The sequence below is a fragment of the Scardinius erythrophthalmus genome (genome assembly GCF_964197995.2).
Source record: "Scardinius erythrophthalmus genome assembly, chromosome: 22".
Classification (NCBI taxonomy): domain Eukaryota; kingdom Metazoa; phylum Chordata; class Actinopteri; order Cypriniformes; family Leuciscidae; genus Scardinius; species Scardinius erythrophthalmus.
The window spans coordinates 15,763,019-15,907,197 of NC_138242.1; the positions used below are offsets into that span (position 1 = coordinate 15,763,019).

The 144,179-nt window shown below is 38.3% G+C and overlaps 4 protein-coding genes across 8 annotated transcripts; 1 reads left to right on the forward strand and 3 right to left on the reverse strand.

The window, feature by feature from the left end:
• Positions 1-33,992: 33,992 nt before the first annotated feature.
• Positions 33,993-40,639, reverse strand: myca (MYC proto-oncogene, bHLH transcription factor a). 3 transcript variants are annotated; one of them, XM_081352364.1, is made up of 3 exons: positions 40,598-40,639; positions 35,433-36,058; positions 33,993-35,011 (listed from the first exon to the last, which is right to left on the reverse strand). In XM_081352364.1, exons 2-3 carry the CDS (start codon positions 36,049-36,051, stop codon positions 34,416-34,418), a joined length of 1,215 nt encoding a protein of 404 aa, XP_081208490.1. In that variant the 5' UTR covers positions 36,052-36,058; positions 40,598-40,639; the 3' UTR covers positions 33,993-34,415. The 3 variants fall into 3 exon arrangements, with proteins under 3 accessions (XP_081208490.1, XP_081208489.1, XP_081208488.1); XM_081352363.1 differs by lacking the exon at positions 40,598-40,639 and adding an exon at positions 36,411-36,619; XM_081352362.1 differs by lacking the exon at positions 40,598-40,639 and having other exon boundaries at positions 35,433-36,218.
• A 1,739-nt stretch (positions 40,640-42,378) lies between these two features.
• On the forward strand, positions 42,379-78,971 carry ankha (ANKH inorganic pyrophosphate transport regulator a). 3 transcript variants are annotated; one of them, XM_081352367.1, is made up of 13 exons: positions 42,396-42,808; positions 52,339-52,555; positions 52,710-52,828; positions 66,580-66,663; positions 67,662-67,832; positions 67,915-68,049; positions 68,132-68,224; positions 68,807-68,899; positions 74,112-74,241; positions 74,351-74,474; positions 75,698-75,797; positions 77,831-77,989; positions 78,244-78,971. In XM_081352367.1, the coding sequence occupies exons 1-12, from the start codon at positions 42,716-42,718 to the stop codon at positions 77,960-77,962; spliced, it is 1,491 nt and encodes a 496-aa protein (XP_081208493.1). In that variant the 5' UTR covers positions 42,396-42,715; the 3' UTR covers positions 77,963-77,989; positions 78,244-78,971. The 3 variants fall into 3 exon arrangements, with proteins under 3 accessions (XP_081208492.1, XP_081208493.1, XP_081208494.1); XM_081352366.1 differs by having other exon boundaries at positions 42,379-42,808; positions 77,831-78,967; XM_081352368.1 differs by having other exon boundaries at positions 42,408-42,808; positions 77,834-78,967.
• LOC308682560 (uncharacterized protein) lies at positions 78,969-98,795 on the reverse strand. The gene is made up of 10 exons (XM_081352365.1): positions 98,437-98,795; positions 91,979-93,055; positions 90,831-91,007; positions 89,387-89,683; positions 88,877-88,962; positions 88,548-88,654; positions 88,098-88,241; positions 87,445-87,576; positions 80,239-80,508; positions 78,969-80,140 (listed from the first exon to the last, which is right to left on the reverse strand). The coding sequence occupies exons 1-10, from the start codon at positions 98,583-98,585 to the stop codon at positions 79,925-79,927; spliced, it is 2,655 nt and encodes an 884-aa protein (XP_081208491.1). The 5' UTR covers positions 98,586-98,795; the 3' UTR covers positions 78,969-79,924.
• A 2,424-nt stretch (positions 98,796-101,219) lies between these two features.
• On the reverse strand, positions 101,220-106,203 carry otulina (OTU deubiquitinase with linear linkage specificity a). Its single transcript, XM_081352369.1, has 3 exons — positions 105,891-106,203; positions 105,541-105,662; positions 101,220-103,245 (listed from the first exon to the last, which is right to left on the reverse strand). The coding sequence occupies exons 1-3, from the start codon at positions 105,999-106,001 to the stop codon at positions 102,825-102,827; spliced, it is 654 nt and encodes a 217-aa protein (XP_081208495.1). The 5' UTR covers positions 106,002-106,203; the 3' UTR covers positions 101,220-102,824.
• Between the last annotated feature and the right edge of the window lie 37,976 nt (positions 106,204-144,179).

The following is a 144,179-nucleotide window of genomic DNA, read 5'->3' on the forward strand; positions in this document are numbered from 1 at the left end:
TGCCGGTGTCATTCAAATATGTATGACTCACAGGAAAGATAGACACTTTCTCTCACTTCACTGCAGCAGAATAACATCTGAAATGTTGGGGATTTTCTCGGGAAAGCAGAGGGACACATTTACCAAAAGCCTATGCTGTCCATTGATGTGTGAAACAATTTAAATATTAAATGATTTTTTATAATTTGGACCTATATGGGCTGAAATAAAAGCAATGATATGATACTGGGTGTTAACAAGACCATGCAATATATTATAAGCAGAGTGAAATTTATAATTAAATATTTGCTCCTTTTGGAGCTGTAACATGTTGAGCCTTGGGGCTTATTTGGTTCATGGCAGTTTAACTCTGGCTTGCAACATATCCACTGTTTTTTGTCTTCTACTAATTCTACTTGTACACTGAAAAAACATATTGAACCTTTCTGAAGGATCATGTGGCAGCTGCTGAAATTCATCTATGCCATGACAGGAATAAATAAAATTTTAACATGCATTACAATTGAAGTTATTTTAAACAGTAATAATATTTCACAATATTCCTGTTTTTAGTAGTGTCAAATAGCTTTGGTGAACAATCTAAAAAAATCGAACTGACCCCAAACTTTTGAACGGTGGTCTATATATTGATATTGTGATTAATAAAGTACACACACATTCATACTCAACCCCTCTTCTATCACAGACTATAAAATCATTCATTCTTGCTATCAAAAGCACACTCCACAAACACACCAATATACATGATCAGTACATTATCCATATTACACTTGAATGAAACAAAAGTGTTCCTGGATCCTGTTTGCAAATTCCAAGTAAACTTAACCACAAGATAAAAGATCTTGAGATTCTCCTGAGGTAATTCAGACCGCAGACTAGACGTTTTATCTTAATGGCATGTTTTATCAAAGCAGGTGTATTGTGTTAGGAAAATGTCATTTCTGTATATAAACTTTGGAAATATTAGCAAATTTGCTATTCCAGCAAACCTGAACTCAAGCCTCTGGGATGCATTTGCATACTTGGAAACTGTGTCCGTGAAGATCTGTTGACTTAGGACTACAAATCTAGAGCAGAACTGCAGTGTAATGATCTTTTCTTTTTTCTGTGGTTCCGCAGGCCAAGACCAGTTCTGTCAGGTCAGCAACGGAGCTGAATAAACCCTACTATTTATGGAACAGGCTGTAAAGGAAGTAAGAAAAACCCCATCCCATGAAACCTTATAGCAGGGGGGTTTGTGAAAGACAAGCAAGGTGACGTATGTGTGTATGCATGCATGTGAGGAGGCCGTTCTGTGAAACAGAAGAGTCAGCCATTCGCAGCAGGCTTTTCATCCACTCAACTTTCATCAAATGACTCCTGGTGAAATGTGATAGGACAGGAATGTGCGCCAGTCAGCCCCGTCCAATCACAGATAGGCAAACGTAATAGAGCACCATCAATGATGAGGAAGGTCTCATTCATCGGCTCTCTGCTCATTCACACGGACCTTGCGTATATAAATGAACTAAATGAATAACTTTTTTAAAACAATAATGTAACATCACTGAACTTACTTAAGATGGACTGTTTTCTTCTGTAAACAAACTTTTTTGCATGATTTTCCTGTTTTCTATGTAAAGCTGCTTTGAAACAATCTGTATTGTAGCGCTATATACATAAATGTGACTTGACTTGCAAAGAGTTACAGAAATGAAGGTCCGACCTCCCAAAATGTGACACCCGGAATATATATATATATATATATATATATATATATATACTGTATATATATATTTCATGCACACATACATATGATAAAATAAAATAAAATAAAATGAATAGACTATTATTCAATCAAATTCAATCTACAATTGAATTATTAAAAATGACAAAACAATATTTGAAAAGAGAAAAAGTTTATTATTCATTCAGCCAAAGAAGATTGGTTATTGGTAGATGCCGATTACAACAAAGCTTAGTCTGTACTCAAACTATAAGTATGTTTGTAAAGGCAAAATGCATGTAATTAATCACACAAAAAGCACCCAGTACCAATTTCTCAAATTGCAATCATCATTCCATCATTTATAAATAATTATAATAAGTATTGGAGTGAAAATCTCCAAAATATATTAGTATATAATAATAGTATAATAGTTTAAGGTTGTTGCAATGAGTTTTTATTTGGTTACATTGCAGATTCAACAGCTGAATCTTGAATATAGATATACAAAATTGTATTTAGAAATGCATTATAACATATTTGTGAGAAATAAAAATAGTACGGTGCCCTGATATTGATTTCATGCTAACTCCAAATGCCAGAGCATTCCTTACCCTCTTCCACATCTTTACACCCATTGTGTAAAACCCAGCTGTCCGCAGGCAACAGCAGATCCCCATCTCTTCACAGCAAAGCGGCATCGTTGACTTTGATGGCAAGAAGCTCACGGGGGGCAGAATGTGTAGGTCTTTTCCTGAAAAGTTTGGCATTCCCTCATGGCTCCGGTTTCAGGCTTCCAACGAGAGAATGACAGGCTGAGTAGCAGCTGTTCTGAAGGTCTGTGAGGAAATGAGGGAGGCAAGTCATCAGTTTATGGGGATGAATGGGCATGACTAAGTGATACTAAAACTGAAAATGTCCACTAATTAAGTTTCTAAAATTTCCACAGTGCATTAGGGGGAGGAACTACTTAAAGTATCTTTTGTAAAGATCACTCTCGCTTAGGCAGAAGAAATTACCCGAACAGAGGAATTGAAAGGCTTTGTTTCTAAAATTACCCCCCAGCTGTTTCACTGGAGGCCAAACACTTGCACTCTTAAAAATACAGTTTTTTTTTATTGGCATCTATGTTCCATGAAGAAAATGTAATATCCATGGAACCTTTTCAATGCTCGAAAGGTTCTTTGGAAAAAGGTTTCTTACATTATAACACTGTCTTCATATTAAGAAAAAAAAATGTTGAACTGAAAAGTTCTCTAGGGAATCCAACATTCTTCTATGGCATTACTGCAAAAACCACCTTTGGAATTTTTATTTTTAAGAGTGTACATTGCTTTTTCTTTCTCCCTTCTAGCCTTTCAACCTTTCCTCAACAGTTTTAGCTAAATTATGCTGTGTTTGCTCCAGCTCTATTTACTGAGGCAGGGCTAATATGAGGTTTCATTTCATCTTTGATCTGTTTTCCTGTAAGAACTCAACGTGACCTGAAGCATTTCCTTCATTCGACTACACTAAAGCTTGAACAGGTTTGTCAGGACTTATTGATGCTTCTGAAGTGCATTAACACCACATTATCATGCATTTAACTTGTTTTAAATGTCAAGAAAAGCATGTGAACGAGGCCAAGGAGACACAATGACTCACTAAGCTCCAGCTTACTAATGACAAGAAAAAATAATATATTCTTGGGAACAGCGTGTAATTTACCAAGAGAGCTTTTAAGTGTGAGTTAAACGTCAGTTAAATGTTCAGTAAGTCAGACTGTCATCGTCACCTTGGAATTTCAAAACAGGTCAACACACGCTGTTATTGCATTAAGCTTCATTCACTTAGATCGTAAAACAAAGAGTTTGTGAAGATGTTTAGGAAGATGACTGTTACAAGGTATATATTACTGCTTAGTCACATGCAATGACAGACAAAACAATTGTCTAAATCAATATAATTAAGGTGTAAATCTGTAAACTAGGCCTGTGCGGTGTAAAATTAATCACTGTGAGAACAGTTTCATTATAATAACTCAACAGAAAATGAGTGTCCTAGTTCTAAGTGTGCTGCTCTCGGCTGTGTGCGACTATTGGGACTATACAACTGCAAAGACGGCTCATTTAAAAGATGGGGAGTTATATATGCAGCTGCAGCCTATAAATTAGTGGCGTTAAACTTGGACAGGCATTTCACACAACAGGTGCATTGCCTGAATGGAGCTATGCTGTTCGGAGTAGTACTGAGATGTTTCAGGGGATTTCTGCAGCAGCATCAGAGTTAACCCATATCTGATAATAAACTCTGATGATTATCTGATCATCACTATAGATTACATAACAGTGTTACTGATATACAGGCATCTGTGGTTTAAATAATTACTAGAGTACTAGAGTGAGCGAAAGTGTGTGTGTGTGTGTGTGTGTGTGTGTGTGTGTGTGTGTGAGAGAGAGAGAGAGAGAGAGAGAGAGAGAGAGAGAGAGAGAGAGAGAGAGAGAGAGAGACTGTTTCAATACAGATTGCTTCAAAGCAGCTTTACCGTGATAACAGGAAAATAGCAGTAGTAAAAAAGTTTTCGTTTATTTTTAGTTAATTTATATATATAGCCGCTCAGTTCAGTTCTCATATAATGGTGTCAATGCAGGCAGATAAATAATATTGTTGAATATTACATTTAAAGAAAGTTAAAAGAAAAGAAAATGAAAAAGAAAGTCATCCAAAAAGACAGACAGAAATACAGCAAGATAGAAAATAGACAGTCAAAAGAGCACATAAATACACCTTCTCCCTTAGAAAAGTTAGGTGAACTGCACCATTCTAGGTCTGAGTTTGCACCAGTACAGTGAAAACAGTATCTAGGACCAGACAACTTCCTGTCAGTCTCAATTCAAGTTAATACTTTTGGGTGAAAGTGTAACACTGACTGTACCAGCAGTAGTTGCAGTAGACTATACTGTAAAAGCACTACAATACTTACAGTAAAATGTACGGTGGTACCGACTACAGCATGGAAAGTGTTCGGTACCATGTTCTACCGTACTAAAATGTAACGTATCTGCAGTTAAAGTGTGCAGTACTTTCCTTCCCTTTTTTTGTGAAAATCTGCAAGAAACATGCTTAAAATCTATAGCTACATATAGCCAACCCGTTCTCATTCCCAGAGCGTCACATACTTACGCTTTTGTCACGTCCGTTGGCGTCTACTACCAATGCACATGGCACCCTTTTGCGTCAATACGAGACACACAGAGCTTTCCACTAACTCCAACGTAAACCCATCTGCGGTACTATTGGACGCCCAGGGCAACTTTGTCAGTCATCAACTCATTCCAATATAAACCGGATGATGGATAATGATATCCTTAATAAAAAATGTGCTTGATAATTCTACAAAACATTATGATAATGTTATGGACATACTTTTTTTTTTATTATTTACCTTTTGATGCAAAGAAATAAAGGAATTTGTTCACAGTTTTCGACAGATGCATGCTATTTTAATGTATTTTGTTTTAATATCCTCAACATTTTATAACTTAATAACACAAAAGTGTGCTTAATAATTCAACAATGCAACAGGATAATATAACGGTTATTATTTTCGATCATAAGCTCTGTGCGTCTCATATTGACGCAAAAGGGTGCCATGTGCGTTGGAAGTAGACGCCGACGGACGTGACAAAAGCGTAAGTATATGACGCCCTGGGAATGAGAACGGGTTGCTATAGCTCAATAGTACTTGCACAGGAAGTCGGTCCGACACTAATAGCAAGAGCTGCTGGGAGAACATGAAGGACAGCATTCAGAAATGGTTTTGACAAACACGTCCACATCCTCTCTTTAATGAATATAATGTGGATGTTATGACACAGGGACTTACGATGTAGCCTGGAGGAATGATGTCACAGAATAACCCTGTTGTCTAAGCAAGACTCTGAGAGGTGATTCAGAATACACAGGCCATGACCCCATCCATCTGTCCTCTAATTAATTGTCTTTTCCATTCATTACAAGTCTTCCTGTCATTTATGTCTGATGCAAACCAACTGAAAAAGGAGACTTTAAACGGGTTGTCATGTGTACTGTACACTATATGGGAAAACAATATGGACACTTAAATACCATAAGAGCATGCTGAACATTTAATTTCAAAACAAGATAAATAAGGAGTTGCATGAAGATACAATGCATGAGAAAGTTTGTGTTTTGGGCGTAACGTGCAATAAACCAATTAGAGTCTCATCTCCCATTCCCTTTAAAAGCCAGTTGTGCTCACGCCATGGCGGATTGCTATTTACATGGCGGAATTTGCAAGCGGAAAGACTAAACGCTTCTCCAGAGTGGAAACAGATCTGCTCGTGCGCAAGGTTAAAGCCTGCAAGCAGACCATCTACGGAACAAGTCGGATTCCACCATATGGGCGCATAACTGGGCACAAATGCATTTGCTATTTAAACAACGTGGCGCAGAACGTGAAAATAATAACTGTGTCGGGCTGAAACTAGCAAAAAACACTTGCGTTGCGACTGGCGCTGCATTGTGCCGGTTGTATGATAGGGCCCAATAACTCTGACAGCAAATTACAAATACAAGACCTTGGGGACCCCTGGCAATGTAATTTATAACATGATTAGCATTAAACCGAAGGAAAATAAGAAGGAAATATTGTACCATACTGTACATGCATCTTCATTAATTGCCAATTATGAATCATGACATCTTAAAACCCCTGTTATGCTATTTTAAAGGTTCCTAATTTTGTTTTTAGATCCTTCTATCTATCTAGGTCTCCATGATATGCAGCATCACCTCTTTTCTAACTGTCTCTCTAAACCGCTGCTTTCCGAGTCTACTCTGCTCTGATTGGTCAGACAGCTCAGTCTGTTGTGATTGGTCTACCGCATACAGCGCGTGTCGAAAACGCAAGGTCCATTACCATATCTGAATTTCAGCTCCAAAAGCTTCCTCAGCACTTGTATACACAGTGATATGAACATTAATGATGGCGTTGGTTTTTCCATATCTGTTCGAGCCTGAGTCTGCGTCCTTTTGTACTTGGCATTCAAAGTGGATTTGCAATGCTGAAAACTGCATCTTCTCAACATGTCAACAACACAAGCCTAACTTTTCGAGGCCTCTGCTACAACTAATATGGTGCTACAACTAATATGGGGGGGGGGGGGGGGGTGTCAAAGTAGACATTGTTCATGGGCAGCCAATGAAGACCATAGACAGGCATTATGCTAATTTGTTACGCTGTTACATGTTAACAGGAAGTGAAAAAATAAATGAAATAATAAAGTTTTTTGTCGTGCACTTTGAACTTTTCAGAACTTTTACAGTCCCAAACAGCTCTATTGTACACTGCATGAAAGATAATATTTGAAAAAGCATAATAGGGACACTTTTAATGGTACTTCAAAATGAATAACAATCTATTCATCTCAATTAATAATTGTGCCACTGTTGGCACCGTGTTTGTAAACTTCGCTCCATCCTCCGGAGCACATGTCAGTGACAGTGATGAGCCAATGTGATACATTCCAGACGTCCTTCTCTGTGACTGGCAGTTGAGTTGATCAGTGTTTCAGTGGGAGCAGCAGATAAAATGCCAGGTAATTTCTCACATCACTGCTTCTTGTCAGGATGTGCCGAGGACACAAGCCCTCTGACATAAATGGTAAAACTTCTTGATTAAATTCTTTCCTAATTTAATCTTCTTCAAATTATAGCACTAACTATTGAGTGTTAGCAAAAGAGTGAATTATGATGATATGATAATGTATACTAAAAAACTCATATCTGTATTGTTGCAGCAGTAGAGCTTTAATAATGATAACAGGGAAACACTGGATTAACAGAAACCACACATTAAGGCTACCAGGACAGAGATAAAACATATATGCCGATACCGAGGGCTATATATGCACACAAGGCTGAATGAGGCACCAAACAAGACACAGGTGAATGTAATCAATTAGCAAATCAGAAACCATAGAAACAAACTAGCAAAGGAAACTAAATCAGTAGGTGTGTTAGACTTGATGCGGTGCAGTGCAGACTGATCGGCCTCTGACTTGAAGCAGTGTTTGCCGGTTAGAAATTGACCTGAGACGGCACCGACATCACATGACTGTGACGTATGCCATCAAAGTACTGCAAGTGCGTTTCAAGAGCAGACGGCTGGCTCATACTGTGCAGCTTCTCCTGAGTGGCTCCCGAGCTCTGATGACGACACATCTGTTACACAATTGACAACGATCAAATATAGGCACGTACGGATTTTGCAGAGATGTCTTCCTGGGTCAACATATGTTGATCCTGGAACAACATTCTAGTCTGAAAGTTTTGTCCTAACCATATCCCTACCCCTAAACCTAACACTAACCATGAGCCATGCCTAAAATCAGAGGGACATGATATGTGAACAACACTGACGTTGAAGCACTTAACCCTGGTTGTATGCCTAAGGCTACGTCTACATTAATCCGGATACATTTGAAAACGGCGTTTTCGTTTATAAACGCTCTCCGTCCACACTAGCGTTTTCAAGCGTTTTCGGACGTTTCAGTGTGGATGAGAAACTTTTGAAAAACGCCTGAAAACGCTAAATTCACCTTTACTGCGCATGTGTAAAACCCCACAAACGCTCACTGATATGATTCAGATGGAAAAATAAATAATAAAGTTATCGCGCAATTCTTCTGACAGGATAATTTTATTTAGTAAAATATCTCACCATTCACTGATGCGTCCAGGTCGCACGCAGACACCATATGTTTGGTCTAAAACGCGACTGTTCTCATGTATTACCGCAGGACAGCAAATGTGAGTAACTTCTGTCATCTTTGCAGGACTGTGATATGAAGAGTGTGCAATGTAGAATATTTTTAGCAATAGTGTGAAAGTGAATAGCACATAACAGGCACAATACTGGTATAAACGTGAATACCTATTGGTACAATATGCGTCACATGACTAAAATTACGTCATCGTTTTTAAATCTCTCCGGTTTCACAGTCCACACTACAACGCAAAAACGGCGTTTTCAAATGTATACGCTTTGGAGTGCGTTTTCAAAAAGCTTCGTTTTCCTTAATAAAAACGCCGTCTCAGTGTGGACGGAAGGCCAAAACGGAGAGAAAAAGATGCGTTTTCAAACGAAAACGTATTAGTGTGGACATGGCCTAAACTTGACATAAACTGTAAACATGTCCCTCAAATCTGATTGGTTAATTGGAATGTTCCTCCAGGATCAACAAAGATGTTGAACCAAGAACATGTTGCATTTGGTAAAATCAGTTTTTTTCCAAATAAAGACCCCAATTTGGGGTACATACAAGCACTGTATTAAGCAGTACATAAAATATTGAATGAAAAGTGTTTATGTTGCTTCATGAAACATGTCTGTGTATTTGATAAATATTGAATCTAATTCACTTAATCTGTGATAAAGTACTCAAACACGGCGCAAGTGTCACTAGAGGGAAGCAAAAAGTGTCTGGCTTCATGTCTCAGTTTTAAACTCCTCCCTGACAGCAAATGGCAAATCTCACCAATTGGTTACATCCAGCCGCAGCCGAAGTTGAACACACCTAGTATATATACGACAGAGGAAACAAGATAAGAGTCCCTGACAATTACAATAAAATGTAATAATGTCAAACAATATGACTGTTTTCTTTAAATTAACTTACCATAATACCATGTAAATCCAAAGATATATAACTATGGCAATCATACAGAACCATAGTATGTAATAAAGTACTGTGGTATTCCCATCTCATACCATCACTGTACAAATGGTACTAGTATTTGTTTTAAGAGATAAAACATGAATATACAAAAAAACTTTAACATGCATCAGAAAACAGAACATCAAAATATATAGACAGAAAAAAAAACATGAGAAAATTGCCAAATTTAATGGATGGAGAGCTGTGACGCCAACTGCTTTAACAACACAGACAGATACACACTCAAGCAGACAGACGCATCTCATTTTCCGAGCAGTGGGGAGGATATGAAATTCAGAGATGATGACACTACGAGACCACAGATGCTATGCTTCACTGTAGTTTTGGGATGGGCTGGGTCTCAGCACTCTATTTTAAAATCGTCCTGACCTCAGAACCTAGTTTAAAAGTGAAATTGGCCTCACTTTGCTTCATTTCGCTTTCAGATTTGAACAAACTGATCACTTCTTCCTCCCTTTTGTTCCCACAATCTCACAGGGAGAGCTGGGTGTCGGAAACAGAGAGGTCAGCTGGATCATTGAGGGTTGTCAGGGTGTTTTGATCAAGCCAAACAGATGGAAAACATGAACATAGAAATGTCTGCACATCAAAGACATGTTTAATTTAATATTTAATCATAATTTGATCACATATAATGTTAATACATGGATGAAATGATCAAAGAAATTCAAGCATCTGGTTCTCTCTTGTGCAAATATTCCCTACAGTCATTCATGCAGCACTTCTCTTCACTGAGCTTTTGTCTAACTGTCCTGTTTAGAGGTGAGTGCAGAGAAAATCCTTCATTCATTTCTCTAGAAGCCTTTGAACGCTCCCACAAGAGCGCTAAATATTTACTTGAGGTGCCTCTGTTTGTTTAAAGTTAGGAGACACACCAGAGAAGCTGAAGGGGCCAATCGCGGGGGAACAACTTCTTCAAAACACCTCTTTGGTTGTGATGACTGCCAGACCACCATCAGGTTGGTCTCGCCTGTCTTACTTTTGAGGGACGTCATCTATTTGCCTCCTTTTGAGGGCATGAGGAAGTGTAGACATCAGGCCTGCATTAACACATCTCTCTTTTGAGGGAATCAGACTGGTCTTAAGATTATACATTTCAAAATCAAGGTATGGATTCCACTTGAAATGAAGAGTAAATATTGCATACATCCAATTATGTTAGTCAAACTGTACATTCAGTAATCTCTTAAAGTACTTAATTTAGATACAGGGATATTTCAAACATTCCTGTGGGTCAAAGAGTAGAACATGACATTTGCAATGCAGGATCATGGATTCGATTCAATAGGAGTCTATTAATTAACTGAAATATCAGGGCATTAAGTGCCTTGGACAAAATTAAGTAAAGGAACTTATTGGAACTAAGCTGTCTAACACTTTTAAACTCAATCTAATTCTTTAAAGTCAACAATCAACAAAATTGACTTCAATTACTTTCTTAATACATGGTCTTATAGATCTTTAGGGAGTGGCATATTTATTTTTGACAAGAACTGAAACAACCCTGTGAGGGATAGAAGTACAGTGTGTTCAATGGAGTGAACTGTTGTTTTACAACATGCCAATTGTTCAGCTGATAAAAAGTATTTCCAAAAAACTTTCAGTATACAAAACCCCCTTTACATTACATGTGATCTATAGGAGTTTTATATGGTGCTTGCCATTGTAAAGACTGTAAATATATCCCTTACAGCTTCAAATTAGTCAATGTAAAATTCAACATGGTGTTAACACTGACTAAAATCTATTATACATGGTTCATCGGTGCATGTTATTCCACAGAAACTAATTTTTGGAATAACCAATCTCTCTTATTTTTCAGCCCTTTTCCTCCAACCTGCTAGCTACGTTTCGGTATGAAACATCCATTGATTGAAAACAATTAAGTCCTCTATTTCATTCAGAAATATGTCAGATAACAGAAGTTTAGCTTTACCAAAATAATATAATGAATGTGAACAATAATGTTTACAAGACATATGTCAACAGAAAAAGTCACACTACACAAATAAATTCGTATCACATGTAGACCAAGCCATGGCTTGACCGCTGAATTAAAAGAACGCACTGTAGATTGTATATTTTTACTTTTGGAATGTATTATTATTTGTTATATGATGAATTTATGTTTATAAAAAAGATGCCAAAGAGTGTGACGTGACGTTACATCACAACCATTGAAGTGCTCTTAGAAATGTTGCGTGCTCAAAGTCTAGTGTGACTACAGCTTAAGAATTTTTAAAAAATAAATTAATACTTTTATACAGTAAAGATGCAGTAAATTGATCATAAGTCACAGTAAGACTTGAATATGTTTCTTTTGACCTTCACACAAAAAAATCAGCAGCAGAACAGTTTATTGAGCACCAAATAAGCAGTTTTAGAATGATTTCTGAAGGATCATGTGACACTGAAAACTGAAGGTATGGCTGCTTAAAATTCAGCTTTGCCAACACAGGAATACATTACATTTCAAAAGTTATTAACAAAGAAAACAGATTTTTTTACATTGCTAAAATATTTCACATTACTGTTTTTCCTGTATTTTTGATCAAATAAATGCAGCCTTGCTGAGCATAAGAGACTTAGTGACCACAAACTTTTGAAAGATAGTGTTCTTAAGCCAGGTATACATCTGTGCTAATCCTCTGTGCTACAGAGTAACTGTATACATTATACAAGGATACATAGTTCATGACAATCATGTTCCAAGTCCATGCATCAAGGTTTTCTGCCTGTTTTTATCTAGACTCTCAGACCTTACCAGTAACTGCTGAGTTCACCACAATGGGACAGTTAATCGGAGACCGACACATACAGTGATTCAGCATCAACGGAAAACTGCTCCATCCCTCTCTGTTCTCAAATGTTTACCAGTGAGCTAATCAAATATTTAACAGACATCAACAATCTGGCAAATGAGAGAACAAGATGCTTTACTCAACGGTTTCAGTACTGTTACAGTCATAAACAGTGCTATTTACACAAGACCCTTTACCACATTACAGTATCAGATGGTAATTGCAAAGTATTGATACTTTGGTATCATGGTAATGATTGACTGCCATATTAATATACCATGGTATTTACAAAGAATACCATGATACGCAAACAAAAAAAGACAACAACAACAACATGGTATAACCATGTCATTATATAATGTTTAAAACAATATGGTAGTAATAGTGTAGTACTTTTTAAGTACTTTGTTTATTGTCTTTATTAGTGAGAACTGCATGCAGAAAATTTTATTTCCAATTGGAACAGTGGAAAGAGTATTACATTGGAAAAATACCCAACTATAGGGTGATTAAAAACATATGACAAAAAGGCTCCTCTGTAGAGATAATTGCTTTTACAGTGTCTGTGAACATGTTGCTTCATGGATCAGTTAATTCGATTTGTAGAGCCATTATTGAGGAATGTACTGAATTAATGCATTACAGTATTTGGCTGTAATGCAGTAAGAGCTGAGAATTACTACTGACAATGACTTCAATGGGACTGACTCTGCTCTGTGGCAAGTCTTCTCAGAGCAGCTGACATGAAGTTATTTGCTAGACTGAGTTGTCAAGGCTCCATTTTGTGCAAATGAATAGAACAATTCATGTTGACAAGCCTTAACAAGACAAAAATTCAGATATGAAAGCCATACAGTTCCCGGTCCCTCTCTCTTTATTCTGTCCTCCCACTCACCTCCTGTTAACTTGTACCGTAACACGAAAGCACACGGCTCAATTTCTTTATTGTTCCTCACACTTTCGTCCTTGTGTATAATCTCTCACACACTGTCATGCTGAGAAGCTCCAAATGTTTATGTCCCATCAGTCTTTTTCTCCTCTGACCCTGCCGAGCCCCCGCCGAGTGACTTCTGACCTCCCACCTGTTACTTCCTGTCACTGAGTTTGAAAAATGGGCTTTGGAGGGATCACCCCCCAAATAATGGATTAAATATTAATAGATTTATTTTCTGCTTTCAACATTAGAATGTTGAATCAATGAGTACTAAAACACAGGAATTCATTTTTTGGAGCATTTTTATGCACTTATAGTTCCATCTTCCCAAAAGTCAATGGGATTTTTTTCTTTTTTTACTAAACATCATCATATACCGTAAACTCCGCTTTTTCAGTCACATTGTGTTTATGCTCGCACTCTTATGGAAGCTTGTTTCCGCCACAAAATAAAAAAAAATAAAAGATAATTGCGACTTTTTATCTCACAATTGCGAGTTTACATCACGCAATTCTGACTTTATTTCTCAGAATTGCGAGATATAAAGTCAGAATTGCGTGAAATAAAGTCAGAATTCTGAGATATAAAGTCAGAATTGCGTGATATAAAGTCAGAATTCTGAGATATAAAGTCAGAATTGCGAGATATAAAGTCGCAATTGCGTCTTATAAAGTCAGAATTCTGACTTTTTTTCTCGCAATTGCGACTTTATATCACGCAATTCTGACTTTATATCACGCAATTCTGACTTTATAACACATAATTGCGAGTTTATATCTCGCAATTCTGACATCTTTTCTCAGAATTGTGAGATATAAAGTCCAATTCTAAGGGGAAAAAAAAGACGGACTTTTTTTTTTTTTACCTCAGAATAGTTTATATCTCACAATTCTGACTTTATAACACGCAATTGCGACTTTATTTCATGCAATTCTGACTTTATATCTCCCAATTGCGTGATATAAAGTCAGAATACTGAGATATAAAGTCAGAATTCTGAGATATAAAGTCAGAATTGCGTGATATAAAGTCGCAATTGCGAGAAAAAAAGTCAGAATTCTGACTTTATAACACGCAATTGTGACTTTATTTCACGCAATTGTGACTTTATATCTCGCAATTCTGACTTTATATCTCAGTATTCTGACTTTATAACACGCAATTGCGACTTTAAAACACGCAATTCTGACTTTATATCAGAATATAGATGTAAACTCGCAATTGTGAGATAAAAAGTCGCAATTATCGTTTATTTTTTTTTATTTTGTGGCGGAAACAAGCTTCCATACACTCTTGCAAACTATTCTAACTCAAACTTTACAACTTGTGGATCGAGTTGTCAGAAGGTTAGTGACAGTTCGTTTATCGGCTAACTTTAGCTTTTTACTTCTGACGATTGTATTTTGGCTTCAAACTTTGTTGAAGTTGTGTTCATTTTTGATCATCTTGATGAACAAAATGTGTAAGAATCATAAACCTTTGTTGGTCACAGAGCTAATTTTCTGAAATAGTCCAAAAGTCAATGAAAATATCCTATTGCATTTTGTAGAGGAAAAAAATACAAAAATACGTCATCCCAGCAGCACTCGATTAACTGAACACAAACAGTACAAACATTGAAACGAATTCAGCAGACCGTTGATCTGATATGTCATTCAATATTTTGGCTAAATCAAATTATTGTAAAGGAATTTTATGACTGATTGCCCAAAAAATATTGTGTTAAACTTGAAGTAAGACACTATTATACCAATTGCAATGTGCATATCAAAAGCAGCTGTTTACCCAAGAATACGTCACATACTGGAAGAAACAAAACCAGATATACACCCTATGAAGTATAACTATATATGCTTTATGATATATCTGTAGGCTACTACCAGTAAATGCTACCTGTATCACTCTTTCTTATTTAAGGAGTATTTAATTGTCTGTCCTTGTGATTTGATTTTTATTTATTTTTTATGTTATGTAATTGTAATGTAAAATCAGGTATATCTTATTTATCATTATTGTATTATTATTATTTATATATTATTTATTGAGAACATATAAGAAAGCCTAAAGCCAAAGCTTGAAAGCCAAAAAGCCAAGACATCTGTGAAACCTATGTCTCCAAAACATTTCACTAAGCCATAAGAAATAGACCAAGCAGCTTCTTAGATATTCATTGATACTATTTTGTCAAAAAGCAAATCAACAGCAACACTATGCTGAGAAAAGGTGATTTTGGGTTTAATTTTATTGAATATGGATTTTATATGTTTTCACCCTTAGTTTTTTTTTTTTATTCTTTAGCTATAATAGGTTAGTCAAACTAAAACTTTCCAGATAAGTGCTGACAAATAAGGTTCAGAACCCCAAGATGGTGTATATTAGCACCTACATTGTACAAGTGTACTGTCCCACTGACAAGCTCTCATAAGAGAAAAGATATACATAATGGGAAGTTTAAAGTAGTTTGTTGCCATTGTGAGGTCCTTATGACATCCAGTAGTCAAAATAAATTCTGAATACGGAACAGCTTACAGTTCATTGAATATTTCACATCGACACTAATAAATAATAATCCGATTATCTGCATCTTTACACTGACCTGGTCTGGTTTAACATAGTCGCCAGGACAGGTTTATCTGTTTACATTGAGAGTGTAGATGTGGCGGTCATGTAAGGATTCAGTCTGCTCTCTGTGAACTCAATACCAGTAGGTTTTCTCTGACATATTCGGAGGACAGAGAGAGTTTCTGTGAAAAGAATTAACCAGATTCCTCTCTCAGAGGAGTCGAGATAAGACAGACCGCTCTTCTATACAGAGACAAAGAGACAGAGAGAGTAAGACACAATAAGAAGAAGAAAGACAACACTATGATTCAGCAGAGAACGTCACTTCCTCCATATGGTGGCCGTTCTCCTCAGTGGGACTATGAAAGAGGTAATAAATCCCTCTGTGGAACAGAGAGGAGAGCACTGAAAGAAGCCCTCAGACGGGGCACATCAGAATACGTATCTCCTCTTCAGATGTCGGGCCTCAGGAAGATAGAAAGTACTGAAGTCAATATGGCCCTAGGAGATTAGAAAATAATCACATTGAAGTTTCAGTAAAGCCTAGGTATTCAGTGCTTTAGAGATAGACCAAAATTAGTGCTGGTGCTCAGCTGGGATGATCTAGGTACCTCTCAGAACCAGCCCATATTTCTGATTTGAAAAACTAAATCGTGACTATCAAAAATGCAGATCCTATAGTTTTATCAGCTGTAAACATCAGAAGTAACTTAAATCAGCATCTTTAATGTATCACAACCACAACCATCACAACTGGCTTTAATGTAACAGTTATTTAAAATACAAGTATTATTTGCTTTATTGTATTTTATTATTATTTTAAATGGAGGAGGGGTTGGGGGGTCATGACATTCACATGACAGACACAACATTCCTGTCTGAAAATGTAGTCCAAAACCTAATCACATAACGTATAAAATCAGAGGGAAATGATATGTGTATGACACTGATGTAGAAGCACCTAAATGTGGTTGTAAGCCTAAACTTGACAACTGCAAACTTGTCTCTCAAATCTGATTGGTTGATTAGAATGTTGTTCCAGGGTCAACAAAGATGTTTGCACTTGGTAAATGTGAACTAGAAAACTTGTTAAGGACTCCTAAGGAATCATGAGGACTTCAGCGATTCTGGTTCTGATAGTGATACCATGTAATGATTCCATCAATGATTATTGTAGCAGTTGCATAAGAATCCCCCAAATTATTAATTACAGTAAAACTAAAATATTTGTTTTCCACAATATAAAATATAAATATTAGATGAAAAAACTTAAAAAAAACCTAAAATGTTACCTTAAAAATAGACATGTTGCCTAAGTTATAAATGAATAAAACTCAAACTAAATAACTAAAAAGCTAAATAAAAATCATTAAAAAAAAATCTATATCAAAAAAAAAAAATTAAAATTACTATAAATATACTAAAATTAAAATTAAAACATAAATAAATTAACAACATGCCTTGGGAAAAAATCCTGCTTAAATTAAAGGTTTCTAAAAAGTTTGTACATGAAAAAAAAAAAAAACACTTTCAACTCAGTTGTGGAAACAATCGAAACGCAATTACTTTCAATTTAAATTAACTTGTGGTCCAATATGTCAAGAACTGCTTTGACCCCCTTCAGTCAATGCATTTTTTTTTTTTTTTTTTGTGAGTCAATTCATTAAAACAAACTAGCTCATTGAAGTCAATGGTTCGCAAATCTGCACTGGTCTGCACTGGTCCTGTGAGCTTCACTTCCTTTATAGACAGATCCTTATGACTGTCATTGAAGAAGAAAGAAATCAGACGTTCCCTTTAATAACGTTTTGTAACTGTCATTTCTGTTCCAGATCAAGTTTCAGAGTCAAACGTCCAAAACAACAGTTATCAGATAACAACTCTAAACACACATTTGGTTTTACTGCTGCTTAATCTTTGTCTCCTTCAGTGATGTCATCTCAAGACATTACTCTATGCACACTGAGAAAAAAGGAATTTAAATTTCCTATTAAAAAGGAATTCATGCTGTTGTCTGGTTTATTATGGTGACCAGTCAAGTCCTGTGAGTGTGCATTTACTCCAGTGTGAAAGATTTCTTCTCACCCAAACAATGAGAGTTGGCATTATGAGAGTTTAAACTTGGGGGTTCAACTTTTGGTCACACTTTAGTTTGGGGAACTCTTTCTCACTATTAACTATGACTTTTGCCTCAATAAACTCTTAATTTACTGCTTATTAATAGTTAGTAATGTAGCTGTTGTAGTGGTTAAGTTTAGGGGTAGAATTAAGGGATGTAGAATATGGTCATGCAGAATAAGGCATTAACATGTGCTTTATAATAAACAGTCAATATGCTAGTAATATGCAAGCCTGTTAGATTAATAGTGAAAACTAAAGTGTTACTAAACTTTTTTAATGCCACAGACCCCCAAATATGATACTCTCCTTCTCTGTGGACAACTTTTCAGATGTGATGTTATTTCTCCGTTAACACACTAACCTGCATTGAACCACATAGTTAAAAAAAGCAGTGGTTAGAAAATGGAAAGAGGAATAAATATATTTTTAATCACTGATTCTTCAGTTCCTCTGCCTTTGAAAGTCCATGTAATGATGTTTTGCCCTCACAGTGAAAAAAGTGATAAACTCTTCCTGGTCTTATGTAACTACCTTTGTTAAAAGGATTAGTTCACTTCCGAATTAAAATTTCCTGATAATTTACTCAACCCCAAGTCATCCAAGATGTTCATGTCTTTCTTTGTTTAGTCGAAAAGAATTAAGGAAATTAGGAAAATATTCCAGGATTGTTCTCCATATAGTGGACTTCAATGGGGTACAACCAGGGTACAACAGTTTGAAGGTCCAAATTGCAGTTTCAATGCAGCTTCAAAGGGCTCTACCTGATCCCAGCTGAGGAATAAGTGTCTTATCTAGCGAAATGATCAATGCCCCATTGAAGTCCACTATATGGAGAAAAATCCTGGAATGTTTTCCTCAAAAACCTTCGTTTCTTAAGAAAGAAAGACATGAACATCTTGGATGACGTGGGGGTGAGTAAATTATCAGGAAATTTTAATTCTGAAGGGAACTAATCCTTTAAGGACAAGCTAAAGTAGCCAGCAGGTGGGCATTATGCAAATCTGTAACACAGTGACAAAGCTACATCAAGGATATAATGGCAGGACTACAAATAAAGTCACCCACATACTACAAGTTAGTCCGGGCGATTTTGGGCCCAATTCCCCTGTTCTACAGATTAACTTTTCAGATTTTAGTGAGGTGTGAGGTGTGTTAAGACCAAGGGCCCTATTATAACAATCTAAGCACGTGGTCTAAAGCGCAGGGCGCAAGTGCAAGTAGGGCATGTCCGAATCCACTTTTGCTAGTTTAACGACAGGAAAAATGGTCAGCGCACCTGGCGCATGGTCTGAAAAGGGTTGTCCCTATTCTCTTAATGAGTAATGGGTCTGTTTTGGGCGTAACGTGAAATAAACCAACCAGAGTCTCATCTCCCATTCCCTTTAAAAGCCAGTTGAGCTCGCACCATGGCGGATTGCTATTTACATGACGGAATATGCAAGTGGAAAGACTGAACGGATCTGCTTGTGTGCAAGATTAAAGCGTGCAAGCAGACCATCTACGGGACAAGCTGGATTCCACCATATCTTTATGTACACAATATTAATCTTTTATATTTTAATCCTTTTATTTTTAATATTTGGCTAGTTTGCGTGCTGTTGCACGTCCCTGTGTGTGTAATAAGCAGAGTGTACACACGTTGTGCACCCGCCTCTAGGTGCACATTACTTACTCGCTTTAAATAACAAAAACAATATTGTGCCATTAACTTTAGACCAGGTTTTTGTTGGTCAATGGCACAGTCTATTTCTGTTGCCAACAATGCGCCCAACACACCTTGTTTTCAGACCAGCACGCCCATTGGCGCACAAATAGGCGCAAATGGATTTGCTATTTAAACAATGTGGCGCAGGACATGAAAATGATAACTGCGTCGGGCTGAAACTAGCAAAAGATACTTGCGTCCTAAGAATGTTTGAATCTGCACAGAAGAAAGTCGGTGCAGCACCAATCTCAAATAGTAAATATCCAATATGTAGATTATTTACGATCAGAAATCCTGTTGTGTGGGGGGGAACCCCGAGGACAAATGTGCACGCACTCTGTAGATTGTCACATGAAACGAAACGATACCGAATCAGAAAGCGAGCTGACGGAAGAATAACACGACTTCATCCAAACCTTTTTCTTTTTTCCCCCACAAATTTTCTGTATAAAGCAGTCTAAACACTATTATTGCCATTTCTTTTTGCCCGTCGTCCGCCATGTTTGTTAACTCTAAAGGCACGATTGACCGTGAGAGATTTTGCGAGATTGCCAGTGTTCACAGTCAGGAATCTGGTTGTTTGTGAATGGAATCTGTTAGTGTGTGATGTGCTGTCTTGGTCATATCACGGCACTCCACACACTATAGGAACAAAACTCTTAAATCTATGATTTTTTTTTATCATCATGTTTGTGATCTCTTAGATTTTGAAAACTGTGAAAGTGTGGGCCAGCCTTAAAGTGATTCAGGCAGGTGTTTTCAGTTGGAGAAATGGATTCCCTGTGGGGTGGACTTTGTGCTTTGTAACTTTGCAGATTGTTTACATGACCAATAGCTATTTTACACACTAAAGGAAAGGTAAAATAAAACAAAACATAATAGGTCCCCTTTAAAATGTCATAACTTGATCTTCCGTTGACTTCTTTCTGGTGATGTTTGCCAGACATCTCCAATAATTTTGTCCTCGTAAACGCCAGCACTTTCAACAGCAAGATCGCATTCAGATCTCCCTCCATACAATCAACAACCAGTGGACTGAATCAAGTCTGCACCCAAATTGTTTAGTTTTTTTCAATAATCTACTTCCCTCGTATGTACATCATAATATGGAAGAAAAGATTTGTCACTACTTCCATTACATCACAACTTTAAACTTTTTTTTCTTAGCCCAAGACAAAAGAGTTCACCTTTAAGTCTCAACAATATTCTAGTCTCAATATTCAATCTTCTAGATATCACCTATTTGTTTTGAAAAGTAATAGAATACCTTTCCTAAGCTGCACAATCATTCATGTCCAATTAAAATATCATAAGTTTGATGCTTAATGTCAAGTTTATGTACAAATGAATGAGCAATATTAGTAGTAATAGTAAACGCCACAATCTAAAAGCACATAGGCCATGGCCAAAGCACACAAATCATCTGCTACCGTCCATACATAACAATCAAAACAACGTTCTTAAAAACATCCACTTGTTTAATACCTGAGCTTTCCAAATGGATAAATGCTCTGGTGTCCTGTTCAACTGCCCTTCCTCTTTAGTGCACCATCTATGTAGGTCAGTCATACAGTTTGAATTTGAATAACTCTTTAGTTTAATATTGCATGTCAGTGTGTAGTTCTTTGTCCATCAGTGTCTGTTGTCCTGGCACGCAGTGTGTTGGCAGGGAAACAAACACACTGTTTGTAGTAGCAATGACTCACAAATTAACAGAAGCTGAAAAATGGACCAGTGAGACCAGCCCATCATCGGTCTATGGCTTTTTCAATCCATCTCTTTTCAACCTCCGCAGCTGCTGACTTTCAACTGGTTTGACTCACACTCACAATCTGAGTCTTAAAGATAAGCAGTGTTCCAGTGTGTGCTGAAGGTCTACCTGAATAGAACAGACGATTCAGTGAATTAAAACTATTCAACATCTAACCAATATGTCTCTTAATCGCTCTCTTCCTCTCTTTCATTGCCGCCTTTTTCTCAAACCTAATGCACCTATTTTATGACAATGTTGCGGTTCAGAGTCCCCATTTGACCCACAATGGCTGTTCTTTGTTTTCATCAGAGCCTTGCCAGTTGTAACTTTCATTTTCATTGCAAATTACATCACTATGACACACCCATATGGTGAACTGACTGGTCAATGAGAACTAAATTCTGTTAACACGCAGGTGAATGAATGGATAGGAGATTTTGAGATTAAAGATGAGTTACAACTTGATTTTTTTGTGTCAAAGGGCGTGAGAAAGGGCGGGTGTGTGCCTGTGGCAATGTTATCTCACAATTTTTAAGATGTCAATTTGGCTCCTAAACTTGAAACGTACAGAGGAACCTGTTTCACACCACAAACATAAGCAAACCGTATTTATTTCTGTGGCCATATTAACAGTTTTCAGCATTTTCGCTGTGCGCATAGTCTTTGTGAGGCTATCAGAGTTTTGCTGAGCCTTATTTTGTCATTCACAGTGTGCTAAATATGTTAGAAAACACAGAAAATTAATTATAAGCCTAACACGATCTCATGACAAAACGTAACTATTTTACAAGTTGGTGATTTTCTTATGAATTCATGTGATTTGTACAAAAACACAATTTTGAGAAAAAAATAAATGAGCCTGAAGGTCAACCCCTAACCTACAGTACCCTAAACCTAAGCCAACAAATTGCCATGAAAGTGTGTTATTTAAGTCCATTTATCAACAATTGTTTTGTAAAATAGGCTTGTATGAAGCATCATAATATTATGTAGGGAACTACTTACCCATTTATTCACAAAAGATGCCTGTTGGTGTCACCATTATAGTTAGTTAGTTTGAGGGTACGTTTACACGACAATTATATGCTTAAAACGGAGAAGTTTTTCGCGTACGGATGACACCATTGTCAACACGATACCCATTCACACAGATCCACGAAAACGACTAAAAACGCTGTATTCCATTGCCAGGCCATTAGATGGCGATGAAACACTATAGATTGTACACATAATACGCATGTGCGTGAAGTCATCATCTTCAGAGATTCACGTTTTTGATGTTTACACAGAGACTGTTTTTAAAAACATGCATTTTGAAACCCGTTTTCGAAACTTTGCGTTTTCAGGCCCCCAAAACGCCGTTGTCATGTAAATGAACGGCCAAAATGCATAAAAGGTTTTACGTTTTTAGTTGAAAACGGTGTTGTGTAAACAGCTCCTTAGTTTCATGGACTCTTAGTTTGTATTTCATTCATTTCTGTTTTCCTTTGTCTAGATTCCCGCCACTCTTTAGTTCCTATGGTGACTGTGATTAGTTGGTTTGATTCAGCTGTGTTCATCTAGTTATCTTTAGTATTTAAGTTCATGTGTGTTCCTTTGAGTTTGTCCGGTCTTGTTTCAGTTATCTGTGTGAATACTGCTACCTGTTTGAATCTCTACCTGTTTGGATTATTATATTAAACCTTGTATTGGAATTTTATTCTTCTGTGACTTCGTCCATCTGCCTGCACACACGCGTTACAGTTGAGTTTGATGCAAGTTCTACATATAGCGATGAGTGCATAGCCAGCTGATTCTATTCAGATCATATAAGCAGTTTGCGAAGATTTGATTAAGTAAATGCGGGTTTCAGATTGAGACGCTGAAACGCCGGTTCATTAAAGCTCACATGTAAATGAACACAGTACCACACTAAAATAAACGTTTGTTTGAAAATGGTTTGGTTTGTCTTTGTTAAGTATTGTAGTATTGTAATCTTGGCAGTTTTAAATTTAATAGTAGTTGTACTATAAAACTGAACTTTTTTTATTATTATATTAAACCCTCAATTTTTATTATACAGTCAAACAGTATTACAATATATTTCTTAGTTTTTTAAATACTAAGGCGTTTTCTCCGTATAGTCCTATGCTGTGAATGACAATAGAACCATAAAATACGGCAAAAACGCAATCATTTTAATCATTTTATTTGCGCGCTATAATCCACATCTTTAGAATCCAAATGTTTGCAAAGAACAGACCCAAATTAAACAATGAAACAAATCTCCATTCTCAGCAGCGACTGCAAATGTCAAATCCTGCGCTAGTTAGAAATTAAAAAAATTGCCGCCCCAGGAAGCTTAAACTTAAAACCATAGACAGTAAAAGAAATGGACACAGCGACCCCATTGGATTCAACGGAGAAAAGTGAAGTCAATTAGAAGCACTCACTTCCTGATGGCTGAGCGTACTGCGCAGACTCAAACTGAGCTTGACAACGTAGATGTGACGTAAGCAACCCGTCTGTCTTCTAGTAGCCGTGCCAAGATAAATCTGAATCATTCTCTTCTGAAACTTGCAGAGACGGAGAGAGTGAGTAGGAGGTGTCCATGAGCTAGGAGCAGGAGAAACTTTTGCTAAGTATTCTGATTAATTATTTTGTAATTTTGCCTCCACGTCCCCCCGATTGCCCGCGAGCTTCTCCTCCTGTCCATACGGTAATTTCTCTACTGTGCGACAGAGAGTTGCGTGGTTATGACACAATCGTTAGCCTATTTTACAAAAAATGCATCTACGGGGTCATAACGTAAGATACAAGGTAATGGAGCCTTTTATACATTTTTGTGTTTCTTTAGAAATAAATAATGGACAACTGGAGTCTCAGATGTAAAGTTATTCGCTGTCAAAGTGACGTCAAAATGAATGGGAGTCAATGGAATGCTAACAGCAGGTGATGGTCTGCTAATCAATGGCGGCGTCCGGGGAAGCTTCAGTGTTTTCCGAAACATTGGCCCCCTGCTTAAAACACAATTTACGGCAGTGATATGAAACGCTCATTGGTTCTCACTTGTTTCGTCACAGATTGTGACATGCTGCGTTTTGGGTGATATGCGTTTGAATGAGAAATGAATACAAATTCGTAAATTTTTATTCGTAAAGATTCCTAAATAATTTACGTTTCTTTAGCTGTAAATACATAATGTTTACGTTTAAATGTTGTCAGTACGTCCATATTGTATGTTTCAGCATCTTTCCAAACGAACAAAAATGTACGTTTTGCACCTGAAAACGTTACGTACTGATACCTACATATTAACCATGAGACCAGACTGACAGGAGCCCGCTGTTTCAGGTACGCTGCTGCTTCACTTACACGCTGCTTATGCTTGCAGTGTTAAAACAGTCAGAGCATGTGTGCTGAAGCTCAACTCTCTATAAACTAATCCCACAGCGCTCACAGTCAGGTCATCCCAGGTCAGGCATCAGATGCCTGCCTATTCTTCAAACACCAGTTGCATAATATTTTTCATTTTGAGCAGAACCGGTATAATGCAAATATATTTAAAAAGAAGAATTCAAATGCAATCAGAAATGAAATTAGTTGTCCATTCACTAGGCTGTTTATTTCATATGTCCAATATAACAGTAGAAAATCAAATAATTTACTTATGCTCAAGCACAAATAGTCCTTAGATATTTCCATATTGCTTGGAATATTTGCGTGTGTGTGTCTGAGTCTGTTTGAGCTGCTTACATACTGTCTCAAGCGCTAGTCTATACTAAGTCTTTAGCAGCTTACACTGAGGTACCTATTGCATATACAAATACCCTTTCATTTAAGCCTGAGACAGACATAAATAGTCTCTACTGCAGAGTACTGACACATCACAGATCACATAGTAGAGAGTCTCAGGGCTTGACAATAAGGACGCACAGAAAGCTGTGTGCAAATACTGAATTGACTTCTCATTTGCATTTTCTTGCGCATGAACTGACAACTACGTATATATATGTCAAAATGCCTGTCTTGACGAGGCATAGACCGGCATACTGGACCCGTGCATTAGCTCTTAAAGAGACAGCATACATCTGCTGCTGCTGTCTGGGTCCTTAAAGGAATAGTTCACCCAAAAAATGAAAATTCTGTCATTAATTACTCACCCTCATGTCGTTCGAAACACAAATGAGGATATTTTTGATCAAATTTGAGCGATTTCTGTCTCTCCATTGACAGCTACGCAACTACAGGTAACACTTTGAGGCTTTAAAAAGTTCATAAAGAGATTGTAAAACTAACGCATCTGAATTGAGTGGTTTAGTCCAAATTTTTTGAGGAGACACGATGAACAGATTGAATTTAGGATTTTATTCACATTTAAACATTCATCAATCCACACATCTGTTATGATAAACGGAAGCTCAATCATGCTTGTCATGCCAGAACCAATGAGGTTCATTCTCATGTGTTACGCAGCACGTTTGAACTTCTGCTAGAACCAATTGTTCTCGTGTGTCAAGCAGGATCGGTTGAGCTTCTGTTTATGTTCACTGATCAATGTGTATATGTGAATAAAAGCTTAAATTCAATCTGTTAATCATATAAAGCAATTGTGTCTCTACAGAAAATTTGGACTAAACCACTCAATTCATGTGTATTAGTTTTGCGATCTCTTTATGAACTTTTTGAAGCGTCAAATTGGTAGTCGTGTGGACTGTGAATGGAGAGTAAAGAGCTGGCTCAGATGTTATTAAACATATCTTTGAGTTCCAAAGATGAACGAAAGTCTTATGGGTTTGTAGCAACATGAGGGTGAGTAAATGATGACTGAATTTTCATTTTTGGGTGAACTATCCCATTAATGTTAAACAAAGAAAAGAAAAAGAGAAAATCACTTACTCATCTTGATTAAATAACTTTTGTGACATTAAGGGTTAATCTATATTTAATTTATACAGTAAAAACTCTGCAGTGTTATTTTATATTTGATAGTTCAATTTCTATACCTGAATACTACTGTTATATCTAGCCTACATGAAAAACTTAAAGAATTGTTTATTTTATTTTTTGTTCTACTGCTTTCATTTATACTATTAAATTTGCACTATTATTACTGACTTTATATTATTTAGGCTATAAATATTATTTAGGCTAGTAGTTTTTAGAATTAAATGGCTCAATAACAATTTTTCTTTTGATTGTTTTAGTTTTCTTAGAGCGAGGCCAGTGAAAATTTTGGCAGGGCAAGTAAAAAATGTGAACCACTGGACTGACTGGGCCAGAAGACAAAATCCTTAGTGTTGAGCCCTAAGTACATAAACATAATTCAGTCTATAATTCTGAAAACAAGCTTGTTTTTGGAGTAGAGTCTGACATCACAGACTGTTTCCTCAACATCTGTTTGAAAAAGACAGGCGTGTGCTTTCGCGCATGTATCCCGCTGCATGTTTGTCTTGGGGAGGTCTGGTTAAAATTCACAGAGGTGCCTTGCGCTCCCAGACTGTAAATGAGCAGCCTTACAGCGGGAGTCCTGAACTCTGGTGGTCCAAACATGTCTCTTTAAGTGTGTAAATCTGGAGGGTTTAATTTGCCAGTTCTGTAATTATACCTAGAATGCACTCTGTGAACGCCAGCTCTCACATAGCTAACACGACCAGAGAAAAAGCAGAAAGCCACTTGGCAGTGTGACAGCACGGGGTCAGCAGGGCCAGGCAAAACACAGACGCCGCCACCACCGTCACTGCCGTCTGATGGAAAGAGTGAGAAAAGGGAGAGGGCAACTGATTAAAAGAAAGACAGAGAGAGAGAGCATGCTTGCATCATGATATGTTAAAAATGATTTGCTGGTGATATAAAATGTTAGAACTTAATGAATTGTGTATTGATTTTAATTCACATAGGGCCAGATTTACTAACAGTTTGCGCCAGCGCAAACCCTCTTTTGGTGTTAGAAAACTACTGTCAGGATTTACTAAAGACAGCATGCATTTGTAGGAGTTTCCCTTTCAGATGCAAAATTTATGGGAGGAGAATTTAAATGATTCATAAAAGGTGATTTACTAAGGTTTGCGCTAGTCAGTTTACTGGTATTTGCACTAATTTGCGCTGCTCTTGGTAGATCTGGCTGTGCCTGTGTTCTTTAATTTGTGCGTCGTCATAGATTATGAGCAGAACTTTCCACTCTCGTTAACTTTTAGTAAAAGTTTCCTAAAGAAATTTGTAACTGTAGTTTTTCAATCTTGGGTCTCGCGTTTTAGCATTGTCACTGCGATTAACTTCAGTTACAAAAACAAGGATCATGTCTCTCAGAAAATTTGGTCTAAATTAAATTTTTCGATCTCTTTATGAACTTTTTGAAGCAACAAAGTAGTTGCATGGACTGTCAATGGAGGGACAGAAATCTCTCCGGTTTCTTTAAAATATCTACATTTGTGTTTACCGCAAAACGGAAGTTCTAAGACAATGTTCTAAAGATAGCTGTGCGCTTGCTTCTCTGGCGCATAAGGTCTATAGGCAGAGAGAAGAGTGATGTCAGCAGGAAGTGATGTCATTGTTTACAGGGGCCAGAGTTAGGGGGGAAGAGGTTAAAGAAAGAGACGACAAAGACACAGTTCTGCAGTGTGCTCAGATCTTGCCGTAGTGGAGAACTCCATTCCAAACTGGGGGGAGGGATTACATAACACATGGAAAATCATCCAAAGAACGAAAACAGGCCGGCCTCTGTGTTGCCAAAGGAGCCTGTTCCACCCTCTCTCACAGCCTATAACACAGCTGATGGATCCAATTAATCTACACTGCAGTTCAACAGAGTTCTTGGAGTCCACTTGCATACATCATATAGCAAAAGTTATTCACAGAACTATATTTAATAGACTTTGTTCCCCAAAACAGATGCACTAATAAAGATCAGATGAAGGTTTTTAAAAAGGGTGCAATACAAAGTTACAGTAAATGTGAGCGGTTACCCATGTAAACTGAGCCACTACAAAAACACCAAAGAAGGCGAAGACCCAGAGCACACTTACCTATTGCGTCATCGCCACAGACCAAAGGTACTTTACAATCTAAAGCAAACTTTTCCAGAAAGTTCGCTTCGGCAAGCTGTTTCGAACTCCAAACGAACTTTGTTTAGGCCTGATTTTGTTTGGAATGACGTCACACCAGGTCGTTCTTTGATTTTCCCTGAAGAGCATCTGAGATTTTTTCACCCATTTTATGGTCTACTGGATGAAAGCCATACGTCTAGTCAAATAGAATAATAATAGTAGCCTAGTAGTACACCTTTCCTCAACAAGCTGCAAGATTCACGTCATCATTCTCATACAAAGCACGTTTATTATACGTTGAAGTTCCAAACGTAAGTTCGGGAGGAGCCTAACATTCGGTCCTGTCCATCATCATTACGAACGAATTCTTCTGGCAGCCTTCTCCTCCAGTAAACTATCTCTATCCTCTTATGCGCGATTCCATCATAGGGGGGGTTTAACACAGAGTTCAAGCCTACAAGGACAGCAAGCCAAGTTAGTTTACTATTAACCTTTAAAGCTGAATGGGCAGGCGAACTGGTGAATTCCAGTTAGGGGTTTGTTCAAAGTTTGGCAGTATCTGCATGCATAAACTTAGGGAATCCAACAAGACAAGAAGGTATTCAAATGACGCACCAATGTGCTCTTAATGTGCGCTTAAAGTGCAGCAGGTCACTTGATAAAAAGGGTCTGTCAAGAGAATGGCTATTAGCACTTATTGGTTGCGTTTGTGGATCGCAATCAATATATAATAGCTTATTATTTCAGTCCAATCTGAGGCGCCCTGTATTTACATTTATATTCCTAGCAAAAACAACTGACATGTGGTCTTCACTCCAGGATTTGCCTCTGTCTCAGACTAACCCTGAGGCCAGAACAGACCTTGACTGTGTTAGTGTGTGGTCTACCTCCCTCAGTCAGACGTGTGCTGCCATTGCCAAGGGAACCATGTGACCCTGGAGAGGGATGAGTTAAGGGAACCAATTTCTTTCTGCTTACAAGCAACTGCTTACTTTTTCTGTAATAGAATACTTATATGAATGAGCCTAAAGGTATTAGACATGGTGTTCTTCTTTGCACATAACTGTTTTAATGTACACTCTGCGTGTTTAATATTGCAGAATAAAATGTATAGAAATAGTCTAAGCTGTACATACTGTACAAATCTGTGCCAACGTTTGCATACACCTTAACAACATACACCTGTTAGTCAACTTTGCAATGTATCTGCATGCATACACGTATCAGCTGACAAAACAGATACCGAAAAAGATCTATTCTGATCTATGCAAAGATTTACAAACACACCTGAAATGCACAGACTGTTCATGCTAAAACTCAAATATAAACAATCAATGCATTCTATATTGTCTACAAAACTATTATGCCCTGTGCTGGAGATGAAACATGCTTTGTTCATACCTTATATGAAAACTGAAATGCTTACAAGCATTTCTCAGAATACATAATATGGTAAATTAAGGTTTATGTTAGGACGGTAAAAAAATAGATTAATCAGCACATCCTATTGAGATGCTATGAAGAATATTTTAATGCAGGGGGGATATAAAACAATGAAAGCGTAGTGTTGCGTGGTGCAATATGGCTGCACACAACCTCTTTGTCAAATGACATATAGACAAAAGAAACTCGATCAAACAAATCGCAGCTGTTGGTAGTGAAAAAAAATATATATTTTTGCTATCAAAGTTTAAACAATCTATAATACAGACGAAATGACAGATAATAGATAATAAATTTAACTCATGATCAAACATAAATCAAATAGAATAAATACAATCTCAGATTAACAGCAGGCATAATATAACATAATAACATTTTAAAGAAGATAACACTGGATTGAAAAAAAAATGTGTTACAAGAATAATAGCCTTCTTTTACCTTTGGCAGGTGAGAATATAAAATTGCTCTTTATTACTATACAAGGAGACTGACATACATTCGACTTAATATCTTATAAACAGTGTATTCCTAATTGCTTGATATGAATATGTATTATAAAACCCTTAAGCCAGAATATATCTAACATTTCTAATACCATGCACATATACCCTATTGTCAAAGAATCAATGTTATGCATCAATAATAAGATGAACACGTGTGTGCTTCTAAAAAAATAATAATATCGCAGTGCAATGGAAAATAATGCAACACCTACCCCTTTTACTCCAGATTTGATTAAGTTGTAACTGATATTCCATTTCAGGTGTGTGGTTATTCTTTGGGCACTTTGTCTCGAGCCTTTTTCCATGTGCTCAGAGCACGCGCTCCGCGGCACGCGCTGGATACAGTCACATACAGTCGATGACGTCACGTTGCCCTAATACAGCTGCGTCGGGAAAAATCACAGCTTTGTCAGTCGGCATGGAAATAGATTCGTGCAAAAAAAACAGATATTGCATTTAATAGAGCTCAGCACTGATCATTTTGACAAAGGAGAAAGAGTGCAAAGCTGTGACAAGCATGCTCCTTGATGCAGGAATTGTCTGAACTGGCTAATCATACAGCTAAATCATACCATCATCATCATCATCATCATCATCATCACATAAAATGCTTTATAATCAGACATCTAATGTCTATACACATTATCTGTTTCCAAATAAAGTGTGAATTATGGGGTGTCATAATAATTTCAGTTAGAGTTTCAAACATTTTAGTAGGCTAAAAGATGGGTTACTAGTTAGTCAGTCGCATTTATATTTTCAGTAAATAGACGTCTGCAATCCGAAATCGCGTTCCCTTGAAGTAACCATAGCAACAGCAGATCAAACAGAATAGTATGGAACATTGTTATAACATAAACACTCCCATGTTGATTTATAATAAATATATATATATATATATATATATATATATATATATATATATATATATATATATATATATATATATATATATATATATATATATATATATATATATATATATATATATTAAAAACGTTATTGTCAGCAAACCTTAAGGTGGCTTGGGGCGAACTTTCGAATGTCTTTTTTTTTATCTTAGGCTACTCTTAAAAAAAAAAAACTAACATCTTAAAGACGTCTATCAGATGTTAGCAAACAGATGCTTTCCAGATGAAGTGATCTTTACCAGACATCTTGCAGATGTACCTGTGCTATTTAGTTTTCGCTGGAAGACACTTTTAAAGGAACACCCAATTTGAGGGCAAATGCCCGCAGTTATTTTTACTAGGGTTGCACAATCAATGTAAGACAAATTCATCTTTACACTTCCGTTTTGCGGTAGCTGTTTAAGCCTAGGCTATAGCTGTGTCATCGCTGTCTAAGAGAGTAATTATCTGGTGAAGTGTATTTAGAGTTAACAAAAGCTATCATGGGTGTTGCAATGTTTGAAGCGGATGTCATAATAAATGTCGGTAGACCTGGAAGATTTTAAAACAAGCAATTAATTCAAAAATCCGTGAGATTCATGCTCTGGAAATATATAAACCGGAAGAGGTCTATACACCTGATGGTGCACACTATTTTTTAAAAATAGTACAATTTTAAAGTGAGTGGACCTTGGTGAAATAGGAACGATGCCTACTCTCAAACTAGCATTTTACAATTAAGACAATTAGTTAAATGTGATTTATTGTCAGCCAACAGTTTCATAAAAACAACAGAATCCATTCATAAATAAAATATCAAATGAACAGAATAAGAACAAATAACAAAGATATAATATGCTCCGTAATAATAGCATATTAGCGATTTGCCAAATAATCCCGTGCATATCAATTTACAACATATTTTTGCAGTGTAGAGCAATGTAGCCAATCACAGACATGCTAATGGCCAATCAGATGTGTAGAATTCACTTAGGCAACCACTCAAAGCTGGAGTTTGTCCAGAGTTCTGCAATATTAACCAACTGCAGAACCGCAGAACCATACGTCATAGCAGTGTGAGGATGACAGTCTGATGCCGGAAGTGGGCGGAGTTAAAGCATCTAAGGGGTGGAGATGGGTAGGTTTAGGGGTGGGTTTAGGGGTCAGGGGGTGGAGATGGGTAGGTTTAGGTACGGTATATGTAAGGTGGATATGTATGGTATGCGGTTCCGGCATCTGACTGTTAGGCTGGCGCTGTCGTCCTCACACTGCTATGACGTATGGTTCTGCAAGCTCATAAATTCTCTCATTATAACAGAGTGTATAGACATTATGTAAATTATTATGTAATTATGTAAATAATGCCGCATACATGCTGCAAAGTTTCGGGAGTGACATTGTCTAAATTAATGTATTTGAGCGATTATTATTGTCATGTAAGCATCATTTTTTCTCCTTTCCCACAAAAAATGATTTTGTGTCTCAGTTGATTAGGTGGACCAGACGTCAATCAGAGTGGGCCCTTATGTAGCCTCGCCACTGCTATGTACAGGCAAGCTGATGAACCCAGAATATAAACGCAATAACCAATTCAGTATGTTGCATTCATATTCTGGGCTCATCTGCTCGCCTGTATATAGTTTGCATCATCAGTACGGTGCATACTGAATTTGATCTTTTAATATAGCTGGTTTAGTAGGCTACTACTTTAAGTGGTTTTATAATGTCCTGCTATTTGTATTGTTTACTGCAGCAGGTGCTGTATGTGGATCACAAGTGGATCACAGTTCACATATTTATGTTTCGATAGGTGATCTAAATATTCATGGCTTGAAACAGATGTAAAATTGACACGCCACTGCAAAGATATACAAAGATATTTTGAAGAATGTCAGCAATCAGACAGTTGATGGCTACTCCGTTGACTTCCATAGTAGGAAAAAAATACTATGAAAGTCAATGGGGTCCATCAACTGTTTGGTACCGATATTATTAAAAATATCATATTTTGTGTTCAGCAGAAGAAAGAAGTTCATACAGGTTTGAAACAACTTGAGGATGAGTAAATTAAGACAGAATTTTAATTTTTAAGTGAACTAGCCTTCAAAATGTCATTTAAAAATCTAAATCTATAGTCTAAAATCTAAAAAAATATAAATCTATAATTCACACACTGTCCACAATTATACCTGCAGTGTTGCTGCACTGATTTCTGAGTGGTTTGCAGCTCAAGTAAACAGCTCAGACTGCATTAGCAGGGCTTTGCCACATCCATGACAGATGCTCTATGAGCCACATGAGCCCTGCTTCTAAAATATAGAGGGCTGTGGCATGTGACTCATCATCACCTCTAAAATCTGAGGTGAATCATCTGAAAGTGGCTTCTCTTTCTGTCAAAATTCCCTTTGCTGGGTTTCCAGGCAGCGGTCCTCACAATAACTTTGCATTGCCTTTCATGTTTGGGCACTGTTGCTTATTGAATGCCAAATATGAAAGAGCTCAACTTTAGCTGAAATCTAGCTGGGTGGGGATGCAACTGAATATTTTTGTTTTGTGTGCGCTTTTCTATGTTGATTTCATGCAAGAAAGTGCAATTATACATTTAATTTTAGACGGGTGAAAACTTACTGACCTTTATAACTTGGAAAATCCCTGAAATGATTGACAATTTGTGATGTAAAACAAAGTTACAGTATCATACTTGGTGGACTACTGCAACAAGCAAAGATCAAGTTTCTCTGAATGAATACTCCCCAAACAGTGTCTGAACTGAGGAGATCAGTGCAAAGAGACCAAAAGAGTCAAGTTCAGAAAGAAATTCATTTATGAATAAGTGAAAACATGGAAAAACCATATAGTGAAACAGAATATGGTCTATGAGAACACAGTAGCTGATACAGATTCAAAAATACATTTCTTAGGAAATATTAATTCATTATATACAAAAACATACAAAAGATTTTACTTTAGGGTTGTGCAGCCCTATTTTTTACTTATTTTCTTAATAAAAATAAATGACTTAAATACAAATTATTTTAACCACCTTAAATTTTAAACTTCGGCAGTTTCGAACATGGAAAAACTGACAATATCCAAAAGAAAAAGAATGCATTGGACATGCAACATCATCACAACTATACAGAGCAATAGTCTTTAACTTGCATAAAAAAGCTTGGGGGGGGGGGGGTTCTTTAAAAGTCTTTTCGCTTTAACTCTTGTGACACAGATTCATTAATGTGAACTCCGCAGCTGCTGCAGCCTGTGTTTTAACTGTTCGCTCTTTCGCCTCAGCTGTTCCTTGATGGACAGCAGCCTCTGCTCATCCATCTGCATGCTGTGGATGCACTCTGTCGCCTTCTTTAGGATAACCACTTTAGCGGCTTTCTCGTTATTCGCAACCTCGGGAATCTCATCCCGTAGTGCAAAAAAGCTGAGTTTGAGTTCGTTTCTGCGCTGGCGCTCCAGCACATTGTGAGTCCTGCGTTTGTCATTGTCCTCAGAATCCGACGTTCGGGGACTCGAGCACTTGCGTTGCTTCACGTGCCTGTTGCTGCTGCTGCTGCTGTTGCTGCTGCTGCTGCTGGTTTCCAGTCGTAGCCTCTTGACAGCCGGCTGGTCATGCCGCGTGGAGGGGTGGGCGGCGTAGTTGTGCTGGTGGGTGGAGACGTGACAGCGCTTCAACACCAGGGGACTGGGGTGCCTCGAATCCGACACCTCCGTCTCACTCCTTTTCTGTCGCTTTTCCACTGTCACCACATCAATTTCTTCCTCTTCTTCTTCTTCTTCCTCCTCCTCTTCCTCCTCCTCCTCCTCTTCTTCATCATCTTCTGGAATTGCATAAAAACAAGAGAATTATTAACTATAATAAACATCAGTTCATTTGAATGAATAAAACCCCATAGTACAGCAGAATGGGAATATAATGGAATTTGGCAAGTGGCTTTCCACAAAGGGTGGGGTGGGGGGGGTGCTCTGCATTCCAATCCCCTCCCACTTTCCCTGTCAGCTGATATTTGAACATTGCAGACTTTCCTACAGATCTGACTCGGGTCGAGCAGGGGGGAGGTGGAGACTGAGAGATCTTATGCAACTACAACTTGCATCAAGGGTACGAGGATAAAGTCCCGTGACCAGCACACCACCTCACCTTTGACAAGTATAGGTTACTTAATGAAAGCACTAACACATGCGGATACCAGCTAGATCATGCGTGTCATAGAGGTCTAAATGACATAATGCATTACATACCTGAATCGCTGCCACTGCTGCTGGAGCTGTTAGGTGGAGTGTCCAGGACCAGCATGGGCTGCGATGGTGCAACCTTGCTGGTTTTGCCGGACTCAGTGAGGGGATAAGGGAAGACCACAGAGGGATCGATGCATTCTGATGCAGAGGTGCTCAGATCCTGCAAATAATGTGCATTGAGTCGATTCGAGCTGCTGTCAGAAATCAGTTCCTTCCTAGCAGCATGCAAGGACTTCAATCTCTCGGAAACTACTTTCTCCAACTTGGCAGCGGCGGAAAAGCCGCTCCACATGCAGTCCTGGATGATGATGGACTTGATGAAGGACTGGGAGTAGTCCGCGTCGCAGATGAAGCTCTGGTTGACCACGTCGTCTCCCAGGAACTCGCTGACCATCTCCAGCTGTTCGGCGGTGGAGAGCGACTGTCTCCGGCTGGGGGAGAGGGGTGGTGTGGGCAGAAGCTCGAATTTCTTCCAAATGTCCTCGCTGGGAGCCGGAGGTTGAGTCTGTCCTTGCTGATGGTGATAGAAATCCTCATCTTCGTTGTCGAAGTAGAAATACGGCTGGATGGAGTCGTAGTCATAATCGTAGTTTTTATACACCAAACTCGCACTCACCGGCATTTTGACACTTGTGGGAAAAATACAACTTGAAATTAGCATAGTGCATATGCAACGTTCACCTAAAGTGCACATATTTAGACTACGCATGACATGCATGGGATGGGAAAAGAGGTAAATAATGCAACTAAAAGACAGCATGTGTAAAAAGGGGGCGAAAGAATCCCAAAGCGGGGTTAATACCAAAACATTTCAAAGCATCCCTGATTCTAGTGTTGTTGTTTTTTGAGCGTGCAACATGCAAAATTCCAAAAGAAAAGATAATCGCACAAAAGAAAATTATTTTTGCATATACATATCACAAACGCATGCTGCTCTTTAAGTCAAAAAGATGCATGCAACATCAGAGACCGGATACCTACCGTGTATTTAACAAATGCAGCTTCAGAATGGCTTCTTTCGAGACGCAATGCAATGAAAAGACAATAAAAAATAAGGAGCAACAATTAAAATCCAACAGATTACTCCGGTCGCTTGACGCATAAGTGGAATCAGAGTCGCAGTCAAATGGAAAGTGATGTGAAATGTAATGAAGGCTGCGCGCTTCTGCACCTCTCAGAGGCTGGACAGACTGATCGCTAGTATGTCAGTGGCAGGATGAATAAGTTCTGTAGCTCCCGCGAGCTCAAGCTGCGCCCACTGACGTATGACTGCGGTAGTAAAATTTCCCGCCAAACGAAGACACGGTTGTTTGCGTATTAAATCGACCCGTTAGGCTTACACATCAAATGTAAAACCTAATGTCTCCTTTTAAACCATAATTAGTCTTTATTGGCTAAGCAGATATGCTGCATTTATCTCTGAATTCGATAAATGTGGGACTATTTTTTCGCGGAAGGACACACATTTAGGCTTTGACGTCATCGGAGTGGTTAGCGTCTATAGTCAAGCATTGACAGCTCACTTGAAAAAGGGTGATGTATATATATATATATATATATATATATATATATATATATATATATATATATATATATATATATATATATATATATTTACTTTAGTAGACAAGGATACAACAAAATCAGATCTTTCTTATAGATTTCTGTCTTATTATGTTTTTAATACCACAACAGAGAGGCAAAATGGGTTGAAAGAAAACACCTTTTTGTTATTTTAAATAGAAACACTGCACAGCAATAAAGCACAGGGCAGTATACTTTTTTTCTTTTTTTTTAGGTGTTTTTAAATGTATTTCTTTATTTTCTTTCATCATATATTTTGTGTGCTGACAAAAGAAAAGAGTTTATATTTATGACTGTGACAAAGCATAATGGAGCATAATTATGTATGTTGCTGCAACATAACAATAAAGAAATGTAACCATTATCATACAATTAGCATGTCAAAGTCATGTCAGTGGTTCTGAACCAGGGTCCCGGGGTCCACTAGGGGCCCTCAGTAAATGTCCTGGAATGTTGCGAGATGCTTGATAATTGTTAGATTATTTTATAATAATATAGAAAATGATCCAGTATTGGTTTTGTCAGTATGTGGTTTTGGAGACAAAAAGTTCAGAGCCATTGCACTAAATACAATGTTGGTGTATGAAAATTTGTTTTCAATGAATCAACAACATCCTTCAGACAAAAGTGAAGCAAATATAGCTAATATACTAACTTATAGTTCAGTATTACAGTGTTATTTAAACATTTACTTAGTTTATCCTTGGAGTTATATATTGGAGTAGACACATGTTTCATTGAATGTGGAATGTGGATGTTTCGTGTCATGGAATGTGAAAAAAAAAAGAAGTATAGAGCACAGATGCTTTTTTTAAATAAAATTAATGTCATATTCTAAATATCGTTGTACGTAAGGATCTTTAAATACAGTTAACAGTAGACTTTTTTTCCTAAGCAATAATCAGACTAGACTGGGCTACTTTAAAGACCCCACAACAGGATGGTTTGTATGATACGTTGGTATGTGGCGCCCTCTGCTGTTAAGTACTATAGTGATCACGGTGATCAACTGCCTTCCATTGAAAATAGTCTATATAAAATTATACATAAAAATGTAAATTTCATAGGGCGAAGTCAGCAAAAGGGGGGCATCAGCTAAAATGGGACAAATACGCTTTTTGGTGTAGTTTTATGTTTTAAATTGCAATAATGGTGGTCTTGAAATGTTGTAATATAGAATACTCAATTGACCTTTCGCCGGCCCCTCCCCCAAAACGGCCATTGTCCAATCACACATCATAGCAACCGTTACTATGTGAGCAGGTCCGACAAACATTAGCAAGATGGTGAAGCGTGCGCCCATGGCGTTTGTAAATCGGACACTACCCTGAGAGATTGTCTGGAGGAGTTATGTTCTTTCCATTCCCAAAGCCGAAAACACAACCTGGGGTGCGTTTCCCGAAAGCATCGTTGGCCAACTATGGTCGCAAGTTCCGTCGTTACCAATAGAGTTCAATGGGCATTGCGATGAACTTGCGACCATAGTTGGCCAACGATGCTTTCGGGAAACGCACCCCTGAGCGGTGCCTACAATGGATAAAACAGTGTGGACGGCCCCAATCCCAGTTAAATGTGTCGAACATTAGGCTACGAGGCATAAATACGTCTGCTGGCTGTGGTATCGATGGCTACTTAAAGATTTTTTTTGTTTTGTTTTTCTGATCTGAAAAACTATCCTATCTGTAACTCAAAAAACATAATATCTGAACCGCGAGTTTTATGATACGTTGCCCCACTAATAAATATTATGGTCTCAACCGCGATTTTTGTGATCTATTGTCCCCCTAATAAATATTATGGTAAGTGCATTATGAAAGACAATCAATGAAAGTTATTTAGATGCAAATTAAGGCTATGTCTGGTTAAACAGTTATGTGATTTCGTTTATTGTGCTTTGTCAACTTGAAGCATGAATTTGAGAAAGAAAATCATTTTTGGAATAAAATGCACCACATACTTTTGTCAATGATATAGGCCTAAGTTATAGCTAAAAGATTGTAAAAGCTTTCAGTTCACCTGCCTAATTGTAGTTGAAAAGTCAAATTAAGCTTGATTAATGATATACTGTGACTGATCAAATAAACTACAGCATCGGGAATATAACTCCCATGTGTTGCAGCATTTAAAATTTTGGTCATAGTGTTATGCGAAAAAACACACATAAGAAATTATTGCTGACAGCACTTCTATTGTCAGAGACAGTTTTTTCTTTCACACAAAAACACAACAGTAAGTGTCTTACAATGCTTTTAAACACTTGTTTCCTTGTTCTTTGCCATAATCACAAATGATGTGTATGAACACCGGTAAGCATTAGCCTCGATAGAGACGTAGATAGTAGTCGTGTCTCCTTCATTGCGTATTTTTATATTATAATATATCCCTCCACTGCATACTGTAACCCTTTTTGCCTCAATCTGGAGGATATAGCGGAGGTATTGCTCCAAAAAAGGTCACTGACACGCACGTCTTTCCGTCAAGGCAATCTGTCGCGCTGGTCGTGTTTGACCATTTGTTTGTCGGACGTAGCAACAGTAACTAAGGGGGGCAGGGCTCGGCCAGAGCCATATAGAGAGAGAGTTGCGACAACTCCATTGACAACAATGGAACGCTTTTTTTACAGCAATGGCGGCTCGTAGAGCCTCTCAATAGTTCCCGGAAGTAACAACAGCGCGGTAGAACAGACCGTTTGTGATGCACTTTTAAAAGGTAAGACGTTTAAAGAATAAGATTGTATATTATCAGTACATCTGAATCAAATAAACTTGTGTTTTAAAGCATGCTAGTTGATTCCGAAGCACTTCCTGGAACTATCTGAGGTCTACGCGAATCACGTGACAACGAAGCATTTTGAACTTCCGTTGTCGCAACTATCTCTCTCTATGGCTCTGGGCTCGGCGAAAGGTCAATTTGAATATCAACATTTGATTGGTCGACCAAATATAAACAATATATATGTATTTTGTTCATGCGCTAATTAGGCTACTTTTTTTTTTTTAAATCAAGTTTTGTTGGGCCGTTTTCACACCTGAAAGTCCGCACCAAGGTCCAAACCAAAGTTCACGTTTTGATACATTTTATACATTCGGTAAGTTTTGGTTTGGTTTCACATTGCACAATTATGCTTTACATGACATACTTGCGTCCTGTCATCATCATCTATGTGGGCTGCAACTCTTGACATTGATTGGTTTGTAAACGGACGTGCGTCTGACGTCAGCGTGTTGTCAAATCGGCGGGTAACTTTGACAAGAATAATAATTAAAAAAAAAACCTTGACAAGAATGAATGAACAGACGCATATCGTTGCCATACTGTTATTATTACGGCATTATACCTGCAGCAACAACTATAATTCGCCAAATTAACGTAGGTCCTCGTGCGAACATTTTATCGTCGCCGGCAGGAAAGGAAGGAGAAGCTTCTAGACTAGTCTAGACCATCTATGGTCTACTCTAGACTGCAAGCAATCCTGCGAGAACCACCGGAACTGTAAATGGTCTGAAAGTCCGAACAGAAAATGCTTTCACGCTAGAAACGAACCAAACCTTTGTTCAATTTGATCCGACCGAGACTAACGTTACCTCTTTTCGTCGGACCAGATTTCGTCTGTTTGGTCCGGACCGTGTTCTGGGGGAGGTTTCACACCTGCAATTTTGATTCGGATCAAACTGAAAAGTCCGAAAATCCGGACCAAACAAGGTAGGTATGAAAGGGCCCTAATATTGGACCAATTTTGGGGAAAACATTAAAAAGCCCAAGAGGTATAGGCTAAGATTTGAAGAAAGTATGAAAGGGTCTTTCAATGAGCGTAAGAGTGGAGGCAGGACAGGAACCGATTTATATAATTTTTTTGGCCAAATGCCAGTGGTGTGTTACAAAATTCACCCTTGAAAAAAAGAGTGAAAGGTGTTGTGAGTGGCTCATGCCTCTGGCAGAAAACCATTTTTTGTCAGAGTCATCTGAGAAGAAAATGGCAAACATGTTAAAGTTTATTTCCCAGAAAAAAAAAGAAAAAAAAAAATATATATATATATATATATATATATATATATATATATATATATATATATATATATATATATATATAAGCTACAGCTTTTGAATATGCAAATTAACTACTTTTTTTTTTATAAAAACAAAGCAGGCTATTACTGGTTCCAACACTTTTTTTAAAGAAATTTAATATAGGCTATTAATAATAAAATTAATGAATTATATTAATATATTTAAATTGACTTTAAGTTATCTCTCTGCCCCCCTGGAAGATCACTGAGGCCCCCTGGTGGGCAACGGCCCCCCGGTTGAGAACCATTGCGCTAGTGTGTCTGTATTTATAAAGTTATTCTGTTACACTTTGAAAAATATTTATTGAGAGAAAAAAAGAAAAGAAAAAAAGATGTGTACAATATCATGTTGTAAGCAATTCAATTATCCGAGCACAAATTAGATGAAACTAGATTTATTATATTTAATACACAGTTTACCAAAAAGTGTCATAATCTTGCTGACTTCACCCTATGTATGCTCATGGATTTACAGAGAAAATATAGGAGATGCTGCAATTGAGATATTTATAGTAAAGGGGATTTTAACCCGTTTCAAAAAAGTCCCACTCTAACTTTTGCTAAAAATAATCTAGAAACGTTATAGCCTAAAATGAACGATTCCATCATGCGGCGTGCTCTTATTTGGGGAAAAGTGGCCTAATATCAAGTGTTACAATTGCCATAGCGATCATTACAATTGCCCCTGTAAAACACTGTATTAATTGACTATAATCAAAGTGTTATTCTATAGTCTTTGCTATAATGATATAATCTTTCTCAGTGCAAATATTGATTAGGTGTGGGGGTGGTGTTATGATTAGGGGATTATTAGGATTAAGCAACCAGGTAGCACCTTTAACGAGGGAGGGGGTAATTATTCAGTAGCACCTCACTGCAGTACATGAGATCCAGGGGGCGGAGTTGGATCCAGATCTAAGGGGTGGAGATTGGTAGGTTTAGGGGTGGTTTTAGAGATCGGGGGTGGAGATGGGTAGGTTTAGGCAGAGCCGTTGTTTTTCAACGGCTCTGGTTTAGGTATGTAAGGTGGGAGGAGTTGGATCTGGATCCAACTCCTCCCCCTGGACAGTGAGTCTCTCCATATAACATCCAGCAGTGGGCAGCAGAGTTTAAAAACAATAAAGGTAACTCCGTTGTTTCTTATGTCCGCTGACATTTGATTCTAAGTGCATTCTTCTAACACACAGATAAACTAATATAACCTCGTATAAAAATAAATAAAAATATATATAAAAAAAGAATCAATCTTCACCATTCCTGGTGCAACCCCCGACCCCACAGACTGACGCGAACAGCTGGAGAAGGGCTTGGTTTTGTGACGCGTCCCACGTGTGTTCTGCACGAAAATAAATAACACGCGCGAGCGCGGACAGTCGACATTCCTTCAGCCTGTGATCGAGGCACCAAAATGCTGCATTTCATCGGTCTCCTACATCATCACTTTAATTCGCGGGTGAATGTCATTATGATATAATGCGTAATGTTTGGATGACCTTCTCATCAGAAGCGCTGGGAATGTGTCTCCGGTTTTTCCAGTTTGATTTCAGGCACCTGGAAGCCGTAAACCATAAAGCAACTCTTCAATGCAGCCCGACAAGGACGAATGCTTAAATATTATCATCATCATTCATCATAATGGACTGTCTATCACGGACTGCGTACTGGCCTCTTATTCGCTTTCTGCTGCCACTAGCCATTACTAATATAGCCATAGACTTCGGAGAACAGGTGAGATATTATGACATTATAGATTTGAACTTGTACACCCTGCTGTTTTGACATTTAACTTTATTCGTTTGTTACTTATTGACGCGTGAGCTTCCCCTTTAAATGACGCGACGCTATGTATGGCGCTGATAGAAATGAATGAAAAAAAGATTGTATTTCTTCGCCACATGTAAGGGTGCGTTAAATACGACAATTTAAAAGTGGGTTTAATGTAAATACGTTGAACTTTTATGAAGATGCACGAAGGTCAGTTTGGGTCCAATAATAGTGGGTTAGTAGGCTAGTATTTTTCATGAATTTCATTTAGGGTGGTGTGGCGTAGTGGTCAAACCCCTGAGCTAGAAATCCAAAAGGTTTTAGGTTCAAATACCACAAGAGTTGACCCGTAGTGCTCAAGGTTACCACAAGTTCAAGGCACAAATAAACAAACGATGAAGGTAGATTTTAGATGTTGAACTGTTAGTTGTTATTATTATCACACAATCAAAACAATGGTTTGGTGTTTTTGCATGTTAACTTTTTATTGGTCTAGTTTAATAAACTGCATTTATTTACACTAACAGCAACATGTTTTATATTTGAGTGTTTTTGTAGATTTCAAGCTATATACTTGCAATGAGTTAATAATAATCTAATAATCCCAGTCTCTTTGGATAACTAAATTATAACACCTTTTTGTTAGGCATCACTCTATATATATATATATATATATATATATATATATATATATATATATATATATATATATATAAAATATAAAAACTGCAAGCAGCAATTAACAGCCTCCAGGCGCTTAAAAAGCTTTAAAACATTTCCTTAGTAAATCGCCTGTTTTTGGCTGTAAATGGTCTTTTCCATCTATGATCTAGGTGGTTACAGGCTTGCTAAATAAAACATAGCCTAAAGGCCCGTTCACACCAAGGACGATAACTATAAAGATAACGATAAAGATATAATTCTAAAAATCGTTCTCCATATTAAAGAATAACAGAGTTCACACCACAACTATAACGATAAAGATATGAGGAACGATATCGTTGGGATCACTTTCAGAACGATTTTTTTTCAGCTGTCAAACGATAAAACACTGACAGTCAATCAGAATCCATTCTAATTTAAAGGTCTCGCGCATTTAAAATGGGGCGCGCGCGCGCGTGCTTAGCATAAAAAGACCGTTATCGTTCGTTGGTGTGGACGCATATATAGTTATCTTTATCGTTATCCTTATAGTTATCGTGCTTGGTGTGAACGGGCCTTAATAATACCTTTTTACACATGTGTTTAAAGGCCTTAAACAGGAGGTTGAACCAAAAACCTCCCCGACAGCAACATAGTGTCAGCTGGATCTGGGCCGACACTATTATGCTGTCTGGACTAGGACTAGTTTGCGAAAGTAGGTTTTTGCAATAATCTCCAATAATGAACAATTCGATTGAGGCGATCCTAGAGGCAAAGTTGCTCAGAATGAGGGGAATGAGGAGTTAACCTTGTCTGACAGCCGTTCGAACTTCATTGGCCGATGGCGGCCCTGTTTTTTTGAGATGCGCGAATGTCCTTGTAGACAATCACGGCACCTTGGATAAAGACACCACATGCCAGTTTTCAAGTCAACTGACTGTTGCGTAGTTAGCAGTTTTCGTGTTTTTTTTATTTTATAGCGGAGGGGAGGAGCTGAAAACGTAGACGTGAAGTCGGACACTTTCTGCTTCCTGTAGTGACGCTCGCGCTCTGTTTGCATACTTAACCACAGATGAAGTGAAATAAATGCAATATTTGTCAAATACACAGATGTTTCAGAGACATTTTCATTCATTCAATACTTTACACTGCTTAATACAGCATCTGTTTGTACAAGATTAAAGTTCAACATAAGCAACACTATTTAAATACCAATGTTCAAGTCAGCCGCCGATCGGTCTGCACAGCGCTGCATGAAGTCGGACATGCCTATTATCTCATTTCATTCATTGTAGTGAAAGTGGCCACGCCCACTTTGAACGTTTAGGCGTCCCGTTGTGGACATGAATCGAAACTTAAACTTGATAATCATTGACAGTCAGACTCAAGAGAATCTTTCTGCACTGCACTGCACTTTTTCCCGATCGGGCGAAAAACCTAGGACTAGTTTGCAAACGTAGGTTTTTTGAAAAAATCCAAAATACCCGTAATATTGCCAGGGTGGCTATCAAATATGATTCCAATGATATAAGACACTTGAGTCTGCGATGAGCGGTTTAGGAGTTATGAGCCATTACGTACCTTTGATTGCTGTAGCGCCACCATCAGGCCGATTGGGGCGAGCCGTGGCAACTTTGTAGACGGGTTGGTTACTACCAGCCCTCTGAAGTTTCAGTTCTCTACAACTTACGGTTTGGTTTGCCCGATCACTTTTAGGGGAGAATGCTGATTCTTGGAAATTATGTCATGGATAACCATGTGTTTTTAATTATTGATTGAATTTTCAAGAATGCAGTAAGTTTTAAGTCAGTTCTTGAGGATGTGGTCTCTGTGTGCATGAATAGTCTAGGCTACTCTTTTTACATAACATGCTACTATGACTGCCTCTCTTTTTAAAGTGAAACAAATCTCTGGTTATTGAGTCAGGGAACTTCCAAAAACATCTGCTTCAAATAAAAAAACTGTTACAGTAGATTTCCTCAGAGAAATCTGGGATAAAGACCTATTTTTAAGATTAGTGTCTTTGACATGTATTGGGTCCAGAGAAGAAATTCAGATGGCAACAAAAGCAGTGCACAAAAATCTTTACCCTTTTCATACTACATATTACCTCTGATAACCTCCTTTGAACCTGCAGTCAGGTCCATAAATTGCTCACACTGTCATTGTCCAGTTTCATTACTGTTAAACTACTAGAGAAATATGTGGAAGGGCATGTTAGAAGCTCTGATTATATCTTTGTTTGAATACATATGCCAATACATAGGCTATGCTTTGAATACATATGCTTTTACATTTGTCATACAGTAATAACTCATTATGGATTTAACTTAAAGGTTGACTGTGAAGATAGTATAATAATGTGTAAGAATGGTTTTGGACATATAGTATTCAATATTTTTATATACTAGCAGATATGCACTGAATGATTAGTAACCATAGGACGGTTCATCAAGTTCATTTGGGTACAAAGCTCAACCAAGTTGGGTTTGATAAATAGTTTCTGCCCATGTCTTAATATTGTTACTTTAGTCTCTGGCACACTGATCTGTTAATATATGTGTTTCACATTGAAGGTTAACATGTGCCTAGGTTTTTGTCCTGAAGTGTTAGGACAGTGACCGTCTTATCTAGTACCAGTGTGTGTGCGTTAGAGCGAGGAGTAGACGGGGTAAGGATTAGTGTTATGTAACCATTGTGTGAGTGTATTTATAGTAGCACTCTTATTGTCCCTCTGTCTGTCTTGTTCTTACTCTGCTGTTGACAGCTGCATAAATGGGGTACAAAATTGTGTTTTCCATGTGAGTATATATTATGTAAAAAATTATCATATTTTATTGGAAAATTAAACAACATTTGTATCAAACTTTGATAGTTGCCTTAATCTTTTAAGCAACTGGAAAGATCTAACTACTTTAAAAAAAAAATCCCCTTTTAAAGTTTATAATATAAATTACATCAGCATATGAGAGCCAAATTGGACGACTAGAGACTCATTTCAAGATCACTCATTTAACAGTTCATCTATGATCAGTCAAGAATAGAAAATCATTGAAAACATTGAGAATGTCAGAATCAGAATGCGTAGTTCGTGCATTAAAAATGCCAGTCAAAACCAACACTTGTTGAAAAATGTTCACTAACCCAGCAAAGTTTTTCATTTGGATTGCGTGCGGTGAAGTTATTTCACTTAGTTGCTTGACCATTCAGATTAATTTTCAGCAAGTGAAGAACAAATTTATACTCAGGGCATTATGTATTGCATACGTTATCGTCTCTAAAAGACAGCATGTTGAAGCTGCTCAGGCATCCATCCATCCATGTATATATATATATATATATATATATATATATATATATATACAGTATATATATATATACACAGTCACCTAAAGGATTATTAGGAACACCATACTAATACTCATACTAATAGTATGGTGTTCCTAATAATCGTTTAGGTGAGTATATATATATATATATATATATATATATATATATATATATATATATATATATACACTCACCTAAAGGATTATTAGGAACACCATAAAAAAAAAACAGTAATATTATGAAATATTATTACAATTTAAAAAATGGTTCTCTTTTTTAATATATTTTAAAATGTAATTTATTTTTGTGATGCAAAGCTGAATTTTCATCAGCAAACTTACTCCAGTCTTTGGTGTCTTATGATCCTTCAGAAATCATTCTAATATGATGATTTGATACTCAGTTATTATCAATGATGGAAACAGTTGTGCTGTTTAATATATTTTTTTGGAATACTTTTTTCATGATTCATTGATGAGTAAAACGTTAACAGCATTTATTCATAAAAACAGCATTTATTCAAAATAAAAACATTTCTAACAATATAAATCGTTACCATCACCTTTTATCAATTTAACGCATCCTTGTTGAATTAAAGTACTAATTTCTTTAAAAAAAAATTATTGAAAAAAAAAAAAAGTTAAAAGTTATTGTTCCCATACTTTTGAACGGTAGTGTATATTGTTACAAAAGATTTCTATTCTAAATAAATACAGTTCTTTTTAACTTTTTATTCATCAAATAATCCTGAAAAAAGTATCTCAGGTTATAAAAAAAATATTAAGCAGCACAACCGTTTCCAACATTGATCATAAATCAGCATATTAGAATGATTTCTGAAGGATCATAAGACACCAGACTGGAGTTCTTGCTGATGAAAATTCAGCTTTGCATCACAAAAATAAATCACATTTTAAAGTATATTTAAAAAGAGAACCACTATTTTAAATTGTAATAATATTTCATAATATTACTGTTTTTTTTTGTTTTTTTTTAACTGCAGGCTTGATGAGCATAAGAGACTTCTGTCAAAAACATTAAAAATAGTAATGTTTCCAAACTTTTGACTGGTACTGTATATATATATATATATATATATATATATATATATATATATATATATATATATATATATATATATATTATACACTCACCTAAAGGATTATTAGGAACACCATACTAATACTGTGTTTGACCCCCTTTTGCCTTCAGAACTGCCTTAATTCTACATGGCATTGATTCAACAAGGTGCTGAAAGCATTCTTTAGAAATGTTGGCCCATATTGATAGGATAGCATCTTGCAGTTGATGGAGATTTGTGGGATGCACATCCAGGGCACGAAGCTCCCGTTCCACCACATCCCAAAGATGCTCTATTGGGTTGAGATCTGGTGACTGTGGGGGCCATTTTAGTACAGTGAACTCATTGTCATGTTCAAGAAACCAATTTGAAATGATTCGAGCTTTGTGACATGGTGAATTATTCTGCTGGAAGTAGCCATCAGAGGATGGGTACATGGTGGTCATAAAGGGATGGACATGCAGAGTCCTGCACGGGTCCATTTTTGGAGACCCGCCCCCGCCCGTACCCGCAAAGTTCAGCACCAGATCCGACCCGTCACCCGTGATAATATCTAAATTAAATCCACACCCGCCCAGACCCGTTAAAATTTGTTCCGTTACCCGACCCGTGCTCGCGATAAATCACGCTAAAATCTATTGAGTGGTGGGGACGCGTTCATGTAACATGTAAGGGTGCGCTGCCAATAACGCACCTAAAAGCTGTCACAAAGAACTGGGAGTTGTTTATTAATATGTCAAATATATCAAGGAGACATTTCAATTGTTTATTAATAAACAAGTGTTTTCTGTGTCAAAGTTGAAGTTGACGATGCTGACTGACTCGCGATCTTCGCAGTAGCCTAGTGAACGCGCCAGAGAGAAATTCACATTTCATACAGATTGCATAAGCAGAGAGCAGTCTGTTTTCTTTTATTTTGAATTGTTTTGTTTAAAAGTAGACATTTCATGCTTTCTATTTCTCAGGTCTGTGAGGCAAGTAGCTTACGCTGAGTTTCGGTTCATTTAAGAGACGAGCCTCAAGTTCATGCGCCCGCGCCTCCGAGATTGCCTGCTATATTTACCTCTTATTTATTAAATCCAAATTTTTAATTGGAAATTGGTTGATGAAACATTGATTAAAATTAAGATACAATTAATACGAAACGAAATTCACTTTAAAGAAAGGCTTTCTACAAAAACAAATTTAATGAAATGGTCAAAGTCAAGTCTGCCCACTGCATTTGTCTCCCGATATTCGGGATCATCTTATCTTATTCATGCTTTTCACTTTTCATAATCAACATGAAATTAAAAAAAAATATTATTATATTTAAACATGAATATGAAACTAAATCGTTTTAATGACAGGGCTACAACACATACAGTACAGATAAATTTAATGTTGGAGCATTGCCGGTGAGCATGTGGAGGGGGAGATACGATTTTCGATCAATCATCGAAAATTATTTTGCTTGATATGTCAATTCTTACTATTTGGTAAGAATTGACATATCAAGCATCAGTTTTTAATGCCTGTTTGAGATCTCTGTGAAAGTTTTAATTGTAGGTTCGTGGCCCTGAGTGTCGCGATTTCGGTTTCATTTCGCATATAGCCTACAGCCCTTATAATCTGACGCCACCGGTTTTTATTTAAAAGAAAGACCGTATATGTTTGTATGTATGCCTATATATTGGCAATTTATATACACAATACTTACTAAAATATAATTAATATCATTTGATTGCATTTGTATTAGTTGTTTGAAGAGTAAAAAAAAAAAAAAAAAAATCGGTCGGTCGGTCTTAACACAAGTTTACAACCGGCAAGTCAGTCAGACTAAAAAGGGGGAAAAAAATAATTGGGTCGGTCCTAAATTGACAGGGTCGGTCGGGTTACGGCAAACAATAATATTTTTAAGGATGGCCTGACTAAAACACATATTTGCTTATGTGTAATGGTAATTTAGACATACAAATATTGCACATTTTTCATCCGCTACCCGCCCGCAAGGAGTTCATTATCCGCCCGCATCCCCGCCTGTGAATTTTAGGAATGTCACAATCCACCCGTTTTAGACACTTTTATGCGGGTACCCGACCCGTTGCTGGACTCTGTGGACATGGTCAGAAACAATGCTCAGGTAGGCCGTGGCATTTAAACGATGCCCAATTGGCACTAAGGGGCCTAAAGTGTGCCAAGAAAACATCCCCCACACCATTACACCACCACCACCAGCCTGCACAGTGGTAACAAGGCATGATGGATCCATGTTCTCATTCTGTTCACGCCAAATTCTGACTCTACCATGTGAATGTCTCAACAGAAATCGAGACTCATCAGACCAGGCAACATTTTTCCAGTCTTCAACTGTCCAATTTTGGTGAGCTCGTGCAAATTGTGGCCTCTTTTTCCTATTTATAGTGGAGATGAGTGGTACCCGGTGGGGTCTTCTGCTGTTGTAGCCCATCCGCCTCAAGGTTGTGTGTGTTGTGGCTTCACAAATGCTTTGCTGCATACCTCGGTTGTAACGAGTGGTTATTTCAGTCAAAGTTGCTCTTCTATCAGCTTGAATCAGTCGGCCCATTCTCCTCTGACCTCTAGCATCAACAAGGCATTTGTTGCGGCGCCCACAGGACTGCCGCATACTGGATGTTTTTCCCTTTTCACACCATTCTTTGTAAACCCTAGAATTGGTTGTGCGTGAAAATCCCAGTAACTGAGCAGATTGTGAAATACTCAGACCGGCCCGTCTGGCACCAACAACCATGCCACGCTCAAAATTGCTTAAATCACCTTTCTTTCCCATTCTGACATTCAGTTTGGAGTTCAGGAGATTGTCTTGACCAGGACCACACCCCTAAATGCATTGAAGCAACTGCCATGTGATTGGTTGATTAGATAATTGCATTAATGAGAAATTGAACAGGTGTTCCTAATAATCCTTTAGGTGAGTGTGTATATATATATACTGTATACACACACACACACACACACACACATATATATATATGTGTGTGTGTGTGTGTGTGTGTGTGTGTGTGTGTGTGTGTGTGTATTACTTTAGTCTATAGGTATGCACGTTTGAATATATATATATATATATATATATATATATATATATATATATATATTTATATTTATATTTATATTTATATATATATGCGCAGGCGTGTAACAAACCAACCCTCAACAAACTACTTGTCTGGATTTAAAATTTATAATACAGAATTTGTATCGCAGTTCCGCGTAGCCGCACAAACCGGAATTGTCCCGACAACGTTTTATCTGTAGAGAGGTAAAGGGAGGGGAAGGAGGCCTTCACAGGGGAGAGACTAGTTGACACTTAAGGACTGCGTTGTCATCTTGTCCAGGCGCAGGTCCTTCATCAGATCTGGATACGGCCTGGATCCGGCGGACTGCGGTAAACCTCGGGATAAATAGAGAGACTAATATTAGTGTAGACGCCATTCTTCTTATGATGTAACGAGTACATCAGGATTTATGGGGAGTGTTCCCGGTTCCGTCTGACCTAATCTATGCAGCCTAACATTGAATTATAGAAGTCTATAATGTGTTTTGTGTATACTAGGTCAAAGATATGTGTTTTTAGTCTAGATTTAAACTGACAGAATGTGTCTGCTTCCCGGACAACGTTAGGAAGACTGTTCCAAAGTTTTGGTGCTATATAGGAAAAGGATCTACCACTAGCAGTCGATTCTGATATTCTAGGTATTATTAACTGGCCGGAATTTTGAGATTGCAATAGACGTGAAGGACTGTAATTCGTTAAGAGCTCGCTCAAGTACTGCGGAGCTAAACCATTTAGTGCTTTTAAAGTAATCAGCAATATTTTAAAATTTATACGATGTTTAATAGGGAGCCAATGCAGTGTTGACAGAACCCGGCTAATATGGTCATACTTCCTGGTTCTGGTAAGAACTCGAGCTGCTGCGTTTTGGACCAGCTGTAGTTTGTTTATTAAGTGTACAGGGCAACCACCCATAATACCATTACAATAATCTAGCCTTGATGTCATGAATGCTGAAAATTCATCAGATGAATTAATTACATTTTAAAATATATTAAAATAGAAAACTGGTATTATAAAATTTTATTATATTTCACAATAACACCATTTTTCCACAATACCACTATTTTTGATTAAATAAATGCAGGCATGGTGAGCAGAAGAGGCTTCTTTCAAAAACATTCAAAATTCTTATGACCCCAAAGTTTTGAACGGTATTTTGAACTATGTCTCTCTCTCTCTCTCTCTCTCTCTCTCTCTCTCTCTCTCTCTCTCTCTCTCTCTCTCTCTCTCTCTCTCTCTCTCTCTCTCTCTCTCTCTCTCTCTCTCTCTCTCTCTCTCTCTCTCTCTCTCTCTCTCTCTCTCTCTCTCTCTCTCTCTCTCTCTCTCTCTCTCTCTCTCTCTCTCTCTCTCTCTCTCTGTCTTCTTCAGGCTCTGAACAGGGGCATCGCTTCTGTAAAAGAGGACAAGGTTGAGATGTTGGCCAGCTATGGTCTGGCATACTCGCTTATGAAGTTCTTCACTGGACCAATGAGTGACTTCAAAAATGTGGGACTTGTGTTTGTCAACAGTAAGAGGGAGAGAACCAAGGCGATCCTCTGCATGGCTGTGGCGGGGGTCATCGCCATCATCCTCCACATCCTCATTGGTGCGTCTCTTGTGGATACAATATCTCAAAGATCTAAGCAAAATAACCACTATAACTAAAAAGTTTCATGTTGGCGACAAATCAGCTGCTAATTTGCATAGTTTACTAGATTTCCTCAATTCAAAACCTGTTTTGAAAACTCATATTTTCCCAGCTTACACAGATCTGGGCTACTACATCATAAATAAGCTCCACCATGTGGATGATTCAGTTGGAAACAAGACGAGGAAGGCCTTTCTGTACCTCGCAGTATTTCCAATATTAGATGCAATGGTAAGTGTGAAGCATATATTTTGACCTTAATAAGTAATTCCAGATACAACATCATTTAAAGACATATTTCAGACTTCTGGTGAAGTACAGGAAATACCAAATCATGTATTTGTTTGGGATAATAGACTATTTATAGCTCTACTTCTTGCTGCATGCTTAAAGGTGCAGTAAGCAATTTCTGAGAAACGCTGTTGAACGTACAGATCGGACTGAGCACCAAAACACACTTGTAGCCAATCAGCAGTAGGGGGTGTATACACTCATGATGGGGGAGGAGAGAAAGTGAGAAGAGGGAGATTGAAGAAAGACTGAAGAAAGAGAGATGCCTTAGAGACATTACATAAGAGAAATGGTCAGAGGAATATCACTGGAAAAAGAAGGGTTATGATCAGGCAAGAGCTTTAGGACCTTTGTTAATATTAGACAGATTTCCAGTGCTGGAGAGACCTAAGCCAAGCGGGAAGGCCTGAAAACAGACGCAGAGGTTGCCTTGTTTCTGCTCCATCCATAAATGGGTAACATTGGTTTTGTTATGTTTCACATAACCAAGATAGGCTGTTGTTGCAATGTTAGCTATAGTAACAGGTAGGGCTGGGAGGTATGACCGTATATATCGTTACCGCAGTAGAAAATGTCAACCAAAACAGTTTTTTTTATTCCATCTATACCGCACATGTTAATAAGTGGGCGTGGTTAACTCACGTGCAGCGTGCGCGAGACTGAGACACTGAGATATGTCAAAGAAACATGGGAGAAAGCAGATTAAGAGGATCCACAAAGGAATTACGTTTTCTAAAGGGTTGTTGTTAACGTGATATTTTCTGGAAAAAATGCGCAGCAGTCTACAGCACCCGTAGGCTACGGTTCAGAGGAGAGCACGTTCGCAACGGGGAAAGCATGAAGCTTACTTGACAACAACAGTTCATATATCAATATCGTAACGTATAGAGATAACCTTAAATAATGTATAGATATCTGCATCTTTCTGTCTCTGTACAGTTACTTTTTAAACACGAAAATCACATTCAGCATGACATGCAAGCGGTTGCCGTGGTAATGAACAACCTGCTTGTTAAAGCGAATGTATAATCCAAAATGACAAAATATGCAGCGCGAGTTATATATTTCTAACTCCAAACAATTGGCCACTGAACCAGCTGATAAAATCTTCCTTTTATTCGATACGTGATTACAACTTGACACTCAAATTAACCGATCACATTTTAGTGATGCAAAAGATGCGCGTGTGCACACGCACTGAGAGGGAGCCCGGTGTGTGTCAGTGTTGGCTATATGGTAAATGTGGCTATGGTAAAATAATGACGCAGTTATACTACTTAGTCAACACTAACAGTAGCTGCTGTTAGGTTTTCATACTGCTGCTCTCCTTCTAGTCACTTCTGAACTTGATGAACTTGACACTGAACTTCTCTTGATTAAATCTTGATTAAATCTCCAGGTGATGGTTTGCCAGATATCACAAAAAGAGCAAAACAAGCCCATTAAAAACACAGTATAAGCAGCAGACATGGCAAAAATGTACCTGGGAACACATTTAAACATAGCTAGTATTACTAATATCCTACAAAATTTAAAGGAAGTAACTAATTTATTATGAATAGAATACTTCAATATAAAATATTCAGATATTATAAACTGATTGATGAAGTAAAGCAATAACTTGAGATTGAAAAAATGATTCAGCAACACTTTATTTAAAGTTTAATTGCACCTATGAGTTGTATTTAATATCAATCAGTTGGGGGCAGTTCATCTAAAGTTGATGAGTGTGTTTTGTTTACTATATTTAGCTATCAAAATATTTTACTAAAGAAATAATTTATAAAATAATAGAAAAAGAAAAATCAAACAAGGTGAAGTACTTTTTGGGTTTAAGTATTTGGGTTTATTTATTATACAAAGCCCTTTTTGCCGATTTTCGAGAATAACTTGTAACTATATTTTGAAATATATCGTTACCGTAAAATAAAATTATACCGTGAAACTTGGTCATACCACCCACCCCTAGTTACAGGACAGTTTTGAGTATCATTGTTTGTCTGGAGCTGGTGTGCTACTGGCAACTAACAACCAGCTCTTGCTTTTATATGCTCTTGTACGGTGACCGGGAGGGGACATGTTCGGTTCACTTATTTTTGTCGTGGCCACAACATATAAACTCGTGGGAACGTGATATTAAGTCGTGGCCACGAGATCATTTTGTTGAGGTAACGACATCATTATGTCGTGGCCACGCAATGCAAAGTCGTGGCCTCAAGATCACATGTTGAGAGAACGATATATTTTTCTCGTGGCCACGAGATCATTTTGTTGAGGTAACGACATCATTATGTCGTGGCCACGCGTTGAGGGAGCAACAACGGCCAATACTGTAACCGTACCAGACTGGGCTACAGCAGAGATGGAGATGACAGAAGAAATAACATTTTACTTTAAATTAGGAATGTCATATAAAGATATAGTGCGGTCTTTGCCATTAAGACATGGGTATGTTATAAAGATAAGCGCATTCTTAAACTTTTTTTGTCGCACGCTGCGCATATTTAGGGACCGTCTCAAAATTACATGCGACATTGGCATAAACGTTTCTAACTTCAACAGCATTTGAAGACAATGACTTTCAGTCATAAAACCAATTGTACATTGTTCACCCAGGTCTCATGTATGATGCACACCTTTTAGATTTTTGATATTTATGACAATAAACTGCTAAATCATATGCAAATATTGCTATGTATTTCACTAATGTATGGGATCATAGAATATGACAATATTTAAAGCTCAATAGCATTTGAAGACAGTGACTTACAGTCATAAAACCAACTGTACATTGTTCAAATAGGTCTCATGTATGATGCACACCTTTAATATTTTTGATATGACAGTAAACTGCTAAATCATATGCAAATAATGCTATGTATTTCACTACTGTGTAGAATCATATACAGAATATGACCACATTTAAAGCTCAATAGCATTTGAAGACAATGACTTACAGTCATAAAACCAACTGTAGCCTACATTGTTCATCTAGGTGTCAGGTATGTGGCAGTAGTGAAATAGGCCTACAATATGATTTAGCAGTTTATTGTCATAAATATCAAACATCTAAAAGGTGTGCATCATACATGAGACCTGGGTGAACAGTGTACAGTTGGTTTTATGACTGTAAGTCATTGTCTTCAAATGCTATTGAAGTTAGAAATGTTTATGCCAATGTCGCATGTAATTTTGAGACGGTCCCTAAATATGCGTGCGACAAAGTCTAAGAATGCGCTTCATGTGTCTTTCACTTATAACGTACCCATGTCTTAATGGCAAAGATCGCACTATATCTTTATATGACATTCCTAATTTAAAGTAAAATGTTATTTCTTCTAATTTCAACAGCATTTCTCAGAAATAGCTTACTGCACCTTTAAAGGGTAATGTAAGGTATGTTAGGAATTAAGTAGGAATGTCTGGTTTGATCCCAGCAGGGGTGTCTATTAAAAAACAGAGTCCAGTTCCATTTGTTCACTTTATTTACCCATTGAAGCAGGTAGAACAGAGCAATTGAGCATGGAATACAGGTCAGAGTGTGGTTTCTAGACAAAAACAGAAATACAAACTTCAATAAAGATAAATCTTGTTCAAATTTTTTTTTTCAAATTACACAAGGATAAGATACACAATGTAAACAAAGAAACAATGGAAAATAAACTTACATTTCTCATAAACACACTACAAAAATCAAACTGCTCCAAAATCTATCAGTCTATTGTGAATCAATGTAGGCATTTATATATCAGGACCCATTAGCACACAGATGCAGTGATTCATTAATTAGAGGGCATGTACAAATCAATAAATAGCTAAATAAAGAGAAATTAGGACTAGGCAAATGAAATTGGGGCTTTGTACTGAGGCAAACCAGGAAAAGGATTGTAAACAATGACAAAAATAAAATAAAATAATAATTGTATAATTTTATACATTACTTTAATACAGGGAAGTATTATATCATAGTATAGTAAATTTTTAATCAATTACTCACCCTCATTGCGATCCAAACCTATAAGACTTTCGTTGATCTTCGAAACACAAATGAAGATATTTGAAATGAAAGTTGAGAGATTTCTGTTCATCCATTGACAGTCCACGGAACAACCACTTTGTCACTTCAAAAAGTTCATAAAGAGATCATAAGATTAATCCAGATGAATTGAGCGGTTTAGTCCAAGTTTCCTTTCCAAAGGGAACTCGCACTGCATCAATGACGCTATGGGGAACGCCTCCGTGTGAATCTGTGTCTGAAACACTTATCTAATCACGGCAATCCTACTGGAGACATCCTATGACATCACTACTAGTGCGACCCGGAAGTATATAGACGAATCCGGCGAAACTACCGGAAGTAAGCGGGCGCCATTACTGAGCTGTTGCTGGGTAGCGTTGCGCCATTGCCTCCTATTGGTTTGTTATTTGTACAGTATGAATGCTGTTAATGGTCTGTGAAAATCGGACAGGTCCTTTTAGAACTAACGTTATGTGTTTATCATCTGGTAGAGTGTGCATTATTTAGCTAACCAAACCATCCGGAGCTCAGATCATTTTGACCCTCTATCAGTGACCTGTAGTTGGCAATAATCTGTAAGATCGTTTGTACCTTAATCTGTGACTGGAGCCTACTGTCTAACATCATCAACCCAACAGCTGTAGCTGTCATCGAGGGTGCGTTATCACGGAGGTTTGTTTATACTAGTAACAGCTCATTAATGGCGTCGCCACAAGATGGCAGCCTACACAGAACGCTCGTCGGATTCGTCTATAAGGGGAGCCTGGAGAACATCAACGACTTTTTTGTCTTCAGGGACTGTTTTGTCTGTAAACACTGTGGAACAAATCTGCGCTTCCTTACCCCAAGCGCTTCTTGCATCAGCCCTGAGCCTGGACCTTGAGTTATTCCAGGATGAGTTATTCCTTCAATTTGGAACCCGTCTGTGGATCTGGCTTCGGGTGTAGCAGTAAGTGCGCTCTTTCGAGATCCATTTGTGAATGTCGTTCAGGCCATCGCTCTATGGGCAGCAGGTTGAGCTCTGTAGGTCTCCTCCCTTTACGAGAGTTTTTAGTAAGGTTGAGCTGTAGAACACACTTCCCTGTTAGAAAGTATCATGGGGGTGTTAGGTAGGGGTTTTATAGGATGGTGAAATTAGGGCCCTGAAGTTCCCATATATAGGTAGGCTATGCATACCCTTCCCAGAGGCCTCCTCTTATGTTAGAGTCGGCAGGCTTATGTAGTGGGTAGTGCCAATCTGTAGTAGTGAACAGGTTGGCTTTATTATATGGAAAATTCTCTAGTGAGGCCACCGTTCATCTAAGCATCAAACAGACATTCTGTTTGTGAGATGGCTTTCTCCCTATCTGGAGTTATTCTACTGAGGCCACCGCTCTGTCAAGCTCCAGATAGGACTACGGAGTCTAGCATTTGGCCCTCGTTGGACCACCTTATAAGCCACCTTATACTAGAGCAGCAGGTCTCCTCTCACTTTGAGATTCGTTTTGAGATTATAGCTCTAACTTCAGTCATATAATATTTGTGTGTCTGGGCATTCGCATCAATATCTGGCTTAGGCTTAGCAACTAGAAAAATGCTGGCGGTCTGCTGAGCATTCTTGCTTTGAGCCTCTCAGTATCTGAGAGTAGGTTCCTAGAACTAGAGCCCATCAGGAGATTTTATTCCTCTAAATCTAGTTTTTCCTAGTACTTGGCCTCTTACTACAAGAGTCGTCTAGCTAAGGCCCGCCTTTTGCACTAGGTGTAAAAATGCTAGTGGTGTTACAGGGTAGATAGCAGCATTGGTAGCAGGCCATCTTCAAAAAAGCCTCCAAGATATCTCATGGGCGTTGTCAGGCCTTTCTCTCTAGAAAGTAAGAAGCAGTATGCTCAGGCCTCCGCCCTTTAGAGCTGAGTATAGTAGCTAATTTATCCAGCTAGGCCTTAAAACTGAAAAATATTTTTTTCCACTGAGCCCTTTGAATAAAATAATTCAAGTCATAAGGTTGAATGTCATTGGCCACTTACTGTGGCCTCCATTTCCTTGGGTTTAGTAGAGAATATACAATCTGTCTTGTAAAAAATACAAGATAATAGGCCTCAACCCTGAAACATTTCTCAGGGTCATACTGATAGTACTCTCCTTGTGAGGGTCATTATTTAGAGTACTTTGCTAACCATAGTTCGTATGATATGACCCTTCACCACCCAGGCTCAGGTAGAGACAGATTAGTTACTCCCTCCCATTTTGGATGGTTGAGTATGCTCCCTTAGAGCCGAAGCACTGACGCAATGAAGCCATGACATTCGAAGCTGTAGGCCTTATAGTAGGCCTCCTCGATAGTCCGGTAGTGTAAGACTGTACTCCCCTTGCTTTAAAGGGGCGATAGCACTTCTGTTGATTACACTGCCTGTTGGCAATGTAAACCTTAAAGCTGGAGGCGCTCCCCTTATTAGGGTCCCTTTCAGAGTGCCCAACCTCCACAGGGCCCTGAAGCACTGTGTAGATCCAGGATCGAGTAGAAAAAGCACTATTAGAAAGCGCTATGCTGAGTCCTACTCTCCAGGTCTCTATGATCCGGTCTGTGAGTGATTACTGCCACTATCTGCAGTCCTCCCTATCGGATGCCTCCACAAGTGAGGCAAGTAATGTTAGAGACTCTGTTTAGGAAACAGACAGTTTGAGACCATTTCAGCCTCCCTGGTGGCATGTGGGGTTGACTTCATGTCCCCCTCAGAAAGTGACAGGACGGGACTCCTTTTGGACCCCCTGGCCATATTCCCTTAACGGAACCCCCGGAAGTTGTTGGTTCCAAAGCCTTTGAGCAGCCTTGGTTGGCCTTCATTGTATCAGAGGCCTCTTTGAGGCTTATACCTTAGGCAGTGGCCATAGGAAATACTGTCACTGACATGTATGTATGTGACCCAAAAGGGGAGTGTTTTTGGCATTTCAGTGAAAGTTTTTTATTTTTATTTTTTTGTCACAGCCATGTTCTTAGAGAACACAACATGTTCTCCAGGCTCCCCTTATATACTTCCGGGTCACACTAGTAGTGATGTCATAGGCTGTCGCTGGCCAATAGGATTGACATGATTAGATAAGTGTTTCAGACACCAGTTCACGTGGAGGCATTCCCCATAGCGTCATCAACGCAGTGTCCCATTCCCTGTGCTCAGGGAACAGAGGTTACAGTAGTAACCTAGATGTTTTCTAAAGAGACTTGATCACTTTATATGATATTATTTACATATAAACATTGAACAGCGAAAATAAACACAAGCTCAATTATACTTGCTTGATGCTTAAGAACAAACCTCATTGGTTCTTGCGGAAGCTTAAGTGTGCTGCATAACACACGAGAATGAACCTCATTGGTTCTTGCGGAAGCTTAAGTGTGCTGCATAACACACGAGAATGAACCTCATTGGTTCTTGCGGAAGCTTAAGCATGCTGTGTAACACGCATATGAACCTCATTGGTTCTTGCGGAAGCTCAAGTATGCTGCGTAACACGAGGATGAACCTAATTGGTTCTCAAACGTCAAGCAAGCTTGCATGAGCTTCCGTTTATCATAACTCATGTGTGCGTTGATGAATGTTTAAATGTGAATAAAAGACTAAATTCAATCAGTTTATCATTTAAGGCGCGATCCAGTCTCTTCATAAAACTTGGACTCGATTCATATGGAATAGTTTTACGATCTCTTTGTGAACTTTTTGAAGCATCAAAGTGGTAGTTGTGTATACAGTCAATGGAGGGACAGAAATATCTCAGATTTCATTTAAAATATCTTCATCACTTTGTTTTGAACAAAAGTTAAAGAAAGTTACGGGTTTGGAACTACATGAGGCAGAATAATCAGTCCCTCCAAATTTCCGCGATTCCGCGATCGCTGAATACAATGTAAAATCAACAAAATGTCGCATTTTTTTGCGATCCTGCATAATTCCTAATTTAACCGCAAAATAATCACAATTTTTTTTATTATTATTATTGCATCATGGTAAAACACAAAACATTTCATTTTCTTCTTTAAAGGTCCCGTTCTATGCCCCTTTTCACAAGATGTAAAATAAGTCTCTGATGTCCCCAGAGTGTGTATGTGAAGTTTGAGCTCAAAATACCCAACAGATCATTTTTTACAGTATGTTTAAATTGAATTTTTTTGGGGCTCAGAAAAACGAGCCGTTTCAGTGTGTCCCCTTTAACCCTCTGGGGTCTGAGCTGTTTTTGGGGCCCTTGAGATGTTCTGACATGCCCTGACATTTGTGCTTTTTTCAGTTGCTTATAAACATATTAATGGCAAAGGTGTAAATTCACTCTATAAAGCACAAACAGGGCTACCATAATATGTGAGCCACGTGTATGTACATGTTTTCATTTTTGAGAGAATAATGTTTATGCATGGTTATTGAAAAAACTAAAATTTCTGAAATAAGGCCACAAAACACATAGTAAATATGTGTCAATAAGACTTTTGAATAATGGATGTCCTCGCCTAGTGTTTTTTCTTCAAAATCATGTGAAAATAGTCTTGCTTTATCGTTCACATAAAACCATACATTGATTTAAATTGATGTAAAACAGGTTTTGCTTGGAAAGCCAATATGCAAGGAGGCGTGAACGAGGAGTGGTTTACAACTTAGAACACCCACTCTGCATAATGATGAGCTATTCACACAGGTGTGAAACTGGCTGAGCCACAATGCAAGGACAAAGGATATTTAGAAGACTTATATTGACCATTTAAGATTTTGCTTACATCTATCTTGTAAATATGTTTTGCCATTTTATTAAAAAGGTTACAATTACAACAATATTACAATTTCAACAATATTTCAAGTGTACTCTTTCTTTGTAAAAAAAGAAAATGATTATAGGCCTACATTTTATCTATGTATTCATTACTTTCATATTTCGCTTGACTGTAACGTTGTTTTCATGAAATATTAGGGCATATTGTTAATTTGCAGTTTAATACGTTGCTTATACAAATAGCCTACATTTTATTTCAACATATTTCAGTCGATTTTTACTCATCTCAGTATAGCAATACAGTTTGCTGAAACATCATCATTCATTCACACACGCGATTTAAATTTAAACTGTCTTTACCAGCTGTGGTAAACAGCGCGCATCTCTGCCGTTCATTCATTCATAAACAGAAATTCACGTGAGAAGGAAAAAAACTTACTAGTATTCCTCAGCTCGCTCCTCGATATACCCGCACTTCTGGGGGACATTTTCCATTATTATTCCTCACAGCTGCAAGACGGTGTAAACAAGTAATGATCTGAATAAACTTGTGTTTTCTCGAGCTGATATGTGGGCGTTCACAGGTTTGCGCGGATTGCCTCAGTCATTTGCGTTTGAATAGCGTGCGCTCTCCGTGGGCGGAGTCACATTACATCTGAATTAGATGTAATTAGCTCGACTGGAATCGCTCTCTTTTAATACAGATTTCACAAGATGAGAATATTTGTTTTTTATATAAATTACTTCATTAAAAAGAAGAGAATTCAAGCTTCATGCCTGTGTTTCAGACGCGTTTCAGAATGGACTACACTGGCAGAGAGAAGGCAGAACTCGCTTCGTGTTTATTTTTCTTTTTTTGGCAAAAAGCACAGCACTTTGTTTTTATTGTGAGTATACACAAAAATAATACACATTTAACAGAATCGATTGATGTATGAAACTTGTTTTGTAAAATCAAATTCAAAAGAGTATTTCGGGTCTCAATTCAACTCATAAGGAAAAAAGCGAGCAGATCACGCCGGCGTGATCTCCGACCTCTGAGGGTTAAATGCAAATGAGGTGCTGCTGGACGACACAGGGGGCGGAGCTTCATGAGCTCGTGCTCAGTCTGTCAGGAAAAATTCATCTCACGGAATGATGATAATATCAGAAACTCTCAGTAACGGTGTTCATTTCGAGTCGGACAATAATGCCTACAGAGTCAGAGTGCTGTATAGAGATGAAACAGGTATGGTTTAGTAGTTTAATTACGGTTATTATAACGTATTTGTCATCTGCTTGTAGGCTATGTATCCATTATTTATTAATAGCCTACAAGTCTGCTGTCTGAATGATGATCAAACATGTACTGATGAGTTTAATAAAGTTTATTGTACATCACACAAAAGATGAAGCGTCAGTTTTACTTCAGAAAATCACCGTAAGAGCTGAGTAAACACAGTAGGCTAAGTTATAAGAAGTGCGCAAGTAGCCAGTAGAGTTGAGGGAGCATTCCTGTGGGCGGAGGTTAGTCAAGAAACGGTTCTGGTGATGTCACTAATGCAGGATGTAGAGGGGTGTAGTCCAAACGAGCCGTTTTTTGTAGTCAACTTCTGTTAAATAAAATATCTCGCTTGGCATTGAACTTTGAGCTTTATAATTTTACAGATATTATTTATGCTCTAACAGCAACATTACACAATAACTAAAGTTTGAAACATGGAATCGCATGCAACGGGACCTTTAAATAATTTAAATTCCCATGTGCAAAAGGGAACAGAAAAAAGATAAAATCTTATAATATCTGTCCCCTATTCCAAAAAACAAAATAACCTTTCTTAAGCAGCTTACAGCCAAAATTACACTGACAAAAAACAATGTTGGTTTAAATATCAGCATTCATACAGTATAATACATCAGGCAATGCCCAGACAACAAAACAAGAAATCCAATACATATAGAGGAAAGCAAAACAAAACAATAAAAACAACAACATGGACCTCACCATATTAATACTCACCGAATTTACTCTGTTTATATCTATACTTATACTGACCAATATTACTAGACCCAATATATATAGAGCAAAACAAAACAACACAAAAAAAAAAAACCTTGGACCTCACCATATTAATACTGACTGAATATACTCTGTTTATACTTATACTTAAACTGACCAATATTACTACAACTTTTAAGATTATCATGCAATGAGTTCCACAATTTTACTCCCATAACTGAGGGGCACATTTGTTTTATTGTTGTACGTGCAAATTGATGTTTAAAATTATACCTTCTCCTACTGAACTCTTTTTCTAACTGATAAATGTGTTGTATTTTCTCTGGTAAGATTTTATGTCTTGCTTTAAACAAAATTATTAATGTTTGAAGCTTAACCAAATCTTCTAACTTTAATATTCTTGATTTAGCAAATAATTTGCTTGTATGTTCTTTATAGTTAACTTTATGAATAATTCTTATAGCTCTCTTCTGTAGAATAGATAAAGGTTTTATATTTGTCTGATATGTATTCCCCCAGACTTCTATGCAATAAATAAAAATGGTACGATGAGTGAACTATAAAGTATTTTCAATATTTCCTTATTTAATACCTCCTTCACTTTGTTTAAAACAAAAATATTCTGGGAGATTTTTCTTTTAATGTGTATGTGAGGTTTCCATGATAGCTTATCATCCATAATTACACCAAGAAAACGAAACTCAAACACTCTCTCAATATCAACTCCATCTATGGATAAAGCAACAGATTAATTTATTTTCCTATTTCCAAAGACCATAAATTTTGTCTTTTTTAAATTCAATGACAACTTATTTACATCAAACCATTTCTTGTTTTATCATTTCATATTCAATAGATTCTGCTAGTTTCTGTATATTATTTCCTGAGCTGAAGAAATTAGTATCATCTGCAAATAAAACAAACTGTAACTGTAAACATCACAAATGTCATTAATATATAAAAGAAAAAGTTTAGGTCCCAAAATAGAACCCTGTGATCTCTCGAAATAAAAGTCATTCTCTATACTTATCCAGTTCTTTAATATCTTTAATTTCCATTACTTTGGATTCTTCCGGTGTTCCGTTAAGTTTTATCATTATTTTACAGTTCCTTATCCAAGTTGCTTGTATCTTTTTGGCTTTTTTCAGCATGCGAGCTTGCCAAGCGATGTCTGCGTTCTTTTTTGTTAGATGGTCATTTATATATACTCCAGTGCCTTTTAGTAGATATCCTTGTTTCATTAACTCCATCTTATATTTGCGATTTGCAAATCTCATTACAATTACTGGCGTGGCCGGTTTGGGAAGTTTCTTTGAGATAACCTTTCTTGAAATTACATGACAAGCCGCTATGCTATCGCTACGATTAGACATTCCTCGACTCTCAAAAAACTCCACCACTTGCCGTTCCAATGTTTGCAGTTCCTCCGGAGGGTCCAGCTGGCCTCCGACGCTTCCAGACACCTTTCCGCCACCTGTTCCTCCCTCCTGGGCCACAACTCGTGCATAACTCCTGTGTTTCGTTGCCAGTCCAGTAATAATTACATCCTACGCGAGTGTATTGTTCCAAATCCTCCACTCTTCTTTCTAGTTCATTGATTCTATTGTCTTTCGCTTTGATCATTTCTTCCAGAGTGTTATTTTTCGCCTTGATTTCCTCCTTCAACTCGTTGATCTCGCTGGTCAGGTTCATTAGTGTTTCCTTCAGCGTAGCCTTGATTTCCTCCAACTCTCTTTTTACTTTCTCCATATTTTTTCTTGTTACCGCTTTTTCTCTCTCCTTTACTTTACAAATAAGCAAATAACATTTCCTATGAATTCTGTTAATTTATCACCAAACATTTTCTGGAGCTCAATCCACGAGGTTGGCTGATGCTCCTCCCGGCCTCCATTTTTTGAAAAAAATGAAAAAGACCTCACAAAACATTAAATTATAATCACCCAATTGAAATATCTCTAGTTTAATTAAAGTTTCAATGCATTTTTACGTGGATACAGATGTTGCGGGAAAAGGGGAAACTCCTTTTCCTCGATTTACTGAAGCCTATAATGTAAAACCTTTCTTATACTGTCTATGTGTAAAATGCAATTTTGCAGCTGCACATCTAGCACAGTGAGTGTCTGGCTCACTCATTGGCTGTGCTGCGGCAACTGAACATCCAATGGCGCGGGCGCCTCTGACGTGTGCGCCAATGAGCTTGCATCATGCCATTACACGTCAGAGCCCACCAAGGGGGCGCGGCCTTAGCCTATATTATTCTTTTACTGGCTATGATATAAGTCCCCAAAAAACGCCATTTTAGCAGGTTTAACGACTGAAGCGACACTCGTTTCCTACTCTCAGGGAACTGAGGTTACGATAGTAACTGAGTAGTTCCCTTTCGAACGGTCACTTCGTATTGCATAGCTATACGCAGTGGGGACGCCATGCAAAACGGCGCACTATAAGTAACTGGTTGCCTACTGCAGCTCAGGACCCCTCAATTCAGGATTTACACACAGTTCTACAGTATAAATTACTACACCTGCTGTTAATATTTACATAGGTCAGGTAGAAAATTGCCCATAGGTTGTTTTAAAAGTTAATTTGATGAGAATTTGATTAGACCAAAATAAACAAGCTTTATGCATTTTGTTTGTGATTTGTGTCATGTATGACTATTGTGCATCTGACATAATACTATTATGGTAAATGTGATGTCCTAATTATAAAATATAAAAATCGCACATTTTTTCACAAATTTCTGGAAATTACCACCACAAAATCAGTCATTTTGATCGCAAAAAAAATCGTGAAATCCTGGAGGGACTGAATAATGTAATGATGGTAAAATGATGACAGAATTTTTTACTTTTGGGTGAACTAACCCTTTAATGCTTTTAATTGAATATACATGTTACATATTCTTTTAATTTGTTCTGTTTTGATTTTGCTGCAAAGGCGTGGATTCATGCTGGCATCCTCCTGAAGCATAAGTACAGTCTGCTAGTAGGATCTGCCTCCATATCTGATGTTGTCACGCAGGTAACAATACCACCCTGTTCCACAAATTAAAAAAAGTGTTGTAGTGACCTTTGAAATGTCATATTTAGACCTGATATTCAAACGTTAGATACTTGTTAACTTTTCTAAAAGCAAAGATGCAGAGAAAAGCAGGGAGCAGGAGATAAAGTTAAGTTATGGTAAAAAAAATCTTAGTTGTGTCTTTTTCAATGTTGGCCGTCTGACTAGCACAAACAAAGTGTTATAACAAGCAAAGGAAAATGACTGCTTCACAACATTGTCTTTGTCTGACTTTAAATAGAGACATTATTACCAAAATAATGTAAAATGACAAGTGTATATACAATCATGGCTTAAAGGTTTCGGGTCATTAAGATATTTTGCTCACAGTAATATTGTGAGATATTATTACAATATAAATAACCGTTTTCTATTTTAACATATTTTAAAATGTAATTTATTCCTGTGATAGCAAAGCTGAAATTTCGGCATCATTACCCCCAGTCTTCAGTGTCACATGATCCTCAGAAATCCTACTAATATGCTGATTTTAATGCTTAAGAAACATTTCTCATTATTATCAATGCTGTGGTGCTTTATATTTTTTGTAGAAACCTTGAAACGTTTTTTTTTCTTCATGATTCTTTAATGAATAGAAAGTTCAAAAGAACAGCATTCATTTGAAAAAACAAAACAAAAAACATTATACATTATAAATATATAAAGAATTATAAACGTCTTTACTGTCACTTTTGGTCAATTTAGTGCATACTTTGCTGAATAAAAATATTAGTTTCTATATTAGTAAAAAATAATATTTAACATTTTTTTTTAAAAAGTTGTCATAAAAAACATTCCTACATCATAAAGTACAATAAGTACAACACAAAAATGCATAAACATTTTAATGTAGTATAGCATGATTAAAAATATTATAATAATTTAGGTTTGTCATGTTTAAACATGTACTTAAACTTGCCTAATGTTTAATTGATTCTTACTTTCCTATTCGCCTGCAGATAATATTTGTGGCGATCCTTCTCCAGAGTAACCTGGAATGTTTAGAGCCTCTTCTTATTCCCATTCTCTCTCTGTACATGGGAGCACTGGTGCGATTCACTATCGTAGGACTGGGCTACTACTGTAACGTCCACGACAACATCCCTGAATCAAACAGTCTCGATCAGGGGGTACGTTTATCAAAGCAGATTTTTGCAGAAAAATTGGAAAATTGCTTCCTATATTTAGTACTATACTTATGGTCACTTTCAGGGCGATGTCACCATAAGGAAGATGCTTAGTTTCTGGTGGCCGCTTGCCCTTATTTTAGCCACTCAGCGCATCAGCCGACCCATCGTCAATCTGTTTGTCTCTCGGGACCTCAAGGGCAGCGCTGCATCAACTGAAGTGAGTACTGATGGGCGCTAGTTTGTACTGCAGCTAACAGTAAAACACAGCAATCTGTAACTGAATTGTGTGCGTTTGCTAGGCGGTAGCAGTCCTCACAGCTACATATCCGGTGGGTCACGTGCCCTACGGCTGGTTAACAGAACTACGTGCCGTCTACCCAGCTTTTGATAAGGTAAGTGGTGGTTTTTACTATCAATTGCACAACAATGCCCTCACAAGCACCCTGAATATCACAGCAAGATTTTCACTGGCAAAAAAATATATAATTGTCTTTTGTTGTTTGGTATGAGTTTTTATATGAGACCTTTGGAACTTTTGTTTGTTTGGTTTGTCCTGAGGCTTTGAAAAGTTTTCAAGTCAACACCCAATGAATAGAGTTCACCAGAAAATGCCTCGTCCTGAAGACCTGTAATTACATACCATTGAAAGACCTGCACAGTCAGATGTGGTGTCTGAATCAACTTATTTGGGTTTTCGTGTTGTGTTCTCTCATTAGGGTTGTTGTTTTGGTGAGTTTGAATGGATTTAGGTTGGGGAGAACTTGTTTTGTAACTTTTAAATGCTGTTTTTGCCATCACTACCTTTCAATGTTCTTCTATAGGCGAGAAAGACATTGCTTTGTCGTTCTTTGTTAAATCTTCCCAAAACTAATTTTTCCATGCATAGTGGTTTAGCTTTATAATTTAACCTCTATCATTTTGAGGATAATAAACATTTATCTGTACTCCTTCTTTTTTTCTTTCTTTTTTAACAGAATAACCCTACCAATAAGTTTGCCAATGGTCTGACAGTCAACACATCACACATCAAGAGGTTCACTCTCTGCTGTTTTATTCTCTCCTTAATGGTAAGATCTCTTTATCAAACATGGGTGGGGTCCCTATTTTTTTTTTAAGAAACTAATACTTTTATTCAGCAAGGATGCATTAAATTGATCCAAAGTGTGGTCAGAATTAATGGCACCCCTGGTAAATATGATCAAAATGGCTGTAAAAAATAAATCTGCATTGTTTATCCTTTTGATCTTTTCATTCAGAAAATGCGCACAAATCGAACCTTTCATTGAAGTAAAAGAATTGAAAGTGGGGGGTAAATCACACTATGAAATAAATGCTTTTCAACCTCCTTTTGCCAAGATAACAGATCTGAGTTTTCTTCTATAATGCCTGATGAGTTTGGAAAATAACTGACAAGGGATCAGAGGCCATTCCTCCATACAGAATCTCTCCAGATCCTTCATATTCCCAGCTCCATGTTAGCGCCTCTTCTCTTCAGTTCAGCCCACTCATATAGGGTTCAGTTTAGGGGACTGGGACGGTCATGGCAGAAGCTTCGTTTTGTGCTCAGTTACCCTTTTTTAAGTTGATTTTGATGTTTGTTTTGGATCGTTGTCCTGATAGAAGATCCAACCACGTCCCATTATAAGATTTCTAGCAGAGGCTGTCAGGTTTAGATTTTTTATCTGTTGGTATTTGCTAGAATCCAGATACCATGTAAAAAAAAATAGGCCCACAACATTAAAGATCCAGTGGTATATTTTACTATGGGCATGGGTACTTTTTATCCCTGTTTGCACCAAACAAAAAGCCCTTTTTTTGTTTCATCTGACCACAGAATCCGGTCCCTTTTGAAGTTCCAGTCGTGTCTGACAACTGAATATGCTGGAGTTTGTTTTTGGAGGAGCGAGGAGGATTTTTCTTGAAACAACATGTTGTTTTTCTCGCAAACAACATGTGGCGATGTACTGTTGTTTGATCTATTTTTTTAGGCTTTCTGACCCCAAGACTCAACTAATCTCTGCAATTCTCTATCTGTGATCCTTGGAAAGTTTTTTGCCATTCAAACTCTCCTCCTCACCGTGCTTTAAGACAACATAGACACACATCCTCTTCCTGGCAGATTCGTAACATCTTTAGTTGATTGGAACTTCTTAATTATTGCCCTAATGGTCAAAATGGGGATTTTCAATTCTTTAGCTATTTTCTTACAGCCACTTTCTATTTTGTGATGCTCAACAATATTATTGATTGCGTACATCATTATGACGTAAATGTCTTTTAATTTATAATTTGCTGGTATAATTTTAATTTATTATAGAACATTTAAGGAAACTTCACAAGTTTGTAGCAGTAGCTGTTTATAATAAACTTGAATAAATGAGCATCTTACTCTTACCTGACACTGATATTAAAATTTCCAGTCGTCTCAGTTTCCCTGATTTGGCTCTATTTGTTAATTTTCTAATGTAATTTTTTTTTTTTTTTGGATGCCACACGAGTTTGCCGAACAACAGTAGATAATTTGTGCTGGAATTTTTACAAAGGTTGTGTGAGAAAAACACAGACATGGCAGATTCGGACGGGGTTTGTACGTCTCTAACGACCTCCTGGAAAACTAGTCATGTCTGAACAGGACTTAAGAATGGAAGAATGTTTTTTTTTTTTTTTTTTTTTTTTACCTCAAGATCAAGAAAATGCTATTTAGCTTTAGTTGGAATATAGCATGTCACACCCCAGGGCACGCTATTTTATGTTTAATATTTACAACTACCCATTTACATTTAATAATTTGGTGTTTGCATGTATAATTATACAAGAAATATAAAAATGTACAAAAGTAGGGTTGATAAAGCATGCAGTATCACAGCATAGGTAAATATTTGTGTCTGATACTGTTTTGCTACTCCGGTTTTAAGGTTGCTCTTAGCTTTGCTGCTTTTATTTGTGTTTTATGTGTTGTTATGCAGGTATTAGTTTCTTATTATTTATCTGGTTGTTCTGTAAAGCACTTTGGTCAGCCTAGTGGCTGTTGTAAGTGTGCTATATAAATAAAGTGAACTTGACCTTGAACACAGTTGTCTTTGCTTAAAGGAATAGTTCACCCAAAAATGAAAATTCCGTTATCATTTACTCACCCTCAAGTCTGACTTTCTCTCTTCTGCTGAACACAAAAGAAGATATTTTGAATAATATTGGTAGCCATTGACTTCATAGGTAGGAAAAGAAAATACTTTGGAAATCAATGGCTACCGTCAACTGTCAGGTTACCAATATTCTTCAAAATATGATATGATAAATGTGCACAATATTCTTTCTGTTAAAAGAAACTCATGCAGGTTTGGAACAACTTGAGGGTGAGTAAGTGTTGACTAGATTTTTGGGTGAACTAGCTCTTTAACTGTCACCAACAGTAAAACAAAAAACACTTAAAACAGTGTGCATTTTTCACATGCCATAAAACCAGTAAACACTGATTTCAGTTCCCACCTAGGTCGTAAACCCCTTTTCATCTGTTTACTTGTTTTGCTTTTACCTCAGGGCCTGAAGACAAAAAAACAACTAGCTGAAATGAGTCACAATTTATATAATGCAAGTCCAACAGCGCTGTTGGAAAGCAGATGTTACACACATGGAGAAGGTTTTACTTTAGAATAATAAACAAAAAGATTTTTATTTTATTTTATACGATATGCAGTCAGGATAAACAATGTACCCTTTTTGTGAAAAAGCAAAAGACAGAACAAACTATAGAGCTTGGATGGACTTGTCACAGTTTTGGGCGTTTGTTTTTGTTTTCAGTGACATGACTTGTCAGTCGGTGTGTGTAGTAATTATGGATTAGAGGATTGGATCAAATTGAAATTAAAAGCACAAATTAACAACTTTCAATGCACACCCTTTTTTTCTGAATGGAAATGCAACACCTATGCCAGTCGAGACATCTCAAAACAGCCTGAAGATCTTGGCAGCTTTCCTAGAGGATTTTTAAATTGGCATTCACATTTCCTAAACAATATCTACAGAAACGGTCCTTGATGTTAATGTTGCAAAACTCATACACTTGATATGTTTGTCTTTATAGTCCAGGTTGAACATGCATTGATCTGCTGGTCTGTTTACTGTATTGTTTTTGACAGTGCAAAATCGTTACGCTTGGTTTGGTTTTCAGAGTGTGAAAGGCTGAGGAAAACCTAAAATTACTACGGGGTTTGTGGCTAGAACTGTGGTGAGGAGTGTGCAGTGAAGGTCAAAGCCAAGTGAAGATTATATGACTCAAGCCCATCTGAGTATCTTTCACTGTAAACAGGCACGCCAGGCCTTTGTCTGACTCAATTGTGCCAGAAGAGAGGAATGCCCGTAGGCAGGGCGTCGAGCAGGCCTGGCGTGAGACAATTGTATAATCTGGTCTTGATGGAATGAGAAGAGTTTCATAACAAAGACACAGTCAAAACTAACTGGCACATCCAAGATTATGGGTGATGAAGGAGTGACACAAAAACGTATCCTAGACAAAACGCATATCATGGTGCACATTTCGATTTCATTGACACAATAAGGTTCAATTCGTTAACATTAGATACACACTACCGGTCAAAGGTTTGGGTCATAAAAAAAAAATAAAAAAAAAAAAAAAGAAACTTTTATTTAGTAAGGACACATTAAATTGATCAACGTGACAGTAAAGAAATGTACAATGTTATATAAGATTTCTGGTCACACTTTAGTTTAGGGTCCAGTTTTCACTATTAACTAACTATTAATTACAACTTTTGCCTCAATAAACTTAAAATAATTACTGCTTTTTAATAGTTAGCAAGGTAGTTGTTAAGTGTAGTTATTGAGTAGGATTAAAGGATGTAGAATATGGTCATGTAAGGCATTAATATGTGCTTTATAAGTATATAAGCATATCCTAGTAATGCATGCTAATAAGCAAGTAGTTAATAGTGAGAATTGGACCCTAAATGAAAGTGTTACCTTATTTCCATTTTAAATACCGAAATGCTGTTCTTTTAAACGTTCTTTTCATCAGATCTTGAAAAAAGTGAATCATGGTCCACAAAAATATTAAGCTGCACAGCTGTTGGAGAAACAAACATGTTTCATGAGCACCAAATCAGCATTTTAGACTTATTTCTGAAGGATCATGTGTCACTGAAGAAGACTTAAGTAATGCATTAGGTAGCATGAACTAAGAAGACTGGTGGCTTAAAATGAATTACATTTTCAAATATATTAAAGCAACACCAAGTAACTTTTGCTCTCGGGGTCCCCCTACAGTTGGGAAACAGTATTGTCTTCTACTACTGTCGTAAAATCTGTCATGGTTACACCAGGGGATACACGTGCATTTGTTGACAAGCCGATACTCCCGAACTCTGTAGAAGGAGTTCTCACGTCTTGGGCAGACTGCCTGCGTTGCGTGTGAAATGTCTTCATCCCAGGCACAGTGGCATATATTTCAGCATGTCATATGAATATAATTTCATGGGTTTTATTTTTTTCAAACATCAAAAGATCGCGTAGCTCACGTTACAAGCCAGCGTCATTATAGTAGCCTATTGGCTACTGTTTTACAGGATGGATATGCTAATTCAATTCAATGTTTGTGTGGTAGGTAATAGCCATATATATCGTCAATATTATAATATCAAGCTACCATAGGTATGCCGTAAAGCAGTCGAATTTTGTAGTTCTTTTTGTGCTCGGGTTACTACCTGAACCCCGAAGTTCCGTAGTGCCACTAAAAGTGATACAGACCCCGTCAGGCTATGGCAGACGCGTCATTCAACCTATTGTATGTCGATGTACCATCACAAGAGTCTTGGAAATATATTATGAAGGTTGAAAAACTACATGGTGTTGCTTTAAAATACAAACCATTATTTTAAATTGTAATACTATATTCTTGCATACAGTATATGTATATTTCACAGTGATATAACTATAACATATAAATATAACATATTTCAGGTTATTTAGAATGAATTGAATCATTAATTTTAGTTCATTGTATTCCTCATTTGTAAGTCACTTTGGATAAAAGCGTTTGCTAAATGAATGTAAATGTCATGTTTTATGAACAAATATGAATTAACAATAAACAATTAAATATTTATGAATTAACTTGAAAAATGCCACCCAATGCATTAACTAATGCGTTACCATGTCACTTTTTTGTAATTTGGCATTTTGACACAAAACTGATAAATGAAGTGATCAGAAAAAGTGTAATTTTGCTCTGTCTCCTGTTAATTTCTCTATGTCTGTGTTTGCCAGATGTGTTTGATTATATTCTGGACCCCTCATGTTTCTGAGCGCATCCTGGTAGATGTCATCGCGGTGGACACGTCCTTCGCTCAGCTCTGTATCATTCCACTGAGAGTCTTTTCCTTCTTCCCTCTACCTGGTACTTATTAGTCTCTTAAAAGTCTCTTATTTTACATTTTAACTTTGTATACAACCTTATATCATTTGCAGTGCCTTACATCAATGTGACCTTGTGTCTGTGTGTACAGTTACGGTTCGAGCTCATCTAACAGGCTGGTTAATGACGTTGAAGAAAACTTTCGTCCTGGCACCTAGTTCAGTTCTGCGCATCGTTGTGCTCATCTCCAGTCTTCTGGTGCTGCCATACATGGGGTTGGTATACTGTAGGAATTTGCTAAATTATCCTCATTTAAATATCTTGGAAATGTGCTTCTGTTCAGTATGGGATCTGTGAAGTAATTAGCTGTCATGCTGCCTCTGGTTTATTTTTAAACCCACTAAAAATTCAATTCAAATCCCTGTCTGCATTTTGTGAATTAATTATGACTCCGCTCTAGAGCTTATGCAGACTGCTGCAGCAACATTTAAAATCAACTCAGAAAATTGTTCTTTAAAGACCACCTGTAGTGAAAATCAAGTTTAATTTTGCCTATATGTCTATGTGGTCTTTTTAATGAGTTTTAAGACAAACAATGTGCAAATTCATAAGTCAACACCATTTTCTCATTAAAACTGCAGTGAAAAAACGTGGTTTGAAAACGCTGGTGTTCCTTGCGTCACAAACTACCTTGTAATCAATCACGTCACGAGGGAGACGAGCATCATTAACTATGCTGCGAAGCAGGGGAGTCTCAAGAGAAACCAGGTTATTCCGGTATATTTTTCTGTTGATATGAAACATCGGGTACATTTAGCAATATAGCAGGTGAATTATATATATGTATATTATATTATGTATATGACCTAAATGCCTTTCTCCACTGGCGTTCTATTATGTTTAATGCGTTTCTAAGGATACTGATTTTTAGAAGATGGGAACATGGTTTGTGTAACAATATATATTATTATTACTTTTTTTAATTATCGTTATGTATCCGACATTGTAGAGAGCGATGCATAAAACTCATTACATTATGATACATCGGCTTTTATACGATTACGAGGCTGTGTGATTCACTCTTCCACTTCTTCTGAATCAGTGTCTGGTTCAAATATATATGGCTGAATTAAACCAGTATTTCCACTTGCCATTGTGCTGCGTTTACCACAGTAAAGGTGACCAAGTGGATCAGGTATTCTGAGCTGGTGTGAGTGAGTGGAGGCGGGGCTAATTTATTCATGGTTCAATGAAGCAAGGGTGTGGAGTTACATTCAAGCTATTTTAAGACTATGTTAAAATGTTCAAAGGAAAAAAACGTTTAAATATGTCAGTTTGGTGACCAAAGATTAGTTTTAAGGGAGACAATTGTTGACTACAGGGGAACTTTATGGTTTGTTGATTAGAGCAACATTGTGTTGCAACTGTACAGCATTAAATGTTTTCTGCTGGTACTGTATTGAAACCACATTTGTCATGTTAATGTTGTTTGTTGCAGGGTGCATGGTGCCACACTGGGAGTGGGGTCTTTATTAGCAGGATTTGTGGGAGAATCCACCATGGTTGCAGTGGCTGCCTGTTATGTATACCGAAAACAGGTGAGGGACCGTGAAAGTCAACAGTTCTGCAGAGATATTAAAGCTGGTGTGCTACCTTTTTTTCAATCAGAAGTGATACAATACGGATTGTTTCAAAGCAGTATCGCAGTAATAAACAGGAAAATAACAGAATCAATGATGCAAACTTCTTCAAATATTCAGCTCAAATCAGTTCAGTGTTGATTAAAGGGTTAGTTCACCCAAAAATGAAAATTCTGTCAGTAATTACTCACCCTCATGTTGTTCCAACTGCGTAAGACCTTCGTTCATCTTCGGAACACAAATTAAGATATTTTTGATTAAATCTGAGAGTTGTCTCACTCCTCCATAGGCTTTCAGAGGGACCGAAACTTGCTGGCCCAGAAAATGTATTAAAGACATCGTTAATATAGTCCAAGTGACTACAGTGGCTTAATCCTAAGTATATCAAGCGACGAGAATACTTTTTGTGCGCAAAAACAAACAAAAATAACGACTTTATTCCACTATTCATTTCCTTCTCTCTGGGCCTCGTAGTGTTTTTGCGCAGCGCGTCTGTGTTACACGTCATCACGCATCACACACATGACCCGCTTCGGCCAATTGTGAGCCTACGTGGTGACGTGTAACACAGACGCGCTATGCAAAAACACTACGTGAACCAACTAGAGGCCCAGAGAGAAGGAAATGAATAGTGGAATAAAGTCGTTATTTTTGTTTGTTTTTGCGCACAAAAAGTATTCTCGTCGCTTGATAAACTTAAGATTGAGCCACTGGAGTCACTTGGACTATATTAACGATCTCTTTAATAACTTTTTTCTGGGCCAGCAAGTTTCAGTCCCTCTGAAAGCCTATGGAGGAGTGAGACAAGTCTCAGATTTAATCAAAAATATCTTAATTTGTGTTCCGAAGATGAACGAAGGTCTTACGCGGTTGGAACAACATGAGGGTGAGTAATTACTGACAGAATTTTCATTTTTGGGTGAACTAACCCTTTAAGTTCAGGTCAATAACTATGTAAAGTTAATCAATTTTAAAATTAATTCGATTTAGCCATGAAGCAGCTCTACAGAAGACAATAGTGCCATTATCTAGCTCAGCTGTGCGAGACTTACAAATTATTAGGTACTATAGATAAATAACTACAAGAATAATAAGTGCAGTAAACAGCAAAACTATCTGCACTAAAAGATGCAGCTAAAGAAAGCGTTTATGATAATACTTTTTTTTTTACCAGTTTCCAACATAATGTACAGCTAAAATAACTAAAAACAACTGACACCGGAAGCCTTGCACATTCAGATTACAATTGGTCAATAATGATTATTTTCAAACAGGTTCCAGAACAGTTCCTCTTCTGTCATTGGTCAGAAAAACAAGTTGCCCAGCCTAAACTCACACCATTGGCTGAGGTGTTGCTGTGAAAAAAATGAATGTTTTGAAAGTATCACAGTGTTTACGCCAGGGGGTTCAGTTTAATTAACATTTTTTTGTGTAATTTAATTAGTTACTTCTGATGTAGTTGCATTAAATACTGTATAAACTATAGAACAGTTCTATATAAAACAATAGTGGATTTAACACAAAAAAAATGTAATGTTAAAATGTGTTTTTAATGTAACTTTCTCCCTTTAAATACTTTGATCAGTTCAAGAATTATTTATGTGAAAGAATTAAAAGAGCAGTTTCATGTCTATCGTTGTATTGCTCAACTAGGCGAAGTTGATTAGGATTTAGAAAGTAATAAGTAATGCAACACTTTTTAGAGAGAGTAATTAGTACAGTAATCTAATTATATGATTGAAGATGTATTTACCCAGTAATTAATTTCTTATTAGAGTAACTTACTAAACATTGTAAACTTAGTAAACAACTAAACATATAACAATTTTATATAATAATATATTTTAATGAAAAAAAAAGCTTAATTTTGTCTCAATTTTTATACACGACACCTGAAAGCAATATTATCGTCTCATTGGTCCTAGACTTTTAACATACTCGTGTTCAGTGTCTATTCTGCAATATTTATTATTGTCAATTTGTGTTATCAGAAGAAAACCCCAGAAGCAGAAATGGTTGTGGAGGAGAATAACTCTTCCCCGATGACTGAAATCACTTCCAGGACAGAGTTAGACGTCATTGAGGAGGCTGAGAATGAGCTGACGGAAAGAGAAGATGAATGAATCAAAGCACGGAAAGAGAAAGCAAGGGTAGAATACTGTATGCATGTTTTTTCTTTCATTTGGAGATGGTGAAGAGGTGGATCTCTGCAGCAGTGCAGTGTCTTGGATTTTTGACAATAAGTTTTAACTAGGACTTTATTCTATAGAGCTAATGTTTCTACAGGTCTACAATCTCTGCATTACCCCAGGGGAACGGTGAGATTGTATGGGGTAGAATGAGCAGATTTGCATGTCTACATCAAATGCACTCCTGCACTTTTTAAACTGAGGCATTTTTACAGACGTCTTCCAGAGTTCCTGTTCTTCAGCCTGTGAACGTTTTCGGGGGGAAAAATGGAGAAACAGTGCATCACAAACAGGCTTGAAAGATGCTTTAATGACAGACCTGTTATCTGCTGAACTTTGATCCTGAGACATAACGTTTTCCTCTTGTATTGAGACGCACAATGAATAGTTACACTTTCAGTGTATTATAAATTGCTTAGAAGGAATATCTTTTACTGACTTGTGGCACAGACTAGATTTGATAGTATATTTCAATTGATTTATTTTTGTATTCACTGCACAAATGTTGTATACTTTGCAAATGTCACTATGGAGTTATAGTACAGTACTGACGTACAGTAGACTATATTTATGAGTTATGATGAATGCATGAACATAATTTCTGATCAAGTTATCTGATCCAGTATTTTGTGCTGGGACCACATTATAGAATCCATTTTATTTCATTTTCCAGATCTTAGAAATGTACTATACGCTTTTCTTTCAATACCTCTTTTGTTAAAATACTAAATGTAATGTAATTTTGTGAGTTTTTAGGGCCTGCTTTACTTGTTACTCGGTGTTTGTGGCCTAACTGAATGACAGATCTTATGTCGGCACATACAAATAAACTAAGCACCTTATGAATGCATTGCGTATATTAAACAAATGTTGGGCTAAAGCTGTCCTTTTTTGCATTTCTGTTTTGCATGTTTTGTGCATATTAAAGCGAGAGGCTGAAGTGAGTCATAGAATATTTTATTCATATTTCCTCAAATGATCTTGCTTTCCAGTTCTTGAAAAAATTTGCTTTTTTACAACCAATACTGTATAACTTTTTGTATTTTTGGCAATTAAGTTATTCAGTGTTAATCTTCAGTGATAAATACAAAAATTCAGATGAACGGGGGAAAAAAAGAAATAAAAGTGCAAGTAGTTTTTGCTTAACTCCACAATAAGCTAAATATTAAGTTATCTTGAACTCTACTTGGCATCTGTGTTTCACCAGCTGCCTGTTAACGTGATTTATGCACGTTTTTGTTGCTTTCAGTGTGTTAAGAACATGTAAACATAACATGATGGCAACCAAAATAATTAAGTTAGTTGAACTGCTCTAATTTGAAAACTTTTTTGTGTAGAACCTCAGTTAAACAGTTCAAAAAACAGTCATGGCAATAAAAATCAAAACCAGTATGGGAAAATTCTACTGTCACATATATACGTAGCAATGAAATGTAAAAAAAAGTCTCTAACAATATAAATTAAGAACTTACAGTAAGACCATAACCTCATTTCCCTTACTATACCCACAATACATTCTTATGAATTAAAATTCTCTAAAATTATTGTAAACTCTTTAGTATTTTTTTTTTTTAAAACATTGACAATGTAAATCGACGCCATATCCAACAGTGCATAATACAAACAAATATCACGCTTAAAGTAAAAAGGCAGTAAGGTTTTTCTTTTCCTTTCTGAATCGGCGTTAGTCATCACAGCATTTCCTGACAGACAGATGTTCGTTCTGCGATTCATTTTGGGGGGGAAAAACCTGAGCACTTCTGCTTGCAATTTGATCTCGGTAGATTGCTGTAAATTCCCTTCATCTTCTCATTCATCGGATGACCAAGAGATCATTTCAGAAACAAAACATCATGTCCATTTGTAGATCAGATTTGTTCTGTGAAGTCTCTGTTGTTAGGTCATCGTGAGATCTTCTCCGTGCTGGTGCTGAACGGTCCTCCTGACAGGGACGTTGTAATGGCGATCGTCCTCTGTGACGATACACACGCAGGGCCACTCCTGCTTGTGGTCATCTGGGTAATGTGACACAAACTCCTCTGTGTCTGTCATGTACAGACGGAAGGCTTGAATGGTGTGTGTTAAGGCATAGCCCAATAGAAACATCTCTACCTACAACACACAAAGCAAACACATTTAAATAGTACTTTTTTTCCCAGATTAAAGAGAGACAGAGCTGTAAGTTAGTTTGTCAGTGTCACCGTACGTGCCTGTTCTACCCCTCCACTGAAGCCGATCTGGCTCAGGTGATTGGCCAGGAGGGTTTTTGGGTTTTCTGATGTGTCGCGGGCAAAAAGAAGCCAGCAGAACACAGGCACTTCTTGATCTGCCACCATGTTGTGATGAAGCTCAATGGCTTTGGCCAGCATCAGAAACTTGAGTGCTTCTAGAAGACCATACTCCTCCTCTCCACCCTGAAACGCACGCTCACACAGATTCTGCTTCTCCTCTGGGCTCTCACAGGCCGCTGTTGCCTGCCACTGAATAGACAACAAAGACAGATGTGAAAACACAAAGGTTATGGTGATGCTTTTATCTGATTAACTACACAAGGTGCTTCAGAAACTGAATTTCTGAAGGCTGCGAGAATCAAGTACTCCGTGATGCTGAAAATTCAGCTTTACCATCATGAATTGCCTTTTAAAAAATATATTCAAATAGAAAACAAAATTAAAAAATATTTAAAAATATTTGTTGCTATATTTTGGATCAAATAAATGCAGTCTTGGTGAGCAGAAGAGACCTTTTAAAAACATTAAAAAATATTTCCAATCTAAAACCTTTAAACAGTAGTGTATATGTATGTATGTACTGTATATGTATGTTCTGTACTGGCGCGCATTTGTGAATCTCTTGTCTGTGACACACACATGACTCGTGCGCACAGAAAGCCACTTCAGACAGCGCTTGAACAGACAAAAACACAAAATTATGCCAAAATGCCTGTTTCGTCTAGTATCCTCACAAGCACAGTCTTAAATGAGTTCAATTAAGTTGTGAGTAAATGGGATGTGTGGCAGGTCTTAAAGTGACAGGAGCCTTATAAAGCTAAAAACTAAATAAAAAGAGAAAATCACTGCTCTTTTTTTATGCAATGAAGACTGTTAAATGTTTAATAACTTTATTAAATTTCTGTATAGATCCTACCTGTTAGACCTACAGGTCTTAAAACACTGTTTACAAGGTTAAATGGGTCAGAAACAACAAAAACTAACCTTTTGTGCATTATGACAAGGGCAAGTAAAAATCTGAACCGGCCTAACTGGGCCAATAGAAAAAAATTGAGCCCTGATATATTGAAGGGCACATGTAAATGTGACATTTATTATAATTGGTTATATGAAGAGTTCACTTAAATTAAAAGTTGTTATATTTTTTTAAAGCCTAATAAATGTTAGGATTAACGGCTAAAATTGAGAAAAACAAAAATATCAGACATCAGTAGCAGTATTGGTATGGGTGATACTGGCCTTCTTTTATAAAAAAGACTTTAAAATATAGTCTACTGTCATGTTGTTTCAACATTAATTTGGAGATAATGTGAAATTATTCATTTAAAAATATAATACAAATTTTAATGTTCAGTGCGTTCAAACAGACATACACACACACACACTGTATGTGTATCTCACAAAAGTGAGTACACCCCTCACATGAAACTTTGATAAATTTTAGAGTAGTCAAAGTGCTGCTTTTATAGCAGTATATAATTTCTGTCCTCTGAAAATAACTCAACATACAGCAATTACTGTCAAAATAGCTGGCAACAAAAGTGAGGTGTCAAAAGTGTGTCCAAAGTGTCAATATTAATCCTATTGCCAATAATCCTCCTTGGCATGGAGTTCACCAGAGCTGCACAGGTTGTTGCTGGGATCCTCTTCTAATCCTCCATAATGACATCACGGAGCTGATGGCTGTTAGACACATGGCGCCTCTCCACCTTCCGCTTGAGGACGCCCCATAGGTGCTCAATAGGGTTCAGGTCTGGAGAAATACTTGGCCACTCCATCATCACCTTCAGCTTCTTTAGCAAGGCAGTTGTCATCTTGGCGGTGTGTTTGGGGTCGTTATCGTGTTTCTGAAGGGAGGGCATCATGTTCTGCTTCAGAATGTCACAGTACATGTTGGAATCCATGGTTCCCTCAATGAAGCACAGCTCCCCAGTACCAGCAGCACTCATGCAGTCCCAGACCATGATGCTACCACCACCATGCTTGACTGTAGGCAAGACACAATGTTCTTGGTACTCCTCACCAGGGCGTCGCCACACATGCTGGACACCATCTGAACCAAACAAGTTTATCTTAGTCTCATTAGGCCAAAGGACATGGTTCCAGTAGTTCATATTCTTGGACAGGTTGCTTTCAGCAAACTGTTTGTGGGCTTTCTTGTGAGCCAGCTTCAGAAGAGGCTTTCTTCAGGGACGACAGCCATGCAAACAGACTTGTTGCAGTGTGCGGCGTATGGTCTGAGCACTGACAAGCTGACCTTCTGCTTCTGCAACCTCTAAAGCAATGCTGGCACGATCATGCATCTGTTTTTTGAAGCCAGCTTCTGCACCTGACACACAGCACGAGGACTCAACTTCTTTGATTGACCCTTGCGAGGCCTGTTCCGAGTGGAACCTGTCTTGGAAAACCTCTGTGTAACCCTGGCCCATAACTCAGTTTCAGGGTGTTACCAATCTTCTTATAGCTTAGGTCATCTTTGTGGAGAGCAACAATTCTAATTCTCAAATCCTTAGAGAGTTCTTTGCCATGAGGTGCCATGTTGAACATCCAGTGGTCAATATGAGAGAATTGTACTCAAAGCACAAATTTTAACTGCTCTAATACAAGATGCACAAATTTGTATGGTCCGGTCAAGCAGACAAAAACATGAAAATGATGAATAGGACATGTGGCTTTGCATGGTTAAACGACATACAGCTATTATCACTTAGTGTGTACTCACTTTTGTTGCCAGCTATTTTGACAATAATGGCTGTATGTTGAGTTATTTTCAGAGGACAGTAAATATATACTGCTATACAAGTAGCACTTTGACTACTCTAAAATATATCCAAGTTTCATTTCCATCGTATTGTCCCTTGAGAAGATATACTAAAATGTTTGCTGAAATGTGAGGGGTGTACTCACTTTTGTCAGATACTGTATATATATATATATATATATATATATATATATATATATATATATATATATATATATACAGTGAGGAAAATAAGTATTTGAACACCCTGCTATTTTGCAAGTTCTCCCACTTAGAAATCATGGCGGGGTCTGAAATTGTCATCGTAGGTGCATGTCCACTGTGAGAGACAATCTAAAAAAAAAAATCCAGAAATCACAATGTATGATTTTTTAACTATTTATTTGTATGATACAGCTGCAAATAAGTATTTGAACACCTGAGAAAATCAATGTTAAAATTTGGTACAGTAGCCTTTGTTTGCAATTACAGAGGTCAAACGTTTCCTGTAGTTTTTCACCAGGTTTGCACACACTGCAGGAGGGATTTTGGCCCACTCCTCCACACAGATCTTCTCTAGATCAGTCAGGTTTCTGGGCTGTCGCTGAGAAACACGGAGTTTGAGCTCCCTCCAAAGATTCTCTATTGGGTTTAGGTCTGGAGACTGGCTAGGCCACGCCAGAACCTTGATATGCTTCTTACAGAGGCACTCCTTGGTTATCCTGGCTGTGTGCTTCGGGTCATTGTCATGTTGGAAGACCCAGCCTCGACCCATCTTCAATGCTCTAACTGAGGGAAGGAGGTTGTTCCCCAAAATCTCGCAATACATGGCCCCGGTCATCCTCTCCTTAATACAGTGCAGTCGCCCTGTCCCATGTGCAGAAAAACACCCCCAAAGCATGATGCTACCACCCCCATGCTTCACAGTAGGGACGGTGTTCTTGGGATGGTACTCATCATTCTTCTTCCTCCAAAACGTTTAGTGGAATTATGACCAAAAAGTTCTATTTTGGTCTCATCTGACCACATGACTTTCTCCCATGACTCCTCTGGATCATCCAAATGGTCATTGGCAAACTTAAGACGGGCCTTGACATGTGCTGGTTTAAGCAGGGGAACCTTCCGTGCCATGCATGATTTCAAACCATGACGTCTTAGTGTATTACCAACAGTAACCTTGGAAACGGTGGTCCCAGCTCTTTTCAGGTCATTGACCAGCTCCTCCCGTGTAGTTCTGGGCTGATTTCTCACCTTTCTTAGGATCATTGAGACCCCACGAGGTGAGATCTTGCATGGAGCCCCAGTCCGAGGGAGATTGACAGTCATGTTTAGCTTCTTCCATTTTCTAATGATTGCTCCAACAGTGGACCTTTTTTCACCAAGCTGCTTGGCAATTTCCCCGTAGCCCTTTCCAGCCTTGTGGAGGTGTACAATTTTGTCTCTAGTGTCTTCGGACAGCTCTTTGGTCTTGGCCATGTTAGTAGTTGGATTCTTACTGATTGTATGGGGTGGAGAGGTGTCTTTATGCAGCTAGCGACCTCAAACATCTAATTTAGGATAATAAATGGAGTGGAGGTGGACATTTTAAAGGCAGACTAACAGGTCTTTGAGGGTCAGAATTCTAGCTGATAGACAGGTGTTCAAATACTTATTTGCAGCTGTATCATACAAATAAATAGTTAAAAAAATCATATATTGTGATTTCTGGATTTTTTTCTGGAAGTATGTAAGGTATAATAAAGAATAAGTATAAAGGTGTACCAAGCCTATGTATTCGACACACTGCTCTACACAGCAACAAAACATGGACCCTATATTCCCACTAAGAATGCAGAATCAATGTCTTCCATATATGCTATGCAATCTAAGTAGGATTTTGGGAATCTCCTGACTGGACCATGTTCCAAACAAAAATGTTCTCGCGCAGGCGGAGATACCTAGTATGTTTGCCTTGCTCACCGGAGACATCTACGCTGGCTTGGTCACGTTAGATGTTCATGTATGTGAGCCCAAATCATCAACCCTCCATCACCATGCTTGACAGGTGTTATGAGGTGTGTGTGCTGATATGCTGTGTTTAGTTTTCACCAAATGTGGCGCTGTGTATTATGACCAAACATCTCCACTTTGGTCTCGTCTGCCCAAAAGACATTGTTCCAGAAGTCTTGAGGTTTGTTCAGATGCAACTTTGCAAACCAAAGCTGTGCTGTCATGATCTTTTTAGAGAGAAGAGGCTTTCATCTGGCAACCCTTCCAAACAATGCATACTTGTCCAGTGTGCTTCTGTACTGCCATGAACTTTAACATTTAACATGTTAACTGAGGCCTGTAGTGTCTGAGATGTAGCTCTTGGGTATTTTGCAGTTTCTCTGAGCACTGCACGGTCTGACCTTGGGGTGAATTTGCTGGGACGTCTATTCCTGGGAAGATTGGTAACTGTCTTGAATGTTGTAGAATATTGCTAATTTCTTCTGGAAACAAACTTTGTTGCATCTTCCTGTTATCGCTGTAAAGCTGCTTTGAAACAATCTGTATTGACTTGACTAGAATGATGGACTACAATTTGTTTGGAAATGGCCTTGTAACACTTCCTAGATTGATGGGCAATAACAATTGATTCTCTAAGATCATTGCTGATGTCTTTCCTCCTTGGCACTGTGTTAACACACACCTGAATACTCTAGACCAGCAAACTGGCAAAACTTCTGGTTTTGAGTTGGTCACAATTCAGTTAATCAAAGGCTGCGGTTACACTTGGCATTAACATGTGACCTGTATCCGGATGTTGTCCACATAAACATTGAAAAGACAAGTGTAAACGCGTTTCTGATCGGAATGTTATCCGATCAGCGTGTCCTTGTCCAGAGGTAGTCGAGGACACATTGTGTGTCATCTTTACTCTTAATCTGGTGTCGTGCCACAGACCTAATTTAAATATTATGCAGGAAACAGAAATCCGCTCGGTTATCCAGATACAGAGGTTACTTAAAGGGACAGTTCGGCCAAAAATGATATTAAACCCATGATTTACTCACCCTCAAGCCGTTCGAGATGCATATGTCAATCATTTTTCAGACGAACACATTTTCAGTTATTTTAGAAAATGTCTTAGATCTTTCAGTGGTTATAATGTCAAGTTATGGGGTCCACCTCCTTCAAGTCCCAAAAATGTGCATGCATCCTTCACAAAAGTAATCCATCCAGCTCCAGGGGGATAACGAAGGCCTTCTGAGGGTAATCTGTGTGGTTTTGTCGTAAAAATATACATATTTAAAACTTCATAAATTAAAATAACTGGCTTCCGGCAACGGTCGACGCGCGTTCACGGGAGATGGATGCCGACGTAGGACGTAGCGTAGGAAGCGTCGTGACATAGAATCTGTGAAATGCTACTGGTGCACCTTTGACGCCCGCGCGCGTAACCTTACAGTTTTAAATAAATTTAAGCATCCAGGGTAGATGCAGGCCCGAACCATTTTAAGCCTAATAAAAAACTTAAGTATAGCTAAATCAAATAACTCTTCACGGAAATCCTGAGTGGAGTTTTGTTTTGCTCTGCTCTCTGGCTGCGCTGTCGCATTCGTTCTACGTCACAACGCTTCCTACGCTACGTCCTACGCCGGCATCCATCTCCAGTGAAAGCGCGTCGACCGTTGCCGGAAGACAGTTATTTTCATTTATAAAGTTTTAAATATGTATATTTTTACGACAAAACCACACGGATTACCCTCAGAAGGCTTTCGTTTATCCCCCTGGAGCCGGATGGATTACTTTTGTGAAGGATGCATGCACATTTTTGGGACTTGAAGGAGGTGGAAGGAGGTGGAGGCTTGAAGGAGGTGGCACATTTGAAGGAGGTGGACCCCATAACTTGACATTATAACCACTGAAAGATCTAAGACATTTTCTAAAATAACTGAAAATGTGTTTGTCTGAAAAATGATTGACATATGCATCTCGAACGGCTTGAGGGTGAGTAAATCATGGGTTTAATATCATTTTTGGCCGAACTATCCCTTTAATGTGAACAAATGTAAATGCGCCATGTTCTGATTGACTAATGATCCAATCTGCTTGATCAGATCACGTGATCGCATGTTATTTCCAAGTGTAAACGAAGCCAAATACATTTGATTAGCAGCGCCTGACTGCTACTTACCCTCTTAAATTCTATGGAAGCAGTGAAGGGTGCACTTAGTTTGTCACACAAGGCTTCTCCATTTTGGCCAAGTTTTTGTTAAATAAACCATGAAACAGTGTAATATGTCATGTGTTGTTGTTCATCTGAGATTGTATTTACCTCATTTTAAAACCTGCCAGAGACCAGATATTTTTTTATTATGCCCGATACATAAAACCATAGAGATTCAAACGGGTGTACTTTACTTTACACATGTATATATATATACATACATGTAGGCTACATATACTGTATAGAGATTCACCTTTTTCTTAAGGAGATCCAAATAGTATTTCAGTCTCTCCACAGAGTCGTCCTCCTCACTTGCCCACTTGCATTCTGGGGGAAACACCCATCCACCAATCAAATGCTCCCGAGCTTCAATCATCTCTGGCAACTGTGAGAATAACCAGCAGCTGTTAATCTGAGCTAGAAAGCCTCACATACAGTGTTATCTTATAAACCCTAGAGGCCATATGTAATCTGAAACAAATGAAAATGTAAAGCATGCTTTCAGTTAAAAGGAAAGTTTGCTGATTTTCAACCAATTATGTTGGTAAGTAAATTTAACGAACAATGTTTACTCTTTCTCCGTGTTACCTGCACCCACATGACCTGGTTTATTTGTCAGCAAAAGTCTGCCAGATGATATGTGACACATTTGACAGCTCTAGGGCTTTCGTTAGTTTCAAAATACAGATTGTACTTTTGCATTTTTGTACTCCTGCCAATAGACAGTCAGATCAAGCCCAGACCCATAGTCATGTAGCAACGATTTAAAGAAGAAAAAAAATCATCTTCTACTGCATAGATGGCCAAGTTTTATAAAAAGCCCATCTTGCTAGCTATGAATGACCCCTTTAATGAAAAATCGATTATGGCATCTACCCTGACTGAGGTCTAGAGGGGTCTCCTCACCAATAGAAAGCCTTCATCCTGTATCCAGGTGGGCATGTTTGTGCTGGTCGCCAGCACCTGGAACAGCGTGGCACGGAGAGCACAGTAATTATCTCCTCTGACTCTCCTCAGACCGCTGAAGCTACGGGACATCTCACTGTAGCCCTGAAACACACACACTGATGCAAGTCAGACTTCTACAACAAGCACAGACAGGTCAAACTAGAGTGCAGTGGCCCCAAAAAGCATTTGGACACTTTAAGCACACTTAAAACTTAACCCTTTCAGGCATGAATTATGACAACTTCAGTCAGGATTTTTTTATTGATCTTAGGGCAGAAACTCAAGATTTTAACTTGTTTTTGATTTTACACATATCTCAGCAAAATATCAAACCAAATGACATTTTATTTTAAAAATAGTATACTTTAAGCACAACATTTTAGACACACAGAAAAAAAGTTAGGTCACCTTTCTGATGAGAGTGCTTTTGGTCGTGTTCCCCTTCCATTCTTGCTCACTGTAAGCCAGTATGTCCACAGCTGGTGCTAAGCTACATCTGGTCTCTACACCAGGAACTAGACAGGAAGAAAAACACAAATACACAATGAGATGGATGCAGAAAAACGTTGGACCAGTATCTTTGAAAACAAAACAACAGGGTCAAATCACATTTTCAGTGATTTGATTGTCTCTAATACTTTTCCTTAACTGCAATGTTAATGGCTGGTGGATTGCATATAATCACTTATATTGCTAAAGTAGAGATATAACGTGACAAACAAATTAATCTTTAATACTTGTAAGCTCTAGTAGTGGTTTGGATGGCTTGTTATTGCTGGCTCCCATTTCAGTGTCCTCTGCTCCCAGATACAGGTTTGCACTCCTACAACAAAAAGAGGAACTATCTTGCACATGATATTCACAATGATAAGCAGTCATGAGGAGTCTAGTTGGAAGAGCTATATTAAAGTACAACATGTACAACTCACATCCAAAAGATAATGATTCATCATGAAGGGCAAATTTAACTGTCTGGATCTAAAGAAGCTTTGTCCTGATTTTTTAGTTCTTCTAAATCGGTTCTTCACACTTTTTTATAAATATTCATATTTTAGTGAAAACATTATTGTAAACATACAGTAGTTCCGGTTCAAGGAGTTGCCAGACGATACTCACAATACTGCATTCTCTAGTCTTCATTCATTTGTCTAATTAACAATTGATTCTGATGTCCAAATGCTTTCTGACCATCGGCTTTCCAAACTAAAGATATGGCTGGAAAGACTGAATTCAAGAATGACACATACTCATCCAGTGGCTCTTGCACTTCTTCCACGCTCTCTTCTGTCTCTTTTACAGGTATCAGCTTTATCTCTACCGTGCTTGTTCTAAAAATGATATCTTCTTTTTGGGTGTCGGACGTGTCTTCTTTTCCTTCATTTTCCTGGGCAACACTTGCTTCCTCTTCCTGTTTTTCCTTTTCCTCTTCTGTTTGTTGAGGCCCAGTCTCTGAAACACCTTTTACAACTTCCTCCAGTAATTTTGCATCACTCGCCACAGTAACCTCACCTTTGGCCTCAGTGTTTTCTACAGCAACATAATCACTGTAAACGGGAAATGGTCGAGTGGTTATTAGGCAATTCTGACAAAGATGACACAATTTGGTGTCTCAATACTTTTTAAAAACATTAAAGGCATGTTTTATACGTATATTTTAAATTGCATTTTCTTTTCTATACTTTCTGCTATTATTTTATTGCCATAAACTACATTAAGAACCAAAATATTTGCAAATATCAGTATAGATCAGTTCAAAAGTTTGGGGTGTACGGGGGTCTTTTTTTTTATGTTTGTGAAAGGAGTTTCAAATGTTTACAAAGGCTGCATTTATCTGATACAGTAAAACAGTAATACTCTGAAATATTATTGTTAGAATATAAAACGGCTATTTCTTTTTAATATATTTTAAAACGTAATTTATTTCTGTGATAGCAAGAATGAATTTTCAGCAGCCATTACTCCAGTTTTCAAAGTCTGACAATTCTTCAGATATTATTTGAATATGTGCTGACCTACATACATATATATATATATACATACATACATAAGTAAATATATATATATATATATATATATACATACATACATAAGTAAATATATATATATATATATATATATATATATATATATATATATATATATATATATATATATATATATATATATATATATATATAAATCTAAACTGTCTAAATGTGGCCATTTCATAGCTTTAAACTGAGTCAAAGGTCATATAATCTACAATCATGAAAAACATGTTCTCAAAATAGGAATGAAAGGAATGCTGCTCAGACAGCAACTGTCCTGAGGAATTGTAAAACACCTGATAAACACTACTTAGACCTGATACATCAGTAGCCTATTAACACATTAAAACATTATATAAACATTATTACCCACAAGAAGACGACAAAGCCATCCATATAACAAATGTATGGTGTTAAAAAACAAACAGTGACACATTTACGAGACAAAAATCTGATTTCTAAAAGAAATGTTGACACAATATCGCTGCACTGATCCTAGTGTTTGTACCTAGTGTTTAGCTTGGTGTGACATAAACTTTGTCAATTCATTGTGGTGTGATTACACTGCAAACTAATAACTACACTTAATCGCAGAACATTTTTATGAACTCATGAGAGTTTTGCGCCACCTAATGGTAATAACTGAACAACAGGAAGTACTAGCCTCATTGTGTCAGTGGCTCTGTTTTTTTCAATGGGGCTTGATGGCACTGAGGCACATGTGGAGTCCAGGCCATTCTCAGTGGGTTCTGGAGCCTCATGCTCTTGCTCTGCAACCTTTTCACTCTTTTCTAGATCTGTCATAACATCTGTGACTTCAGGTGTGTTCACCTCAATAGTGCTGTAATAGAATAGAGAGACTGGTTAGAATCCACACATACCAGCGTTATTACAGTTAACTAAAACTGAAACCATAAAAAACTTGATATGAAATAAACATTAAAGGAGAAGTTCACTTTTAAAATGAAAATTCTGTCATCATATAATCACCCATATGTTGTTTCAAACCTGTATGAATTTCTTTCTTCTGCTGAACAGAAAGGAAGATATTTAGAAGAATATCAGTAACCAGGCAGTTTTTGGGTCCCATTGACTTCCATAGAAATAAAAAATTTTACTATGGAAGTCAATATGATGACAGAATTTTCATTTTAAAAGTGAACTTCTCCTTTAACAGAAATAAAATAAAATATAGAAAACTTAAACTTTTATTGTTTATTTAAGCTAGTTGCCAAGGTAACATTCCTAATTTTTATTTTGTTTAAAATAACTTAAAATAAAACCGAATTCAAAATATTAATAAAAACTATAATATTATCTCAATGATACTAAAATAACTGGGGTGGACGATAAGACTAAAATCTTAAATCACGATAGAGTAATAGTAATTTTTAATGAAAATAAGGTTAAGATGCCAAAATTTAAGACGACATAGGAATTTCAAGTTTCTCATTTCAATATCACAGCAAAAACTAATACTAGTCTAACTAACTAATGTAAGAAAAATGTTCTCAGGCTTATTGAAAACAGAAAACATTAAAAGAACAAAGAAATGAATTATTCAAGCAAGAACCAAATTCGGTTCTCTTTCACATCTTAAAATAGCTTGAATTTTAAAATACAATTAAAACGCTTAAAAAAGATCAACTTTCATGATGATACAGTACTGCAATGTAATTTGATTATCAAATATCTGCAGTTTATCATGTCGACCAGTATATCGCCCACCCCTAACATGGACAACTCAATTCTAGATGCGTTGGAAAATGTATTCCAAATTTTATTGTATTTAATTTTTAATGAATTCATTACCTGTCAGTTTGTGTAGATGGCTTAGATGGCAGTTGCTCTTGACTCTCAGTTTCCAAGGCTTCATCACTTGGTTTCTGGACTATACCTTCTTTTTGAGGCAGCTTTTCCACAACTATGACATCAGCATTTCTTTCAGTCTCAGAGTCCTTCACAAGACCATTTTCAATGCCAGGAGAGATTGCATTGGTAATATCCACACCTGGAGAAGAAACTTCCTGTGAATGTTCCTGAGTTTGAGAAGCTTCAGATGTTTCTTGCTTCTGTCCTTCCATCTCAGAATGGGTCTCCTCTGTACGTTTCTCCTCCACTTCAGCTGTTGGCTCAGTGACGGGTTCCTCAGCAGTCACTTCAGCTATGCTTTTCTCAATAACATTCGACTCATTAGACTGACCTAAAACACATGAGTCAGGTTCTGTGCTGCTGTTGTCCATCAGTGAATTATCCCCAGTGTCATTAAGACCAGCCTTTTCATGCATCACTTCAGAGGTGTCATTCAGAGGCAGTTCCTCGGTTTGGATCATTTCCTTCTCATCTGCAATCATCTCCACGTGTGTTTCTGGCTCTGGTTCGGATAAGTTCTTCCCAGCTTCAACCTGAGTAAGCGCAGTTACCTCCTGAACAGGTGCTTCCTTAACAGGTGTCTCCTTAGCAGGTGCGACTGTTGAGTCTGAAATTGTTGCGGTGACACCTGCATCATCTGTCATCTGAGCAGCTGCGACGTCTACCTTTTCAACTGATCCATGATGAGCCTCTATCTCCCCTTTCAATGGGGCAACGATCTCGGCAGGTGCTTCGACTGTGTCTTGAGGTGCTTCTGAGACTTCAGCTGCAATGTTTTGGATTTCTTCAGTAAATTCAGTCTTTGTTTTTGGCGTTTCTTTACCTAAGATTATAGCTTGTGTTGGAGCAGTTTCAGGTAAAACATTGTCATTAAGTTCAGGAGCAAGAGAGGCTTCGGTGTGTAACATTGATATTGTTGTAGAGTAAGAGCTCTGTGCTTCAGGAATTTGAGCCCCTGGATTTGGCTGCTTGGTTACAATCAATTTACCCAGTTGTGGTTTTGTTTCTTCTTTATGCCTGTTGATTTGAAATGCATTTAAGTCAAATGTGGATGTTATGTACATGAAAAACAGGATTCACAAGTTTGATGTACCACTCAAACATGAACAACATAAAGCTCTCTCCAGACCATCTATGAAAAATAAGGTTTAAAAAAAAAAAGCGAGCCTCAAAAAGTAAATAATTTGCAATACTGTCATCAATATTATGAGGACATAACCATTATACCATATGCATTTGACATGTAAATGTCGTCTTTTCATTCATTTTGGCTGGAAACTTTTCTGGGACCTGGAAACCTTGGCCACCACTATAGAGACGCACAATCGCACCAGCAGAGAAAGTACTGTACCAGGCACCAGTGTACCAGTTCTGTACTGGGGCTTATCTCTGCTGGATATTATTTCTTTGGAGACATCAACAGCTCGCATTCATGGAGCAAAGACTTTAAAGAACTGGAGTGCAACATTTGACATAGTTAAATCCTTTGTTTCTTTAAAAAAAAAAAAAAAATTTAAATTTGTTTTGTGTTAATGTATATTTTCTATTTATCTATTGATTAGGTGTTTTATTTTTTACCTTTTCCACTGCAATGTCTCGCGATTCCTTAGCACAGTATAAGTCTACCTGGTGAGTGGGTGGGAGGTGTTGGTTACTCTTTAATATGTTGTATAATTTTTCTTATATTGAACTGACTACTAAAAAACAATTGTTCACAAAAAAAGTATATTGAGTACATGAATTCGGGCACTGGTAAGTACAGTAAGGATGCTGGCTCACTATACATTGGCACAGTGGTGACTATTTCTGGCAAAATGGCAACGTCCTCACTGGTATTTATAAACAACAGCAGAACTGAATATCTTTCTCACATTAGTTTTTTTTAATGTTATTTAAAGTACATTATGATAAATACTTTGCTTGTTACATATTCATGCAACATTTTAGCCGTAAATAAATTATAAATGTTAGCTAGATTATGTTTATTACTTGTCTAGCAATGTATGTTTATGCTGAAATATAATTAAATAATGGTTTGTAACTTTTGTAACATAGTGAGCATTGATGCTCCCCACTGATCTGTTTAAATGTATTTATTCAGGCTGTGTACATATCGCCCCCTATACTTTTAAATAAGGTACTATTTGAGGGGACAGCCAATTGTAGTGGTGTCCGAAACCATGGTGGACATTATCGAGTGCAATCCCACAATGCACTGCAATAACTAGTGTACAACTGATGTTTGCTCCACGGCTAGAGCATACCCATAATGCACTGTGAGAGTCGCGCACTGAATGAATTCCCAAGTCTGACCAGTAGACGGCATCCACAGCAGAATCATCCATCCATTTTCCAAATCGCTGGTCCAATGTGGCTACAGCGTAATATCATACAGGTATAAATTCCTTTTTATTTGATTATTAAATTGTTTAACTAAGGTTTATACATAGTTTCCATGACACAGTTCAAGATACATTTTTATATCTTAGTACTGGAGCTGCCAGTTTGCTAAGTTTCAAATAAATTATTAAACAGCAAGCACAAACTATGCAAAAGTGGCAGCCCTTCTGGCGCACCCAGTATCTGAATTCGCTCACTAGTTTTCATTCACTCCTTCAAGTGAACTATATTAGCCAGAGATGCTCCCTGGTTTTCACGGTGCATTGTGGAACTTTTTAGGGAGTAAATGTTTCAGTGCACTGGAAGGATTTTGCAATTGAGATAGCCCTTAAAATTGCAGACTCCCTGATCAGTGCCCTGATAACTGAACCAGGGAGCTGAATGAGATCGTTGCTGTTCCATAAGCGCCACCTACTGTCAGAAAGTGAATTTGCATTTTCATCCAGTCTGTCTGCTGTTTTTTTGTTCAGTAGCTTAATTTCACAAAGCTAAGTCAGACCATGCTCCTACCCCCCTCAGTCCCATGACCTTTATCAGGCAAATACAAACCTTTGTTATGCCTGATGAAGGTCATGTGACCAAAATGCTGTGAATAAATCTATTTTTTATATGAGTGCAATGCAGGGTTTTTTTTTTATTGTTTTTTTGGTCTTTTCTCCTACGCACCTATTTCTCTCAGATCTTTTGGTCAATGTCGATAAAGCATTAATTGTTGGAGATTTTAACATACACGTAGATAATTCAAATGATGCTTTAGGGGCTGCGTTTACAGATTTATTAAACTCCTTTGGGGTCAAGCAAAACGTAACTGGTCCCACTCATCGTCTTAATCATACGCTAGATTTAATTATATCACATGGAGCCGATCCAACCGATATAGATATTATACCGCAAATTGATGAAGTCACTGACCATTACATGGTCACTTGCATACTACGTTCCGCTGAAATTTGTCATGTTGCGCCGCGTTATCGACCAGGCAGAACAATCCTTCCAACAACTATAGATCATTTCTCAAATAGCTTACCTGATCTATCTCAGCTGCTCAGTGAACCCAAACAAACAGATGAACTAGAGGAAATGACTAGCACTATGAGCACCATTTTCTCTAGTACATTAGACATCGTTGCACCAATTAGATTAAAAAAGGTTAGAGAGAAAACTAAAGCACCATGGTACAACAGTGTTACGCATGTTCTAAAGAGAGAAACTCGTAATTTAGAGCGTAAATGGAAACAAACTAATCTAGAGGTCTTTAAAATCGCATGGAAAGACAGTATGTCACGTTATAAAAAGGCCCTAAAAGCAGCCAGGGCTGAGCATCTCCGCAAACTAATAGAAAACAACCAAAATAATCCTAGGTTTTATTTAACACCGTGGCTAGACTAACAAATAAACAGACGTTACCGGAGCAAAATATTCCGTTACAGCGTAGTAGTAATGATTTTATGAATTTCTTCACTGAGAAAATAGAAAGCATCAGAAACACAATTGTAAACGTTCAATCTTTAATGGTGTCTTATGATTCAGCCTCAATTACCACCCCGCAAGAACAATTACAGCGCTTTGCAACTATAGGACAGGAAGAGTTAAATAAACTTATCATTGCATCTAAACCAACAACGTGTTTATTAGATCCAATACCAACTAAACTACTGAAACAAGTGTTACCTGTAGTGGAAGAGCCTCTTCTCAATATTATTAACTCGTCTTTATCCTTAGGTCATGTTCCAAGAATATTCAAGTTGGCAGTTATAAAACCTCTTATTAAGAAACCACAATTAGATCATAATAACCTAGCAAATTACAGACCCATTTCAAATCTTCCATTTATGTCTAAAATACTAGAAAAAGTTTTGTCCGCTCAACTGTGCTCTTTCTTGCAAGAAAATAATATCTATGAAAAGTTTCAGTCTGGGTTCAGGCCGCATCATAGCACAGAAACTGCGCTCGTTAAAATCACAAATGATTTACTTTTAGCTTCTGACCAAGGCTGTATCTCAATATTAGTTTTACTTGATCTTAGTGCTGCGTTCGATACTATAGATCACACAATATCTTAGACCGACTACAAAACTACACTGGTGTTCAGGGACAGGCATTAAGCTGGTTCAGATCATACTTATCAGACCGTTACCATTTTGTCTGCGTAAATGGGGAAAAATCGAAGATAACGTCAGTAAACTACGGTGTACCGCAAGGATCTGTGTTAGGCCCTCTGCTATTCTCAATATATATGCTGCCACTTGGTAATATTATAAGAAAACATGGAATTAATTTCCACTGTTATGCTGATGACACTCAATTATATATTTCATCACGACCAGATGAAAACGCTAAATTATCTAAATTAACAGAGTGTGTTAAAGATATAAAATACTGGATGACATGTAATTTTCTGCTATTAAATTCAGATAAAACGGAGGTATTACTTATTAGTCCAAAAAACTGCCCACAAAACCTCTTACAATACAACTTTAATTTAGAAGGGTGTCCTGTTACTTTATCCTCTACAGTAAAAGACCTGGGTGTTATATTAGACCGCAACTTGTCTTTTGAAAATCATATTTCATATGTTACAAGAACAGCCTTTTTCCACCTTAGAAACATTGCTAAGTTACGTAACATGCTATCTGTTTCTGATGCAGAAAAGTTAGTTCATGCATTCATGACCTCGAGACTAGATTACTGTAATGCTTTATTAGCTGGTTGTCCTGCATCCTCAATAAACAAGCTACAGTTAGTCCAAAATGCCGCCGCTAGAGTTCTTACTAGATCAAGAAAATACGATCATATAACACCAATTCTGTCGTCTCTACATTGGTTACCTATAAAGTTCCGTATCAATTACAAAGTATTGCTACTGACCTATAAAGCCCTAAATGGTTTAGCTCCCGTGTATTTAACGGAACTTCTATCGCCCTACAATCCATCGCGCTCTTTAAGATCACTAAATTCGAGGCTTCTGGTCATTCCTAGGATATCTAAGTCCACTAAAGGAGGGAGAGCGTTTTCACATTTAGCTCCTAAACTCTGGAATGGCCTTCCTGATATTGTTCAAGGCTCAGACTCGCTGTCCCAGTTTAAAACTAGATTAAAGACGCATCTCTTCAGCCAGGCATTCACATAATACTTACATTTTATACTACAGTTGAATCAGATTGAATGCATTAATATTGCGAACAGCAGCTACGCTAATTATTTCCCATATGCTTTTCTGTTGTTATCTCGGGACGCTAGTCCCGAGGTAAATACAGATCGTCAGCTCCAGTTTGTATCCAGCCTCTCATGGAAACTACAGATTCTCCAACACCCGTGCAGAGACGACTCGGCGCCTGTGAAGAGACGACTCGACGCTGGCAATGTTTATGCCATAAATCAATACATGATTAACTAACTGTATTTCTCTATGTACATTTCTGAAATGCACTTTCTGTAAAGCTGCTTTGAAACAATATGTATTGTGAAAAGCGCTATACAAATAAATTTGAATTGAACCTATCTAAAACCTGCAGGTGTGCGAGGGTAATTGTTGAGTGATTGCTTTAGATCCTGAATTATACAATATAATATAATACAACTGCTCATGCTACATGTGTGTAGTATCTTTGTTTGGATTGTGATTCAAATGCAGTGGTTGCCTCTAATTTTAAATGGCAACAGATTTTTGTTGTTGTTGTTGTTTAAGGCCAGTTTGGCCTGTAACAGAGCAAAAACAAACAAATAAATTAGCTTAAACAAAGAAAAAAAATATCGGCAACCTGTATCGGAAAAGGCCCATTTTCTTGTAATAAAAAATTATTTAAAAAAATCAGAAATCTGAATCGGCCATAAAAAAATCATGATCAGTGCATCCCAAGCCGTTACTCAGAAATAGCTCACAATAGTGAAGAAAAGATATTTGCTATTTCCGTTTCATGGCGACATTTGCGAAAGGGAGATTGTTACACTGAAAAATGTATAAATAAGAGAAATTCAACAAGTTAAAAGTACTTTACCTGTGCTCCTCATCTGACATTGGACTGCCGACATCTGTTCCTGCTCTAGTTGATGTCTTTGATTCAGAGCTGTTCAGCAAACCTTTAGTCTCATCCTCTGTATGGTCACATGGGTTTTTTTTTCCACAACAGTCCAAACTGTTCCCCATGTTGGCACAGGATACAGGGATAGTTTTCAATAAATCCACTTTCTGGGTTTAAGTTCTGACTGAAGGATGTGCAGTTATCAAGTGCAAGCAGCTTCCACTTCCAGAGGGCTAGCCATATACAAATATTATTTCTCCAGACAAGATCTTACATGTCTCGTACCAATACATTTGAGCAGTGTCTGTAAATAAAGTATTTCTGTAAGACTAGTCCAGCTACAGGAGCTGACCGTAAACTGAACTTCTAAGTATCTGGTCATCTGTTCAAACCTGCAGATTAAAAACAAACACAAAGTCCCACATGAGTATTAAACATGCCATTTCTTCAAGTAAAAACACAGGTTTAGCATGAGCATCAGTTGTCAACATTCAGAAGATTTTGGTTTGCACATATTTATGATGGTACCATTTTCTGCAAAAAATGCCATAATACATGTATTGTTATTACTGTAAAACTGCTGTAACATGGTTAAGCAACCATCACAGTCATAAACAATTAAACTAAGTCAAGATCATAAGAACTTGAAAGCATCTTACATTAATGAGATATTATTTATAAATTGTAATATTGCAACTACACAGATTTGACTACAATGCAGATTTGTTTTCACTGCCTTCTTTGATCATATTTACCAAGGGTGGCAATAATTCTGATCATGACTGTAGCTCTTTAACGATTTTTTTTTAAAAATCCCTATGAAAAAAAAATAATAATTCTTTCCAGAACCAAAACGGCTGAAAAAGTGGACAGGCACTGTTGACGCTCCACTTGTTTGCTTTGACTCTGGCTATGTATGAAATCACTCCCTTTGGTGCACTATTTGAGGTGAGAAAAACCACATGTATTTCACATGTGCAAAAACACATCTGGTCATATGTTAAACACATACTGTACTTTGCACACAGAAAATGTGCATTTGGAAACAGTTCCCATGTGAAATCAATGTGATCACATGTGAAAACATGCTAAATTAATGTGTTTTTTTTCTAGCTATTTACAGTGGACACTACTGAGTGCACTCAATCCCATAATGCATCTAAATAATGAGTAAATACCCATGTACTGTGAGCGTCACTCACAGCTGGTTACTTATTCAGTGGACTATTATTAGTGAGGTAATGTAAAAAATAGTACTTCGCGCTTTGTGCTTTTAAACAAATCGACTGAGTGAATGATTCAAAGACAATGACAGAAAGATTGAGTCACTTAAAGGGGTCATCGGATGCAAAATTCACTTTTATATGGTGTTTGCATATAAATGTGTCTTTGCAGTGTGTGGACACAACGACCATACAATGAAAAATAATTTTTTTTTTTTAATCCTCAAAAAGTCTAAACACTCAATAATCAATCACTATGATAATCATAATGCTCATGCTCCGCCCACGACCACTGACGGACCATCCCGTATTAGCATATTTTAACACCCCCCACAGAAGAGAGGGGTGGGGTGAGCAGTTGCTCATTATCATTTAAAGAGACATGCACCGAAACAGGTCACTGTGAACAAAGCTGCTTTTGAGGAGGTAAAAAGGGTGTTGATTTACACAACCATTGAGGAATTTTAACCAAAGTATATTATAAACTTTACATGAACACCCTAAAGAATCATACCAGCTTGTGGAAAATGGGCATCCGATGACCCCTTTAACAAAACAGTAAATCAGTCTAAACAAATCTTTTGGCTGAATAGATTCAAGAGATTCGAGTCAGCGGAATGAACTAAAACCCCTAGTAAGGTACATTTTTGCTAGGGAGTTTCCATTCTTTGCTTAATATCTTTGACTGATAATACACTAAAATAACCCATGCATGAGCAAATTCAAACTTAAAGCTAAAACACATAATATCACAAAATATTTCATAATAACTTACTCCTTGTACCAGAATGACTCATTATTTTAGAAGATTTATAGTATTCTAACTAATTCTACTGTGCATCTATTTTCAGAAGTCCAGCTAAAACACACAAGGTTAACTCTCAGTTTCATATTATGTGTTCAGTTTCACAATAATGTACCATATGTTAATGTTAATCATTTGAGTTTTAGTCTGTTTGTACATTATAGCCTACATGGTGAGTGAGGGTGTTTTGCGGCGCTTGGCACAAGCGTCAGCACTCTGAATGTTGACATTGTTTACCAGAGATAATATTGCAACACTCTGTCCTACATGTACATTTAAAGTAACGTTAAGTCAACAAACAGAGGCTAAAATATTATTTAAGCAAGCCTAATGTATTTAAAGGAGATGTCCAAGCTCAGTGTTATTTAATAAGAGCCACCATAACAACTGTCAACATCATCGCGTGGCTGTTTGAGATTAATCGATACTTTATATCGACAAAATATTTATCCATGAATGTTAAAATTCACAAATGTCATAATTCCTACCTAAATTTGAAGATTTCTCCCTTTACTTGACAAGACAGCCATTTTTGCGTCCAGGAAGACCCGACGTGTATTATGAGTGAAGTTTCACTTTCCGTCTATATATACTGCCACAGGAAACCCTGTGAACTTAAGGTTTCTCGAGCTGATAATATCAGTTTTTAACAGAGTAACTTAATTTTTAACCCTAAACCTAACCAAAAGAGGAAAAAGTCAAGCCAGCGAGTTGCTTAATTTATTTTTATTCGCTCTTGTTCTTCATTTAAAGCACTTGAAGAGGGCAGAGCACGGTCTCAGATTAAAGGAATGTAGTGAAATCTGATTCCAAGGTCTCCACATTCATTAGACGCACATACAGTACACAACTATATTGAACCTATTAACTCAGTCAGTCTAAACTAGGAAAGTTAAGATGACAGCTGCTTTATCCACCATTGTGAAAAGTACACTTTAGCATCCCTTTATAATAGTGCTTTTATAGAACTTTTTTTTTTTTAAAACATCTTTATTCCCCAGTTTCACAGACAAGGTTTAAGCCTAGTCACAGACTAAAATTCATGTTTGATCTGTTTTAACTTTAAGAAACTTCACTGGCATATCCTAAAATATGTCTGTGCCATTGTTTTGTCTCAAGATGAACACCAATGCTGTTTATAAAAGCTCCCTAAATCTCCTAATTGAACAAAGGCCTAATCCTGGCTAAATTAAAGCCTTGTTTGTGAAACCAGGCCTAGATGTAATTTCATAATTACTTCTTTTGTCAAGTATTTATGGTAAACAGAAATGTAATGTAATTTCACATATGAACAATGATTAAGTAATTTAATACATTTAAAAAAGATTGACCTTAAATGTAGAATAACACACTACAGTCAGAAGTCAAATCAAGTACTTTACCTGTGCTTCAGGTCACGTAACACATCAAAATAGTTGTACTTTAAAGAAAATTACAAAAAGATTATTAAAACATAATGCTTTAAAATGTACTTTAAAGAAAACCTTAATTTGACATTACAAAGTGCACTTTTCGTAAGTGTACTTATGAAACGGTCATGAAAATGCACTCTTTAAGTACATTTAAGTTCCTTTTATTTCATTCAAATTATCTGCAAGTTTAAAGAAAATATACTTTTGATATGAAGTATACCACAGGTGCACATTCAGTAAAATTAAGCACACTTCTTTTTCACAAAGGCAGTCCACTTTCTGATTGGTTAAAATTCCTAAAGTTGCATCACGAAACAGAAGTGTTGGTTTATTCATAATTCTGCTGATATTTCCAGAGATGAAACCCTACAAAAACAACACACATTAGGAACTGTGTGTCTACTTTGTTACATAATATCCAACCCATGCTCCAAGCTTAATTACAGCTCAGTTATGGTTACATAAATAGATAATATTTAACTAAACGGCACATATTAACTTCAGATAAATAAATTGCATAACCACTTGATTAGATAAATAACTTTTATTTGGTGGTAAAAGTGTAACTCACTAAATTAGTTTGCAGCTCACCATGTACAGTGTTAATCACACAAATCAATATACAGTAAAAAGGTAATGTATATCATTATAAAATGTGTTAGCCATATTATGCGTGAAAATTGTCATATCATATATAGAACCATGGGTAATGAATGTAGTGTTGTTGTGCTACTAATCCGGCAAAAATGCAGTTTAACAGAATCACAGCACTTACATAAAAACAACTCCCTCAAGTACACTATTAATTTGAGTCAACTAATATACAGGCTATTTTCTTTCCAGAATTGTGCTTGTTTCCTGCCCACACAGGATGTTATTCAGACGGTCTGCTGCAGTGTTCACCACAAACACCCTGGATCCACTTCAAGTGTCTATGAGCTTCTGAATGTGAAGTTTGAGTTCTTCAGGAAGCCCCAGTTCTGTTACTAGGTCCAAGCAGCACTTCAGAAGCTGTCTTGTAGAGAAAGAACCATGGGAAAGAATTCTTGGTGGATTTTCACTCACGCCTCCGGCGTTACCACAGCAGTCATTGTTTGTTCCATCTCTCCCACAACAGTCTGCATTGTTTGAGCATCTAGATTCTTCATCCTGGTCCCTTTGCTCAACATTTAGGTCCTCCATGTCATCCACCACTTCGGTCACACTAGGCAGAGGCTTCTGCTGGGCTTTTCTCATGTCCTCCACCAGCCCGTCCTCATGCGTCTCCAATCTCTGGAGCAGATCGGTGACGGACGCTAAAGCTGGGCTTCCAGGGAGCTGAACCTGACACCAGCACCGCACCGCACTGTGAAAGAAGACATGGTCAAAAACCACAGAACAATGGACAGAATAGATTTAGGATTTTAATTAAGGTGTAGAGGCCTAAAAAGAGTTTTTTTATAGTTCATTTACTCCATGGTCTCTTTAATGAGTGAATATTTCATGTCACATCTTCTCAAGCTCACGAACAGGTGTCCTAGCAGAGTAAACAAAGGTGTAAACTTATTTGTTATTTTAGTAAAAATTTATTTAAGCTGCATGATTAATCGTTAAAAGAATGATTTCAAGCACCCACGACAACAATTCACCTGTCTATTAAACCGTTGGCAAGTACGATCACAGCGAACGTTCAAATCTACGTTTGCGCTACAGCTGATCCAGAGGGAGTTGTCATGTATTACGCATGAAACAGCTTCACACATCGTATTATCATTATTTCTGTTTATCATAATTCTGTTTATCTGTTTATCATAATTCAAGTTATCCGATATATTCCGGATATACACATCAATGTCTATGACAGCGATCAAAATGTAGTAAAAAAAAATGCTTCAAATAAAGACCTTATCAATTACATTGTTACACCAGTAGGTGGCGACAAGTGACTGTTAAAAAGTGTATGTAATTGAATCATTCAAGAAATTCATTCAAAAATGCTGATTCATCCTAGCCTGGTTAAAACCAGACCCTTCTCAGTTGAAACTGAGTGTAGGGTCTGGAGAAGCTATGTAGACAAATCATTTTCAAAGGGGCGTCACCAACCGACGTAGCTCAGCTTGATTGACAGGTGATCTGACCAATCATACTTCGCCATCCGCCATTTTGTCCGACAAAGCAGTCAGGAGAGTAGATTAACATAGATTTGAACTTGAAAAATGTAGTGTACTGACGCCTTTCCGTGGTTAAAACAACATTCCTTCTTATGTTTGTTCATGTTTATTTGAGGCTATAAATTAACTAGAAGGAAGAGATGATCGGTTCACAAGAACAGCTTTAACTGATGCTCTACAGCGATCTGTCACGGCACATTGAAGAGCAACAAAACGGTATTTATTGTTTAAATTTCTTTTAAAAAATTACCAAATTTGAAAGCTGAGACTTTGTTTAATATGTTTAATATCAAACGTAACCGAAAAGTAGCCTGCTCTGTCCTGTCTACCAGCGTGTTGTCAGTCTCCTCTCTGCTCCGCAATGTATTTTTCACTGCGTGTGCGTGAGAACTCCTTCAGCGTCGCTGCGCTGTCGTCATCATGTAAATCCCTCCCCAAACGTTTCTGATTGGTGCCGCGATTTCGGCGGCACAGAAATGAGTTTGAATGGGCTCTTCTCCAGACTATCCTGGAGAGAGAATGAAAATTCGCCGGAAGTAGTCTGGGTTTTCCCAGGCTAGATTCATCCAGTAAGGAAACAAGTGAAGTATTTATGAGTGAGTCATTGAATCATTCAGTCAAACCAAATTAATTAAATATTATTTAAATAAACTAGAACAATTAACATTTTGTCAGATGATGTTTTTTAGTTGTTTATTCAGAATTGTGGAAAAATCGTGATCTCCATTTTAAACAGATAATCGTGATTCTCAGTTTACCCAGAATCGTGCATCTCTATATTATTACAGTATTTAGCATTTTTATATACATTTGAATTTTCTTTTTACTTTTTTTTTTAAGTTTTAGTCATATTGTTGTGCTTTTACCTGTTTATATATTATATTTCTATTTAGATCTTTTTGCATTTCAGTTAGTTGATAAAGGAACATTTCTACTATGTTAGTTTTTGTTTAAGTTTTACATGTGATATTTCTATTTTATTTCAAATAAAGAACATTTTACAGTTTTAATAACAACAACAATGCTTGACAACCAATAAGAACCCAAATGATGGTCTTATTTAAGTTATTTTAGTGAAAACAAATGCACTTAATTTGATGTTTTGCAGTCTAATGAAATGACATCCATACTTTTGATTGACATCCTGAGAACTTTAGTTTATAGTTACAAAGCATAACCTAACCAAACAAATAAAAAAAAACTAGCACACAAGGAATTGGTTCCCAAAACAGTGCCAAACAGGGACAATTCACTAGTATGCACACACCATTTAATGTATGGAGCAGTCACTCAACTCAATATTAATTGTAAAGCATAATCATGGGGGAAAAAAATTTAACTACAATAAACTATAAGTAGTGTTAACTTAGACCCACAAAATACCTCTACAATTCGAACAACTAGAAGAATAATTCATTTTCATTGGTGGATGTATTTCACATGTAAAAGGCCCTAAAATGATGACAAATGAGATAAATGCACCTGCTTACCTCATGATTCCTTTGAGCTGACCGATGACAGTCATTTTAATGGCTCCTTCTCTGTATCCCATGTTGAAACCAGCCTGTAGTGATGCTTCTTTCCCTGCATCAACACCATCTCTGAAACCATCCTGACAGAAAACCACACGGCAGTCGTTTCTAGACTGCGCTGCTTTGACTCGCTAACGTTACACATCGTGAATGTTGCTTTTGTGTGTCACCTCACCGGTGTTCTTAAAAACTCTTACATTGCATGAACGAGAACACTCATTTAGGATAGGGACAAAAAAAACCGATACAATATTTCAGTACAAGCATGTTGTGAAAGGTTCATCGTTGATAAATGACTGTTGACGTACCTTTGCGCGTTTTTCCATGTTGCATTTCCACTCTTTGTTCTGCAGACTGATATCATCCACATCCTCGTCGAACACTTCCTCGCTAGACGCCGCTGATTTCACCCACGACATGTTTGCAATCTACGAATCGCGACAGTTTATCTCACTGAGTGTGAACTCAACGTTAAAGGTGTCCAATCGGTAAAATATGGTCGTTTCGGCCTCTCTGACAGGACTCATAAACCATTTTCACATCCACGTGGTCATGTGACTGACGTCATCAGAATGCATATGAAGCTGTTTTCTTCTTCTGGTCGCTTCTGGTAGCATTCACACGTCATATCGCCGCCTGCTGGTCTGCTTTTATTTAACCTGTGAAATATAGGCCTATATATAGGCTATACAGGGTGCGATTTGCTGGGGGAGATGCGTGGAATTTCCCCCTTTCTGGTCAATGTATCCCTGCCTCTGCTAAATAATTTTTATCCCCCCCCCTCAAAGTGATCAGTGCTACTACACAGTAGTGGCGAGACGGATCACAAAACTTATCACGGCTCCGTGGTTTGATTAAAGTCAATTTTATTTTTATTTTAAAATGCGCTACTTTGGCTGGCTCTGATATAGAGCTGGTAAGTCCCGCCCATCCGTAAAACCCCAAGTGGACCTCTAGGTTGAAAAATCGTCAATGCAAGTGAATGGGAGAAAATACTTCTTTTCTGGTCCCGTTTGAATTGTGCCATGAATGTGAACATATGTTGTCTGTGAATTTTTTATATAACTTTTCATGTTACGAGTTTGACAGTATATGGTATGATTCTTCGGCTAGCAGTTGTGGAAAAGACATAACGAGAAAGACTACATGTCGCCTATGTGACGTCACCCCATAAAGTTGACTTACCCGTGGTTTTCGCCAACCTCAACGATTTTGTCCTCTCCCTGAAATAAGGCGGTGAAGTGCACCAAAGACACAGCCATGTTTAGCGGGATCCGTGAGCTAGTCCGTGTGCTAGTGGTGTTGACGTTTCAAACGCGTCGAAAGCAGCGAAGAGTTGTAGTCCACAAAGTGCTCTCACACAAAGTCTAACCGTATCAAACTTCTACCCGCTAAATTGTAGCATTATTTACACAAAAAAATATATAAAAAATTCACAGACAACATATATTCACATTCAAGGCAAAATTCAAACGGGACCAGAAAATAATTATTTTCTCCCATTCACTTGCATTGACGATTTTTCAACCTAGAGGTCCAGTGGGGTTAGCGGAAGGGGCGGGACTTACCAGCTCTATAGCTGCCGCAGCCTCTCTGTAATCACATAAGGCTTGTTCGACTTGAACCGGCGCTGCACAGACCGATCGGTGAATGACATCAAAATGCCGCGAGAGCGAATAGAGAGTAGACAGCTCCCATGCTTTTAAATTGCTCTCGCGGTACTTTGATGTCATAAACCGATCGGTCTGTGCAGCGCCGATTCAAGTCGAACAAGCCTATAGACTGTGTAATCACCAATCTGCAGACAATGTCCCGCCCACGGCGCTATCTGATTGGTTACACCTATCAACAGCCTATCAGCCTAGCCTATCAACACTTGCGAGACGCCACCCACTTTTCAACAGAACTTAAAAAAAAAACAAAAAAAAACACTTTTAATATATTCTAATTTTGTCAAGAATTATAAAAAATCGTCAATAAGCTCATAATGTGTACTAAAATAGTCTAAATGTTTAGTTTTAAAAACAATTTTAAAAAGCTGGCTATGTCTAATTTGATGTTTCTGCGTAAGTTCAGCATACAGTGAGATTCGGGTTTGTTCCGATCAGAGCTCGTGAGCGGAGAGCGCATCTCTGAATATTCCGCTCCGCTCGCTCATTCCGCAGGGTCGCTCGCTCAACCCAGAATGGCCTGCAGGTTCGAAAATATGTGGAATAAGGGCTGCCTCCGACTATTTTTTATTTTTTTTTAGTCGACTAGTAGTTGTTCATTTAAGCCATTCGTGGACAAATCGCCCCTTTATATTAATTTAATTACAATATGCTATATAGCCTACAGCAGGGATCAGCAACTCCGGTCCTGGAGGGCCACTGTCCTGCAGAGTTTAGCTTCAGCCCTGATAAAAACTCACCTGCCTGTATCTATCTAGTAATCCTGAAAACACTGATTGCCTTGTTCAGGTGTGTTTAATTAGGGTTGGAGCTAAACTCTGCAGGACAGTGGCCCTCCAGGACCGGAGTTGCTACAGGATCCACAACACAAAGATGACACTCACCCGAATACTAATAACCTGCACCTGTCATCAATCCCAGCAATCACTGAGCACTACAAAGGAACACACCTCACCTCCAATCCCTGTCGAACCTTGAACTAGGAAAGACCCACTAACCTGCTCTCTGTGCATTTCAGACTATTGTTCCTGAACTGTTCCAGTCTGTTTCCACAGTACATCCTTGTGATACTTACCTGTGATACTTGTGATACTTACCTGTGATACTTGTGATACTTACCTGTTTAACTCGTCCTGAGATCCCACATTCTCCTTGGTGTCCATGCTCTGTGTTCCTCGGATTGTGTTTCATGCCACATTCAAGCCTGCCGTTAAGAGAAAAGACGATCATTCATCAATGTTATTCTCACAGTACCTGTTTGTGCATCTGAATTTACCTTCTGTCCAACGAAAGCTTCATTAAAAGTTATTCTGAATCCTTCTAACCTTGTTATCCGAGTGTACATCCTGACATTTATATGTCTGTGGTGTTTTTAATATGTTTTAAGACAAACCATGTGCAAATTCATAAGTCAGCAACACTGCTGATTATTTTCTTCTTAAAACTGCAGTAAAACACAAACTACCTTGTAACCAATCAGATCAACGTGATTGTCAATGAGTGGATCTCTGAGCTGGTTAATTTGCATATTCATAGAACCAGTATACTAAATGAGGCAAGGGTGTAGAGTTACATTCAAGCTATTTTAAGGCATGACGATTTTTTTTTCAAGGACAAAACAGAAGAACAGAAGAAGAACAGTGTCTGTTTATGAAGTTCACATTACTGTGATAGTGTTTACCTGTGAATAGTAATTGTTGTATTTTAATCATTTTCTCTGCTTACCTGTATATGATTGTGTGCCTGAATTAAAAAGAGAATTATTTCATATTTATCATACATATACAAGAATGTAAGAAATTATATTAGCATTCCTCTGATTTAATTGGTCGAATGCTTTTACAAAAATGCTTAAGAAAGAATGCAGCCTCTGCTAATATTAAACTGTTTTACCTTGTTCTGTTCGATCGGTTGCTTCCATTGATCCATTGATGACTTCCACAAATAATACATTTTTCTTGAATCATGAATTTTCCATTGATCGATTGATGACTTCCACAAATAATCTGTTTTTCTTGAATCATGAATTTTCCATTGATCCATTGATGACTTCCACAAATAATACATTTTTCTTGAATCATGAATTTTCCATTGATCCATTGATGACTTCCACAAATAATCTGTTTTTCTTGAATCATGAATTTTCCATTGATCCATTGATGACTTCCACAAATAATCTGTTTTTCTTGAATTATAAATGTTCCATTGATCCATTGATGACTTCCACAAATAATCAGTTTTTCTTGAATCATGAATTTTCTTCCATTCAGGTACCACTGATGTTGTTGTCGTTGTAACAAGACAGTGATCTTCTGCCAGGAACATCAGGTCAATCTTCTGCTGTCCAGAATCAGGTGGTTTGTCTTCGTCTGGCATCTCAGCTGAGACCTGTCCACTATGGGTGACCCTAGCAGTAGTTGTGAAGTACCAGTGGTGTAGCTCTCAGCATCACTGATGCACACAAGCCCTCACAGCACGTCAAGCTGCAAACCGTGTGAGGGACCCTAACCTTCCCTAACCTAAGCAACCGCATATCAACCAACTAGGCTACTCTAAACATCCTGACAACCACATAGCAATGCATGAAAAACCACGAGAAGAGTCCAACAACCGCAACGCAACACGTTAACAACCGCGCAAAAAACACATAACATAGCCATAATGCATGAAAAAACACTCAGAAAAGTCCAGCAACACGCTAACAACCGCGCAAAAAACCTTGGCAAACGCATGTCAACACACAGGAAACCATCCAAAACATCCCAACAACCGTGTAGCAAAACGCTAAAACCACTTAGAACAACCTATGAGCATACCAATGCTTTGACAATCACCAAAAACATCCTGACAACCTCACAACAATGTGCAAAACACCTCTAGAAAATAAAACTTAACGTTACTCATAAAAATCTAAATATACTCTTCAAAATAAAACTTACTCATAAAACTATAAACTTGCTCTGTAACTATACAGTATTTACATTCACGTCCCGCTGTGTGATACTCCGGGCTCCATGTGACAGTGATGACTCAGTGTCTGGGCTTCTTTCTTCGGGGTTCCTCAGGCACGGGCTCTTCACTGATGTCCACGTCGATTCGAGGAGCGAAGCTGGATGTGGAGAAGCTCTCGGTGATCCGGACACGTCCATCAGGATGCTCTGTCTCCTCCAGTGAAGGGCGGTTGAGTGCCTCCCACAGTCGCTGCTTGATCTTCCGTCCAAGTTTAAGGCTGTAGGGACGCTGCCGGCCACTGGGCGTCTTCAGCATGGGCTCCACCACAGAGCGGTAGATGTCCTGGTAGGCCTCTACGCTGTAGCCGTGGATGGAGACAGGCTCATCCTGCTGACGCACGTCCACTGAAGAGACTGAGACTGCTGGACGGATGTCAGGAAGGACAGCAGCGTTCTTCAAGTAGCGTTCTTCCAAACCCGTGGGTCTTCGAGCTTTGCCAGAGATGCAGCTGTAAGTGTGATCTGACCTGACCAACTTAACAGCTGCCAGCTGTGGAAGCTCACAAGGGTCCGGACTGGAAGAGACGCCCTCCTCCACCAATCCCCTCAGGCGTGTGGAAAGAGCAGTGTTCGAATTGAGGGGGGGGCTGGGGGGGTCCGGGACCCCCCATAAGCATCAAGGGACCCCCCATAAGGCCCAAAAAAATTACCTTGGGGGGTCCCCTGGTTTTTCATTAAAACTACTAGAAACATAATTTATTAGGTAATATATATATATATATATATCAGTGGCGGCTGCTGGTCTTTCAAAGAGGGGAAGCTCATTTTCGGCCTACATTATAAAAATTATTCATTTATTTATACGTAAATTCTACTTTCCTTTTCAAGAAAATGCTCTGTGAAAAATGAATGTAATAATATTATAAAGGTAGAAATAATAATATAATAAAGTATAATAATAATTCTACTAATAATAAGATATTTTTTTAATTATTTTTGAGTTATTACTAATAATAATAATATAAAAAATATATAATAAGTAATAATATAATAAAGGTATAAATGTATAATTGTGTGAAATGTATTATAAAAATTGGCTAGAAATTTTGACAAGCAAATACCAAGAAAGAAATAAGTTGCAGCACTTTGTCTTTGAAAAATCCGCGATGGGACTGAGCTCGAACAGCTTCAACATCAGTGACTTTTTATTGTATGAAATCGCTGTCAATCAAAAGGAGACACAGCCTTTCGACAGACCCTCCAATCATCACGCGGAAGCCCGGAGTCCGGGCCAGCCCACTCCCCGTTCACCCCCAGAGAAGCTGAGCTTCCATGGGCGGGACATAATCGTAGCATTTATCCAATGACCGTCTAGTTTCAAAGCGCTGAAAAAAACGATTGAAGCAGCCCCATAGAAGTCAATGGAAGCTGGGCTTCAACGGGGAAATGCACTGTGACGCTACGGGAATGTAAGGAAATCGAGTCAGCAGACCTGCTGTATGTAACTGATTCTGAACGAACTCGTCTTTGAGACGAACGTCTTCTAATGCATTTTAGTCAATAAAATGTTAATACAATAGTACATATTTGACCATTCATTTTTTTGACATTATAGGGGAAGCCGAGCTTCCCTTGCAGTCTTAAAGAAATCGCCACTGATATATATATATATATTTTTTTTATCAAAGTATTGCGCTGCCGCTGCATTAGAAAGTAATTCAAATTAGATTTGCGTCTGAAAAGACGCTCAAGTGCGCCACACGCTGTTTTCTGAAGGAATTTACCGACTGTTGAATTTATAAACAGATACATTTTATTTATCGTGCCATTTATAGCCTACGCCAAAAATAGTTGTTGTTTTTTTTTTTGCGTGTAAATGATACGCACTGCAAACCCCTTGGGTAGGATTAGGGGTGTGGAGTACGTGTGTATTACACGCCATAAAGTGCGTATCATATGCACGCAAAAACTATTTTTGAAGAATAGCCTAAATGGTACGAGAAATAAATTTCGTGCTATAAATAAGCACTTTCATGAGAGTCTGGCAGAGTGGATCCTAATTTTCACCTCACGATGACGGTAAGATAATATTAATATTTCTTTCTTTTATGATTGTTTGGTAATTTACTGATCTGAATTGAATTTCGACTTTAACGCTTGTCCGGGACACGTACAGCTGCACTACTTCCTGAACTTAAGCCAGCTCCTTTATTTCCTGTCTTACATTATTGGACACACTGATTAATTCAGGTGTGCCTGACCTCAGTAGCAGGGGCGATTCTAGGATTTTCATTTTAGGGGGGCTCAGCCCCCAATGAGGGTATGATTTAAAAAAGTTAGTTTATGGTCTAATGCTCAATATTAACTACTTTCATTCATTCATCCAGTAACATGCATATGGAAGGGTCTTATATTATCGCTGAGGTCCCGAATGTGAGTTATTTAGGGGGGTTCGGGGGCATGCTCCCCGAGAAAATTTAGATTTCTCTGATCTACATATGTGCATTTTAAGATGTTTTGAAGGCCAAAAAAATTGGATAACAATAGCTTTATTGTATCTTTAAATTTAATTTAAATGATCTTGCCCTGTCTCTTCCCCTCCTAAAGCTGAACTTTTTTAATTTACTGAAGGCTACAAATTGTAGGCTATTATATTAATTCTCAACATGTACACATGCATTATTAATCTTGTGCCTATGAAAACGGCTTTGTTAATGTTTCTTGTCCCCTCACAATGACATAATTACACGTTATTAGACAAAAGTTTATTAGTTTTCTAATTATTTTTGTCATTCGTTTAACATTTATGACCTAAAAAACTGTCAAATATAAAATGTTTAGTTTAGCTACTTATTCTTAACTCGTACTTGACCGTAAACTGAAGCGTCAGTCGTGCTGCTAAAATTCGCGCTCGGATGAGAAACCGAAACGTCCTGTGTTGCTCCCAATACTCTAGTAATTACATTATGTAAACTGCAATGCATTTATGACAAAGAACTGCACCGATGCAGATGTAATATCATAGCAATCTATCAATATGCACTCACGACACACCTTGTACTCTCTGATGTTCGCTCTGCTCGGCGCCACTGCAGATTGAAAAATGCGCTAAATCCAAGCAGACTCAGATAAGGGGAGGAGCCGAAACTTGACGCAGCTTTCCGCCGTTTCAAATGAGTTTTTTAAAAGGGGACTGAAGCGATCAAAAATGTATTAATCAAATATTTTTAGGGGGGCTGGGCAGAAGTTTAGGGGGGCTGAAGCCCCCCTAAAAAGGGCCTAGTGACGCCCCTGCTCAGTAGTCATAGCAACAATAATCAGACACACCTGGATTAATCAGTGTGTCCAATAATGTAAGACAGGAAATAAAGGAGCTGGCTTAAGTTCAGGAAGTAGTGCAGCTGTGCCTAAAGTCAAATGCCCTGATTAAAACAATTTTCAATATCAAAAAAAAAAAAAAAAAAAGAAATAACGTACTTGGTTACTAACATAACCTCAGTTCCCTGAGAGTAAGGAAAGAGTATAGAGAGTAAAAATTAGGGAAAGAAATGCCCTTTATAAAGATAAAAAAAATATATTGTGATAAGAGTGTTTTCCAACAGTGATGTAATGAAACATTGACAATTTAAGTTTGAAGGGAGTAAAGCCTCTGTTTAGGCTGGAAATGTAATTTTGACAAAAGAAGAACTTTTATTTTAAATAAATCTTAATTTTAAATCAGCCTACTTCAGTGTGATATTTTATCATATTATCATGCTTAACACTGAGAATTTGAATAATTGAAATGTGATGATCAGATGCAGATATCTAAATCAGAGAATATCATAAAGGTTCGGGAGGTTGGCGGGTGGATTATTTATTTTTAACAGCAGATTCGGGGGACTCAAAGTGCACCAGATTAATGAATTTATCTTTAAAATGTACAAAATTTTCTTCCGGGGGGGGCATGCCCCCGGACCCCCCTAGAGGTACCGAGCTCAACCCGCAAAAATACTGTGCAAAACACAGTAGGCTATATGATGGTCTACAAAAAATACACATTTAATTATCTTATTAAAATACATGATCGGGATATTAGCACCTACGCCTCGTTTTGAGCCAGGAAAAACCCGGATTATTACATATATTTTGGGTGGAAAAAAGTCTTTGTTCGTCAAATATACACAGAGTTATTGCTGAAAAAACATGTTCTGAAACACTAAAAGTTAAGTAAATGAAATTATAGTATTATATGAAATAAATAAATGAAAATATGTATATTATTACGTTTTTTTTTTGGGGGGGGGCGGGGACCCCCAAGAGCTTTGACACAATTCGAACACTGGGAAAGAGCCCTGGTTCTTCGTGACCGACGCTGCTCCATGATAATAAATCAAGAAGTTCTACAAATCACTAAGACTTACCAAATTGTAGAGTTGTGAAGAGCTTGCAGAAAGTGCGTTCAGGCTTCAAGACTTCAGAAACAGTTGTGTTGATTTTTAATCTACTGGACTGACATTGAATGTTTAGGATCATTTAAATGTAAACATGTGAAAACTTTTTATTTAAATACAAATAAAAAAATACTGTGTGAAATAATGTATTTAAATACAAATACAGTATTTTGTATTTTGAAAATACACAAAATACATGTAAATTGGCCATCCAGTGCAGGTCACAGTGAATGAAGAAACTACATAGGCCTACTGACTCTGCCCTTTCTTTCTTTCTTTCTTTCTTTCTTTCTTTCTTTCTTTCTTTCTTTCTTTCTTTCTTTCTTGCAATTACAAATAAATTTATGCAAAATAGCAGCCATTTATATACTTATTTCTGGTTACAATGTAGTCTATTACTTTTTGATTATTATTTTTTATGTACAATAAAACTAAAAGCTGAAGTTTTTGTGGAGTATCATTCATCAGTGCTTCTTTTTCCACTCCAACGTTCCCAATTATTCCTGCCCACTAAATGCTGCACGGATATTTGCTTACCCCACAAATAGGCCCATCTATGTAAATGATTTAGAAAAAGTTTAATCAATTCAAACTTTATGACTTTATGATTTTTTGAACTTTATGATTTTATATCATCGCTATGATAAAGTGTCATATCACCCAGCCCTAACATGCAGTAATGCTTCAAACACATTTGACAAGCTAGTTGATAAAAATCAACTATTCTCTCTTTTATTCTTTCATGTTAACTGAAGTGAATAATGCACTATATTAACTTTAATCAACAAGTAGAATTGATCATGACATTCTCACCTTATAAAAAAAAATAGCTGATTTATTTATTTGTTGAGCTAGTAAATGTCTGAACTAGTTGATGCACAAAATCAGTACCCTGATAAAGAGGTTGACTGGCAAAAAGTATTTTATGTATTTTGAAAATACAAAAATACTCATCTTAAATGTATTTAAAATACAAATTACATTTTATTTTTTCCAAAGGCTTTAAAATACAAAATAGTATTTTGTATTTCAAATACGTATTTTAAATACATGTATCTGAAATACTGCACATCCCTGTGTATGTATACATACACACACACACACACACACACACACATATATATATATATATATATATATATATATATTTTTTTTTTTTTACAGTCTATGATATTATATATATATAGTTTACCTGAGATTCAAAAATGAAATAGTTACATGAGTATGAGCATAAATCAAAGTAAAATCACTCTTTTCTTTTTTTAAGTTTTATTGATAATATTTTGGGTAAAAAAAAAAAAATTAAAAAAAAAATCTGCCAAGTAGATTTATTGGTCAGGTTTCACCTCAACATCAAATACATGAAATAAGTAATTAGGAAAAGAACCATTTTATACATAAACGTATACGAGGAAGGCATTTCTCTGACAAAAACTACAGCTACAGGTTTTATTTTACTAGGCAAGTTATCCGTTATTCATTTTTCATTGGATCTCTCCTGTTTTTGCATGTGTTCATAATTTCATAATTCATCATTTGTATGACAGACTGGCTAAAAATGATGTCCACAAAGTTCAGCATGTTTCATTGTGTTATCACAAATAAAACAATTGACTTCAAGAACAACTAAGCAATGTACTTACAAATCTTTAACAAATTTTGTCACTACTGTATATCAATAACAATGCTGTAGTTAAACAGTGTGCATATTGCCAGTTTAATACTTGCAAAAAGTACCCAATGAAAAGGAGCCTGTGATGTATTTTTTTTATTTACTTTAATTGATTAATGTAATTTAATTTAATTTAATTTAATTAATTAATGGAAAACTATTTTAATTAATTGTATTATTATTATTATTATTACCACTACTATATTACTATTTTACACATGACATAAACTGTTAATTTTGTCTTGTCCGAGTTTGCGAGTTGGTTGGAAAATCAATGCAATGTTGCAATCTAAAAAAAAAGAAGTGATTATAAAATATTAATTATAAAATGAAACGTTAATATGAATAATATTACCAAAATGAAATATTAATAGTGCACACAAAAAGTTAAAAAAGTAAAATAAATTCAAAGTAAATAAAAAAGTGTTGCATTGAGCCCAGTATGTGTCCTGTATGACCGCTAGATGGCGCTAGATTCATATTAAACTGTGTCTGTGTTTGCAACTCGAAAGTGAAAACATATTTAGTGTAGCTAATGTCATTGCTTAACGACAAAAAAAGCCTTATTTTTAAATTAAAGGAGCTGACAGTGATTGTTTTACCTACCCGTAGCTACTCCGACTGGGATAATTAGTCAAATTTAAGGAGGGAACTGAAAGCCTTATAAGATACATTGAATTAAACTGTCAATACACTTTTAAGAAACAAGACTTTATCTCTCAAAAAGTGCCATGTTTAATGAGGAGTCTAATTAATTTGGCTAGTCCAACTCTTTGAAGTATTATGTTACACATGCTAAATAGAGCAGTCCTGTAATGTGAAGAGGATTAATCTACCTCAACAGAACTGTGACCTTTACAATTATGCTAATTAAAACACCTCATTTATCTTTATGGTTATTTCAGGACAGGGCTACTTTTCAGGTATGCAACTTTTAAAATAAGCTCTACATGAGACATCTGTCACCCTCAAAGTGCCTTGTGTAACTGTGAATAGTGGTCCTGGTTATAAATTATGTCTCATAATTCTTACAAGCTCATGTGATGGTTCAGACAGTGAAGTGGCGCAGCAGGTGAGAGTTTTATGAGAAGAGAATCATCCTCTATTGCCCAGTGGGTAGAAATGTATCCATTTAGGGTTCTTTTCCTCACCGTTAGCACTTTGTTCAGTGCTGATATCAGAGTGGAAAATCCAAATTCATCACAGGCACTGGGAACCCTCAGGAATCCATGGTGAAATTTAATTGAAAAAAAAAAAAAAAAAAAAACATACAGTGATGTTTGCTTAGACTCAATGGAAAAGTTAAACAGCTAAGCAAGTTTCAGCTTACTAGACTTTCAGAACTGAAAGTGCACTCACTCATCACTGTAAGCATCTAGCCAAATAATTATAAAAGGCCTATTTTACGTAGGTTGATTTGAATGCAGTCAACTAGGCCTATTTAAATACAGTAATGTAATTATGAATATTAAACATTTCAAAAGATTTATAAATAATTTCTACATAAGAAAATTTGGATTTTGAAAAATATATTTTTATTTTTATATAGGCTAGGCTACTCACTGCCTTTCAGAGCTGAAAGCATATTCACTCATATAAGCTACCTGTAAGTATCTAGTGAAATTAGTTTATTTAGGTAATTTTGAATGCTTTATTTGCACTATTTAGGTACAGTAATGTAAAGTTTCACTATGTAACCTTTGGCCCTCTAGCGGTTAAAAACAAAACTGCACGCATTTTGCGGAAGAACATTACTTTGGTTGCGCTTTTGCTCTGCGTGACTGTGCGGATGAATATGGTTCTTTCTCATAACTAAAAAGAGAGACACATTTCCTGCTGCTCATATTCACTAGTAGGGCTACTGCTAGGCTTACGACCAGTTTGTGGAAAGGATCTCAAGCTGACAAGCTGAGGATGTTACTGTATACTCATTAATAAACATGGTAGGCTACTTCCTTAAAAATAAATTCCAGCACAGTGCTACAGCAACCACAATGAAATGACCCTTCCCAATGAAATGCTTTACGACGAACCCTGTTAGAGAGCTACATATGGCAATGTATCTGTTGAGTAATTGCTTTTACAACATTTCAAATCCTTAATATGCAAGGGTGAGTGATGTAGCTAGCCTACGACAAAAAACATGTTTTGGAAGAAGTAGGCTATGATGATGTATTGAGTATTTAAATTTGGTTAATTTTGAACAAACAAAGTTACATACCTTCAAAATATGAAACATATATATATATATATATATATATATATACTTCATTATTATTATTATTTTAGCTAGTAGAATTGCAGAACTGAAAGTGTATTCACAGCCTACCTGTATTTGAGGTGAAATAATTAGGAAATGAGTATAGAATGCATTTAGATGCATTGTTTTTAAACATGTATAAATAATTTTTAAATTATAGATTACACACTCACAAAAAAAACATTAAAATACATAAAAATAAATGTAAACTAAATTTATATTGATTACTTTTCAGAATTTTAACACCAGTTCTAACACTTTATAATGCCTTTAAACCACATCATAGCGGGCAGGGTCTTGTTTTTTTATGCTACAAGTGATGACAAACACATTACACTCATCAATATTGCATTTTTCCTTTCTTTCCCCCGCACCACAGAGACAAAGAAAAGAGGTCCCTGCTTTATTTTAAGATGGGCTATTCTTCATCTTGCGCTTTAAGGGAACACACAGGAGAGATGCAGCCCGTGGACAAATGCATTTCACCTTGCACAGAGTGCATTTGCAGGAGCCGGACAACAATGGCCCAGAGAATACTCCGGAGGGCAGCGTCGAAGGCCTGAAAATGGATTCCGAGGGGCCTGCGGATCCGAGGCTTTCTGCCGCCACACCTTCCTCCAGCGCCGCACTTTTCCCCCCTCGCACGCTCTCCCTTCCTCTCTCGCTCTCCAGGAGAGCAAAACAAGCAGCCGGGGCAATCACCTGACACATTTCCATCCAATTTCCACTGCCGAATGTGTTCATTTTCGGCCCTAATGGCATGTCATTTCAGCGGAGCCTTTGGTCAAGAATTAATCCTGGAATCAAAACAGATTTTCCGGGGAGCAATCTTCCATCAAGTATTGATTTTTTTACACTCACAGAGCCTGTACTCCCTAATTTAACCTGACAGCACACTGCACAATGGACTAGAGAGCACCTTGGCGACTCACAGAGGGAACTCTCTTGCGTTTTCTCTTTCTCTCTTGCTCCCACTTTTCACCCTCTCACTCCCCCCACCTCCTTTTGAGCAGCTTTTCAAAAAGTCAGGGAGAAAAGGAGAATTTTGAGGAGAGAGGTTTAAAAAACAAAGGACTGTGAGATGGTTACGTGTAAGGATGATGGAGATACAGTTGCTGTTTTACCTCTAATTATGCTTTCAAGTGCATCGCATCTGAGGCATGCAGGACCGAGAAGGGCTCTAGGAAACGGAAAAGAGGGAAATTAAAAGAAAGAAGGAACGAGGGAAAGAGAGAGGAGTGTTTTCCAGGGGCTATCAGGTATCATTATGGGCCTGTTGACATCCAGGACTCTCTGTGCAATGCACCTCTAAGATGTTCTCCTCCTCCTGCAGCCATTTTCTTTCCCTGAGTGGGTGAAAAGGGTTTCATCAGGGGCTGGAGAGGAGGGGACAGGAGAGTCCGAATGTTCAATGTGCAGCTGACCACTAATGAGTGGACCCTCCTGAACGGGCTTCGTAAAGCCTCTACCCTCAACCTGTCTCCTGCGGCAGAGGGTTTCCAGTTCATTTTGACACTCACTTGTCTCTTTTAGAACAGAAAAAAACCAAGTTGACAGTGAATCCAGTGTCTTAAACAATTAAACATGAAAACTACATTTTGAAAACATGGGAATTTACATAAAGTAGAATTTAAAGTCAGCAAAATCACTTTAGAGAAATTGTATGCATCTCATTATTGTTAATCAAACATCACAACTCTATAGCAGATCTGAATGTGAACTGAGTTGATTGGACTAAATAATTTAAGTCAGACATACATCACCGGAAAGGTGACTTAAATTATTTAGTCCAATCAACTCAGTTCACATTCAGATCTGCATCCATCCAATCAACAACCAGTGGATGAAACCAAGTCCCCGCTCCACATGTTTTTCTTTTTCAATAATCTGTTTCACTGGAAAGTTCTGTACGTCACAATATGGAAGAAAACATATGTCAATACTCACAACGTTCGCAACATCGTGACTTTAATTAGCATAAACAAAGTGATGGAAATCATGATAATCGTTGTGTCAGTGTTCAACTATATTGTCCTTGACCGTAGGAAAAAAGTACTCTATTTCAGGGATTCCTAGCCTGGGATATGCCATGCAGGTAGGGTAATCTAAAAAGCTTTCGATTTTGCTGTGGTAAACCACCCAGTTAACAATGTTGCATTTAAAAGACGTCTAATAGCCGTCCAAACACAGCTCCGACGCCTAGGCTAAAACCAGGCAAAATTTGGGCTGTCAGTGAAAGATGTCTAACCGTAGCCCAAGAATAGACACACATGCTACGCATAGAACATGTCAAAGAAATGAAAACCAAACACCTTGTAATCACTGTTGACTTTGCTTACATGATGGAATATCATACATCTCGCAAGTTATTTTGGCAAAAACAACTTGTAACCAAATTCAAGATTATTTTGACTAGAAGTGGGTTACTACTCATAGCCGGACTATATCGGGTCTATACTGTACTTAACATAGACGTGAAATGACGGCTATAGCTTGCTGGGCAATAAATCACTTGAAATAAAAATATTAGGACTGTTAAAAGGTTAAGAAAATTGCAAATGTATTTATTTAGTTTCATTTTTTTGTACTGAATACCTTATCACACTTATTTTAGGGAAATCCAGTGACTGACACATAAGACGTAACATAAAAAAGTTTGTCATGTATGTTTCATTCATGTAATTTTAGTGACTGCTTAATAGTGTACTTGAGTTTTAATCATTAATGGCATGAATGAGACTTAAAACCCATAAATAAAAATATACTTTTTTGACATGAATGAGAATAAACTGAATTGAATCACTGTGCATATTAAATCCCAAGAACGAGCATGTATTTCCAGACAAAAAATGACAGGTAACAATTAACTAGAATATTATGTATAGTAGCATTGCATCCCAGAGGCCATGCAGGTTTGTTGTTGGTCTCACCTCCAACTTACTGAACGCTAAAACGCCGCTAAAGATAAATGGAGCGGAGGGCAATTGGATCTGTTGTCCCAGTCACATCTCCATCAGCATCAGAGGCAAGGGGCAATATTTACCCTGCTGATAATGGAGAGGAGAGATGGACAGAGGGAGAGGATTGGAATGGGAGCCCATCCACTGACACCTCAGACAGGCTGTGAGCATCGGTAATTGCCCCTCCGGAGGCAACAAGGTGTGCACAAACAGCAGAGATGCCTGAGTGGCCATATATTTGTGTATGCGCCTCGGAGTGTGCGAGGCAGACGCGTTCAAGGGATACGGCGACAGTTCATTTTCCCAGAACATCGTCCCGCCACACGTCCACTGCTGAGGAGATAAGCCAAGAGAGCACCTCGCAGCTGATGGAAAAACAAAAAGAACAATTTAAAAAGCATCGGCATCAAGCAAACACGCGCGCACATTCACCCAGAGCCGAATATTCTCTCTCACTTTCCTTTTCAGAGTGTCTTGACTGATATTGAACAGTAATCCATTTGAGCTGCTGACATTTCATAATGTTTTCTCCCCTCTTGTCTTCCTTCTCTCTTTCTCTCTCAGGGCAATTTCTGACACTTGGAAGTTGAGCAGAAACGTGTTCCATTGAAGCAAGCCGTAAATATGAAAGGATTCTGCTTTTGAAAAGCAGCGTGAAGTCTAGCGTGAGGATAATTATTGCTTTCACTGCCCTGAACAAATCGATCCAGATACGCTGCATTATGGAGACTTGTGCTTTTAAAAGAAGTTGGTTCACAAGACACACTTCTGTTTTTCATAATAGATAAGAAAACATTTAGGAAAGCAGAGTGAAAACAAGCAGTGGTGCATTCATCTACCTCATCTTGTGCTAAAGTTCTTACAATTTTTAGCCTGAAAATAGACCTTGCAGTCATAGGTTTGCTTCATAAAAATGTTTAGCAAAATTAGACTACATAGAAGTTATTTGTATTTAGTTGGTATATCTGTATTGCTTTAGTCAGGATTTTTTTCCATTCAGCTTTAGCTCAAGGTTTGTTCTGAAGATGACTGGCTAACTGAACATTGTCTTAGTTATCACACTAATGATATAAAACAATAAATAGATGTGAAAACTGAATTTAAATTAATATTTAATTAATTTAATTAACAACAATGTGCCTGGGACAACGTATTGTTGTCATTATACAACTATTTGATAGAATACTGCATTTGACCAATCAGAAACATGTATTCTAACAAGAATTGTTGGAAAATTCATCATTTTAATTTCATATAGCAGGGCCATGAGACATTTTTGTTGGAGAAGAAGGTCCATTGTACATTGTACAATATGTATGAAGCACAAAGGTCACAAATGTCAAACTAAGCATCTTCCAAGTGGCCAATGAGGCAAATGTGTGCCAAAAATTCATCGATGCATGTTAAAGCTCAGCAAACTTGAACCCTGACGTGATATCTGCGAGGGAAAATGATTCGCCACTATTATCCATCAGATGACAACATGTCGTCAGTGGAATTTCATCATTGGAAGGTAAATGTGACCAGGCCAACCCGATAACACAAGAAACTTGAACTGTTTTACAAGTGGCCAACTTATTAATTATGATTTGATTTGCTGATCGTACGAAAATGTTTGTTGATCGTACGAAAACGCACTAGCCTAGTTTTAGAAAAAAATTAGAATAAAGTTCCACCCTTACCCCCACCACTAGTTTTTAAAATCTTAATCGATTTTCAAATCTGATAACATCTATGGATGTTTTTGAAACAAAAAAGCTTATTGAACTGCACTACTTGAAAAAAAAATGCATTAACCCTGCTTGCATACATTGCATTTTTAGGGCTAGCATTTTTATGGGCTGAAATGCAACATGGTTGTTAAGTTATTAATATTTCAATTCAAAACATTTCACACATGTTTTCATTATTTAAACTGCAATAATCCATATTCACCTTTCTTTCAGATTTCACTTCCAAAATATTCATTCTGTTTAAAAATACAACCTATAATATTCGACAGGCAATTTTTAGTCCATTTTATTTTTTCGCTTTACAAATTCGCATCCAAAAATTCAGTGGTTCAAATTCGACCGAAAATTCAACATCTGACATCCGGAAACGGCAGGAATATCAGTAGATTGCCGATTGATAATCTCCATAGCTGTTCACCTGCAGGTGGTGCAAGTGCAGCTGTTGACGTAGAAAACTATAAAGCAACGGGTAGAGAGACTCCTTCATTCATAAAAAAGGATTTACAGAAATCGAGCAAGCGGTAAGTATTTGTGATCATTTTCGGGACCAGTATATAGATATGGAAAAGCTGATAAAGACACAAAAGCTGTGTTTACATTTAAGAGTTCGCCGTTGCTTTTGTATGTGTAGCTTTCTCTACCGTGAACGATGCAAAGCAATGAGTTTGTGTAAGAAAAATATTCATATTTAAAACTTCATTGACTAAAATAACTAGCTTCCGACGGATGGCCGTATGCATTGATTTGCCGTATTGATGAACACGGAAGCGCAGAGGATAGAGCAAAACAAAACACCAGTCACGAATTAGAAGTCTAAAACGAGAATTTTTAAAGAGAAATGTCGGAGGAGCTTGAGTTTGTTGCCCAGCCCTGTTTGTTTGAACCGCGATAAGCATCAACGCTTACACTACTCCTACATCATACGTCATACATTGTGAAGTTACTCTTTTGGCGCAAGTCGACTTGCGTAGGCCATCTACAGGAAGCTAGTTATTTTAGTTGATAAAGTTTTAAATATGGATTTTTTTCTAACACGAACACATCACTTCACTTCAGAAGGCCTTTATTAACCCCCCGGAGCCGTGTGAAGCACTTTTATGATGGATAGATGCACTTTTATGGACTTTAAAAACAGAAACAGCCATTCACTGCCATTATAAAGCTTGGAAGGGCCAGGATATTTTTTAATATAACTCTGATTGTATTCCTCTGAAATAAGAATGTCATATACACCTAGGATGGCTTGAGAGTGAGTAAATCATGCAGTAATTATCATTTTTCTGTGAATTATCCCTTTAAGATTAGCATGCCAGCACCTCCATTTCCGTTGTCCACCGGACCCGTACAGCTGCTTGTTGTTTCGCGAATGCCATTTTAAAAGTTCCGTCACTTCCGTCTCCTTGTAGACTTGTCTCTCATTGCCTTTTGTGGAAGTACTGACATAATCATAGTCGTAATCAGGGTTTGACATTAACACTCGCCAACCTGTTTGGATTTTGCAGGTTGAATTTTAGATATAATATACAGTTGTGCTCAGAATTAATGGCACCCCTGGTAAATATGTATCAAAAAAGTATTTTAAAAAGGCATTTGAAATAATAAACAAAGTGCAATCTAGTGTTGTCAAAAATATATATTTTTTGAAAATCATCAATACTTAAAGGTCCTGTATTATGCCCCTTTTCACAAGATGTAAAATAAGTCTCTGATGTCCCCAGAGTGTGTATGTGAAGTTTCAGCTCAAAATACCCAACAGATCATTTTTTACAGCATGTTTAAACTGTCATTTTTTGGGGCTCAGAAAAACGCGCTGTTTTAGTGTGTGCCCTTTAAATGCAAATGAGGTGCTGCTGCACGGCACAGGGGGCGGAGCTTCATGAGCTCGCGCACAGTCTCTCAGGACAATTTCATCTCACGGAATGATGATAATATCAGAAACTCTCAGTAACGGTGTTCAGTTCGAGTCGGACAATAATGCCTACAGAGTCAGAGTGCTGTATAGAGATGAAACAGGTATAGTTTAGTAGTTTAATTACGGTATTTGTCATCTGCTTGTATGCATCCATTATTTATTAATAGCCTACAAGTCTGCTGTCTGAATGATGATCAAACATATACTGATGAGTTAAATAAAGTTTATTGTACATCACACAAAAGATGAAGCGTCAGTTTTACTTCAGAAAATCACGTAAGAGCTGAGTAAACACAGTAAGTTATTAGAAGTGCGCAAGTACATAAACGAATTTCGGTAGAGTTAAGGGAGCATTCCTGTGGGCGGAGGTTAGTCAAAAAACGGTTTTAATGACGTCATTAAAGAAGGAAGTAGAGGGATGTAGTCCAAACGGGCCGTTCGATGTAGTCAACTTCTGTTAAATAAAATATCTCGCTTGGCATTGAACTTTGAGCTTTATAATTTTACAGATATTATTTATACTCTAACAGCAACATTACACACTAACTAAAGTTTGAAACATGGGATCACGAAGAACGGGACCTTTAAATATCTGAAACGCTTCCAGTACTCATTTTCCGCAGAATAGATGCATGATACCAGCTGCGCTTTCTCACTCTCTCATCTCTCTGACAGCGAGTTAACACACAAACCCGCCTCCCCTCACTCACTCGCTGATTATTTTTGGTGTGACAGGGCTTGAATTTTCAATGTGCGATTGCACATATTTCCCAATAATTTTACTCATTCCTGCAGATTTTGTGCTCACACCCAAAGTGCGCCAGCATAAAGCTCCCTCTCAGTATTAAATTGAGTTCTTTTTCGCTGCTAATTGCATTTAAACAGTCAAATGCACACAAATGCCAAATGCACATAATGTCAAAATGCTGGTCTTGTCTTAGAGAGTATTTATGTAAACACAGTCAGTTATGCGTTAAGTGAATGTAAACAGTTGAGAAAGAAAACGAATGTGCGATTTATAATAGTCCTTTGTTGCTTGTCAGACTCTACGAACACGATCATCGCTGTAAGTCATGTCACACTGTAAGATCTCAGTTGTCATTAATGTCAGACTGTACGACAGTCAAGATGCGTTAAAAACGGACGCACGCACGCAAAAAAACTTGTCCGGAGTTTTACATCAATCAATAACACGTTCGGTGACAGTGAGCTGCATACCCCGAGCAAAAATGTGCACGCACTCTGTAGATTGTCACTTGGAACGAAACGATACCCAATCAGAAAGCGAGGTGAGGGAAGACGGAAGAATAACACGACTTCATCCAAACCAAACTGAACCTTCATCCAATTTTTAGATTCATTAAAATCTTACAAGATTTTAAAAATCTTTTAGTGTGAGCAAGCCCTAAGCAGATTGTACAAATTCGCCGCAGATGCCACTAATTTACCAAATCGTAAAATAGTAATGAACTACCATGAGAATGTGTAGCGTGCCTTTACTTTTGCAACCCTATGTATTTTTGGTCAAAAAGCAATGCTTTGGTAAAGGTGAGTCATTATGATCTAAGATTCTAAATCTAATCTACACCTGGGAATAAACAGAAGGCATCTAGGATTAAAAATGTTGATCATGATCATGAGGTTTGACACAAACTTGTGGAGTTCATGCTACTTGAGTTCTGCTGTCATTAAATCAAACACACCAAATAAGACATTCTAGGATTCATGTTCATTTTTCAATTCTACCCACTGAATTTGTTATGCTGATAACATTGTTTATAATTTAAAAATGACATTATAAATGCTAATTATTATGGTTTCAGACTTTTGGACTCGAAGCACATCTACTACACTTCCTTTCAGTGCCCAAGTCACATGAAGAAAATAGAAAACTGGCTTATTTGGCAAAATATCCCTGTAATTGGTTCAAAAATGGAGCTGATGTACTCTCTCCATGTCTTCCTACTTGACAAAGTTTTTGAAAAGCTTCTGTCTGAATGCTGAAGTCTATGGTTGCAAAAATAGCACATCTCTGCACGTTCATTACAGAGCTAATGGCAAATATGATGAAATGGGACACAAAACAAAAGAATACAAAAAAAATACTTCTGCTACTTTTAAAAAGAAGAGCAGGAAGGGAAGAAAGGACAGCGCAAACATCTTCAACATCAGTTCTCAGCCTAATGTTAATAATTTATGTTGTGTGTGCTTCTTTATGATTAATATTTATTTATTTACCGCTCTTCAATTTGCCAGCCAGTCAAGCTTTCAAAGACTTCATGGACAAGAGAAGCCGTCACAAACTTCAGAGTTTACTTTCAAAAGCCTTTCAGCATAGTATGTGCTTTCTCTCTTAGAGACGGCTCATTATTGTTATCTGTTGCAGCAAAGAAATGAAATATTGATGCGAAATAACCCTGGCATGGATTCTTTTCTATTGACCCTATGGAAATCTAAATGAATTGCTGCTGACCCTGGAAGCCTGTGGGCCGTCGGTTTGCTTTTAGGTGTGAATTCAGCATTGAAAGCCTGTTCGGCTGTAAGGAGAAAAGCATTTGTGTGTGACTCTTCACTTTATATCAGCGATTACATGGAAGGACGGCGCATTACGGAGGACAGAATGAAAGACGGCTATTGTTCAGAGGAAGAGACAAACCACTGGGAAGTAAAGTGGGTTTAACATGGTTAAAATAGCAAGACAATGTGTCTTTTAAAGGATGAATGGGATTGTTTTGCAGAGTGAAAGTTTGAAATTTTCACTCTTGTTAATCCAACACTCGATTTCTTAGGCACCATTTGAACTATATGTGCAAGAAATTTACCATCACTACATGGCCATTATTTGCCATCATCATTGTACAGCATACGTTTTGTAGTTGTTATATAAAGTTTCTAACCTTTTGTTGTTTCATACTGTATGTGTTATATAAATCTTCTAATCTTTTGTTGTTTCATAGTTGGAAGTTGAACAACCTGCACTATGAGTTGAGAATGGGGTGAATATAAGCTTTCTGATAATGATCCAAAAGCCACATGTCTGTTATAGGTGATTAAGTTGATAAAGTATGATATGGAATGCTGATTTTTATTAAAGGAAGAATTGAAATTACGCTTACATATTCAGTTCCATTTTAGCCGCTCACATGCAACGTAGTCGACGTGTTGACTGATTGGGATCACGCTTAGGGAGCCTGTCATCTTCGAGTATTGATAAAACGAACATTGCGTGCGAGCTTTGCATGCACGCTCCACCCCGTAGTGCGGGTATAAATACGGAAGTGGATGCACGCACCACTTGTCTTTTGCTTTGGAGCCGATCGGTCTTCATGACGGTGTCTCTTTAGAGTGTTGATTCATTCAAAGAGCAAGTGTGTCGGTGCTTCTTCTGGAAATCTCTCCTGGTGCTGGTGGTTCTACAGCGGCGAGTGCAGCGGTGGTTGTGAGCTTTCTGAGCTCGCAACTGCTGTCTTAACAGCATTCCTTTTTATGTTTGTTTATCTGACAGCTGGTTGAGGGTGAAGAAAGTGAGTTCTTCACTGATACAGGCTGCACCAAACTGAGAGTTTTTCATTTCCTAAAAAGAGCAACACGGGTGCAACACGGCTGCATCTTTTTCATGATGTCATTCCACCTGTGCGTTTCTGGATGCGGCCGTTCCCTGTCCCCCTCTGACGGTCACATTAGTTGCATCACATGTTTGGGATTACAGCATGCTGAAGCAGCTTTTGTGGATAGTTCATGTTCCTCATTGCGAGAACATGACTATCGCGGTGTTGAGATCGAGACTCGCCTTCGTCTGCGAAGGTGGAGTCCCCATTACCATGCCCCACCCAAGTAGGCAGAGCAGCACGCTCCGTGTGACAATCACCCTGGCCTGCCGCCATACCCTCAGCCCGTGATCAGACCTTTTGTTTCTACGGGCCAGCCGCCCCTAGAACAAGTGTCCACCAACACCGGCTGAGGGGCCACGTACAACGGGCATGCAGTAACAGGGGTCTAGGCGGGCCTCCGACTGCATTGGCATCAACTGCCTCGAGTTGCTAGCAGTACAACTTGCTTTGAGACACCGCAAAATGCCGCTCCTCAGCAAGTATATATTGGTCTGTACAGTCAACATGGCTACCATTGCGCTACGCTTCCCTCACATGTCGTAACTCCACCGCCACGTCCTCCTATGGAGTCATAGGGCCCTATCTTGCACCCAGCGCAATTGACTTTGTACACCGACGTATGTATCATTCTTATTTTGCACCCGCGCAAAGCGTGCTTTTCCCTCCACAGAAGCACGTCGCTAAACTAGGGAATGAACTTGCGCTCCCTGGGCGGTTCAGCGCAAAAAAGGAGGCGTGTTCTGGCGCAAACGTTCCCTCATGCTATTTTGCAGGTTTAGAAAACAATTGTGCCACTAACCAGGAAAAAATAGTTTAAAGTCAGTGGCGCATGTTATTCATAAGCTATTTTAAGGGCGCATGCTTGGCCATAATCAATGTAGCGTGTGCACAACGCGCATACACTTTGATTCTCTCATCTAAACAGAAGCAGCAGTTTTCATTTTTGCAAATCATACATTATTACGATAGATAGATAGATAGATAGATAGATAGATAGATAGATAGATAGATAGATAGATAGATAGATAGATAGATAGATAGATAGATAGATAGATAGATAGATAGATAGACAATTTATTATAAAAGCATACATCTAGCTTACGCATTTACCCAAATTATCATATGCCTTTTTAACCGAAGTTAATTTGGGTGGGTTTTTCCATCCCCAACGTCCCTGACGAGAGCGTTGCTCTCCTTGGCTGTGAACCGCTCCTGGCGCGCGCCTGGCAAATCCGCCGTTATAATAGGAATCCGCTTTAGAACAAGCGCGCCTGCTCTTAAAGGGAATGTGAGATGACGCTCTGATTGGTTTATTTCACGTTACGCCCAAACCACACCTATGAATAATGAAGCTACTTCAGACCAACCCATTTTAGATTTGCGCCGGGCGCAAGAGTCATTTATCCCGCCGGGAAAATAGCAACAGCGCCAAGACCCGCCCACAAAGTTACTTGCGCTTTGCGCTTTGACACTTGCGTTTCAGATCGTTAAAATAGGGCCCAGAAGCTTCTGAGGTCTCTTCATTCCACTTAATTTTCCGGCCTGCTCAATGAGGCCTCACGACAGCCTGTGGCCCAGGGAGAATGGAGACTCCATCCCCAGGCGGTCCAGCTGTTCTGGGACCACTTCGGCGCCGCACAGTTACGTCTGTTTGCCTCTCTAGACTAGTCCCATTGCCAGTTGTTTACTCCCTGACCGAGCAGAGAACCCTTGGTACAGAGACACAAGCACACAGCTGGCCTCGGGACTGCCGCAAAGATGCGTTTCCCCAGTGAGCCTTCTTGCACAGCACTGTGCTAAGTCAGGGAGGAGAAGAAGTAGGTCTTGCTAGTTGCCCCTTACTGGTCTAACCGGACCTAATTCTCTCGAGCGTATGCTCCTCTCGACAGCCCTCCGTGACCCATTCCTCTGAGACATTCTCAAGGACGAGGCGCCGTTGGCACCCTCGTCCAGACCTCTGGAATCTCCATGTCTGGTCCCGAAAGGACAGGATGCGGAGGTTCTAGGTGATCTACCACAAACAGGTCGTAGTAGATACCATCACTTCTGCGAGACCACCCTCGATGAGGCTTGCTTATGCCCTGAAGTGGAACCTTTTCATTGACTGGTGTTCTTCTCTTCCGAGAAGACCCCCCCGAAGGTGTTCGATCACTCTGTGCTTTCTTTCCTGCAAGATGGGTTGGAGCGAGGGCTGTCTCTCTCCACCCTAAAAGTGTATGTTGCTATATTTGCGTACATCATGATGCAGCGGATGGAAATCCATGGGAAAGCACGACTTGATCGTCAGGTTCCTGAGGGGAGCGAGGAGACTGAATCCGCCTCGCGCCCCCTCTATACCCTCTTGGGACTTATCTCTGGTGCTACCGCACTGCAGAGACCTCCTTTTGAGCCCTGCAGGCAGCTGAGTTAAAAGTCCTGTCTTTAAAAACAGTTCTCCTGCTTGCTTGGCCTCTATCAAGAGGGTGGGGGACTTGCACAAATTTTCGGTCAACGAATCGTGCCTGGAATTCGGGCCGGCTAACTCTCACGTTATCCTGAGACCCCAGCCTGGATATGTGCCCAAGGTTCCTACCTCTCCCCTTAAAAGGGACTGGGTGGTGAACCTGCAAGCGCTGCCCCAGAGGAGGCAGACCCAGGCCTGGCTTTTCTCTGTCCCGTCCGCTCCTTCAGTTAACGTGGACAGAACGCAAAGCCTCAAGACCTCAGTCCAGCTCTTTGTCTGTTACGGAGACCAGCAGAAGGGAAAGGCTGTCTCCAAGCAGAGGTTGGCCCACTGAAAAACAAAAAGATAGTGGATGCCATTGTCTTGGTGTATCAATCCCAAGACGCACCATGCCCCCCTGGGTTGCGAGCCCGCTCCTCTAAAATGAGAGTGTAGCTTCTCCCTGGGCGTTGGCACAGGGTGCCTCACTGACCGATGTTTGTAGAGCTGCGGGTTCGGGCGACACCAAACATGTTCGCTAGAAAAATAACCTATGTGTCGAGCCGATTGCTTCCCGTCTGCTCCCTTCACATGAAGCCAGTTACACTGTAAGCCCGGTTCGAAGTGTCGGCTTGCTGCGGCATTCCCATTCGCCATTCTTGTTCCAGTAGAGTTCCTCTTAGCCGAACCCTGTCGAGTTCCTCCACACCCTTTGGCAATGGACATGGTGGAGCATTCCATGCCAGGCCTAGCACTCGTATGCACTGGTGGAACCTGTGCTAGGCTGGGCCCATATATTGTGATTCCCTACGGCGTGATCCCATATGTGTATTCTTCCACGGTACGGCTCCCTTCGGTGAGCCCGTATCTTTCCCTTGGCAGAGCCCCCTCTGCCGTCACTGACCGGTGTGTCTCCCCCCTGTTATAGGTTGGAGCCACCTCAGTGACATCTCATATTTTGCCCGGTAACACCCAGTCCATATGTGTATCCTCCACATGTATCCCTCCCTATGGGCAGGATGTGGCTTCCGCAGCGTATTCCTTTCCAACGAAAGGGCACGTTTCCCAGTGTTAACCCCCTGGGGTCGGCTATCGCGCCGGCGCGACAGGCTCGTTTTTTTCCGTATGAGTGAAAAAAATAAAAATAAAAAATAATATTAATTTGTATCTTACAGGGCTCTCAAGTCTCACGCATTGGGCGTGAGACACACGCAATTCAACCAGTTCACACGCTCACACGCCACACCGTGTATTTCTCACGCTGAAAAGGCAATGCCAACCAAGTTGTCCTGCGAGCTTTATATATAACGTTGTATACGAGGCGCAGGCACACAAAGTTTAGTTTCCTGCCGCCAGCACATATCTCGGCCAGATTGCGTTCGTTACTAGGCAACATAGATGCGCGAACACACGGAAGTTGACGGAACATTCTCGGCCACCGTACGTTCGTTACTAGGTAACCAACAACATCGCGTGAACACACGTCGTGATGGAGAAGGTAAGTTGGAAGAAAGCTCGTCTAACATTTTAAGGCTAGAACATTTAATATATAGCCCATCGTATACATTATTATTGATGCAGTCAAAAACTCTACAACTACTCTGCAACCAGGCCAGAAGCTTTGGCTCAGTTTGGCTAGCTTGCGTTATCTGAAACTAAGGAAATGTTAGTGGGTATGGGAAGGAATGAAGATGTATTTCTTCATTTTATTTTAAATACATTTAAATTTGTTTATTTTATTTTAAATTATATTATACTGTATTAATAGTCTTTCTAGTTACATTAAGGCTACATGTATTAAAGCAAAGTGCTCTGGGTAATATTTTATATCCTGTCAAAACATACATTAATCATTGCCATTGCATTTGTATTTTTCAAACACAAAACACATTTCATAAGCTGTAGTGTGTACTCTTGTGTACACACACACACACACACACACACACACACACACACACACACACACACACACCACCACTTAATAATACTCTAATATGTCATTTGTTCACAATGTCCCATGCACCACACAATAAATAATTATACCATTTTGACTAGACACATTCAAAATGCAAAAAGATTTGTTTTTCCAAACTGTTTGGAGCAATTTGTTATATTTTTGTAATTTTTGTATAACTTATTTGTAATTTTGAAATATAACATTAAAGAGTATATTTGATGTGATGTTGAATTGCTCTGTCATTTATCAGATTTACCAATTGTTAAAATTTCAATTTGGGCTGGTTAATTATGAACAATGGGTAAAATTGGGGGGCGGGGACATATGGGGGCTCCATTAGGGCTCCTCCCCTAACCGCATGTGATCTCACTCCAAGCTTTTGGTAAAACTTGAGAGCCCTGATCTTATATGCTTGTGTTATACATCAATCAATCCTGTTTAGTGTGTATTTTTTTGTGTATGTTCATAATAAAAACAAAGTGTTGTGCTTTTCGCTAAATAAAGAAAAATAAACATGATGCGAGTTCTGCCTACTCTCCGTCAGTGAAGTCAATTCTGAAACGCGTCCAAAAATGAACTGTAACTCAGCGAATACTCAGTCAAACAGGCATACAGACACACAGGCATGAAGCTTGAATTCTCTTCTTTTAAATGAAGTAATTTTTATAAAAAACAAATATTCACAGTTTATATAATATGTATGTAAAGAGAGAGATGTCAGTCGTTCTCATCTCTGCTAATTAAGTTTTAATGTGACTCCGCCTACGGAGACCGCGCTATTCAAACGCAAATGTGAGGCGATCCATACAAACCTGTGAAACGCCCACATCCGCTGGATAAGGCCGGTGAAACACTGGATGCGTGGCGTAAGCGTCTCAGCTGCGTGGCGTGTCCGTTTTTATTTCGGCTCCCATGTTAACAGTTTAGAGTTTGCACACTGCCTGTGTGAGACGCGCGTCTCAGGCGCGGCATGAGCCACGTGGTAAACGCGTGCATGCTAGAAATAGAACCGACGCCTATTTTTCACGCGACACGCAAGCGTCTTGGAAGCGTTTCCATGCAAAATTGAATAGGAAAATCTGTTTATTTGTCATTTTGACACGATTACATATTAATAAATGTCCTTTTGATGTTTAAAAGTGTCTAGGTTTTGACATAAATGCAAATATAAATGTAATTTTACAAAATATGTTCGATTTTCAAATACTGCTGTATTGAATGAACAGCTTTTAGCAAACTCTATTGCTATACTGAGATGAGGAATATATATTGTATGTGTTTTGTCAAAAATAAAGTCATCAACTAACTAATGAATCCTTTACTTTGAAATACGTATGATAAAATGTATACTTTAGTTTTGAAAGATGTTGACTAGTTTTGAAAAGATTATAAAGTATGTATGTGCATGCATATATATATGTGTGTATGAAGAGTTCAGATGCAAAAGCCTCTAAATGCCATCTGAAATTTTCTCCTAGAATGATCATTTTTATGAAGCTTGTATATTTAAGTTAGCTATAGGTGACACCTGAATGAATGGCTCATTAAGTATGCAGGGGCATTGTCTCATCAGGTGTGAACTACTAAATATGCATGATGCTGTTGGAGCGTTTACGCCCCATCCACATATTGGCTTTCCAAACTAAAAGTGTTTCACAAAACTAAAATCAATGTATCGTTTTATGTGAATGATTAGGCAGGATGATTTTTACATCATTTTGAAAAAAAAAAAAACTCTAGGCGATGACATCCATTAGTCAAAAGTCTTATTGCCACATATTTAGTATGTGTTTTGTGGCCTTATTTCAGAAACTTTAATTTTTAGTTTTTTCGATAACCATGCATAAACATTATTCTCTCAAAAATGAAAACATGTACATACATGTGGCTCAAATATTATGGAAGTCCTGTTTGTGCTATATAGAGTGAATTTACACCTTTGCCATTAATATGTTTATAAGCAACTGAAAAAAGCACAAATGTCAGGGCATGTCAGAACATCTCAAGGACCCCAAAAACACCCCAGACCCCAGAGGGTTAACAAGTCTGATTCCAAGCCTCCATTACTAATTCTATAACATAACGTTTGAGGTAGTAACGTAAGCTTGAGCCAATGATTTGCAGGTATGTGTGCGAGAGAAGAGAGAGAGAGAGAGAGAGAGAGAGAGAGAGAGAGAGAGAGAGAGAGAGATTGATTAAATGATTAAGCATGTGTGAATTACCCGAATCTGTGTGGCTCTAACAGTGTTTGGCAGAAGTGTCTCTACTGACATTTAGCTGCCTCAAAAACGTCTCGGGTTACGTATGTAACCCTTGTTCCCTGAGAAAGGGAACGAGACACTGCGTCGGTGACGACACTAGGGGAACGCCCTTCAGCGTAGCACGTCTGAATTCATGAATGAAAACTAATCCAATCCTATTGGCGTTGCGTGATGACGTAGCGTGTGACGGCATAAGCGGATGTATACAAAAGCACGCCGGCACACAGAAATGTCAGCTTTTGCTATGAAGCAAGTGCTCCAGGCGGGGTGAGGTGTGGCGAACCGACGCAGTGTCTCGTTCCCTTTCTCAGGGAACAAGGGTTACATACGTAACCCGAGACGTTCCCTTTCGAGGGAACTCGAACTGCGTCGGTGACGACACTAGGGGAACGAGATACCCACTATACCACAACAAACCCCGCTCATCCTAGTGTGAAGCTGTCTTCAGGCACAACTTAGGACGAAAGCACTCGTGCACCGGGTGTAGAGGGAAGGTCCAGACTGTAAAACCTCATGAATGTGTGCGGAGTGGCCCAGCCAGCCGCCTCACATATGTCATGGATAGAAACCCCTGAAAGGAGGGCTCTAGAGGACGCCATGCCTCTGGTGGAGTGAGCTCTCACGGCCATAGGTGAGCTCTCACGGCCATAGGTGAAGGCAATTTGCGCACCTGATAGGCCAGGGAAATAGTCTGAACGATCCAGTTGCTGATGGTCTGTTTAGAGGCGGGAAGCCCCTTCTTGGGCGACCCAAAACACACCAGCAACTGGTCTGACTTCCGCCATGAGGAGGACCTCTGAATATAACACTGCAGTGCTCTGACAGGGCAGAGCAGATGAAGTCTCTCCTCATCCGCCGTCACGTGAGGTGGAGGATGAAATGCCTGCAGAACCATAGGCCGTGCCATATTAGATGGCACCTTGGGCAAATAGCCGGGCCTGGGATGTAAGATGGCCTTAATGTTGCCTGGAGCAAACTCCAAGCACCCATTGGAAATAGAGAGCGCCTGGAGATCTCCTACCCTCCTCAGAGAAGTAATGGCCAACAAAAAGACCACCTTAAACGAAAGGTTCTTGGCCTCAGCCGACTCCAGTGGTTCGAAGGGAGCCTCGGCCAGCCCTTCGAGAACCACTGCCAGGTCCCAAGAGGGAACTCTGGTGCGAGTCGCAGGTCTCATCCTCCAGGCTCCACGTAGGAAGCGTACGACCAAGTGATGCCTCCCCAGCGGGCCATCACTCAGGGGAGCGTGGAAAGCCGCAATGGCAGCCACATAAACCTTGAGTGTGGACGGGGTAAGCCCGGCAGAAAAGCGGTCTTGGAGAAACTCCAGTACTGAAGCCACTGGGCAGTTAACTGGGTCCAAGTCACGCTCTCTGCACCAAACGGAAAATACATTCCACTTAAGGCCGTATAACTTCCTCGTGGAGGGAGCTCTGGAAGTTAATATGGTTTCGACCACTCCAGCTGACAGGCCGGCTTCTAGGTACTGTGCCCCCTCAGGGGCCAGACCCACAGTTTCCACAGCTCGGGTCGAGGGTGGAGAACTGAGCCCTCCGCCTGGGACAGCAAGTCCCTCCTCAGAAGGATCTGCCATGGCGGGCCTGCCAGGAGTGAAATGATGTCCGAAAACCATACTCGGGCCGGCCAAAACGGGGCTACTAAAAGTAGACTGACTCCGTCTCGACGGACCCTTTCCAGAAGTGCTGGGAGCAGAGCGATCGGGGGAAATGCGTACAGACGCAGCCTCGGCCATGTCTGCATCATGGCGTCCAGCCCCAGCGGAGCTGGATGCCTGAGAGAGTACCACAGTGGACAGTGGGATGTCTCTTGAGATGCGAAAGGATCCACTTCCACTGGGCCAAATCTCACGCACATGGCTTCCACCACCTCTGGGTGGAGTCGCCACTCCCCGGGCCTCAGCCCCTGCCTCGACAGGACGTCTGCTCCCTGATTCTGGTCCCCCGGGACATACATCGCCCTGAGAGACGATAGTCTCCGCTGGGACCACAGGAGGATCTGATGCACCAGTCTGCACAGAGGGCGCAACCTCAGACCCCCCTGGCGGTTCAAATAAGACACCACCGACAAGTTGTCGGTTCTCACAAGGACATGGCGACCATGGAGGTCTGGCAGGAAGCTCCTCAGAGCCCGGAACACCGCCAACATTTCTAGGCAATCTATGTGCCAAGAGGAATGATGGTCCTGCCAGAGGCCTCTCGTAAAACGGCCGTCCATGACCGCGCCCCAGCCCGTGAGGGAGGCGTCTGTCGAAATAGATACTCGGCGACATAACGCTCCCAAATTGGGACCCTGGGACAAGAACCAAAGCTTCTTCCAAATTGACAGGGAACGAAGGCATCTGCGCGTAACCCTTATCAAGCGGAATGGGTTTCCCCTCGGGAAAACCCCTTGGTTCTTAACCACCACTGTAAAGCTCTCATGTGTAGCAGGCCAGAAGGTATCATGCTGGACGCTGCTGCCATGAGACCCAACACTCTCTGAAAGTGTTTGACAGTGACGGCCTGGCCTAGCTTTAACCTGGACACTGTGGTCAGGATATACTCGATCCGAGCAGGAGACAACTGAGCCCGCATCGTGACTGAGTCCCACACCACTCCCAGGAACGTGGTTCTCTGGGCTGGTGTCAACACGCTCTTCTTCGTGTTGAGTCTTAACCCCAGGCTCTGGATGCGGGCGAGGACGACATCTCGATGCCGAATCACCAGCTCTCGCGACTGGGCCATTATTAACCAGTCGTCGATATAATTGAGCACCCTGATGCCCTCGAGCCTCAGGGGTGCTAGAGCTGCATCCATACACTTGGTAAATGTGCGAGGGGAAAGTGCTAGGCCGAACGGAAGAACCCGATATTGGTAAGCTTCGCCCCCGAAAGCAAACCTCAGGAACTTCCTGTGAGATGGAAGGATGGAGATGTGGAAGTAGGCGTCCTTTAGATCTATCGTGACAAACCAATCCTCGGATTGAATTTGACTCACGATGATGGGATTAGTGAGCATCTTGAACCTGAACCTCCTCAGAGACCGATTCAAGTGCCTCAGATCTAAAAGTGGACGCAACCCTCCATCCTTCATCGGAACTATGAAGTACCGGCTGTAGAATCCGGACTCCCTGACTGGTGGGGGAACATGCTCTATGGCCCCTTTTGCCAGCATCGAGTAAACTTCCTGTTCTAACACCAGACCCTGCTCTGGGTCTACTGCAGTCCAAACCACCCCGTTGATACTTACCTCTTTTTTGGTGGGCAGCCTGGACCTGCAGCCTGTACCCTATTTCTACAGTGCGCAGGACCCATGGAGAAATATTGAGGAGACGTTGCCATGCCTCGACAAAATTCAGCAAGGGAACCAGCCCCTAAGGGTTGGTGTCAAGTGTCTTGTGAGAGCCCTTGACGATACCCTGAAGCGGAGGACCGACAGGGAATAATCGAAAACGACTCTCGGTGTGCGGACGCCAGCGCTGCCTGGCGGCAAGCTCTTGGGGCAGACAGAGCAGCGTGCGTTCGCTGGAAACTGATGTGTCCCGAAGCGCAATTAGCGGCGGGATGCTGACACCAGTTTCCTGAGGGCCCGGTGAGAGGGAGGATCTCGATCGCTCTCTTTTTTGGGGGGGGGGGGGCAGCCCTCCAAGGTCTCACATAAGTTAGGACCTCTCTCCCGACACCTTCCTGGCCTGAAGAACAGTCCTCAGATCCGTCTCCTCAGGAGGCTTGGGCGAGAGCGCCGCCTAGAGTCCCAAGCTCAGCTTTTGCTTTTTTTTTTTTTTTTGAGGGGGACTTCTAGAAGCGACACTCTCCTTCAGATATTAGGCTGAATTAAAATATCTAACCAAGTTCTAAAGTCAGATAATATTTTAATTATTTTAATTCCTCAGAATTAAATGCAGCCATAAACACTGGATAGTGCACCAGAATACTGTTTAAATACTTATTTATACGATCTACTACACGCTGCCTCGGCAAACGCGAGCCGTTACAAATTGGCTTTCATCCCTCGAGAAGAAAGTCAACAGGTGCGAGGCTGAAACACCCGAAACGCACGACTGTGTGCGGCGAGTTATTTCACAATGAACAGCCTGCCAGCACCCTCAGGAGCTGACTGTGAATGCCTCGCACCCAAACAGTATTATTTCTCAGATCGCGTGTGTCCCTTTTATTGCAGACCCTTAACGCGCTGTCTCAACAAACGCGAGATTCGAGTCGTTCACAATAAATTTGGCTTTCATCTCTCGAGAAGAAAGTCAACAGGCGCGGCTGAGACACCCGAAACGCACTGTGTGCGGCGAGTTATTTCTCAATGAACACAGCCAGCACCCTTCAGGGACTAACTGCATGCCTATAGCACCCACACAGAATCTTTATTGCAAACTGCAAATAGACTCGTAATCAACGCGCGCCTCGGCAAACGCGAGATGAGCTACTAGATTCTGTATTGCAATGCAGACATTCAATCTACGCGCTGCCTCGGCAAACGCGAGATGTCAGTCATAGAATCGTATCGCAAACTGCAAAGTACACTCGTAATCAACGCGCTGCCTCGGCAAACGCGAGATCCGAGCTACTAGATTCTGTATTGCAAAGCAGACCTTAAATCTGCGCGCTGCCTCGACAAACGCGAGATCCCAGCCACAGAATCTTATTGCAAAGTACACTCGTAATCAACGCGCTGCCTCGGCAAACGCGAGATCCGAGTTACTAGATTCTGTATTGAAATGCAGAGTTAACAGGACATACAACACCAAATAGGACAGAATTGTTTCACACACACAGAGCGCTTGCTGAATAGCAAAAAGCTGACATTTCTGTGTGCCGGCGTGCTTTTGTATACATCCGCTTATGCCGTCACACGCTACGTCATCACGCAACGCCAATAGGATTGGATTAGTTTTCATTCATGAATTCAGACGTGCTACGCTGAAGGGCGTTCCCCTAGTGTCGTCACCGACGCAGTTCGAGTTCCCTCGAAAGGGAACAGTGATTAGGCTTGTTCGACTTCATGCAGCTCTGCGCAGACCGATCGGCGGCTGACTTGAAGCAGTGCATGCCGGTTAGAAATTTTGTCCGACTTGATACAGCGCCGACGCCACGTGACTGTGACGTATGCCATCAAAGTACCGCGAGACCGATTCGAGAGTAGCCGGAGAACTCAGCCAGCGCAGCTTCTCAAGAGCGGCTGCACTGGGCTTCACGAGGGCTGATGACGACACAGCTGTTCCACGATTGGCCAGATCCATTGCATGACAACGATCACGTGTGTTTCGTGTTTATTCAAACACCTTTAGTTCCTCTAAAGCGCACAACAAATCAGTTTTTTATAACAGTAAACACTCTTTTCATGTAGTTGCGATGTTATATTGTGTCATGTTTATCAAAATAAAACTGATTAAAAAACGTAGACTCCACTTCATTGATAGTAGCTTATGTTGAAGGTTGAACTTTATTCTTGTTCAAACAGACGCTGTGTGAAGAAGCAGTATATAAAGTATTGAATGAAAATGTCTCTGAAACATTATTTGGCAAATATTGCATTTATTTCACTTCAGCTGTGGTAAAGTATGCAAACACCACGTGAGCGGTCACTACGGGAACCAGAAAGTGTCCGACTTCACGTCTCCGTTTGCAGCTCCTCCCCGCCTGCACGCGGCTACTCTCGCCGATCGGGTGCATCCAGCCGCAGCCGATGTCGAACACACCTATTACCTCGCCACTGAAAAACGTCATAGCTTTATTTTTATTGAACAAAAAAGTAAACCGCGGGGCAGCAGTGCTGACAAGTTTCTCTGAGAGTGTGTGTTTGTATTATGTGTATGCGTGCAGAGAGAGAGAGAGAGAGAGAGAGAGAGAGAGAGAGAGAGAAAAGAAAGTATGCTTTCCATAGATAATAAAAGGTCATTTAGTGGAAGAAAAATATGGACATTTCTATCCTATTGTTAGTAATCCCAGATAGCATGGTGACATTGATACAATGTTGAGTTTTGATCCAAACCATCATTTTGGTTGAGATTGATATTTCAATGTTTAAAGTGTGTTGGATCAGCATTGAAATTTTTATGAATGCCAACATGGGTGGAGACAGTGACATTGAACTAACAGTGATTAGTAGTTAAGCATGTATCTCTGCAGAAGACTAGTGGGTGTTTCTCAATCAGTGGGGCAAACCACAATGGGCATTTTCAACCGCTCTACCTGATTTGCTCTAATCCACTGGGGGCTTGGTTTAGGTGTGGGCCTTCATGATTTTAGCAAGTCTATTGAAAAATGGTTGAAAAACATTTATTGTAGTTTGAAATTTACCATTTTGGTTTTGCATGTGCACTTCTCAGTAGTCTAATGCTTCCTCATTAGAGAGAAAACATAAGCGCATCCTATACAGAAGTCTTGTTTGTTGAAGCACCTGACATACTGATATGACTTCTCTAGCACAGTTTCAAACAATGGTGCATCCACCTTATTTCTCTGTTCCTTTGTTTTGCGTGCTTATTTGCGTTTGATTTGTGTTGTTACTCACTGTAATTAAATACATTAAAAAGTTATTAAACTGTTTGAATAAAGCATCTATTTTTCTACATTCTTAAAAAAAATGCATCTTGCTTTAGTAAAGTTTATTAGGAATTTTCTGAATAAAGTTCTAACGTCATTTAACAGATTTCTTGAAGTGCAGGAGACATGAACATGAGCAAGAATGTTACACTGCAAACATAGCCCATGTCTTGCATCCATCAGTGCTTCCATGCATAGAACATTGCTCCTTTAGTAGGAGTGAATAAGGTAAATCTGCAGCTTCAAAGGGATAATGAAAATTATGTCATCATTTATTCACCCTCAAGTTGATCCAAACCTTTATGAATTTCTTTCTTCTGCTGCACACAAAAGATGATAGAGTGAAGAATGTGGTAACCAGACCGGTGCTGCGTTCCAGTCCAAAATTGTCATGCCCTTCACTCGCTAACTTCCCTCCATCTCGTTCACTCGGATGTACGTCATTGCTTACGTTGCACGAGTGCCCACTACTGGCGGAAACTGCAATGGGCTGAATTGGAACGTCCTAAGACCTTGATCACTTGGAATCAGCTATGGAGCTGATTTATTTATTTAAGAATTTGTTTAATGCAGCATCCAAATGTTTATAAGTGTGTTTGGGTTGTTTTAAATAAAAAAAAATATATAATTAATGTATCATAGAGTTGTCTGTTGTGGTGGTGATTAGACGAGATATGTGGTGATGTCACAATCATACTGCATTGTGGGACATATAGGTGCCTGAAGTGTACATATGAAGTAGACTCGGTCAAAATCGAGGGAACGAGGGTCTGTCCATATAAACTTCCCTCCTCCACTTCACGAAGTGGAACGCACTTCAAAATGGCGGCAGGGATTCCTGCTTAGGGAAGTGCTTAGGGAAGTTCGCAAATGCGTGTCTAAAAGTGGACTGGAACGCTTACCAGACAGTTGATGGTAGCCATTGACTTCCATGGTATTTTTGTCCTTCTATGCAAATCAATGGCCACCGTCAACTTTCTGGTTACCAACATTCTTTATTTGGTTTGGAAAAACTTGATGGTGAGTAATTGATAACGTCATTTTCATTTCGGATTTTTTTATTTTTTATTCTACAAGATAAACTTGTTACTTGAATGCTATGTAGTTTCACTGAAAATGAACTGAGGTATAGTTAATGGCTATAGCTCAGAGGTGTTTGTTCTTCTTCATGAAGAGTTTAGCTCCAAAACCTGCCTGGAAGTGTTCATTGATCCTAATGACCTTGATTAGCTCCCTCAGGTGTTTAATCAGGGCTGGAGATAAAATCGGACACCCCTGCCATAGCACTTTCTTTTGATACTGAAGCATTAATAGATTTTAGAATAATAAATTAAATGAACAGAATTTAACGATACTATAAACGTAGTTAGAATATTTTGTGTTCAGCTACTTTTTTTAAAAAGTAAATCATATTGTTTAGTATATTAACATTCTTGAATATGACTGTATGGCAACTGAATTGACTCGTTCTTGAGTAACATCATGTTTTCTTTTTCAGATTTCAGAGAACCCAAAGGAAAAGAGGCAGTAGTCTGATGTAAGACAGATTTTTAAAAACCTGAACCGTTGGACCACCTTTAGTTATGATATCAGACTTCTGAAGCCAATTTTATTTTTAAAGGTTGAAATGCTTTTGTCCTATTTCTCCCCCTTTCTTTTTTAAAGAATGATCTTTTAATATATTTTTGTCATTGATTGATTGAATCAAATAAATGGACTCAACTGCTGGAAAGGTGTCATTTATATTTGAAAAGCTTTTCACCAAATTTTGAAATGGTCAGGGATTTGTTGACGCACCATGGAAGTGTAGTTGAAATATTAATGTTGTTTCAACAATAACTTGGTACATCAGATGGCAACGTTGTTTGACATTCCTTTTCAGTTGTATTTTCAGTGTTTCAACAAAATGTATTTAGAATTAACACTGTAACATTGATCAAACCGTATTACCAAAGATTATTTTTGTTAATTCAACAGCAGTGATGTAGATTCAACATCATAGTGTAATGTTGATTCAACAATATTACCATTGATTATTTGTTCAACATAATTTCAACATTAACTGAGGGTGCAAAAGTGATGTTGATAAAATATCACTTTGTAATGCTGAATCAATAGTGGGTTTTGGTTCTTTTGCTTAAGACCTTTGAAATAACTATTAATTATATGTATATATTTATATAAACTAACAATTATTTT

What these genes read in the sequence shown, in the direction of transcription:
- myca (XM_081352362.1), bottom strand. Translation starts at nt 36,189, where the DNA reads ATGCTGTCTTTTAGTTGCATTATTTACCTCTTTTCCCATCCCATGCAT. An exon ending in CAGCAGTGGCAGCGATTCAG is followed by an intron (nt 35,012 to 35,432) that starts GTATGTAATGCA and finishes ATGCAATTCCAG; the next exon opens with AAGATGATGAAGAAGAGGAG.
- ankha (XM_081352366.1), top strand. Translation starts at nt 42,716, where the DNA reads ATGGACTGTCTATCACGGACTGCGTACTGGCCTCTTATTCGCTTTCTG. An exon ending in CCATAGACTTCGGAGAACAG is followed by an intron (nt 42,809 to 52,338) that starts GTGAGATATTAT and finishes TGTCTTCTTCAG; the next exon opens with GCTCTGAACAGGGGCATCGC. An exon ending in TTCCTTCTTCCCTCTACCTG is followed by an intron (nt 74,242 to 74,350) that starts GTACTTATTAGT and finishes CTGTGTGTACAG; the next exon opens with TTACGGTTCGAGCTCATCTA.
- LOC308682560 (XM_081352365.1), bottom strand. Translation starts at nt 98,585, where the DNA reads ATGGGGAACAGTTTGGACTGTTGTGGAAAAAAAAACCCATGTGACCAT. An exon ending in AGAGCCACTGACACAATGAG is followed by an intron (nt 89,684 to 90,830) that starts GCTAGTACTTCC and finishes TCCCGTTTACAG; the next exon opens with TGATTATGTTGCTGTAGAAA. An exon ending in AAAGCACTCTCATCAGAAAG is followed by an intron (nt 88,242 to 88,547) that starts GTGACCTAACTT and finishes TGTGTGTTTCAG; the next exon opens with GGCTACAGTGAGATGTCCCG.
- otulina (XM_081352369.1), bottom strand. Translation starts at nt 106,001, where the DNA reads ATGTCGTGGGTGAAATCAGCGGCGTCTAGCGAGGAAGTGTTCGACGAG. An exon ending in ACATGGAAAAACGCGCAAAG is followed by an intron (nt 105,663 to 105,890) that starts GTACGTCAACAG and finishes GTTTTCTGTCAG; the next exon opens with GATGGTTTCAGAGATGGTGT. An exon ending in CAGCTCAAAGGAATCATGAG is followed by an intron (nt 103,246 to 105,540) that starts GTAAGCAGGTGC and finishes CTTCTTTCACAG; the next exon opens with TGCGGTGCGGTGCTGGTGTC.